The sequence below is a fragment of the Pelecanus crispus genome, chromosome 8 (assembly GCF_030463565.1).
Source record: "Pelecanus crispus isolate bPelCri1 chromosome 8, bPelCri1.pri, whole genome shotgun sequence".
Lineage (NCBI taxonomy): Eukaryota > Metazoa > Chordata > Aves > Pelecaniformes > Pelecanidae > Pelecanus > Pelecanus crispus.
Window position 1 is genome coordinate 85,067 of NC_134650.1, and position 144,179 is coordinate 229,245.

Sequence of the window (144,179 nt, forward strand, 5' to 3'; positions counted from 1 at the left end):
CTTTAGGTCTTGTTCAAGCTTACGCTTGACATCAGAGTTTGTCTGTCTTCTAGTAAGTCATATCTAAATAAAAACAGAGCAGCTTTGCACTTTTTTCAAGTCCTACACTGCAAGTTACCTGGGAAAAAAGGTAAGTAGAAGGTCTCTTCTCTTAATGTACATTGTTCCTTTGACTCAGCCTCATTCAACAATTAAAGGACTAAGCCCCAACCAGACAATTCAGAGATCCAGACATCAAAGCAACAATGAAATTGTAGCTATGCAGCTTGGAAAGCAAGCAATAAGTAAAGAGTTCAATTTTTGACTGAAGTTAGATTTGTTAGATTTATTTTTTTTTTTGTAAGTAAGTAAGGCCTAGGTAATCCTGGCCTTGTCCACAGCAATTGCAAAGCTGGTGAAAGGAAGATTCAAGGCATTTTGCCATTATGGAATAATCTGCTATAGAAGAAGTCTTTCTCATACTTTTGATTACCAAGATGGTGCCGTCTGAGGCAAGGATGGTTCATAGCATATTACACTGTAGCTGTATCTACACCATATCAAAAAAATATCTTGAATATTTGGCTTGAGATTTCCTACTCACCTCAGTTAACACCGCTATTTCTGGTTCTTGGGTGGCCATGGGACAGAAAACATTACTCTGCTCTCTGCAATAGCCTCCAGGAAACAGTCATTCTGCTGTTACTGGTGGTCACCTCACAATTTCACTGCACTTGCTCTTGCTTGATACCTTTGACATGGTCCCACACAACATTCTTGTCTCTAAGTTGGAGATACGGGCTTGATGGATGGACTATTCAATGGATAAGGAACTGGCTGGATGGCCACGTCCAAAGAGTTACAGTCAATGTCTCTATGCCCAAATGGATATCGGTAACAAGTGGTGTCCCTCAAGGGGTCCATATTGGGTCTGGTACTCTTCAATACCATAGACAGTGGGATTGAGTGCACCCTCAGCAGGCTTGCGGATGATGCCAAGCTGAGTTGTGTCTAGCAGTTGATACGCTAGAGGGAAGGGATGCCATCTAGTGGGACCTTGACAGGCCAAGAAATGGGCCCATGTGAATGTCATGAAGTTCAACAAGGCCAAGTGCAAGGTCCCATACCTGGGTTGGGACAATCCCTGATATCAATACAGACTCGGGGATGAGCGGATTGAGAGCAGCCCTGCAGAAAAGGACTTGGGGATACTGGTAGATGAAAAATTTGATATAAGCCAGCAACATGCACTTGCAGCTCAGAAAGCCGTATCGTGTCCTGGGCTGTGTTAAAAGAAGTGTGGCCAGCAGGTCAAGAGAGGTGATTCTCCCCATCTACCCTACCCCACCTGGAGTCCTGTGTCCAGCTCTGGGGTGCCTAGTACAAGACAGACATGGACCTGTTAGAGTGCGTCCAGAGGAGGGCCACAAAAATGATGAGAGGGCTGGAACACCTCTCCTATGAAGAAAGGCCGAGACAGCTGGTGTGGTTCAGCCTGGAGAAGAGGAGGTTCTGGGGAGACCTTACTGTGGCCTTTCAATCTATAAAGGGGGATCATAAGAAAGACAGAGAGATATTTTTTTTTTACTAGGGCCTGTAGTGACAGGACAAGGGGCAATGGTTTTAAACTGAAAGAGGGTAGGTTTAGATTGGACACAAGGAAGAAATTTTTTACAGTGAGGGTGGTGAGACACTGGAACAGGTTGCCCAGAGAAGTTGGGGATGCCCCAACCCTGGAAGTGTTCAAAGTCGGGTGGGATGGAGCTTTGAGCAACCTGATCTAGTGAAAGATGTCCTTGCCCATGCCAACGGGGTTGGACTAGCTGATCTTTAAAGGTCCCTTCCAACCTAAAGCCTTCTGTGATAAGTGCTTCGGGGCAAATGCCGAGTTATGTATTTGTAGAGAACAAATATGCAGTTATGCATCTGTAGAATACTAAACGCATGTTGGGCCTGGTCTATGGCCTAGTCTGAGTAACATTGCTTCTAGAATTCTTGCCATTTGCAGGTGGGTGGGGGAGGGAGGGAAGAGCAGTAGTAGTTGTTTCCTGGGATTTTTTTGCTTTATCATTTACCATAATATTTTATCTTTGAATTATCATGTATGCCATAAAGCAAATCCAGTATTTTAATTGAAATCTGATAAACCCATTACTTTTAGATGTGTTGCAGCAATGAATTCCACAAGTTAGCAATTATAATGTTAAAAACTCCCATGTATTAAGAGACAAACCTTAGGTTGTTGCAATGAAAGGAGCTAAATTAATTTTTTCTTATTCCCAGAGTAAGCCCAAGGAATTCATTTTCATGTTATGCAAGAGTTTAACAATACCTCCCGTTGTACTTTTGAGGAGGAGGAAATACAATGTGGCTGTATTGCACGCACTCTGTTAACCTTCCCATTTGCATTTCCTGACTTTTATTTTTAGATATTCAACTTCAGTGGTACTTGAACAGGAGGGTGTTTTTGCATTGCATTCAATAACATTTAAAGTACTTTGAAAAATAAATATTACAGACATTTTAGCTACCTAATCTCCTGCCCTACCTCTCAGCAGGCTGTTGTTCCTGAATGTGTATTATTTACCTTTTGTTTATTTCTCAAGGTTGATCTGTGCCAAAAATTCCAAAATAAAGCACAAGTCTTACTTCAAAGCAAATCTGAAGGCAAAAATTACTTTAGATTATTAAAGGATAAACCAATGCTTAAGTACACAGTAAGTTAAAAATCACCATCTCTTCTAACTACTCTAAGACTTCGGTCAGGAGTGGTAAGACTTAAGCGTTTTACTAAGTCCAGCTTGTAAAAGCTGAGGAAAGAAGTGTGATTGTAATAAAATTAAAACACAATACAAACATGCCACTACAGGCAAGGTCCCCCTCCACCTCATGACTGAAATAGCCTAAGTCTGGACTGTATCCTTATCTTGATCTTGGGTTTGCTTAAACTGTTCTATTACTGAATGCTAAGAGCTTTTATCCCAAGCTGAGCAAGGACTCTAAAATCAACCTGACTGAAAGCACATTGCTGCTTCCTGATTAATATGCCAGAAGGTCTGTGTGACATTTCTATGGAATGTCTCCGTGCTCTTGGGACTGATGATTCAGTGCAGAGCTGCTTGGAATTTCTACAAAACTTCAGCCCTCCTCACTTCTGAAATGGCTTCCTTTTAGCAGCCTGTCAAGCTAAACTGAAAATAATTGCTTTGTGTGGAATAACAAGGGGAAGGATGGAAATTTCACAGTACAATGTATTAAGGCAGTGCACTAGAAAGAGGAAACTGCATTTTCAAGAGCAGTGTGAAATGTATCTCCCATGTTTAATTCTTTCTTTTTTCTGCAGTTAGAAAAAAAAAAAAAACAAAAACCACCGAATTTTAATGTGCACAGTGAGTAACACCCAAGCTAAAGGAGTATGCGATTAAGATCTCTGTGAGGTCAATTTGATCAAATTTTTTCCTTGCTTGTCATAGTTTCATGAAAGAGATCAAGGAAAAAGCTGTGTTTAGAACAGGGCTAGTAACTGGCAAAACAGACTTGTGAAAGAATTGGAAGTCTCAAAATGAGTGTAAAACCACAGATTTATTTTGGTTTTCACAACACTGCAGAGTTTAGAGACTAGCCTCACCACAAATTAAATGTTATTCAATGGAAAAGACCCATTTCAAGAAAATGAATGCCTCATCATACTTCTCAAAATCCAGCAACTGTCCCCACAGGCCTACAAATAGGAAGGTACCAACCTGTGTCCTGTGTGCCAGAAGTCATCCTTTGATTCAGTAAAACAGAACAGGGACAAAGACAAAAGAAACCATGGGATCCACCAGTAAGTGGCAATCAAGGACCTTACAAATATTCTCCCCACATAAGCTATTTCTTTGTAAATATATTCTAAACATATAAACATATTTATGAAAGTAACTAGAGTGGGGAAGTCAAAGCCCTCTGCATTCAATACAGGCAAATAAGAACAAATTGACAGAATTTACTGCATGAGAAAGGCCAGCAGTGCACTCACAGCCACTGAGGAAGACACGGTACTGACTTTTAAGCTTTAGTCACACACAAAGCACCCACTACATGAAAGAAAATTATTTCTGGGAATGCTAGGATAAATGCATTGTATGCATATTATATATGACATGAAATTATATACTTTAAGCTCCCTCACAGGCAATTTCAGAAGGAAAGGAACAGAGCAATTTTATTAAGAACTTTTACCACATTTAATTATATATCCAGATTTTTAATTTTCCGATCCAACAATTAAGTTGAGAAAGACCTACAAAGATAACAGAAGTGTTGTCGAAAAGGAACTGTGTAGAATACTGTAAAACCTGATACACTTCAGAGTTATTAGTGAATCATATTAAATCCACAATAACGCAAGTTCAGATGCGTTGTAAAAAGCTGTTGAGCATACATATGAAAACCAAAGGAATCTACAGCATCTAACAGCTAAATTCCTTTTGATTTCAGGGGTACAGGTTGACATCATCAGAGGGATAAATGCAAATCATGGCAATAAATGAATTAAAAAAAAAAGGAAAGGAAAGGAAAAGTAAAGAAAAAAGCAACTTGAAAGGACTATCTTCCAAGAAGAAATAATGGCTTTAACCACCTGGAAAGAACTCTAGAAAACAAGATATAGTGATCAGTAAGAGACTGTTGGATCAATATTTGACATATATTACGGCAGCAAGAAAAGATCACTGTATGTGATTTTCATTTGCATAACCTCACATGTGGGGAGAAGGTCATTCTACTTTTAAGGAGTCTATGTTCATTACCGAACACTTCTGCACAAAAAAGAATTCAGGCAAAATGCACAAAATTCAAATCAGAGTGTATTTTATAAGATGACATTTAAAGCTTTATAAAGTTTAGTAAAATACCATCTTCTATGTCCACAAATCCACTTGAGATGCATGGTTGAGATACATGCACTATAGGAATGACAGTGTCAGATTAGGATTAAATGAATAACTTAAACTGAACAATGTATCAAATTACTCCTTTCTTCTTCTATTTTGAGTAGTTCTAAACAGGCCAGGATTTTCCAGACTTCATAGTTCTAACTGTTTGTGTTTAACATCTTCCTCCAAGTCGCTTCTTCAGGGTGGGTGTTTTCTTCTACCACAGATGTGTACATCTGCGTACAGTGACTTCATTCAACTGATGTATGTTCCTCTTGGTCACTGCATTTGTTGTACCTACCTGCTGATTGGTAAGGTCTTCTTGCCTCGCTTCTGGCTTTCGCCTGCTTGTTGCATGGAAATTTACCATAAATCCTGGCACATGAGTTAGCTCACTTTCTGAAAAGAATCCTAATTACTTTGGTGGGACTGTTTCTCCTATCTCACTGCTAGAACATGTAATTAATGAATTCTGTAAAAATCAATTAAGGTTATGACTGCTTTTTCAGCAAGCTGAGGATGGCAGCATTTGCAATGTCTTTTACTATGATGATGGCAGAAGCTCCATAGCAACAGCATGTTTGTATTCCTACCGGAACCACATTTCTCTTGTACTGTCTATCAGGAAAACTGTTTTGATATGTATAATCACAGTTTGTGTGCTGAAGAATTTCTTCTGATTAAGAGAATAAAGTTTTAACTAAAAAGCTCTGTTTATTTGCCCACAGTTAGCACAGGTTTCACTGTTCCAGCCTTCTTTGAGTGTAGAGTGACAGCATTTCTTTAGTGCTAAGGAACTGGAAGTTTTGGCTGCCTTCACCTGTAATTCACTAATACACAAACATGTGCAAAAGCTGTTTCAGAGAATCATAGAATCCTTTGTTTGGACGGTTTAAACAGACATTCCCTGAAATAATTCTTCATTTTTCTCATAGAATCTCTGATCCTTTTCTTTACATGTATCCATTTCAAAAGGGTCTTCGCCCACTTAACACCGTCCAAGAAAAGCTTTTCATAAAGTACACACAAGCAAACCAAAACAGATTAGATAAAAAGCAGCCAAATGGCTGGGCACAATTATATGAAATATAACAATTAATACACATTTTTAAGGCTAAGAACAGAACACCATGGCTATACCGTTGTACCCCTGATACTACCACTTACAGCCAGTAGACTAAGAGGCTCTAAAATGAAAATTAGTGTTTCACTGATCATCAACTGTAGCATAGTCCATTAGAAAGAACGAGGCCTGGTTTCACATGTCAAATCAAAGGCAGAAGCACAAATACATCATACTCAAGACACTTCATTGCTTTGTATCCTTGTTTTCATTTTGATCCCTGTCTTATGTAGCCAAATGACATTTATGATTTAGAAACAAATCTAATGGTTTCTACATGCTAGGAAGAACACAAATTATCCCCCCTACAACTGGTAGAAAAAAAGCACACCAGGTCAGGACACGTAATTGAACTCTCATTCCATGTGAAGTCAGGCTGATGAGAATTGCACAGATCTCCTACTGAACGTGCAGAATGGTTCCAAAGCCTCATGGTTATCCACATTATTAAATAATGACAGCTCTAGTGAGTCTACATCATGAACCAGGATGAATGCTTCTGACCAGATAATAATCTCTGGGATCCAAAAGGATTATCTCCATCGCTGTGCTAGCAGACTAAGCTGCTTGCCAATCACCTCTAACCTGTTACCTACAACTCAGAAACTCAGTGGTACTTGACACTTGAGCCTGCTAGCCCAGCAGGAGAAGAGGTTGAAATTCAAGAGTTGCCAGCGTTCTAACAACAGGCAAACTCAAATTCCAAACCTGTGCAACTCATTAACTGCTCCTATAATCATTCTGCATAGGTCAAGTGCTGTTGTACCGTATTTGAGTGTACAGTGAATACATGAATATACACCTGTCCTCTGGGAAAAGTGTGGATATGAAATGTCACAGACATATACAGAGAGCAAAATAACCACGTAATATTTTTTGCATATGCCCAGAAATACATACAAACACCTTCTACTTACTACACAAACATTTCAGGTTCTGACTGCTGGGGTTGGGAATGTCAACCCTGAGCTGGCTGAAACAGAAACAGCAGCAAATCTGCCTTCTTCGCGAGGACATCCACAGAGGCAGAAGGCTGGCAGGTTTGACATTCATAGCATTGGCAGGAAACACTGACAGCAAGGGGGGAAAAGAGAAAGGCTCCACCTGCATGAGAGTCCCAAAGGAAAACTACACTTGGGGAAAAAAAAGAAGAAAGAAAGAAAAAAAAAAGAAGAAAGAAAGAAAAAAAAAAAGCTAGGCTGACTTTTGAAGTCAAAAAGGATTTCAACTCAATCAAAACCAGAGACTTAGTCATTACTGCTGTTACTAAGTTCCAGCTGGAGACCACAGTCCATTAGCTCAAGACCTCAGTACTATGCAAAACACCAAATAGAAAGATGCCAGTAGAACCCTGCTAGCTGATTTCCTCTCTTATTCCAGTCACTACAACTGCTAGCCCTGACTACCCACTTTACTCACTAGCACGGCCTGTGGAGGACCAACTGTTGATGAGAACCACAGAAAATTCTTCACACAGCCCATTTTTTTTTCTCTTAATTTCACACACCCTGTGTGTCTGCTGTCTGCACCACAGGCTTTTCAATAAGTAAGCTGAGTTCTTGCTACCTGCCCTGAAAGACAGCAATTATTCCTCACCAATCTAACATTTCATGCCTAGGTATAGGAGCTATGTAGTATTGACTAAACATTCATGCTTCTGCACATGCACCCAGAAACAGATATTCACCATTCTCTAACTTTGCACATATAAATTCTTTCCACCGTCTGTCCTCCCCAGAAGTTATTTGCAGTTGCAATTTAGGTAGGTTTCCTAGATGTGTAACAGTAATGGTATTTGATTCTACAGTGATGTGTACCTGCAGGAGCGAAAAGGCCACTTAAAAAATACACACTTGTGATATGAATCCAACTCCTCAGTTAACAGCTGGGAAGTGGACACAACCTAATTGAGAGGCAACACCTAAGTGAGGAAACAAAACCATGACAAACCAGATTCTCAAAACTTGCCTTGATTTTTACATGGCAGAAATAGGAGGACTCTGTATTAATTTTCATATCTTTATTCAACAATGGAGAGGGGGAAAGGCAGAAGACTAAACACATAAGACAGACATGGAGATAAATTAAAACAATTTAGGAGCACAGTTTGAGAAGATAACAAACCAGCAGCCTTTTAAAGAAAAATATTCACAGGCATCAATAATAAGAAAGTGGGACAGGGTGTGGGAGAAAACTATGTAAACTCAATAGCAAAGAACAAAAAGCCATACCTACAACTCATAAACCTATAAACCTATTCTAATGACACATGGAAATTTCAATTCAAATTATCTGAGACAAATATTTATTTGTCAAAATAAGCTGGAAGTAAAAAGTGAATAAATAACTTCCAGAACCTCTCTCCCCCACTCACATCAATAACTAAGTCTCTATCAAAGCAACTTTTGTCTAGAGGTGCCACCATATACTTGTATTCAGTTATGCTTGGAGCACCACTTACAAGAGACACCCACATAGAATAAAATAGTAGCAATATGTAATATTCAAAATTTAGTCCTTGGATGATGCTTGTTTTGTCTTGTCAGCTACTACAATCTTCAGCAAGTTGATACAGCCCGAACAGACACAATATAATAAGCTTTTCCAAATACTCTTTAAGCCCAACAGAAGGGCTCTATTTACAGGTTCATGACCCTTATGCCTCAGAGGGGAACTTGGCCAGGAAAGCTGCTTCTAGCAGAAGTATCAAAATAACCGAGAAGGGAAATAAGGATTAGCTGCCACCCTGTGGAATGAAAGCACATCTGCATCGATAAAACCTTTTGTATCAGACTCTAGGGAGCAACGGAAGAAAAACAACGGGTCCTTTGAAATAGGAGAAAATAAATGAGAGCAAAAGAGCAAGATATCAAAGAGAAAATACACAATTTTCTTTAATGGTCTTCATAAAAGAGAATGTAAAAAGATACCTAGAAAGGGTCTGCATAAAAACACAAGCACAACACATGATTAGGATGCGTGAGGGTTTCTACATTTCAGTCATTATACTGCAGCAAGTGACCAAACTTTTAATAACTCTACAAAACACTAGCAAAGGAATTCAAACACCTCCCACTCCCAAAAAAAAACCCTGTAACCCCGTCATTTAACACCACCGTCTTCAGAGCATGGGTAAAAAGGTGACAGTGTGAGGAAGAAGCTCTTCCAATGTGTGTGTTAATCCCAGACCGCCCATTGGTATCAAATAGACTGAGCAGTATCAGAGACAGGAGACTGGACTGGCTGAACCAATTCAGTTTGGGCGGGCCTTTTCTCTCTTTTTCCTTTTCTGAGGTAATAGCCTTTGAGCACCACAATGGCTCCACTGATCAGTTACTGTATTCCTGTGGCAAATACAGAATGGTGACAACAGCTGGCTTTTACAAAAATTGGCTTTTAAATGCAGTTTAGATTCTATTTAATTCAAGGTATTCATTGCCCCAAAATTAGCAAGTGATAGCTGGAATTTCCATTCAGTTGCTAGATTCGATAGGGCCTAGAAAAAAAGAGAAAGCGTTGAAAATTCTGTGATTTGGCTTTGGCTAAACTTATATCCAGCACATTTCCTTGTAAAACTGACATTGAATGTTGCTAGTAGAGAGCCTTTACATTAGCTCTATGCTGCCAGAGATAGCCATTCACTAAATACAAGGCTCAGTCATGAGAGCCCATTCCTACCTCCCTCAATAATATATTAATTTCTTGTATGTATAACTCTTTAAATCATTACTAAGTGTTTCCTATAATGCAATAAACGCCTTTGTGGTCTCAACTACGTCAGGGCAGTCCACAACTTGTAGCTGAAATTTAGCACCTACCTGAATGCATTATGTTGTTAATTTAACTCTGACCATATAATGGAAAAATAGAACAGAAACAGATAGAAATTTTTTTTTTTTTTTTTAACAAAGTCTGACAAGAAAGAATCCCCAGCCCTATTCTAAGTTCTATTTCTCTTTCCTACAGTAACCTCCTGGTATGTCATGGACCTTTCTTCAGTCTGCAAGTCTCCATCTATGATGCTGCAGATAAAAGACCTCCTCTTTCTCAACATCAGAAAGAGTCTCAGACTGTCTCTTTATGTTCGCATTATGATTTCCATATATTTTGAGATGCAAGGTCAGATACTCTATGTACCTCTTGCCGCCTCCTGCACAACCTTACGGCATATCAGCCACTCCTCCCAGTTCTGTGTTATCAGCAAACTCGCTGAGAGCACGCTCTGCCCCATCATCCAGATCGTTAATGAAGACGTTAAACAGGACTAGACCCAGTATTGAGCCCTGGGGTACGCTGCTAGCTGCTGGCCTCCCATTAGACTTCCTGGGACTGATCACCACCCTCTGGGCCTGGCCGTTCAGTCGGTTTTTTATCCACGTCACTGTCTGCTCATCCAGCCTGTACTTCATCAGCTTTTCTGTAAAAATCTCATGTGAGACAATGTCAAAATCCCTTGTGCCCATGTAATCTTGTACGGTTAAGAAATAAAAAAGTCAGTGTTTTTTCCCTGAAATGCTTGCACTGTTAATTAGGTTGTTGACTAGAAAAAAAAGAAACAAAAAAAGAAAAAAAAAACACCCAAACAACCCGTCTGTTCTTCAGCATGCTAACTCTCTGTTGCCATGGTCACAAATTACCATAGTAACCATTAGATACATCTGTATTTTTGGATTAAAATTGCTTCTATTTTCACAGAATATAGATCCAATTGAAAGAATCTACTCATTTTTTTCCCAGGAAATACTACAAAATTCAGAGTATAAATTAGGGCAACACTACTGAAGTACACAAACACACAGAAACTGGTTAATTGCAAAAGGCAGGGGGGAAATAAATCACAAACATTGCCATTTACAGAGCTGCTTCCTGCAGCTAGAAAATGGTTTGAATGGACAACAAAAAGATTTGAGGACAGTTATTCTCTAACACTATTGTCTCAGCAAGGTTCATTGAAAAGTGGCTCAATTAGAAAGCCCCGCAACCTTAACCCCTGACTAAAAAGGCTATTTAACTGCAGTATTACTTCAAATTTCTCCATTAAAGCCCCAGTTTGTCATCGCCCCCCCCCGCCCCCACCCCACCACTTTCTAAGCAGGACCTGCACTCTCATACATAGGAAATACTGATGTTCAACCTGTCATAATTCAACTGTTACCAGACAAGTCTCTGCTCGCTCATTTGCAGTGAATGCATGTCATGCTTATACCCTCTGGTGGACAAAAAGCAATTCACAACCCTCCCTGTGCCTTACTGCCTTTAGATCAGCACTGTGCTAACAGGAACTTTGTCATGAAAATGACTCAGAACCAAGCATAGCTATGTAGTCTCTAATTTCTGCGCTTCAAGGAAGGTCCTTCAGTCATATTTACCTGCCTAGATCTGTCTCAGCTTCTCCATTTTCTTAAGGGGCTTTCATTCAACCAACACTGTCTCATACATAGCTCAGCATGCCTCAATTTAGAGATAAATGAAATTTTTATTTTGACATGTGACCATGAATTCATGTCTATGTGACATTCACAACATTTGAGAAATAATCTAACAGAGGAGTCAAAAGTGAGGAGTCCATCAACTCAGTGCTTCCCCAAAAAGGCAGCAGCATGAATACAAAAGGCTTGTATTCAATACTAGGTTTCACAATCAGGATAATTTACCTCCTAATTTTATAAAATCACCAAGAATTTTCAACTTGCTTTATTTTTGGTAAGTTACTAAGCATTAGGTATGATAAAAACTTAGTTCCCTTGTATGTAAAAATTTTATATGCTTCCCATCCAGCCTGACTCTCCTCCCTGACCTGCTGCAAAGAACATGATTGAATTCCCCATCTTTGCTAAGTCAGCATAGCAATGAATTTCTACTCCTGCCACAAACCTTTTAGATAGTCTCAGACAGTTATATATTACAGAAGACTTGAACTCTTGCTCCTTTAGAGTTCAGTCGCTTTTGCAGCCTTCCCACAAACGTTACTTCTAACATTATTTGGCTAAATGCAGACAGAATGGTCTTGTCCAAAGGGTCTGGCAGTAAGCATATTTCAGCCAGAACCCACTGCAAGACAAGGGAAATACATCAACTATGCTATTGGCAATAGATGCTCAGATTACGCCTGAGAATCCAGCCTTAGGCCTTGTTGTACAAGTCACTGTATGATTCTAGGTCATAGGATTAAATAATGGAAAAAGGCTAAATTTCAGCTCTAAAAGGCAGTACTTTTCATGTCTGCATAGTCAGTATAATGGAAGTAGTCCCTTGCTTAATAAGAGAAAACATAAGAAACATAACCAAGTCATGAAGGGACAGGAGCTGAGAAACAGAGCAAGGAAGTAATGGTTTGCTTGTAAGGGGTTTACAGAAATGTTTTAGGCAAAGCAGCAGCAAAGACCTAAATTTACTTGCAAAGTTGTGGAAAAAAAAAAGCCAATTTGCCACCGGTTCTTTTCACTTCCAATTATTTTGATTCCAGTCCTCAACAGAAATAGAGCACTGGTAATTCTGACGTTGAATTTTGGGATTCTACAGATAGCTGTGTATATGACCATAGCAAAGTCCAGCGTTTGGTTCATGCAAACATGCAGGTTTTGGGGGTGTGGAGGTGGGTGGGTGTAATTTCCAAGATGAATGTAGCCTCTGGAGCTCCCTGCTGGTGCTTCCCTAGTGTAACACATCTACTACAAAGTGGTGCAAGATACTTGATATTCATCTGGCCCTCCCTGCAGATCAGCTGCCTGCTGAGGTAAAATTCAAACTTTATCATTCTGAAGTGATGAAAGGTTCAAGAATCTCAATGCACGCAGCTCAAGCCCAGTTTAGAAAGGTAAGATGCAGAGAGAGAGAGAGAGAGAGGTGCTGTTAGAGAGAAATCAGGCTCTAATCTGTAGGGTGCAAAGTTTAAGTATTGCTTGAGGATCAGAAAGTCGGCAGTATTTCCTGGACAACTCTGTACTGTACACAGCCCATTTTCCACTCTAATTCTATCTCGCAAGACAGGTTCTTAGCTGCTCTGCAGGTTTATCGTTTTAATTTACTGCTCAAACCAACTGCTCTCACAAGTTACTCTGCACACCTCTCAAGATCTCTTCTGAAGCCTCTTGGCTTCTTAACAATACCTATAAATAATGTAAGACTGAGTTATATTTATAGCATCTTGTAATAGTGCCAAATTCCAGATGAAAGGTGACCAGGAATACTCTCTCCTCAGTAACATTAAAGCACATCTCTATACAGCATATGCATTTCTGCACATACCAGCTCTTAAACGTTAAATTCAGTAGGCTCCAGATGACAAATAGCACACAGGAACTCCTGGGCAACTGGGCCTAGGTGGCCCTGCTTGAGCAGGGAGGTTGAACCAGATGATCTCCAGAGGTCCCTTCCAACTCCAATGAGCCTATGATTCTAAGAGCTCATAAAGCTTCAGAATACTTTGCTGGTTTTCCACATAACTGACTTTAGTGGGCAACTCAGAAAGCAGCACAAGATGCTTCAGTCAGGTGGCACATTACAAATTCTTAGTGGGTAAAGCAAGAAAAGCTATAGTACTGACCAGTTACATACAGAGAGGTGACTCAGCATCTCCCCAGCAAGTAGCAGAGTAACGTGACAATACAGTGTCCCCATCAGAAAGAAGGATAAGAATATTTTTCCCCCCTAGATTTCTCTCTTAGGTGATAAGCCACGCTTTCCAGCATTAAATGCAAGTTTGGAAGACAGATAGGAAAACAGCTCATTTCAACAGCTGCTCTCAAGCATACAATGACACTTCACAGTTAACATGCAAGCCTCCTTGATACAATGCTATATGCAGATCAGAGAACCAGCAGAGTATTCCATAGTTATCCCACTTTCCTCCTAAGGCACTATATTTCCTGCCGATTAAGATGGCAAAGAGTAAATAACAATTTCTGGGAAGTTGGGGTTCTCTAGAAAACTTGCTTTTCAAGGCAGAAATGACTTAGCTGTATATCGTGAGGGAGTCATACTTTTATACATCCAAGAGGGATGTATAAAAAAAGAAAGCGCAGCACTGCAAAAGGACAGTGAATGAAACTCAATTCACTAAAATGGGCAAAGAAGTAGCTTCCCCAGGACAAGCTTTGCACTTTTAGGAATACCAGTATCCCTCTCTCTAACACACCCTCTACCTACCAAGGAAGTTAATCTAGTCTAAATGAAATCAGTCCCCCAGACTCAGAAATGTAAGGCTGGAGAATCAGAAACTCGATAAAGAACAGTAAGAAATTAAGATGTTTAGTTGAAGTGTAGGGCTTAAAACCTGACAGTAGTCTCCCCTGTATTTTCGTATTTCTTACCCACCGTGGAGGATATTGCCAAGCAAGAAAACATTTTTCCCTTTTATGCAGCAAATCATTAAGTTTCTCAGAAGAGAAACCACATTTCACTATTTTCTTTTCCAACAGCATAACACTGACTCATAGTGTTACAACGCATGGAGGTACAACATTTCGTTCCAAAAGGCAGTCATGGCTTCACTTTGTATCTCACGGTACAGGTATTTTAGGATAATTTTTAGGCACGCAAAGTTTGACACACATGTACCGCTCCTCCACACCCCACCCCCAACTTCAGGTATCATTTTCTCTTACCGCATTTCTCTCTGTGCCCACGCATATTAGGAAAGGGGTATAAACACTTACTGAACACAATGGGTTCTATGGCTAGGTGAAGATGTAACCATTTGCTTATTTGCACAATGAAGCCCATAGATGATACTGAAGAGAAACTACATTCCAGCATTTCCTGCTGAAAACACTGAACAACGGCTGATAAAAGCATTTTATCAAAACAGCACATTCAGCGTTCTCATTAACAAGAGCATTTCTATGCAAGACCATGCCATCCAATGCAGAACTATATCTAGAAACTCACTAAGAGGTCACGTGGGTGGTGGCAGATCTGCAGAGGCTTTGATCAAGCAGAGTACAATCTAGCAGTCACATTTGTACTGGAAGAAGAAAATTGTGTCCATGCTAAGACGCTGCTCTTGCTCTGGGTAAGTTCTGCTGCTTGACATCATCAGCTTCATATCACACACTAGCTAATAGTCCCTGACTCTACTCCAGACTCTCTTACAACCAGAAGTCATTTAATTCCCCTGTACAACAGAAGTCTGAGTAAGACTGACCTGTACTTACCCACAGGCTAATAACATCAAGCACCAATGCTAAATAAAAGATACTTAGCACAGGACCTAGCTCAGGAAGACAAAGGTAAATCCAAATGCCAAAGCTTGAGTCTTCAGAAATTCTTCCTGTGCTTTAAAGCAGGAAGAGTTACTACAAATGAACTGATCCTAGAAAACATTCTGGAAAGTCACTGTATGAAAACAGAGTAATCCGAGACTATCACAATGCATGCACAAGGAAAGGGCATGAAGATCAGCGTAAGGGGAGACTAACCAATCCTTGGCTTCCAAATCAAGTCCCTCACAATGATTTATGTAAATAATTTGCTATGGAAGTTTTTAGTTAAAAAAAAAGTTTCAAGAAATGTGGTCATAGAGATACTTGGAATATAGAGAATAATGGTTCTATCTTTTCAGTACAGTAAAATCTAGGACAGCAATTCCTCACAACCGATTCTTTCACATAATCAGTAAAGATTTTTCTCTCTCATATGGAGAGAGGAATTTCCTTTGGAAACAGAAATAATTCCTGCTTCAAGACATGCCTTTGCATGTACTAGCGAGACACATATACAACGTTTGCTAACAAACTAAAAAGAACAAAACACTTAGGGTTTTTTGTGAAACGCAAAACTCAAAGCCAAATCAAGAATTTTCTACTGGCTTCTGGATAAGGCCTTGTGGATAATTTAGGACAAGTATTTCTGACGAGATGCAAGTTTCTGACATGGTCTGCCAAGACTTCAATTTTGGAAAGCTACAAATAAAAGTAAAATCAACTTAATTGGTCTCCTAAAATAACTAGTCAATTCATAACAATCTGCCACCAAGACAATGGGAAACAAGAAAAAATTCAGTCCTAATCTTGAACTTTACAAACTTGTGAAGGGCTATTCCTTAGGACAGAAACACCTGTGGAATGTTACTTGCAGAAGTGCTTCTATACCTTGTCAAAAGCAAAATAGCGGGCTCTGTGAAGAATCCACCATAATTTCAGAAATGTGACAGCAAAAGACGTGGGCAAACACAAAAGCCTGCACCTAGAGCTAAAATGGTCTTCAGTAGGGAAGGAGGAGCCAGGTTCCTTTGATAACTAGTTGCACTAAAGATTAAGACCATCAAGTATTCCTTCAGACAACCATGTCTATAATGGTGCTCCCCCATTATAGATCTCAACAACAGGAACCCTACTCATCTCACAAGTTCTCATTGGCTCTGTTGGCATGTGTACGGGGGATCTCCCCTTAACAATGTTGAACAGATTAGAATCCAGTACGGCTTGGCGTGATGCAAATTTTCTCTGCAGCACTGCAATTTCACACCCACAATACAGATTCTACATTCAATGTAGTTCTGTCCCAAGTGTTACATATTGCTCAAGTCTCAGGACATTGATAAACACGGCACATGGTCAGACAGAATCAGAAAATTTGTGCAAGGGCTGCAGTAGGATAAAGCAAGAGGACTGATTAATCACAGTATTGTGCCCTACTCCCTGCTTTTTATCCCCCATAAATGGAATCCTGGAATTAGCAAAATTTATACATCAGCTATTTACCAGTTTTCATGCCCCGAGGATTGGATCTCCTAAAGCTGAGAGATAAGGGCTTCTGAAATTCTCAAGTATGCCTGCAGACTATATTGAGCCAGATTTTCCCCAGTCATCTGCTAGAATGAAAGAATTTGTCCGTAGTAACAAGCATCAGGATAACATGGAGTTCAACCGCGAAATGGCAAAGCAACAGCCTCCCTGCCAAATTTTCCCACTGCATGGGACTCGCCTCACTCTGATGCTCTCACAGGAATCAAAGTGAACAACATGAACCTGAAATGAAACTCAAGCAGCTTCAAAAAGAGCCAAAATCTTAGAGATGCCCAACTTTCTCAATAGTTAACTCTTACAGATACCTGTATCCACTCCATCACATGTGCATATAACAGCACATTTTATTCATTATTCAGTTTTTCAATTATCTCCCTTCACCTTCCAGAGAAAAATAAAACAAAACCCAATCTCTTCATCTTCCAGTACTAGTAACAGGAATCTAGCATACTCCTCCCATGAGCTAGTCCTTTATGTTCAAAAGCACTCAGCATACATCGTTTTGGTCACCTTCTCAAAGGGGATGGACATGACAGGTACAGTCCATTCTTAACAAGGAAGAATCATGGTGGGCACTTCTTAACAACACACAGCTGCAGAAGAATACCCAGAGCAAGATAACACATTTTAGGGAGCCACCCACTGCTGTGGAACTGCAGTGTCTAATATTTTTCCAGCTTCTGTGCAATGGATGTCTCTAACCCTAGTCAGTTCTTCCAGCAAAGATTCTCCCCAACTAGAGTGACACAGTGGGAATTCCAAAGCAACAGGCTATGTACAGACATATCAGCATTCCCTCCAACAGAGAGATGAAAAGGAGCAAATTCCTGAGGATGTGTATCCTCTACTCCATTTTCTGAATCCCAGCCTCCCCTTTGCCTTGGAATGAGCTCTACAAAGCAGTATCTGTTATGTACATGAATCTCAGCTCCCTTCCTCTGGGGAGTTTCCCCTCAAAAGTGACAGGCAAATCCCAGGACAGAGACAGGTGCTGGGGAGGGGGAGGTCTCCTTAGGATGACTCGCCAGAAGCAAGAGAACCTGCAGCTTTCTTCTTAGGGCGGGCTTTCACACTTCTTACTGGAAGCTGAGGAGAAAGAAGAGGCATCTTAGGTTAGTTTACTTTAACACCTAAACGTCTAACAGAAACATACAAGAATGCAGAGTGGAAATAGGACAAAACAACTACAACACAATGACTCTATTCATGTCATCAGTTGTTTCAAAAAGGCTGTTTAACTTGAGAAGCTATATAAGCTCAAGAAGTGGGTCCGTGTGACCTCATGAGGTTCAACAAGGCCAAGTGCAGCGTCCTGCACCTGGGTCAGGGCAACCCCTGGTATCAATACAGCCTGGGGGATGAAGGGATTGAGAGCAGCCCTGAGAGATCTCAGTCAAAGACCTCCTACAATTCCTACATCCAAAGATCCAAACAGACCGTGCATAAAAACCAGTATGCCTGCAAAGGGCTTTATCTGAATTTCTGTATTCACAGTAAACAGCATAGAAGAGTCGTTACTGTCTTTTCACTTTAAAAATTCCTCACTAGGAATCCTGGAATCAGATTTTGTTCCTCTTGTTTCCCTGCTCCCGTCTAATATGCTAGAGAAGAAAGCAGAGAGGTCAACTCAGAAGTAAGCTTTGGGAATTTAAAAAAGATCCAGGCTGATTTTAAATGCATCTTTAGACACACATGTCCATCCTTGGAGATGTTCACAAGCCATCTGGACACGGTCCTGGGAAACCGTCTCTAGATGGCATTGCTTGAGCAGTGGGGTTGGACCAGATGACCGCCAGAGGTCCCCTCCAACCTCAACTACTCTATGACTGTGTTACAAAGAGTACTTAATCACACACAAAGGTGTCCTGTACGCTCTAAAATCAGGTTAACAGTACGACTTAAAATGATGCTCTAAGCAACTACTCTCCTCCAAATTATTTAATATTCAGCCTGAAAAGCTCGACAATGTGAGCCAGTCATATAGCACTCTTTATCTTAAATAAAAATAAAAAATAAAATTAGGAGTCCGAGTTGAATCAAGCAAATAGGACTTCACAAAAAGGGAGACACATTTTATCACGTCTAAATCAAACCACAAGAAACGTTCAAGTAAGAGTCAAAAACTGAAAAGCAGCACCTCAAAAAGTGTATTCTACAAAACACACCAACAGCTGAAAAAAAAGACTGTGAAGCTAAAATGGCTCTTGGACACACTTGCATTTATTTTCGTGTATGGTCTGTTTTAACAATAAGAATACAGGCAACTCATGTCCCATCTCATTGGCTGTAAATATCTTGGATCATCACATGGTCATATGGAAGGGACAGCTCAACAATGACTAGTTGCCCAAACTTCAAGACAAAACCCTGGGGTGGGGAGGAGCGGGGAGGATGGGGAGTGGTGTGGAAGGGGAAATTACATTTTCCCCATATCTAATACGCAGAAGTCCAGCAAGGCCTAAGAGGGTACAGAACAGCTGCATTTTAGATGAGGAGAAAGTGGCTGTCCCAGGGATAAATGTCACAGTAGTATTATATACTGAGACTGTAACAGACAGGAGAGAGGATATAGTCAAGAAAACACGTTAAAAATATCTAATGCCCGACCCTTCAATACAAAACCTGAACGAAAGCAAAGCTGGGTCCTGGCTTATGACAGAAGCTTACGGGCATGATAAAAATACAAAAGCTAGAGACTAGTATAGCAAATAGACGGCAAGTCCTCTGATACAGGACTCAACTAGCAAAGACTTAGTCCAACAAAGTTTATATGAACAGCTTTTAAATGCACCGAGACTATGAAGCCAGAGCCTTCCAACAAAGCTCACAAATCAACGTCTGTGTTGGAAATAATTTACACACCAGCTCACCTCAGCTTTCATCATCTTCTTAGGAGTTTTGAGACTCTGGGTACGTTTAGGAAGTTTGTCTCCTGCATCTTCATCTGATGGGTCTGTTCTAGTCTCCAACGGGGTTCCATTAGACCTCTGTGCCACACTGCTCTCCTCTCCTGAGGAGTAACAGGAAGCTAAGGAATGAGAGAGAAAGTTTTAGCAAATACTTTTGAAAAATCACATGAAGTCTAAAATGGCTCATCCTGAAGGACCACATGAAAAGGAGATGTCAACAATCCTTAAGAAGGATAATCCAAAAAGTAGAGATGTGTTAGCAGATGGGAAGGGACTAGGGAAGACAACGCAACTTCTCCCAGATAATTTGGAATCGTGTAGCCCTTCCGAGGCCCAATGTATGAAAAGTCCAGGGAACCCCTCCTCTCCTGGCTCACCATATGAGGCCTCATACAATGGCCCAGCAGGGGTGTTCTGTACCTGAATCCTCAATGGTTTCAAGACGACTCCCACCAGAGGGGTGCAGCTGTGGTTCATGGCTTCGCATATGCACAGAATCTTCATCTCGGATCAGAGTGAGATCCTGCATGCTGAAACTTCGCAGCTTCTCGGACAAAACTCCCTGGCCCTAAGAGGACATAAAAATTAGGGTCAAGGGCACTTCACTTTCACCAAGATCATCTCACATGGGATCATTCAGAAGAGGAAAGGTGTCCTATTCCCCACTAGGGTACGCGGGGGAAAAAACAGAGAAGGGAAAAAGAAAAGTATGTTCCCAAGATCAACAGGGAAGAAGTTAAAGCAAAATTCATTCCACTCTCCCTCCACTTTTTGTAAGTCAAAGGATATGATTAACTGCAAGGCAAACTGGAGGAAAGGAAAGGGAGATTGGTGCCAACAAGTACCAGCATCCCTAACAGTCCCACAGCACTAATTGCTGACACACAAAACTAAACTGCTGGGGAATTCCTGAATGTTACAGAAGGTGTTGCATTACCTTTGCAGCTGCAGTAACTGCTGCATTGGCAGCAAGGTTTAACCCTCTCTTGCCAACTCGCATCATGGTTTCATAGCTCTTGTCACGAGCCTGAGTAATGTATTCATCAATTTCCTAGGAAGGCAATGTGGAACATGGCATTTAGCTCCTCGTTACAAACATCATCAAAGTCTCCCCACCATCACCCTTAAAAACCCAAAGCTCATCTGGACATTTTTTTCCAGGCTACCAGCATCAGCTGTCATTGATCATGTAACTGCAGTTTCTCTGCTACTTACAGAAAGCTTGCAAATGCAACTTTTACTTAAAGTATGCTATCTCCAAATCGTTACAACTGAAACAAAGCAGTTGCTTATACTGACAATGTGAAAACACAGCACGGCTACAGAACATGCTGCTCCCACCGTGATTCAAAGAGCTTAACTACTGACAATGACTATAAGGGCTCATGACACTGGGTTAGCCAAACACGCTTTCTAAGCATTAGGCAAACTACTGGCTACATTACAATCTTCAGTAAGTTGCAGTATGACATCGTTGTCAGAGACAGAATCATTCTACATCCACTAATGTCAGCACAAGCACGATTCACGCATTTCCATTTTTATTGTGGCATAACTGAATCAGAAGTCAGTCAGCTCCCAGACAGGTCAGTATCTTCTAACAACAAGAGAGTACCTTCTCCTTATTGGAGAGCGTTGGGTGCACAAACTTCCTGTAGAGGACACTGGAGCCCTTGGTGTAAGGGGAGAGCAGCCAAATCACAAATGCGATTTTCAGTTCGAAATAAAAGGGAAACCTGAGAGAAAGAGGGAAGAAAAAAAAAAGAGAGAGAGAGAGAGCACGAAAGATGGAGAACTGGAATCAAGATCAGCACAGAGACAGATGGAAATAACTGGTAGAGAGCAGCACAGGCAGAAAGAGCAAAGGCAAGATAAAGGCTCAGAAACAAAAGAATTGATATATCAGGTCAGAATAGCAGAACTCTCTTTGGAATCCTAGGACATACCTTCTTTGAGTCTCATTTAGTCTTTCATCCATAGCCATGAAAACTCCATAAACAGGGCATCTCTCAGCCCTGCAAACACACCAAATTACAGTCTGATAGCTACGCTAATAATTCTGAAGTTTGTCCAGAGAGTAACCACTGGATGTTAATATTACATTCGCCTCCCTCTCATTTTCCAAAGTTTTCAACTATGTACCTCAACAAATCTCAATTTCCTGCTAAGGCTGACGGCTCAATTTCTGAAACTTCCAGTAGGTACTCCTCACATAAGACACAAAAGGAGGATCAGTGTAAATGAAAAAGAGCCAGCAGCACGTAAGTCTTTCATCTCTAACCCTTACCCAATAAAGTCTCTGGGAAGATACAGTAGCAGAGATTGAAACAAGTGAATGCAAACTTTCTGCTGCCTCTCTTAGTAGTTAAGAGTCTTCTGTTTTCAGTGTTTTAAGTATGTGAACAAGCCAAAGCTCTTGCACTTTTTAGATCTTTGTCTGCTTTTCAAAGTTTATGCAGGAAGAGGCAAAACCGCTGAGCACTTTTGTAAGTCATATGTAGCTATTTCGTGTGTCTTTAAAAGATGCAACTCTTGACTATTATTCTTTCAGAGATGTATGTGAGGCTCAAACACTAAAGCAATGAAGAAACTGAAGATAGCCTGTTCCAAAGGTTCAGTTGAAGACACGTAACAATGATTTATCATTTTTGGAGGCCTCCTTATTGCCAAGCGTGACACACAGCACTGAAAGGATTAAGAATCTCCTTCTCCCAGCTCCACTCCACCCCACCCCCACTAGGGGAAAAGAATTTAATCATGCAAAACACCAGTCAGAGCACAGACATGCCTCTGACCTGCTCCTCCACACGACAGGCTTACAAAGCAAAACGGGTCCCTTCCTTCTACCATCTTTTTTTTAAGTGTCTTTTAGACCACCTTTTCTCAAACTTTACCAGTTCACATTAACAGCTTCTCAAAAATATTTTACGTTATGAATGGATGAAGAGCCTTTTACAGATACTGTGTATTTATCCTAACTGTTTGCAAGTATAGGAGATGTAACAGCTAAGATAGCAGCTGCTACCCACAATACCTACAAACCTGCAGACTCTTCATAGGGATTAAAAACTCCTAAAGGAGAGACAGTTTATCCTTAGCATCCTAATGCCGCTCCTCTCTTCTTAAAAAAAAAAAAAAAAAAAAAAAAAAAAAAGAACAACCAACAAAAAAAACCATGCCACCAAGGAACTCACCAAGAAAGAACAATGTCTGTGAGTGTTTCTGCAGTGGTGAAAAAGGCAAACACAATCCAGTACATCATCCACTTCACCTGCAAAAGAGCAGTCACTCAATAGATGTCCATCAGAACCCAGGAAAAAGCAAAATGTCTTCTCAGTAAAAATGACTCATCATCTCCACACATTAAGATGAATTCAACAAGAAGGCATATATAATCAGTAACAAAGAGGGTCACATACCAAACAGTACACTATAGTTTGGAAAAGTAGGATTAATGTGCTCTAACTAGATAAATGCATACAGATATGCTGATGAATGCATGCCCTGTAGCAATATCATGATGCAACAGTGTTAAAGTCCCAAATAAGCTATCTAAAAAGAGTAAGCAATTCACTTTTAGAAATTATAGTCTTTCATATATCGTGATTATTGTAATAAATATATATATATACACACACAAACACACACACGCACATATAAGCAAAAGTTTAGTTTCAAATGTAGCCCTATATTTTCTTGATTTAAAGTTCTTTCTTGGGAAGAAAAAAACCCCAAAACCAACAGATACAGTATTTTGCTCTAACTCATTAATCATTATCCCAGAAATTACATAAGCATTTCTCTTTCCTTTTTAAATAAAGGCTCAGTAAGAGAGGTAAGAAAGCAAAGAACATGCCGCATCAACCTTATCTTCTTGTTTAAGGTCTTGAGCATAGTTTACAAAGTGTCCTTTGTGCTATTACAGCACATCTGTACGCTTATCGTCTATCTCCCTACTTCCTCACACCTTTCTCTGGAGCAGTAGGTATTTCTTTCAAAGCAAACAAAATAATTCCCCCTAATACACACACAAACTTGCATCTGTTGGAAAATTTGGTGATCTGTTCTTGAACGACCCTCCAAAACTTTCTAAAAAAAACAATAAAATTATGCTGCCTCCAACCCCTTTAACATAGTGGATGGTTTCGAAGACAGTGGTTAGCAGCCCAAATTATTTCCACTTTATTGTGCAATTTTTTTTCACAACAGAAAGTAGCAAAACTTGTATCTTATGGTGCTCTCCTGCCTTTTGTTTTGTTCCCCTTGTATCATCAGTCTGGACAGGACCAGGACCAAGAGTCATTCGCTTGACTTCTAAAACAACTCTGTGAAACAAATGTTTAACTCTTTAATGGTGCAACATAAATCAGCTCTTGTATGAAAAAGTCTGTGAATAATGACAAATCAAAGGTGGCAAACAGGGATCCCAATGTGCCGGAGATTTCAGAGAAGCTACATACCAGTAAATCTCACTTCAGTATTAGGCAAATTTAAGGCAATAATAAAAAAAGAAGCAGTTAGCAGGTACATAGATACATATAACAGAATGAGGAGTGTGTTTTTTGCAGAAAAAAATTCATCTTACAAATGTACCAGAATTCTTAGGTTTCCATAAGCTCTTGCTATAGAGCTTCCCTTACAGGCAGGATGTATCACGTTTCTACAAAGTTTCCAACAGGCCTAAATAAACACCCAAAGAAACTAAATTGTCAAGGATAAAAAGGAAGGGATTCTTGAGGATTCACAATTGCTTACAAGAGAGGAAACAAAGGATAAAAATAAATGGCCATTTTTCACAATGAGGAAAGTTACCAGTGGAATCCCACAGGAATCAGTGTTCAGATCTGTGCTGCTCATCTTCACGAAAGGTCTGGAAAAGGTTGCGAATAATAAGATGACAAAATGTGCAGAAGATACTTTCCTATCCAGGGCATTATGTATGAGTTGATTAAAGAATTCAGAAAGGGATCTATACTGATTGATCTGCAGTTGACATTTTGTCGCTAAATGTCATTAAATACAAAGTAATGAACTTATCTGTTTTTTCTTAGTGCAAACTATTGTGGTTGCATAAATTAGCTCATGCCACTCAGGAGTGGTCACTGTAGACAGCCTGATGAAACCATAAGCTCAGTGCTCATTAGACTTTTTCATTCTGCTAACAGAATGCTCAGGAGTATAAGAGGAGGAAATGAGAAGATCAGAAAACGTTGCTTTCTAACTGTTTAAATAAACTGCGTGTTCACATCTTTGATACTGGACACAGGTCTCTTGCCCTCTGTCTCCTCCTACCACCCTTCACCCTACACTCTACAGCCAAAGACAAAAAGACACAGGGCTCTTAAATAAACTAGAAGGATCCAACTTCTAGTCCTAGAAGCCCCTGAAGTGCAGATGACCAGAAATTAGAAGAGCAGAAAGCAGAGGGGAAGAATCACTAATTTTTTTTTTTTCCTTGTGATGTTTGCAATTCACAGATTACAAACACCTTCAAAAACTGAGGGTCAAATCAGGCAATATTTTTTTTTTTTTTCCAATCCATTAAAAAGGAGTCAGGTCTTTGCTGCTCAAGCTGATGGCCACCAACTTCAGCTAACTGCACATACCTAGTCTCCCCAACTTGCACCAAGAACCTAAATAAATTCAGTAAATGCAAAAGCGTAATTGGAATGCAGATTTGACCAAATATGAAGATGACATGTAAAAATAAAGAAATAACTTTTAAAACGGTCTGAACTACTAGAAGCAGCTTGTCACAGCTGCTCAAGGACTTATCATAAATTTATGTCACGGTGGGGGAGAAGAGTAAGTTTGCACTGTACTCTGATGCCATTTGATGGACTGCTTGTGGTAGCTTGGTCTGTGTCAACTCAATCTTCAAGAGACCACACTCTCTAGCACAGATAGACCTGTAAGATCTTTCTCCCCCACCAACGTTGGTTCTTAAGCACTATCAGCAAGTAGCAGTACATAGACACAGCTGGCTTTGAAAATGTGCAGCACAGCATTCAAGTTTTCCACTGACTTTTCACATGAAGGATAGTTTGAACAGATATTGGGCCCCCTTTCTGTGTTTAACAAAATTGGGTTTTCCCCATCTTTCCACTTAGGTTGAGAAGGAAGAAGCCCTCCAAAGATAAGTGAATTAGGCAGATGGCAGTCCAACATCTAAATGCTTATTTCTGATGTAGTCCTCTCAAGAAGAAATAATTTATATACAAGATCAGTTTTAGCAGTTCAAATACATTTTCTTGAACCAACTCCAGTATTTTCACTGAAAATAAAACCAAGAGAAAATCTTCTGCTGCAGCAAGCCAGAACTATCTACTTCAAGAAAACTCTATCAATGAAGCGTTAAACAAAACCTAATAATGAATGCCATACTTTTCCACATCAGCCCTAGTGGGGCTTACAACCAGGTGATTAGTTAATATCATTGTTAAGACGACTTTATGATACTCAAGTAGTGTATCTCATTTCTTTTTCACCATCAGATTAGGGAAGTCTTACAGCAATTTAGGTAACATATACCAAAAGAAAATCAGATCAATACAATGCTTACATTCTGCAAGGAAGCAGCATTTATGTACCTCAACAGCTAACCTACCCACAGAAAATAAGTGAACTTTTACTGTAAAGAATGCCTTCAAATTCAAAGGCTCCATATTTACCAGGTCTTTGAGCTCCAGAACGAGCATGCTATAGGCTGTTTTAAAAAATGAGGGGTTTTTTTCTTCCCCTCAAGTTCTCAACAAAACAATTTAAACCTCTGAAATCTGAGTCTGTCTTAAAGTTAACACAGATTCTGCAACTGGAACACAATCATTCTGTGACAGACACTCACGAGCCAGAACAAAACTCCAGGTAAAAAACATGCATTTCATACAACAAATGAAGGTCATAGGCAACCAGAAGGAAAGAGGAGAGAAAAGCCAGAGAAGACAATAGTCATACGATACTATTTCATACATAACTTCAAGGATAACTATGAAGTCACAGGATCATACGATTATTCAGATAGTTTCTTTCATGCTTTCTTTTCCGTTTCTAACGTTATTACTAATAAACTTCGAAGTTTAGTAAGGCTCATCGTATTTCTGACTGTATCTCTAACACTCACTCAAAACACTGTATCAGTTGTCAATGCCTCCTGAGACCAGCATTAAAAAAACCCCAAACAAACAAACAAAACAAACCACAAAACACCTCAGCCAGATGTTGTGTTTTATAAAGCTGACTCTCACCTCAGCTGGCATCTCCTTCAAAAACCAGTGGGCTGAATTTTAAGCCAACACATAGGAAAGGTCTAGGCAATTCTAGAGGACTGAAGCAGCGTGAGACAAAAAAGGAATATATCCTGCAATACGTGTTGTTGACGTGTCATTTTGTAAGGAGCAAACGGAGGCAGTTGGATGAAGAGTCTCAGACTGCACCACAAAGCAATATTAACAAATTATATCCTGTTCACCCATGTTACCTCTCTTCTCCATCAGGTTACTCCTCACTCTGGATAAATGGAAACTCATCCCACCCATAAGCCAAATAGCTCTTGTCTCCACTGATCACCTTAGAATGCCCCTTCCGTAAGACAACGACACACCACATCACTAAAAAGCGTTTGGTATTTTAAATACGGTAACTGTAAGAATGGTGTAGACAGAGACAGAGAAGGGGAAACGATTCCAGAAAGGAAGGAGGATGAAGTCCTGACCAACCGAAAACACCAATCACAAGCAAGGCTGATGGGAAGATGCAAACCAAGCAAAATTACTCAGTCTTTTGGAAGAAAACAAAACTAGTACTGAAAAAGCAGTAAAAGGACACAGAGTAAGGATAAAGTTAGATGAAAGAACTTGTCCTGGACTTTCAGATGCTTCCAGACTGCAGCATTTCCCCCGCTTTCCCTTCCTCACTCAGCATCTCCTGAGAAAAAACAGCCTACGTGTGTGCCTTGAAACCTCCCATTTTGGTAAGTGCTCTTCCTCGGCAGCTTCTCTAGCGAGTGTCGGGGCTGCTGCTCAGGCGGCCTGGCGGACCCGACGTCCCTGCGGAGCCGGAGAGCCCTCGCCTCAGGGCCAGGCCGGGGGCTTGCGGGGCAGCCGCGAGGGACAGGGCGGGGCGCTGCGCCGGCACGGCGAATCCGTACTCACGTATTCCTTCACGTTTTTCGTCTTCACGGCCTTGTAGGAGGAGTACGCGGGGTAGAGGGTGCCGAAGATCAGCCTGCAGGAAGAACAGACCCCTCAAGGCTTCGCGGCAGCCCGCGCTGCCGGCTGCCTCTGCCCGCCGCCGCGGGGAGCTCCCCGGCGGGACGCCAGCCCCCCACGACCGCCCCAGGCGGGGCTCGGCCGCCCCCCACCGCGGCACCGCCCTTTAGGCCGCCGGGCCGCGGCCGCGGCCGCCTGCGAGACAGCCCCCGCCCCACAGCCGCCCCCGAGGCGCGGCGCCCCGCGGGGCAGACCCGGCGGCACCGCTGCAGCCCCGCTCCGGGCGGCGGCCGCGTTCCCCGGGCGCCCGTGTCGGGGAAGGGCCCTGCGCGGCGGCCTGCGCATCCCTCCGCCCGCACTCACACCACGAGGCGGGAGATGATCCAGGAGACCATGGCGGCGCCGGGCAGGCTCGGGCGGCGGCTCGGGGCTCGGCGGCGGCGGGCGGCGGCTCTTAAAGGGCAGGTTCCTGCAGCAAGCGTAGCCCCGCCCCGGGTACTTGAAGGGGAGGAGCCGGCGCGTCGGAGGCAAAGGGCCGCAGCGCGCCCCGAGCATCCCGCCCTGCGCCGCTGCGGAGCTGCCGGCGGCTCGGGCTGCCCGCCCCGCACAGGGGAAGCGCCCGGCGGCAGCGCCGGGGCGGCTCCCGCGCTCGTCCGCCCCGGGGCGGGGCTCCCGTCAGAGCCGGGGGAGCGGCGCGCCGCGGGGGAAGGCAGCCCCGCCAGCGGGCCCCGCCGCCGCCCCCCGGGGCAGAGGAGCGTGCCAGCAGCGCCGCAGGGAAGTGCACCTGGCGGAAAGATGGCAGGAGAGTAACGTGAGCAGCGTAAGAAAAGTACAGAAGAGAAAGCGCTGAATGAAGGTCACGGATACTTCGGGAGACAGAGTAATAGAGGCCGCAGGAGAAGCCATCTTCTGTGAAGTTGCCTCCTCTAGGGAGTTCAAGACAACAACGATTAAATGCTGCAAACAAACAGATTAGTTAAGTTTAAAAACATTTCCAAGTCCCACATCTCCCAGTTTCACCCACAACGGGATGTAAACCAAAACTAACTTGCTGATACAGAGGTCGGGGTTATCAAACCAAAGGAATGAAGGCTGTTATTTGTAGTGTCCAGGATGATTCAACGTTGCCTAAGTGCTCTTGCTCTTTGAAACATTTTAACAACTCACTGAGGAATACTGTTAAGAGAGTCCTCTGCGTGGGACAATGCCAGAGTTAATTAGTGGGCCCCTTCTGCTCCCCCCAGAACTATTTTGGTTCTTCAGCTAACCAAAAAAACCAACAACAACAACAAGAAACCAAACCACCCTGAAGGAAAGCACTATGTCAAAGCCTCATTAGCCAAATAGCCTTTGTGAAAAAGAAAGAGACCAAAGAAAAAGAGCAAAAACAAAGAGCTGCTAGGGAAGAATTTTCCCATGAATGCATGAACTTCAGTATAATGAGCAATGATGAACAATACAAAACATTAGCAATTTTCCATTGCATGTAAGGGTTGAAAACACAAATGTCTCTACAGACAGTGACATTTTGTCATAGCCTGCTTTTGGATATGAATGGCCACAAAATGATAGCATAAGGGACTGCACAATTTACACCATTGATGGCGTAACTGACCTACAAATAGCATAAAAGGAATCTGCGCTCTCACACCTAAGTAATGCAAACACACACAACCTTCACCAAAATAATTCTGTTTCTAACCGCACCAGTTTCATATGAGGGACCAGTTGGTAACAGCTCTGGTACTTGAATAACGTGTTCATACTCAGGTGAGTGGAAGATGCAAACAGAAGAGAGAAAATTCAGAGACCTGGAAAATACAACGTATGAAGAGTACGGGAGTGCTAAATAACTGCAGGATGGGTAAGTGGCACCTAAATAAAATGTGCCTTAGCATTTTAGTGTTTAATGTGCTAAAGATCAGTACGGAGATTTACAGTGCATTAGAAAGAAATGGTGGTAAGAACAACAGAATAATAACAGCAGCATTAGTAGAGCAGGTGGTCTTGTGAATGTCTTACGTGGCAGCTCATTGTAAAGCAGCACACTGAGCTTTAAAGCAACTTCAGTAAAGGTATTTCAAGCTAGCAATTTACGGTTAGCAATAACTCACTCAATTTCTTTCCATACCATAAAGAAGAACGAGAAATTAATTCATTAATTTACCTTCCGACAAGGAGAAACTAGTGGTACTGAAGGGCTATTTTTGGAACTAAAGCCAGCTGTAGGTCAAATTAGAATGATTTATTAGTATTATTCTTTTTATTAAGTTATTAGTAATATTGTATAGTGCTGTGTAATTAAGATCTTAATACCTACCCAGGAAAGCAATTCATCAATTGTTTTCAAATTAAGTCTGTATATTTTTCTAGCAGATATGCTACTGTTGAAATTGCTCATTGACAAATTTGTGTTCTACAAATGGTTAAAATAGGTGACCAAATATCTATGAATCTATTACAGCCTGAACAATAAGGCATGGGAATCAAACTAACTGCTCCTTGAGTAGAGCAGCTTAAGCAAAGCTACATTTAGAACAATGTCAGGTCAGATCCACAGATCCCACTGAAGCTGAGGTTCACGCAGAAGCTGCTGTAATGAAGAGGAATAGCAATTAGTCAGGGCTCAAGAACACAAGAGTGCCTCTGGAAAAGTTTAGCAAAATAAATAAAGGTCTTAGGAAGAAAGGTGAAGTGGAAGAACACAACAGGAACCCTTTCTCTGAAGCTTAATGGTGCAGATTGTTATGGAAGAGTATCAAACACTGAAAGGGATAAGGAAAACACAGAAAAAGTGTGAGCTGACAGTATAAACTGACATTGTGGGAGGAAAGGCCCTAGAATTGGAAATTATTCCGAGAACATTTCCCTTCTCTACCTGTTTTGCTTTGTGACTGAAAATGGTTTAGTTAGAAGCGACCTTCCTAGGGGAAGCAGCTGTATTTTGTTATATCTAGCTTTTGAAACTCACTTTACCGTTTTCATATTAACCTACAGAAAGGCAGAAAGATAAAATGAAAAGGTCTTGTAAGGCAGGGGGATGAGGGAGATAAGACAGAAAAGTACGATGAGTTCTGCCTGGCTATTTTTCAAATACATGGTGGGAGCGTGCAGCTTTTTTTCAAAGGTTGAGAATAGGGATCTTAAAGACACTGCCAATTAAGAGGAAAGGAAGCTGTGGGCTGATTTCAAATTCTGAGATGCACTGGGAGAGAGTAACCACAAGCAGGTCTGTGCATCCCAGATAGACAGGGGATCAGGTTGGGAAAACACTGAAGTTGACAATCAGAAGCTAAGATTACCTACCAGTAACCAGAGCCTGTAAGATGCATTGTCCACAGGTGCTTACATTGCTATGCTTCACTCACATGCTCTGTAGCTTCACACTCCTTTTCCACCAAAGCAATACTTAGAAGATATGCTTGATGCATGAATAAGTCACTAGCATGTGTCATACAGCTCAACCAATACCTCTTAATTGTAGAAGCTCAGAGAGCTATCAAAGGGCTATCAGAAGTGAGGAAGAAGAGGAAGTCATATGTACATAGGAACAGTAATTTTAAAGAATATCCATGCCTGGTAACTTCTTTCATCTTATTTGTATTGCAGGTAAATTCAAGTTACTGCTTGATGTTTAACTCCTCTGCTCCAATTCCGATTCCACATCCTCAGGTTCTACAAGGGGCTGTCTCAGAATCTTTCAGAGGAACAAGAAGTGGATCATAACCTTTGACATATTAAATACTTAATTTTTCCCATATTTATGTTGCCTGGTTCAGTTGCCTCAGGGTAGTTTATAAACAGAGGAAAGATTAAGTGTTGTAAAATTAATCCTTGCAGACTGCTACACTTTTAATCAAGAAAAGGAAGGAGTTGTTGGGTTGAAAAGAAGTGAAATCTTCAGAGTGGGGACGTTATTTTTCCTCTTCATCTGAGACTGAGGGAAAAAGATGAATGTGTCCTGTGTAACATTTTGAAGGCTCTGTGAACCTGCTGAATGACAGTGCTGAGTATGCCCTTGCATGGTTGAGCACACACCAAGCTTCATTACTGAATGCAATCCAAATTCACTTGGGCAGGCCAACAGACATATAATCCTGAATTCCTGCTTCCACTTGTCTGTAGTTCCACAGGACACTGGCTAAAAGAGAGCCAGAGCTTAAAGCCAATATTCAAAAATGGCACCTGCCCACTATCTTGTACAGCTCCATTTAGTAGTGGCAAGACAGCATTCAGCAGTAGAACAAATGTCATGGCTGCAGTGAACTAAGTTTTGAGACATGCAACTGAAGTTGTTTTTTTTCCTGTCTGCTCAAAAATTGCTGATTTATGTCTCCTTTAATCTGCTTACATTCCAGGTAACATATCAGCTATCCCTTAAAATTTGTAACGAGAAAATACTGTGATAAAAACTACTGATTGTACATCTTAAACCAATTTTATGATCACTCAGCCAGCTACTTTTGCTATAAGCCCTATAGGAAATGCGATGGAAGTGGTGGGTACTGGAGGGTTGAGTGCTTACACTGACCCTTCACACGAACCCTGTTAAGAGAGAATCCTAACACACGCCCTTGACGGCACCCTAACCGTACACATATAAATGTGTATGTGACAGGCCCCAGATTAGCTGTCACTACCCAGTAAAGATAGTACAGTCATCACTACTGGAAATCTCAATGCTTAGCATTAGTAAGAAATGTAGCAACAGGAATGTTTCAGAAATGAATAATGAACACCAATATCTCACCACAGAAATGTACGGTGAACAAACTTTGAAACCCTGCATGTAGTTTGAATCATCTTCCCTCAAAAATGGAGCATATGAACAAAAAGGAAGCACAAGAAAGTCAACAAGAAAAAGTCAGAGGCACTCAGCAGGTTCTGTGCAAAGATTCTACAGACCAAAACTGCTTATCTTGGAAGGCAGATGCATCGGGGGAGTGAACCGATACATAAAAGACCAGAAGCTATGAAAACGGTCAAAGGGGTAAACAAACACTTCTTGGGGAAAAAGGCTCTGGAGCCCAGTTAAATTACTAAGCTAAAAAAAGTACATACTTTCAAAAAAGCATAATTAAATCTTGCAACTCTGTCAAAGGATGTAGTAGAAGCTCTAAATACAATTACTTTCAGCATCAACATGATGGACTTGCAGTGAGCTTCACAGTCTAATGACAAGCACCATAAAATATCCCTGACTGTATAAGGCTACAGCAGAGAGCAGAAGCTAAGCATGTCTGAAAGAAAACAAAACCAAACCCCTGCAGTTGTCTGGGTTTTATATATATATACATATATAAAATGTAATATATAATACATGGCAGGTATAATATATACATCCATAAATATATCAATGTGAGATATACTCTCTCGATATATTTATGTATCTGATTCGTATTAATAAATGAAAACCTCTATGTTTGCAGATACACACAATATATGAAAATTCTGTTTCAGAAATTCTGAAATTGCTGTACAGTAACAGCTAAATTTTGATTAGTTGAACAGAATTCTAAGAGCTGACAATTACAGCTTTTAATCAACTGAAGACCTTCTCTTGGTGGAAAACAAGCAAGAATCTGTAAGTGGATTCTGAATCTACATAAATGCAATTTTGTGGCCCATATAAAAAAAAATTCCCTACTTGGAAAAACTTGCCAAAAGAAGTCGTAGTCTCCGTGCATAAAATCCACATAAAGGATAAAAGTTTTCAAATGTAAGTTACTGGAACTGATTTGCCAGATCAATTTACAAATTCTTCCTGTCCTCATGTGGTCTAAAATCTGGATTGCTACATATTTCTTAATTTTACTCTGTAATTTTTGTGCAAATCATTCCTCTGATTTTGGCTGAATATTGCTTTAGGTTGATTGTGATTAATAAAAGAGGAAATTCAAGAAACAGAAACAATGTTTCATAGACTCAAACCAAACAAAGGTTCAGCATAAGATGTAGAACTCTTAGTGTAGTTCACTGCATTGGAAATGACTGAAGCTATTGCATTACACACAGCCAAGTCTTTGTCTTTTTGATCTTTAACTAATTCTAATTGCTGATATACACACACACAAATGACGGAAACAGCTATAACTAACCATTCAGAATGGGTTGTATGCACGGAGTACAACAGAAGTGCAGAAGAAATTCTGCACAGCAGGAATATGGTGAACCTTAATAGTTCATGGGTCTCGGATAATCCTTTTCACCTGCAGCGGACTGAATTAGCCCATATTCACAGGATAGCTGCAAGGGTAAGGAGACAGCAAAAGCCCAGGAATGAACTACTTGCACCCAGTAACCAACCCGAGAAGCTGCCAGCATGCCACGTGCCAGTGAACTGAACTGCTGCTGCCTACACAACCGCCAAGGTCAGAAACCGGGGAACCACCCCATCCATATCTCCAGTGGAGAGGGCAGCTCTGAACCCCAACCTGTTGGGAAGATAGTAAGAAGTAGAGAGCACAGCACAAGAGATGCTGTTCATGACAAGACAGATCCTCTACCCAAACTATCTCCAAGAATCAAGAACTGCAGGTAGCTTGGTATACTTCCAGCATGTACTTGGGACACCAGGCATAGAACACCCAAGCCTTCTGGTCAGACACAAGGCAAGAAATTAACAGGTAGTCTACACTACCAGAGGCAGAAGCTGAGACAAACTCAAAGCAGGAAGATCAGTGTACAAGTCTGAAAGAAACTGCCCAGGCTGTTACAGTAAATGACTTTTATTTTTAAAAAAATGAAATAACCGTGAACATATTAACAGGCCTGCAGGTGGCACTACAGTACAGCTGGATATAAGGTAGATACATTTCCCCATGTACCCAGACAATGAAATCCATTGCATCAATGCTGACATTAGTAAATTCTGAATACAGTTCTATCAAGCAGGAACATTTTACTTAAAATAGTTCTGGACAAAGTTGACACTGAAAGTTAACTTTTCCTTCACTTTGGAAAGGATAGATGTTTTCAGCTAGCACTGGTATTAGATAACTATTGCCTGCAGTCACCAGTGCAGGGAGAGATGTACAACATCTCCACATGAGAACAGAGTTCATACTCCTTTTTACTTCTCATTCTGAGGAAGCAAGGTGGCGTAGGGGGAGGGGGGAAGATGGGTGAGGAATATGGGCAAGGGAGGTGGGGTGTCAATTTCTATTCACTCTCCTTTGGCTGTTTTTGTGCTATTTTGGACTGCTTTCTAAAAATCACTTCTTGATTTTATTGAAAGGAAGACTAAATGTAATGCGCCTTTCCTTGAAAATCCAGGAACAGTTGTGGTACTTCAAAAATACTAAAAATATCTACTTTCATGAAATATTAACTGTTTCACTACAAACCTAGTTTTTCACTAAATACACAATTCTCCTATTTCTGGAGTCTCCTGGGGGAAAGAAGTGGGTTCTCCCTTTTTTTCTGCAACTCTACAGTGTACAGAGAAACGGCTACAAGAAGGGGAGTGCAGAGAATAGCTTTATTCTTTTCCTTGGCCTGTATCTCACATGGGAAGTTTGCTTAAATTTCTGCAGTTGGGCTACTGTTGGTCACACTCCTTCAGCAGCTATCAACTAAGTCTGCAGTAGGACAACCCACCTCCAGCACATTCCTTCTAACTTTGTGGAGACTAACTAGGCATGAGGAAAAAAAACATCCACACTCTTTATACCATTTCTAATCATAATATGCAGGAACACCAAGTGGTTTCCATGTTCTTCCAATTTGCAAAAGGCCACAGGAAAGGGACATGGCACCTTTCATTAGAATCTGGAATTCTGCATGTAACAGTGCGACCTTCTGTTAGACCTTCAGTGTTGAGGCAGCGTAGAAAACAGTGGCTGAAGAGTGTGTGTAATACTGACCACACCAGCTCTTAGTGAGAAGCCTCTGCTCCTGCAGAGGCAGTCATGTGCAGTCCCCGTATATACTGTGAGCAAAAGGCTTACTTCACAGGGCATTTGGAATTAGCAATTCCTACGATCTAGCTAGTTTGGATTCATGAGCTTTCAGTGTGCCAACAGCATCTTTCACTGCATGGTAGATAATGTTCTTCACCTGTAACAGGAAAAAAAAAAATCAACTTCTACAGACTAACAAGGAGAGTCTTACATACCTACGCAATCAACTTCGACAGCTGAATTCATAATAGTTGGCAAGTATACACAAAGTATATGCTATCACTGCTTCAGGATATCAACAGCATAAATTTTAACTGTCATGGTTAGACGACAAATATTTTAGACACTGATTTATTAACTTACTTTCTGGTCACCCAGCAACATATATTTACTCATGTTATTTTAAGATAAAGTGCTCTCTTTCGTGAGAGCTAGGAAGAAGTACACTATGAAGTCACACATACGTTTTGAAAAAGTCCTTGTGATTCAAGTCACTTACAGATTCACACAAATCAAACCCAAAAGGAGCAAGAAAATCATATGGTTTAACCTTATGTAAATTAAGATGATGCAGCAAAGCATCCTCTTGTCTTTGTATGGAAGCTAGAAATTCTTCTAATTTGTGCATCTTCCAGAAAGGCAAGCAAGATTAGAGATGAGGAATCCACTAGTACTCACAGCAATCTGTTGCACACTTAGCTATTTAACAATCAAAGCTCTATCTTGTTTCTGATTTTTCTGCTCTAAGTTTATTTTAATTCAGTTTCTAGGTATTGAAGAGAACAGTTTCACTACTAAGAGGGTGGCTTAATTGCACTTGCTCAACTAACGGCCAAGCATCATCATTTTTTCTGATGTATATACGATCTCAGTCTTTTGTATCATTTATGAGACAGTTATTGTCTCTGTGTGTTTAATACATATATAAAAATAGAGACAGATGTCTAAAAAAATACTATAAAAATATACATGAAAAATGACAAAGAAAAATGCTAAAGTTTGGCTGTGAGGCACAAATACAACCAGCATTCCTTTTCACAGGAGTATCGAGTTCCACTTTGCCAGCAGTTTCTTTCTTTCTTTTTTTTTTTTTTAAAAATAATAAGCATTATTCATTTGCAACCTATTCATTTACAGAAACATTTCCACATCTGTATCACTACAGCTGAAGTAGTACAGTGTTAGAAGCTGGATCCCCACAACGAGAGCCGATCCTACTTCTGCTTTCCTTTAAAATCCTGTGCAAATCCACATACAGATTTATAGCAGTTTTTCACTGAATTGTTGGAGAGAATTAACATGACAAGTTCTGATATTCTTGGGTGACATACTGGAGAATGGCTAAATACTGACTACTCGCTTGTGCAAGAACAGCCATTCTGCAGATCTTCACCCTCCTTCATTTTACATGCATGAAGCAGTAAAACAAAAAACGCCGACAACAAAATTTGCAAACTAAACAGATACTAACTCTTCAGAAGCATACATAGGTGAAATCCAAAAAGGTCTCCTATGGTCTTTGCTCTGCAGACCTTATTGTCTTATACACAATGTACTACTTCAGTGCATAATATGTTCTGTGCATAATTATTAGTTGAAGCAGTCGCATTTCTTCAAACCGAATTTAATTTACCTGTTTGGGATTAATTTAGAATCATAGAATCACAGAACCATTTAGGTTGGAAAAGACCTTTAAGATCATCGAGTCCAACTGTAAACCTAACACTGCCAAGTCTGCCACTAAACCATATCCCTGGTTTAAATAAGCAAGCCTTCACTTTCAGAGCAATTTTCCTTTAGGCAATAAAGAAACAAATACAAGTGTCCTTGGTCAAATAAATGTATCTCTTCAAGACAAAGCACTGCTTTCTCCTCTTTTTTTTTTTTTTTTTCCCCTCCTTTTTTTTCTTTTTCTGCTACGCTTCACTGTCATTCAGGATTCAGCCATTTAAAAACTTATTAATACCAACACAAGCACTAGTCCAATAGTGGGGAAAGTTCTCTGGAAATTCAAAAGTTTATTACTAATTGTTGTTTACATAATACTGTAGACATAGGTGCATTAACTATTTTTTAAATACTTATCAAATGAGAACCTCAAAAGTTGTGGCAAATTGTGATTTTTTTCTTAAATCATTAGCCACACGTTTCTAGTACTAAACAAAACTGGCAAAACACAGGATATATTTAGTGACTACTATCATAAAATGGTTACCTGCAGTTTATCCTCATGGTTTGTATGAGTATTAGACAGGTGCCTGAACTCCTGGGTCAGACGGAAGCAGTGCTTCACATGTTCTGGAGATACAAAATCTTCTGCCACTTTAATGCAGCTGTACAAATTATGGACCTAAAAAACCCCATATCAAATGATACATCAAGATTGAGTGAACTATACAAAACCCAAAACACCCCCAACGCCCTCTCTCCCGCATTTACTTGTCAGAAACAGAAACTGAAGCCTATTTCATCTCACACAGAATTGTGTCTAATGGTAGCAACAGAACAAAATACATGACATGTCACATGTTCCCCGTTCTCCCACATACACTAGTGTCCCCTAAAGCAAAGTTCTCTACTGTTCTCCACACTTCTTCGGAATTCTGTTCCCTTGCCTGTAGTTTCACTACACAGAAACGTTTTCCCACCATTCACCCTAATTTTTTTTTTTTTTCTTAATTCCATAACAGTACTGTACACATCATTCAGGTATTTATATAATTTTTACTAATATAACAACTAAGATCTAATTCAAATAGTTCCTGTAAGAACTGCATACATAGAAAAAGGAACCGAAGTCAGCAGCAATATTAAGCAACAGTCATTTTGAAGTCGCAGTTCTGTTGTGCCTCAAATTCAATTCTATTTGTCAATATGGCCTAGAGTTGGCATACTTACCTGATGGGGAGCACCTGCAGGAATGAACACAGCATCTCCAAGGAACTGCACTATTGCCCAGCCTTGTACACCATACTCATCATAGAGTCGCTTACGTAAGGTCTGGTCCAAGTACCAACTTTGGTCATGAATGGGGTCATGATCTGGGGGATTTTCTTGGCCTTGCTCTTCTCCAACCTAGGGCCAAGATATGGGGTGAGGGTCAGGGGGAAACCATGACACAGCACCTTGATATCGCTGGCTCGGAAAAAGCTCTGTACCAAAAACCATAACAAACTATTTCAAGGTAGGACATCATTTTCATGAAGCTCATTTAGGTCTTAACTAGTGACATGTGCATTAATATGAAGATTCCAGCCCAGGCTGAAAACCTGGGAACATAATAACTATTAATGTCCTGAAAGACAGCATTAGAATACCTATGCACTTGATGTTGATAGCAACTTGTATCATTCAGCTGCTCTAAGTAAGCTAGTAGGTCTAAGTAGCTGTAGGCTCAAGCCTCCTTTGTAACCAACATACCTTCCGGAGAAGTTCCCGTATCTTTTCAGCATCCTTGGCAGCATAGATGTGCCACAATGCTCCAGGTTTCTCTCTTCCTTCATGGATTCGCTGCTTTGTTACATCGTCAGCATCTCCCTCATCAATTGTTTTCAGAACCTCTGAAAGGGGAATCCACATAAAAGCGGTATGATTACAAAGCTTCTGATTTTTGACATATAGAAAAGGGAGGAGCATTTTGAGCTGCTAAATGCAGTCACACTGCTACTGCAACTGCTGCATCATACAGTGCCCTTTCTAAGCACATCAAGCTTCATCTTAACAAAATTCAGGAAATGTGTCAATTGACAGCTAATCACAAAGCTCAGTCATGAATTCAAACCGAACTAACTACAATTATTCAAATAAAATGAGAAGAAAGAACAACTTATCACCCTTTCTCCTCCTTTCTTCAGGGAGATTTCTAATTTCTAGCAAAACTCTGCTGCTTCCACAGTTGGGAACCAATGAAGCATTACTGCACTTTCAAATACATGATGCAGACATAGCAAACTGCCTTGTATATTTGGGTTATATATCATAGATATGACAACCTTAAAAAATAAAAGGTACAGTCTTCTTTCTCACACACACAATTGATTTTTAATGGACAGAAAACAGCTTTCCTCAAACATTACCATCATCATGGGTCCCTTCCCCAATGGGAATCCCAACGTACACCATGACATTAACAGCATCAGACACGTCCAAGTGCAGGTTTGTGGTACCAACTCGTCTGTCTTCTGCAGTAATTAAGCCTATAATAGAGTGTAAAATAGAATCAAATTCTATTTAAGCTCTTACAGAAAAAACCTGCCTGAAAGATCTTTCTAGAATGCTAACTTTACAGAGTAGAAAGCAATGTCGAAGGGCAGCTGAAGTAGTTATTTTCGTGTCATGTGTGGCATAAGTAAAAAGTCTACCGATAACTAGTATTTTTATTTTACAGGAAATGGAAGTAGCAAATATAGTTCACCCAAGTCATGAGAAAACAAGCATTGTAAAAACAAAGCCTGAGCTTGTGCTTTACAATTTTGTGTCTCTGAGGGTCATTTATACAGTCTGTAGTAGGGAACTTAGCTTTCATAATACAAAGATAGTAGGCATTCTTTGGCACTGTTTTCATTTGCTTGGAGGTACAAGAGAAACCCCGACTGCTGTAAGTGGCATTAGCATCATACTGTGTGCAGCAAGTCATTGGAATGTTGTGAGTATAAGCCTCCAGCGGTTCATTGTTTTCTCATACTCAGCTGTAAAATCTGTGATCAGTTTAATTCACAGCAGTTACTGTCCAACTCATCATTAACAACTCAGATTACAATGGAGTAAGGAAAAACACCTGCAGCCTCTCAAGCACTTACACCTTTATACATTGGACGATCTTGCCCCTCTCAAGTGGCTATGAGTAATGGAGAAAGATTTCAAATGTTTGCTGCTTAATTCTTTCACCTTCTCATACAACACATTCTTCTCTCTTCCTCTGACCCTTCAATAGCACTCCCTCTCTCTACTTTTGCTTTACCATCTCCTCTAGCAAGTAACATGGGGGAAAAAATTAAAAATATTAAAAAAATCTTTGTATCAGCAAACACTAACGTAAGTATGACCACAAGACTACTGGTTACGTTTTAGGATCACCATCGTATTTATCTCTTTTCTATTTAAAATATAAGCTTTTGGGGACACGAACGCAACTCACTGTACAGTACCTATCATAACAGGCCAGAAACAGTAGCTAATTTAGACAGTTTGTAACATGAACTATAAGACAGCACAACTGAAATACAAACATGGATAAATGTAATATACAGGTTCAAAAAACAGGCCAGACAAATTCACGAAAATGTCAAGTAAGGGCCCTTACACTCTTCACAACAAAACTGTGCTTTGCCAGATGCAGCAGTATATAATTTAAAAGCGTCATTCTTTCCTTAATTATTTGGTAGTGGTCTAAGTCACACAGAGTATGCTGGGAAATACAAATACAATATCAATGGCAAGTCTTATGTTAACCAGTTCAGGTATTTATATATAAAAGCTGGTCAATATTTAAGGGTCCTTTACACACAAAACCTATCGAAGGGAATAAGATTTCTTCACAGTTAACTTCTGTAAACAGTCTTTTTATTTAGGTAACTGAGTATCACTTTAAGAATCAAGCTTCAGTCACGATTTTTCTTTTTTAATGCTTTAAAATGCTAAGCACATGAAAGACTTTACCTCACTATTGAGAGCTTTTTTCCACCACACAGTCACAAAACAAAGCCATGTATTTACAACCAAAATACATTTAATACACTAGAAAAGTTATGCTTATTCACCATAGACAGAATTACTGTTTTTATATCTAGGTCAGCCCTTTAATTTGTCTGTAAAGCAGCTAAGAGCAAAAAGATACAAAACTATTTTCGAAGACAGACCTAGCTAATTTTTTTTCTTTTAACTTGAAAGTAAATAAAGTGTAATACTTTCTCTCTCCGGACCAAGACCTATACATCTAAGATGGATTAAATAGTAGAGGGTTACATTCTATGCTAAAAAAGTACCGTCAATACTCCCTCCGCAATCTCTGATATAAAGGAAAAGAAAACTTTGACATTTAAGATAAATTCAACAAAATTAATCCATTCCTTCCATTGCTAGCAACTAGCAATACACAAAGACAAGTCAGCCATCACCGATTACCTCGCTTCTTGCTGCACTCTTACATATGTATTTCTTGATTACATTACAAGCTCTTTGGTGTACAGCCTTCTTCACTCAACTTACATGTCAAGTAATACATAAACCAAAACACTGAACACTTAAATACTGAATAAGCTCTATTTGCCTAAGTTCACCCCCCCCCTTTTTTTAACTCTAATTTGTGATGTTATACTGCTAAAAACTGCAAAATAACCCCACAAACACCTTCTCAAAACTACAGTATGTTGGCTTACAGCTTAAGTCTAATCCACATTTGGTTACTGAGCTAAAACATTTTTTTAAAAAAGACAAAACAAAGAAAAATCTTTAGTGTCCTGAGGTGAGCTGTTACTGTAGGTATATTGATAATTGGAATACAAAACCTTAAAAAAACCCTGCACCCCATCTGATAAATATTCAAAGGTAACTACAGAAGTTACATTAGGGTAAGTTTGCTTCCACATACTTGCTTTACAAGATGGCTGCAATTTTTTCCTTATCATTATCACTTGACATTCTTCAGTACATACAAAGAGAAACTACTTTGTTTATCTTACTCTAAAGTTGCAAAAGTACATACTTGCAAATCAATCAGTTGTTTAAAAGTATCTGGGAACTTTAACATTCATGTGTTTTAAATTAAAAGTCTCCAAAACCTGCTTTTGGCCACAACCTCAGTCAGTACATTCAGGAACTGAAATAATTCAAGTTGATACGACATGCATTAGTTGTTCATATATCCTCCATGCTCTGCTATACTCACAATCATTTGAAAAGTTAATGCTTCACAGCCCCATGCACAGTATGTGTTCAGACAAAGGTTTCCTCCATTTGTATGCCATCTACCTACTATAGAATTACTGTCTTAAGAGGACGAAACTATCCAATTCAGATAACTGAACATGGTGACAATTTTGTCTTGCATGTTGTCTGTGGTCTGTGTTGTTAGACACGGATGAAGAAAATTACAACCCTGGTCTAAAACATGAGCACACAGATCGAAGTGCCCAGAAGCTTGCTAATTTTCCTCTCAAATGTATCAACTGGTCTCAAAAAAGATATTAGCTTCTCCTTGAACCCTGTATCAGTATTATGTTTATTATATGTATTTAATAATAACTGATTGCAAACCTAACTTATCGTATGTACATCTCTCAGAAACCACAAGGCAAAAAAGGGCACAATCTGACAGAGAGAGGACTAGCATAGGAATAGATTGCAGGACCAAGTACAAAAACCGACAGTGCGCTCTAGAATAAGCACTCAGTTTTGATTAATGCCACAGCCTTGCATATGCCCTAAGTACAATAAAGAGTCACAAAAATCAACATCTGCAGAACTATTCTCACATACCATAGGCGTTGTACATTTTGGGACCCAAGTCAGGACGGACAAAGTAGCTTGGCAGCCTGGAAGCCAAATTCAGTCTGCCATCCCTCTTGGTATATTCAGGAAGAGGAAGATTTTCCATCAAGTCCTCAAACCTAGAGAGCAAAAAGAGAACAAAGGCATCTTTTCCTCCTGTAGTGCTTACAGCAGTCCTGCAGGCATTGATACTAAGGTCTACTTACCTTGTAGGCATCATATCTCTAAAGTCCTCCCCTGGAGGCCAATCCTTTAACTTTAGCACCATTGGCTGACCATCGTCTGACCTGAGCCGTTCTGCAAGAAACAAATTAAGATGTCTTCATGTAGTATCTTTTTACCACAGCCCATTACCTTGTTTAAGCTCTAAGTCTTTTGTACCAAGACCTCTTACATTGCACTGCAAAATGGATCCTGATTTTAATGTGGGCTTCCAAGCATTATCACAGTAGGACCAAACAACAGTTTAACAATTAGATATATATATATCTCATTACCCACAGCAGAGGTTTGACAGATCTTGCACAGCTGCTAATTTTTAGAATAGTTTTTATTCAACTTTGAAAACAAGCCTTTCCAAAGCATTCGGCCTTACTACTTTTACCAAAGCCTAAAGGAGTTTTATCTTTCATTTCAAGAAGAGTGGTGCTTCCACAAAATTAAAGTTATTGGTTGATGCTCTGAAATCAAGACAGCCTTTAGTTTTTTAAATTCTTCTTTGCTGGAGGCACTCAAATTAGCAGGGTGCCGAATTCAAACATTTGTTCTTCACTTCAAGGGTTGTACGCGAGTCCTGACCGGTAACAGAGAAAGCTGGTAGCATAAAAAGGTGACATTACGTACGCAACAGTGGATGTATGACATGACAGCACTGACCATTATCTACTGCTGTTTTACCTCAGATGTTACAATGGCTAAGAGTGGTATGTGCAGCAGCTTAGAAGACTCAGCGTAACATTTAGAGAAAAACAAAGTTCAATCTTCTATCAGATTCTTCACAACTCTGCATGAAGCCACCAGCTGGAAAACACGATGTAGTGCAGTCTGACACCTTCACATCCCCTTTTCCCCAGAAAGTAACATCCTTCACCACTTCCTACCTTACCAAGGACTGTCAGCTAAACAAAAAGCAACTGACCTTACCCAGACCTAGCAGAGCTGCTGACAGCACCGAAAGAGAAAGCATATTTAAGAAACTACGACTCGGAGACCTGTGAATCACATCTGTGTTATATATCAACAGGCTACAGAAGACAGCCTTAGTCTGCAATATGAAAAAATAATTTTATTGAAATTAAAAGGAATTAAGAACTGCAGATATGTAAACCAAAGTGACTGACTTAAAGAACAAATTCTGATGAGCTACTGGTTTTAGAGAGGCAAGTGAACTGAAAAGCTCAAGGACTTGAATTTAAAGATGTTTCAGAACTTCCCATATTCAAGACTTTGAACTCATCAAGGATCTTTGTTCCAAATAAGAAGCAGCTTGTAGGAAGGCTATTCAGAAAGGACAGAGCGAAGAGCTGCCTGGAGGAAAACATATGGATCTGAAAAATTACAAAACTGGACAAAACCCAGAAAACATCCGATCAGCAAAGAAAAGCAGGTCTAAGAAGGATCAAAAAAAAAGTTAGACCTGCCAAAAGTCCACTTAGAACTCAAAGACATTAAAAGTAAACAGCACAAGATTAAAATTAACTAAAATAAAGTATCATATAGAATAATTAAGGGATTATCTCAATACCACCTCCAAATTCAGCAGCTGTTTTACATCTCTTCAATAACTTAATGGGGGGCAGACAAACCACGTATTTGAGAAATCTAAAATTCATGTAATGCAGAAAAATCAGAGCCATTATATAATTTGCAAACAGTTTTCATATGAGTTAGTGTGTGAAATCTCTGGACTAGTAGTAAATAATACTATTCTAAATTGGGGACTGCACATGGCTGAAAAAAACCACTAAATAAAATATATTTAAAAGAAACTAGCAAAAGTAATCAGGTTTTCCAACCTAGATCACTAACATTTCTCATATAAAATGTGGTAAAGGCATTGTCTAAAAGAAAGACAGCAGCTGATTTTGCTGAAATGAGCATATCTGGCTGGAGGCAAACTACAAATAACATTTCTCAAAGATAACTTGACCCATCCAAATTTACTATTTTCATGAATGACCCTAGCACAAAAGTGAAGAGTTTGTGAAGCTTCCCAATTACTATTAATACACAGACAGACCACACCGTTATATCTTCCTAGGTCATTTATTTCTGAGTAATTAATAGAAATAGTATGAAATTCAACAGTACAAAATATGAGATCCTGTACTTTGAACCATATAAAAACAAGTCAAAAGTTGGGAGCCCTTTGACTGGAAAATGACTAGGGAAGGGAATATTCTTGGTCTACAAATCTATCATTTTGTTCACTGTTGAACAAACATTCCATTAAGTCATACAATAGTTCATAATTTCTGCTATGTGCACATCGCAATAAATACGGAAAACGTTTTATACACAATGCTAAAATCAGCAACATTGCAATCAACTGTTACAACTCTAACATCTGCAAATATAAGACCACTCTGATCTAGGTATATACAATCTAAAACAGAGCACTCTGCTTTTCAGAAGCTCTTTAACCTGACCAGTTATATCCCCAGGAATTTTAACTAGTTAGCTTCCACATCCACCCTTGACAGAAGATTTTCTCAAAGAAGAACTCAAGCATTAAGTAATGTGTTATCACATGAGGTACGCATACAGCATTACTATTCACAATACACATAAACATGTATTTGTATTTGCAGATGATCTACTATAAAAATAATTTGCAATGTCAAGTTTACTTAGTTGATGTATTCCACCAAGTCTGACTTTTAGCATCAAAAGCCTCAGTTTGTTTTAGCTCTGCAGGTTCTCTTTAGTTTGACAATAAGCGTTAAGGTTGGAAGGAGAGTAAGGGTAGTCAAATTGCTTACTGTCTTATTAACAGTAACTGATGATTAATTTCACTAAGGAAAGTTAAAAAAAACCCCGTAGTTTCCCATGAAATGGATCATCTTTTGACACATGAAAGTAACACACACCAACACGCTGTAGTACAGACAAAGTTTTCTTGGGTGGCCCTGCCCTAATCTTCACCAATAAAGTATTTTCTAGGGTACACTACATCTAAGGAGCAATGGCTTCTTTGGATAAGACTGATAGCTATTTGGAATTTTTTTTTTTTTTTTTTTTTTTTTTTGAGAAAATAGGTGGAAGAGGAGGAGTTGAAGGTAGCAAGACAGACTGCTCAGTTAAACTAGTCAGCCATAGATATTACTTACTAGATATTATCTCAAAGCCATCCCAGAAGTCACGCACTTTCACGTCTGAAATTATGGCACAGTTCCTGCAGTTCACCAAATCTACATCTTGATCTCCAAATTCCAGGCTGAAAGCTTCTGGTTTCCAAAGCTCTGACTTCAACTTCTTATGGACACCAGATACCAGCACGGGCTGAGAATACAAAGATGAATGCTTACTCCACCATAACCAAATTTCTTACACATGCAGCCAAACTTTTTTAAAAGCTGAGACTCCTGGCTACCATCATACAAAAGACACCACAAATCTATTTTCATCCATGTCTGGTTTTTGTGCACCAAACAAATAACCAGAGTCAAAGCAAACTTCAGTTCCAGGCCATCTGCAGTTGCCTTAGAAGTGGTATTGCATTAGACTTACTAAGGCAAGTGTATTAGGTCTACGCAGCAACATATTGGCAGCAGGGGTGGGCTCCATGAGATGAGGCTGGGAGCTGCCCTGTGCTGGACACAGATGGCTCCACCTGGCTCCAAGAGACCCACCACTGGCCAAAGCTGAGCCCATAATTGACGCTGCTGGTGCCTCTGTGATAATAAGAAAGGGGAAAAAATGTTCCGCAGCTGCTAGGGGGTGGGAAGAAGAGGAGGGAGGGGAAAAGGAAGTGAAAGAAACAACTCTGCAGACACCAAGGTCAATGAAGAAGGAGGGGGAGGAGGTGCTCCTGAGATTCCCTTGCAGCCCATGGAAGAGACCGTGGTGAAAGCAGGTTGCTCCCCTGCAGCCTGTGGAGGACCATGGTGGAGCAGATATCCACTGCAACCCATGGAGGACCCCACACCGCAGCACAGGGAGATGACCTGAAGGAAGCTGTAGCCCATAGAGAGCCCCACACTGCAGCAAGGCTCCTGGTAGGAGCTGCGGCCCTTGGAGAGAAGCCCATGCAGGTGCAAGTTTTCTGGCAGAAACTGTGGCCCACTGGGGACCCATGCTGCAGCAGTCTATTCCTGAAGGACTGCAGCCCATGGGGAGGGCCCACGCTGAAGCAGTTTGTGAAGGATGGTATCCTGTGGGAGGGACTGGAGCAGGGGAAAAGTGTGAAAAGGAAGGAGCAAAGACGAAGCGTTATGAACTGACCGCAACCCCCATTATTCTCCATCCCCCCTGTGCCCCTCTGGGGAGCGAGGAAGTAGAAGAGTCAGGGATGAAGGAGTAAAGTTGAGCCTTTAGGAAGGAGGGGTGGCTGGGGGTAAGGTGTTTTTAGCTTTGTCTTTGTTCCCCACCACCCTACTCTATTTTTAATTGGCAATAAATTAAATTCCTTTTTCACAAATTGAATCTGTTTTGCCTGTGACAGCAATCACTAAGTGATCTCCCTGTCTTTATCGTGACCCACAAATTTTTCCACCATATTTTCTCCCCCTGTCCTGTCCAGAAGAGGGAGCGAAAGAGTGGCTGGGTAGGGGTCTGGCAGCCAGGCAAGGTCAATCCACCTGTGGAAGTACAGTGGGTGTTGAGTCCCACCACCTCTCCTTTTTTTAAGCACAAATGCAACTACCACTAGAAACAGCATTTGTAGTAAAGCCTTCTCATATGAAATTTTCATAATCTGATATGAATTTTTTAACTATTTCACTCATTATTTATGTATAATCATGGATCATCATTAATTCCGTAGTACAAAACCAAGTAGCAGAAAAGTGGCTGTTCACTTGCAAAAGGCTGTTCACTTGTTTTAAGATGTTTAGGCTAACCACATATATACATTCCACACCAAGATTGGAGTGGCCTCTCCCCATAAATGCTCAAGGCATTTCCTAAACTAACAATACTAGGAAAAGGTATACCAGACAATCCTCCCAACACTGACCAAGACCTTGTCAGTTCCTCTTGCCCTGCAATCTCTAGAATTACAAGACTTGAGAGAAAAGGAAAAGAGGGAATGAAGTGAATTTGCACATAGACTATCCCACCTGAAGAACTCTAAGTTTAGTAACTGCTACCCATGTTCATATGACAATTCACATGTCTATGAAAGTTTGAATCAATTCCAGGCTGTGCCCTATACATTCACAATGATCTGAAGGTGGATCTTGGGTTTATTCACATGAAGAGCTCAATACAACCCTGGGGAGCACAGATGCCCCTAGATGTTCTAGTAATATCAGCCCATTAGGCAAAGATACCTATAGACAAGCAACTCCAAAGTTACGCTGCTTCAAAACACTCCAGTAACTAACCACTGCTTCACCTGGAATGCCTGATGGCCTCTAACAGGACTAGTATCCACTTTAGCCCTTAAGTGAGGGCAACTATTCATTCAGAAAGGAATGGACGAAGAAAAACAACTTTGGAGATAACGGAAAAGGCCTTGGTTTTCAAATATAACACAACATAGCCCTTAAGTTCTAGAAGGCAGCAATGAAACCTCAACTCCAGAAGAGTAAGGTTTAAGAAAACAAAAAGGGGTTGTTACTTTACTCCTGTCAACTTCAGAGAGGAAAAGGAAAAAAAAAAAAAGAAAAAGAAAAAGAAAAAAACCCCACAGAACCACAGAAACATTTAGGTTGGAAGGGACCACCCTCACACTAAAAAAGGTGTTTTCTTGTGTTCAGGTTGAACTTCCTGGTTTTTGATTTGTGCACTTTGCCTCTTGTCCTGTCAGTGGACACTGCTGAGAAGCGTCTGGCTCCCTCTTCCTCACTCCCTCTCATCAGGTATTTATACACATTGGTAAGATCTCCTCCCCGCGCTCCCCCGAGCCTTCTCTTCTCTAGGCTGAACAGTCCCAGCTCTCTCAGCCTCTCTTCATACGAAAGATGCTCCAGTCCCTTAAGCATCTTTGTGGCTCTTCGCTGGACTGGCTCCAGTAAGTCCATCTCTGTCTTGTAGTGGGGAGCCCAGAACTGGACACAGTACTCCAGGTGTGGCCTCTACCGGTGCCGAGTAGAGGGGAAGGATCACTTCCCTTGACCTGCTGACAACGGCCCAGGATGCCGCTGCCCTGCTTTGTCACGAGGACACACTCTTGGCTCACGGTCACCTCCTTGTCTACGGGGATCCCAAGGTCCTTCCAGGCAAAGCTACTTTCCAGCCGGCCACTCCGCAGCATGTACTGCTGCAGGGTGTTATTCCTCCTGAGGTGCAGGACTTTACGTTGTTCCTTGCTGAACATCATGAGATTCCTCTTGGTCCAATTCTTCACCCTGTCCAGGTCCCTCTGAATAGCAGCACAACCATCTGCTGTATCAGCCATTCCTCCTAGTTTTGTATCGTCTGTAAACTTGCTGAGCGTGTATGAAGTCTGTCCCATCTAGGTCATTAATGAGGATGTTAAATAGTTGTCAACCCAATACTGCCCCCCTAGGTTACACCACTAGTGACTGGCCTCCAGCTGAACTTTGTGCTAGTGATCACAACCCTTGGACCATGGCATTTCAGTCAGTTTTAAATCCACCACACTGTCCACTTATCTAGTCCGTACTTCATCGCTTTGCCTGATGACATTATGACAGTGTCAAAAGCCTTATTCAAGTTAAGATTAAAAACATCCAGTGCTCTCCCCTCATCCACCAAGCCAGTCATCTCATCTCAGAAGGCTACGAGGCAGGTTAACCATGACTCAACCAGCATTCCTGAGCCCCTCTCCTCTTCAGGACCATATCCCATGGGATTCTTCCAAGCAGACACCTGAAAAGGTGAAAGCCTGCTCTCCTGAAGCCCAGGTTTGTGATCTTGCTTTTTCGCTTTGCTCCCTCCTCTCAGGGTCTTGAACCGAACCATCCGATAGTCACTGCAGCCGAAGCTGCCCCTTACCTTCACATCAATAACCCATTCTTCCTTGTGTGTAAGCATGAGGTCCAGCAGAGCGCCCTTCCCTAGTTGGCTCCTTGATCAGCTGTGTCACAACGTTGTCATCAGTGCGCTCCAGAAAACTTCAGGAGTGCTTGTGACCTGTTCTGGTGTTCCTCCAGTAGATATCAGGGTGGCCTCACGAGGTGCAGAAAATGGCCTTATCGCTTCTTCTTGATCACGTGGTCTGTAGCAGAAACTCGCCACAACGTTGCCCACTAGTCTGCTCACTAATCCTGGCCCATAAACTCTCAACTGGCTCATCATCCATTCCTGTGCAGTTTCACACAGTCCAGCTGCTCCCTCACATAAATAGCAATGCTCCCTCCTCACCTTCCTGGCCTGTCCTTCCTGAACAGCCTGTACCTATCCCTTGCCCTACTACAGTTGCATGAGCTATCCCACCACTTCTCCAGCATACCAACAAGATTGTGGCTGTGCAACTGCATGCTAATTTCTCCTGTTTGTTCCTTTTGCTGTATGCATTAGGGTACAGGCACTTCAGAAAGGCACCTGGTCATGCTGATTTCCCAGAAACGGGGAAATTTTCCTCACAATGCTGTGACGTACACAGTCCCTTACTTATGTGCATATGCTTGAGGTGAACGTCTTTCATCCCTGTTTTCTTAAGTATGAGAATTCTCCTGTTCACATCACCCCACATTGTTTGCTTGCCAACCCAATCAACTAATTCCTTTCTTAATCAGTGGTCATACTCTCCCTCCTTTGTCGTTCCTGGCTTATAGCTCTCCTAATCAGGTTGGCCAGACTGCTGGCAAAGATGCTTTTGCCCCACTTAGATAGATCCCATCTCTTCCAAGCAGTCCTCAATCCTCGAAGAGGTTCCCATGATCATAAAACCCAAAACCCTGCTGTTCAAACCAGCTACACAAACAATGGTTGACATGCAGAATCAGTCCACCCCTCTACTCCTCACCAGCAGGATTAAGGAAACTAGCCGGGCTCCACGGCCTTGACCACTACTCCCAGAGCCATACAGTCACTCTTGACACTGTCCAGGTCTCCCCGATAGTATTGTTCATGCCAATAGGGAAGAGCAGCAGACGGTAAATGTCTGAGGGACAGACAAGCTTTGGCAGTCTTTCCACTATGTCCCAAATGTGAGGCCCTGCCAAGCAGCAAACCTCCCTAAGATGACAGAGCAGACACACTGATCCCAAGGTTAAATATATTCCCTGATCCCAGCAGGAATTGTAACATTAAGGCAATGGAAAGGTTTTAATCATATTCTACAAAAACCTAGGAATCGTGGATGAGGAGTAAAATGACAGTACCTTTCACAGGATAGGCAGAAACTGCTGCCAGGTAGACTTTAAGCTGATAGATAAGTTAGTCCTCTTCAGTCCAGGAAAATAATGACAAATTTTGATCCCTACTGTATTCACTTGACCACTTGAACATAACAATTAAAAAAAAAAAAAAAAAGAAAAAAAGAAAAAAAATTCTACTTAACCTAGCAGAACCCTTCCAGCTATTAAGCAGATAATTTCTCATGGAAGAAAGAAAATACTCTCTCTAGTGAAGAACACAGCTAGGGTTGCAACATAAAAAGATAGCAGACTTGGTTGGTAGACATTTCCTGCTCTCAGACTACTGAGAGAAAACAAATACAAACCTCCAACACCACCCCAAATCTTCAGCATCTCAAGAAAAGAGAAAGCCTAGTATGAAAACTCAGAAAAGAACAGGTTACTATAGCATGAGAATTCTGACTATCCCCAGGTGAGCAACAACCACGTTCAGGAGAGCAAAATGCTCTTGAAGAACAGCTCCAGAAAGAAATAATCCTATGGTCTGCCACTGAATTCTGGTGTAAGACAGGGTTAAACTCTATTTCTGACAATTTCTAAGACAAAGGAGTTGAAAAATGTTCCTCTTTCTGCCTGACACTGAAAGAGTGCCATTTGTTATCCATTTGTTAAAGGGAAAAGAATTTTCTCTTTTAACAATCTAGGATGCTACCATGACTAAGATCTTCATATGGCTCAGATCTAGCGTCCAGTGTGCATTTATTGTGCTGGGGAGGGTAGCTAAGAGTGTTTTTCCAACTAACCTTTTCCAGCCCACAAAACGGGAAGGGGAAGATGATTTGGGGGATGGTGGTGGAATTACTGTTCTTTGACTTCACTTTTAAAGGTACAGCTGGGATGTACAGGAGGATGTCAGCCAAGTTTGTTGAGAGAATCCCTGCTTAAAAAAATTCTGTTTGGAATAGCGTTGTCAAGACAGCAACGCCTGCCTGGGTTACCTGCTCTCTCTTGTGCAGGAATGAGAGAGGTTCAGTTAAGATTGCTTTCCACATTTCAGCAGGAAACTCAAGTGAGTGTAACACCATTGGAGAATTCTTGAATGAGCAAGGCACTCGCCTAGTCTGTTGCTATACAAGGGGTCCTCTGAATGATAAGTCATCCAAAAGGATCAATAGCACATCTTGGTGCGAAGCCTAAAATAGAGCATCACAAAGAGTACCTGAGCATGACAGTTGTGGCCAGAGACTCAGAGTGTGCACCAACTTGGAAGGCGATGCACACTGCAAGCTACGCATGTGACAGAAGATGAGTAATCACACCTCTAGACTCCATAAAGAGTCTCTCAGGATTCATTATCAGTCAAGAACCCCATGGCCAAGTGCAGCACCTTGCACCTGGTGATTAACCAGTCTCATTTGCAGAGAAACTGACAAGTGCATCTTTTCTAAGTAGCTCCCAAACTATTTAGGAACCTCCTCAGAGAGACAGTATTATTTGCTGACAGAGAGGGTTGAGAAAATTATCAGAGTATACTGACCAGAAACTAAGGAGCTCTTTACCAAGTCAGGCAGATGACTGACACCACAACACTGAAAAAAAAAAATTATCTGAAATCCTTCATAAATCAGAAAGACTAAAAAAAAAAAAAAAAGAAAGAGAGACCCCCCCAAGACAAGAAGATAACTGCAATTACGGGGAAAGCTGGCAATACCAGCAGCAAGCTAAGTTTCTAGTCAGACAAGCAAGGGTGCGCTGCCCAGTAGCCTCTTCCACCTATTAGGAGCTGGCTAGGGGAGTCAGAAACAGGAACTGGTAACTCTGTGGTTGGTGGTGCCACAATCCTCCCTGCAGTTCTCATGGCTAAGTGCTAGTTATGCTTGTGCCCAGGGAACCCAGAGAACGTGCAGTCCCATGGCACACGCTAAACTTAACTGAAAAGTACTCTACTTCGGGCAGGAATGGACCCTGAATGCCAAAAGAGGAACATGCAGACTGACCTGTTGCTCCACCACAGTTCAGCAGTCTGCATGTCTTGTAAGCATCCACAAGTAAGTATAGAATATGAGTGCCAAGAGCATTAGCACAATAACAACAGAACAGCTGACAACAAAGACTTCTCCAGAAAAGATGAGGGACATAACAGTCTAGCACCAATGGCCTCAATTCTGAGTTGTCGGTGAAGGTAACCGTGTCAGAGGTAGCTGCAGAACCAAGTGCCAAGAACACAGTTTGAACACAGATGGACACCATATTCTGTTAGAGCTATGGGTGCACTTCTGCAGCAGCAGCAGCAGCTACTCACCCATTTTTTCAAGATTCAGCTTGTCTGACCAGGCCAATCTTTATGACTCTCTGGAGAAGTCTAAGCTGTAGCACTGTGGATCGAGATCTGAAAAAGTGGCTATGCTAGCAGCAGGTCTAAGGTCCAGTCTCTTGATTGAAGGCCTAACTGGTTGATGACCCCTCAGACAATCCAGGAGAGCGCTCAATACATGAGATGCTGAGTTCAAAACAATGCTTGGCTTCACACAGGCTGTAGGCTCAGGAGGAGACACTGCATCAACTACACCCAAAAATCTCAGCAGAAATTACTGCATGCCGCACTTTTATTCTTGTACATGCTGCAGCTGGAAGGAATGGACCTTTTCCTGAGGCTATAAAGCACCAAGTATGGGGTAGATGCTAGGATGCATGCAGGAAATCATAGTGGATTCACTACTGGGTGTAGCAGAGCACAAACCACACCACAACTACAAAGGCTGTCACAGCAAACACCCTCATACTGGTAAGCTGAGAAAAGCTCAATGTGCAAGGGCACGTGGGCTTGAGTCACTACAGCATGCAGTGGACAAGGCCGCTGTGTCCCCTGTTTATAGTGCTACAGCTGAAATCTTCATTCACTCAGGAACAATTGGCCAAAGTTTGAATGGACTTGTCAATAACCCAGGTACAGGTTAAAATTTCAGGATACTTACAAGCAGTAAAGGTTGGCTATTTGTCATCACCCACCTGGCCTTGTTTCCAGCACTCCCTGAAGATCTTCCAGTTGTTTTTGTTGCTAGGATCATGAAGGCAAAGGAGTCTACCATCACACAGCCAAGAGTGGGAAGTGTGGGGATCCAGCACATTTAAGCCCATTACCATTTCCTTCACCTCTCTCTGTGTGTCAGCTAAATTACTAGCTCGTTTTGCCGCATCAGATGTCTTCTTATTTTCCACCACAGAAGCAATGATATGGTCTAAGAAGTTAGGCAGGCTGGCTTTACCTTTGGCCCCCTAAAAGATGTAAATCCAGAGGTAAGTTTAGTCTTACAACAGCATACATATTAATGCCTATCTGCTCTCATTCAGATTTTGGTCACGGACATCTTGCTATCAGAAAAACATGCAACAGGAAACAAATCAGCCCAGAGACAGGCATGTATCCAGTAAGAACAGAAACAGCTATGCCCCTGTTCTATAATAGTAAAACTTAAAATAACCTGCTGTAGGCTATCTAGAAAAATATTACAGCAACAATCATGGAATAGAAAACTTAAGTGATCTAAACTCTGCTACTTTAATGGTAAAAATGGTTCATATTTTTCTTAACTTCATTAATACCTCAACTCTATTTCCCAATTTTCCTCATTCCATTACTAAGAAAGTGAATTCAACCCTGGCACAGATAAGCTGAGGAAGACGGGAACATTAAGTAAACACTGACAGACAGAGAGGAGAAAGTGCTTCCTGTACATATAATGTTAATAGAACCATTAGTAGACAGCCTCTCTGACTGTGGCATCCATGCTCCTCAGGGATGCTTAAAACTCCTCAAAAGGATGTTTAAAATTTGGAAGAGATTAACAACACAATCTTAAATTGTGTTCTTACCTTTAAAAAAAAAAAAAAAAAAGCCTGCCTATAAGTATCTTGCTATAGGCAAGGCCTAAGATGCTAAATATATTTCATATATTCAACAGAAGATAAAACACTAACTGGATCATTATTCACAAGACATCTATGGGAGAAGGCAGCAGTGTGAGACTTCTGGTAGCAAAATGCTTCTCATTCTAGCCAAAAAACCCAACCAAAAAAATGACGACACCACCACCCCCAAAAAACCCCAACACCACCCCACCCACCCCCCCACCCCCCCCCCCCAACAAAAAAACCACAGACTGGAAGCTGAGTGAACAGTAACAGCAAAAAACTATTACTGGAACAATTTTGCCATCTCCTTTAAAACTAAAGTTCAACAGACAGGAAGTTTACCATATGCAGACCTACCAATCTAAAACACAACACTATTCATAACTGAAGATATTAATTCCGTAAAAAATATTCATGGAATTATAGAATAGTCTAGGTCAGAAGGAAGACCTGGAGATCATTTGGTGTAACTTTCTGTTGAAATCAGGTTAAGTCACCCTGAGCTGGGTCAAGCCAAACCTTAACTTCTCAGGGAAGGAGATTACATCACTTCTCTGGGCAGCCTATTCCACTGCTTGAATGTAAAGTAAGAATTTTTTCTTATATCCAGACAGAATTTCCCCTGAAGCAACCTGTGTTCATTGCCTCTTGCCCTGTTACCATGCACCCTTGTGAAAGGAGTACCTCCATATTCTCTACAACTACCTTTTAGATATGGTAAGATCGATCAGATCCCCAAAGCATTCTCTTCTCTAGGATGAAGAGAACCAGTTTCTTCAATCTTTCTTCATGTGTCAAGCTCTCCAGCGTTTTAATCATTCTTCATAGCCCTCCACTGGACCCACTCCAATTTTTCAGTGTCATTCTTCAACTGGGGAGACCAAAACTGGAAACAGTGTTCCAGGTGTGACCTAACAAATGCTGAGTGTATTAATCACATTCCTTCATGTTCTCTAGCCGTATGCTTTCTGATGCGGCCCAGGACAGTTTGCCTTTGCAGCTGCAAAGGCACAATGCTAACTCATGTTCAGCTTGCTGTCCTCCAGGACCCTGGGCTCCTTTCAGAACGGTTACACCTCTGCTAGTCAGACCCCAGCCTGTGTTGCTGCTTGGGATTATACTAGTTTTTCCACAGCCTGTCTTCTACAAGTAAGACTAGATCATAACATCATCTGCTTATGATGATCTTAAAAATGTACCTTTACGCTAACTCTCTAGACACCATGAAGTAGGTAATATGCAGTTTCACTATTACAGTCAATGCTAACTACTTTCACAACAGAATGTCAATGCTCCAGAAACACCAAGGTGATTCTCTTCATGAGCAGCAATCTATTCTTCCTCTCAATTTGGGCAACACAACTATTGTTTCTCAGGTATGTTTTGTTCATATACATTCTATACTAAGCATCCAGGCATTCAAGTGGGAGGTTGGATCAGAGTTCCCCACAAGTTCTTTCAAATCTGAATTACTCTGTAAAGACCAGAAGTCAAGAAAGTGAAAAAAGACATTACACAGTAGATCTGATTCAATGTGGTGAGAGAATGCATAGAGTTGCAGGGACAGGGATACAATTTGAGACAGGCCCTCTCAAGCCTTGAAGGAGTAACTTGCTTTAAAACAAGCGATCACAATTTCCTTGCCTGCACTCAGTGAGGAAAGGGGGCAGAGGGGAAGTATTATTGGATTCACTTTTCCAGTAGCAGCAACACATTTTCCAGTACAGCTGTACAGTTCCCTCTACAAACTACAAACAACATGAACTATTATTAAGGTTCCATCCTTCCAGCCTGACACAGAGGAAAAAGAAAATTCTACTATGAGACAAGCCATTTCATCATCTTCCTCATTCTATCTGCCTAAGCTTTTGGACAACTTATTCTCCAAGAAGAGCTAAGCCTTGACAAATTCCACAGAATCTATGCTTCTCTTAAACTAAATACTTTTAAACCATTTCAAATATCATTGCTTTGTTTGGGATTTTTTTTAATATTATTTCCTCCAAAATGGATTAAAGAGAAACAAGGTATCCTTATTTCAGAATAAGCATCCAGAAATAGCAACTACACCTTAAATTCTTATGAATTTAAGAATTTAAGGTATGAATTTACCTTAAATTCTTAAATTCATGTTCTATGTTAAATGCCTTTCACATATACATAAGGGTGTTTTTTTAAGGAACTGGTTTGCTCATAGGTTTTTGTCTTCTTCTGTGGTACGCTCTTGCAATATTTTTAAAGATTAGAATTTAAAGTGGAATTTAAAGGGAGCTTTTATAGGGATGCTGATTAGCAGTTAAACAATTTAAAGGCTGTATTTAACTCACTTTCTCGGTCTCTTGCAAGGAATAGCTTCTCCACAGCAGTAGTAAACCAAACTAACAATTAGCATCAAAATTCTCTACAACTTTGTGGGGTGGTGAGATATCGCATTTGTTTCAACATTTAAGAATAAGACACTATAAAAACATTTAGATGAAAACTGTTAGATCATCATGAAGTTCGTCTCTAGAACAGATATCATTGAAGGAATACAAAATTATTTACCGTAGAAGCTGCAGAAAAGACCGGAGGAAAGGGGATTCCTGTGTCTAATGGGACCTGAGGAAGCTTTCCTGGCCCTGTGTGTAGCAGATCTCTGAGGCTGGAGCCTTCAGCTTTGTTGCTAGATGTCACTGGGCCCAACAAGAGGCTATTAAACAGCTTTGGGGTTAGCGGGGAAACCTTTGTACTGGAGTTGAAGGAGTCCAATCCAAAGGGTGAATGGGATTCTTTATTAAGCACTGACCTCAGTGATCCTGATTCTGCAAGATAAATATCAACATTGGGGGAAAAAAAAAAAAAAAAAAAAAAAAAAAGAAGAAAAGAAAAAGAAAAAAGGCAAAGTTCAAATGATCATAAAGTTCTCTGAAATTATTTGCTTTTGCATTAAATAGGATATTGACAGAATCTTCTGGTAAAGGTAAATTATCACTGCAGCAGCGAATGAGGCACCTCAAAGAGAATCAAAGACATCATGTACTTCAGATTTTTACCCTTAGTATGCTGTTAGTTAAGGTTTTAAATAGCACAGTAGATCTGATTTGAAAGTTTGGTACACACGAAACACAACTTTGTAATAGACCAAATTAAAAAACATTTCCTTGATTTTCTGAATTAATGTTTCAGTAGGAAATATTTCAAATTTTAACTGTAGTCCAAATATTACAGTGGCTAAACCCTGCAAAACTAGTGAAAGAGTCACAAACATTTAACAGTGATATATAAAGTAGTTCCTGCTAGACATACAGGAATAAATCCTGTGTTAGCGATGCTACCTCTGACAACTGGGAGGTGTATTCTGTAAACAGTTACTTCATAATAAGAATCACACTCAAACTACTGAGTATTAAAGAAGTTCTAAGCTTTCACCTGACCCTCCAAGTAGACTCCACTCTCTCAGTTCTTTGGAAACGCACTCTTCACGTAACACACAAAACAGCTTTATTGACTTCAACAGTTATAAAGTGACAAAGCTGCATCTGAAATGAATTGCTATCATTTTACATCAGGATACCAGCTGCTTATTACTTAGAAAATAAATACAAGAACTGGCACTGAAATAAACTGGGAGTGACAAGACAGTATTATCATGTTCAGCTGTATCATCATCTTTCCAGCTCTACGTATTCCTAAGCTTGTAAAAGAAAACTGGTTCTAAGAGGCAAAGGAGCAAAAATGACCATGCTCTTTTCTATTTAGGGCTAGGCACTCTCCCAAAGAATAGCAACCAAGCAGTATGTTATCATTTATCTTTTAATTCCAACCCCAGAAGGCATGTCTTCTGCTCACCTTTTGTTTCTTCTTTTGCTTTTTGCGTTGCTAAATCTGCAAGCCAGTGTAAGGCAGACGATGGAGCCGTTTCAGGACAAAGTGGTCTGTTAGTCTTTATTTCACCAGTGTTACTGGTTGGTAATGTCTCTGTTTTTGCAGATTCTTCTATCCTACTATCAGTTGCTTCAGATTTTGGAACAGTGTCCGTTTCTAGTTGCCCCACTCCTGTTGTCCCGGCTCCAGTGGAAAAGGTGCTCTCATTTCCAGAGACTGATGCACTAGGATTTACAGTTGGAAGCTAAAACAAAAAATACAAACAACTGCTAAATGTTGAATAAAGGGAACAGTTCAACTTGGGAGACATTTTAGCTATCCAATGCACTGGCTTTTGTTTGTTGTTTTTGTTTGTTCTTTTGCTTTAAGCACACAGTACAGTTCTTTCTGCTTACGTAGCAGCAGAGTACAGGACCTTCTTCTCTGTGTACAGTAGACCTTGCATTGTGGCGTGAATTCTTACCACATCATCTTTTAAGGCAAGACCAGTTTTTTTTTTTGGTTTGTTTTTTTTTAAAACAGGAGGACTTTTTGTGTGAACAGAAACAGAACTGCTCCAGACTCAGCATAACATTCAGGAACCATAACAAAATAAATGCACATGTTGCAAGCTACTCCTAGTGGCTTGTTTTAAGATACAGCATCAATACGAATGGGTTCCTACCCAACTTTTACATAAGACTATTAGCCCAAATATCCACTTGGTAAGTAACAGTTGCAGCACACATCTCTGAAAAATGTCCCAGAATATTTTTGCTAAGCTAAAACACTCAGAATACATATGCAGAAAATAAAGTTTGTGTTTCACAATAGATTAGTCTAAAGGATCTAACTTTTTAATAAATCTTAAAAATGTAACGTCAAACAAGGTAATTTCAGCCTCAAATTACATACCTGTGATATTCCATTAGTGACAGCCGGTCTCAACACAGATTTGTTCTGCCGGTTAATACATGGACAATTGGCTTTAATACCCCATTTGCCTCGTGCTGCATGAACCATGTCTCCAATATTGTAAAGCGCTGGAAATAAAAGTAAAATCTTTAGTATCACACATAAAGACATCTAAAAACAAGACCTTAACTATAATATATATTCAGAGGAGTGAGGTTTTTCTTCAGTATTACTGCTAAGTATCTTTAAGATCACATGCTGTAACAAGACACTTGTCTCTGATTAGTGCAGAGAATTGTGCTAACAATAGCTTCACAATGTCACTGAGAAGCTGTCAAGCCTGGCAAATCCTACAGATTATCATCTGCTCCTACTATTCCATGTAGGGTCCAATAATACTGCAATGAGGCACCTCAGAACCATGAAAAGAGACTGTATGTCCCTTGGAGCAACGTTAAAAGGATCTGGAGCACAGGCGGTGTTCTCCTCCGTCCTCCCAGTAAGAGGAAGGAGGTGATGAACTGAACAGGTGAATGCCTGACTGTGTGGCCAGTGCCATACTCAAGGTTTTGGCTTCTATGACCACAAATCTACCTTTGAGAAGCCGGGTCTCTTGGGAGCTGATGGGATGCACCTGCCCAAGCAGGGCAAGAGAGTCTTTGCCAACAAGTTGGCCAGACTTATATGGAGAGCTTTAAACTAGATTTAGTGGGGGAAGGTGATGGAGATTTGAGCAACAGAGAAGAGCCAAGGGCTGCTGATGTATTAGGAACCAATAGGGAAACACCTGTGAAATGCCTCAAAGGAATTTGCGCATGTTCCTCTCAAGAGGCAACAAGATTGACAGCCCAGCTCAAGTGCCTCTATATATCAATGCATGCAGCATGGGTAATGAGCAGGAGGAGCTGGAAGTCATTGCACAACTAGAAAGCTACAATCTAGTCACTATCGCTGAAATGTGATGGGACGAATCGCACAACTGGAGCACTGTAGGGGGGTTGCTCTCTATGTAAAAGAATGGATTGACTGCACAGAGCTGTCTTTGAAAAATAGTAATGAACAGGTTGAGAGCTTATGGGTAAAAATCAGGGGCAAAGCCAACAACGGAAATCTCACTGTTGGTGTTTCCTACAGGTCGCCCGACCAAGGGGAGCCTGTTGACAAAGTGTTCTTACTTCAACTACAGGAAGTAGATCATGCTCTGATCCTGATGGGGAAATTCAATCACCTTGACACCTGCTGGAAAAGCAGCACAGCAGGCTGTAAGCAGTCAAGGAGATTCTTGGAGTGCATTGAGGATAATTTCTTAATCCAGGAGACAGCCTGACCAGAAGAGAAGCATTACTGGACCTGCTGCTCACCAACACAGAAGAACTAATTAGAGATGCCAAGATTGGTGGCAGCTTGGGCTGCAGTGATCATGCCCCGGTGGAATTCACAACCTTAAGGGATATGGGCCAGGTGAAGATTAGAGTCAGGACACTGAATTTTAGGAGAGCGAACTTTCAGTTGCTTAAGGAATTAGTGTATGGGACCCCCTGGGAAACTGCCCTTGGGGACAAAGGAGCTGAACAGAGCTTGCAGCTCCTTAAGAACCTTTTTCTTAGAGTGCAAGAGCTCTCAATTCCCATGTGTAAAAAATCATGCAAGGAAGGCAGGAGGACAGCATGGGTCAGCAAGGACCTCCTGGTCAAACTAAAATGTAAGAAGGAAACGCATAGGCAGAAGAACTAGGGACATGTATCCTGGGAAGAATATAGGAACCCTGCTTGGATGTGTAGTGAGTGATGGGATCAGGAAAGCTAAGGCACAGCTGGAGCCGAATTTGGCAAGGCATGCAAAAATAAGGGCTTCGACAGGTATGTTGGCCAGAAAAGGTAGAGTAAAGAAAAGGTACAGCCCACCCCCACTAAAGACAGGAGAGATGGTGCCAGCTGACATGGAGAAAGCTGCGTTACTCAAGAATTTTTTTCTTTCCTCAGTTTTCAATGTTATTCTCTCTTCCCACCTCTCTCAAGCCCCTGAACTTCAAGGCAAGGATTGGGGGAACAAAGTTCCTCCCATCATAGGAGAATCATAGAATATCTCCAGTTGGAAGGGACCCATAAGGATCATCAAGTCCAATGCCCTGCTCCTCGCAGGACTGCCTAACACTAAACCACATGACTAAGAGTGTCATCCAGATGCTCCTTGAACTCTGACAGGCTTGGTGCTGTGACCACTTCCCTGGGGAGCCCATTCCAGTGACCGACTGCCCTCTCAGTGAAGAACCTTTTCCTAATGTCCAATCTGAACTTTCCCTGGTGCGGATTCATTCCATTTCCTCGTGTCCTATTGCTGGTCACTGGAGAGAGGAGGTCAGCACCTCCCCTTCTGTTGCTCCCCTTGAGGAAGTTGTAGACTGCCATGAGGTCACCCCTCAGCCTCCTTGTTCACTTCATACCCACAGTTTGAACTTACTTGGGTTACCTTCTCTTCAACCCTTCCGCTGTAGCAAGTGGAAGTCTCCTCTAAACCCATGCTAGAAAAGGTAACAGCTAGAACACCAACCATCTTAGCATTTTTCCACTTGCTTGCTCAGAATCGAGAAAAAAGAATTTGATTTTCTTTCCTTTCAGGTTTCAAGCATTACCTGTACCAGGAATGATCTGTGTCGGCATAAGATTCTCTGGTTCATGAGACTGACCCTTTGCACACTTCAGCCATGAGAAGACTTCCTCATCACCAATCTCCTCTGTCTCTGGAATAAAGACACAAAAAAAGTAAAGTTTTGTACAAAAGTCACAAAAACTTTACAATACAGAATATTTCTGCATCAATATTGTTTCTTTAGATTCTTTACAGTGCAGGAGATTAACCTGGTGATCTCAGAAACAAACTATAAATACAGACCATTAGAACAGGATCTACAGCCTCTTCAGATCATAAAACTACCAGTCATTTTCCCTTCATCTCTAGTAACTTGTTATTTTTAATCACCTACAAATCTTGGCTTCTAGCCTCCGTTTTTGAATATCATGCTCTTGTTCTCATGATGCTTTCCTAAGTAATGGAGTAATTCTATCTTTTCTTGTCATCATCTCCCAAGCTTTTTCAACAAAAAGTATCTGCAGATCAGTTCCAGGAAGAGGAAACTAAGCTCTCCGGTCAGTATATCTACTTACAAAGCTACCAAGTAGCGTATTAACAGTTTGAGAAGTAGTCTGACAAATTTCTAATTCTTCAGATTTTAAACCAAGCTGGGCCTACAAATATGTAGCTGCGTAAGCTGCATGCCATTCTCTTCCTTTAAAAAGGAAGGTGGGGGGGAAGGGTGAGTGGGGCAGAATATGAGAAGGATCATATAAAACTTCACTTCATGGTCCTTTAGACCTGGTATCTGCATAGGTTGTTTCTACAGCACAAAGTTCAGAAGCCTCTTGAGGCAAGTAATTGTATTTAAGTAATGCCTTGGTTCTACATTTTGGCCCATTCCAAAATTTCAGACATGATTAATAATCCATAATTACAATACTGTTTTCAGGAAGACATCCTTGATATGCAATATACACACACACCCCCCCCCACACTATCATTTGACATTGTAAAATATCAGTCTTTTCAATGCTGACCCTCCTCTGTACACCAGTGAGTAAAAGCTTCTCATATGCCCTGGACATCTCTTCATTTTAACCTGGCACAGGTAAGGTCATCATATTTATTTCCTTGATGCGAGAAGAAAAGGGATTAAGAGCCTATTGCCCTCGAATCATGAACATCTTTATACCACATTCTGTCAGTGATATATTCAGTCCCAAATGCTTGTCCCAAACATGTACAGTTACATGTGTGCCATTATTACATGTGTTACATTAGTGTCAGATACAAGAAACCCTATTCTACTTTCAACTATTTCCACTGTACTCTGGTTAACCACATCTTAAAGACTGTTATGCTCTCTTCTGGTGTACTCTGGCAGTAATTTCATTGGCTTCATTATTATACTGGGTCTGGCTGGGACAGAGTTAATTTTTTTCATAGCAGCTCATGTGTTGCTGTGTTTTAGACTGGTGACCAAAACAATGCTGAAAACACGCTAATGTTTTAGCTGTTGCTGAACAGCATTTGCACAGTGTCCAGGTCTTCTCTGTTTCTCACTCTACCCAACCTGCCAGTGAATAGATTGTGGGTGCACAAGAGGTTGGGATGGAACACCACCAGGCGGATTACTCAAACTAAGCAAAGCAATGTTCCACGCCATACAATGTCACACTCAGCAATAAAAACAGAGAGGAGGGAGTTTAAGGGGGCTAGCCATCTTTTGCTTGAGAAACTGCTGGGCAATGCTCTACTAGTGGGAGGTGGCAAGTGATTGCCTTTGCATCACTTGCTTTGTTTTGTCTTCTTTTTCTCTTCTTCTATTTCTTCTTTGCTTATTAAACAATTTTTATCTTGACCCACAAGTTTTCTTGCTTTTACTCTTCCTTTCCTCCTTCCCCAGTCCCAGTCCTGTGGGGGAGTGAGCGAGTAGCGGCGTGGTGCTTAGCTGCCTACTGGAGTTAACCCACAACAATGATATAAAAATAGGTGACTTCTTATCTATTTTAAAAAACCCATTGCTTTTATAATTCCTTCAGTGTTCTCTGGCACCTTTATCATAATGAATAGAAAGCAATACTCACACTTAATAACATCCAATATTTTGTACATCTAGTCCATATAATAAAGTAACTGTCACTAATACCCCTACACTTAAGATTGTCCATTGTCAGCACCCACACTACCAAAGCGGTCTCAATACAGCAAAATACACAAAAAGCAACGAGGTATTAACTTTCGTAAACAGAGCGTGCCTCTATTTGTTAGAAATTGAACTTACTGAACTTTTTCCTGATACACAAACCCTAGTGTGTCAAGGAATTCAAAAAAGAAGAAAACTTTCCAATCTAACTTCTTGTTACAGAAAGGAGTTCTCTGCAATGTCTGCTTACTAGTTCATCTTGTGATGGTTCTGAACTCTTAAGATATTACTTAGCTTTTCTTTTATACTCTTTGAGGAGAAGATGGAACTATGCAGTAGTCTCAGTACACAGCTTATGCCTGCTGATGTTATCATTTTAATATACAAATTCTAACGAAATAGATAAAACACAGGTATCTAAGGGAACAAAGAATGAAACAGTAACATATAAGACAGTAGTGTCGAAATTCCAATCCTCCAGCCTCCCAAGCTGATACTCACTAACCCTCCCACAAAACCTTCAGCAGCTTCACAGAAACTATCCCCACTGAAAGCCAGCCAGTTCAAAGATTACAGTGGGGGAAAAAAACCCAGTACTCACCGCTACGTGGACGATTCTTCCTCAGCCGGTAACAGTCCAGACAGACCCCAAAACCACACTTGCGACAAACCCAATGAATATTGAAGAGTGTCGTCTCACATACATCACACATTTCCCTCACGCCACGTACTGCTCGCTTCCATGCCACTTTCTCTATAAAAAGAAGGAACATTAGGAATTACTGCTTTGACATTTTGCATTTCTCCTGCCTAATTTGAGAATATCACAGTAACATCGATAAAGAAACAATTCACAGAAACGTGACTTGAGCACAGAGTATGTAAAAAGTATGTGTTTCTATCCAGAGACACATTCTTTGAGTTGCTAGTCTTGTAACACTATTAAAACCCCCATTTCTAAGAGCAGGTAAGATCAAGTCCCAAAATGCGCACACTACAAGGAAATGGAGCACCTTACAGAGTTCTGTAGTAACTGAATTTCAGGAAGCACTTACGGAATTTACAGCAAAATTACAAAAACTTCTGCTAGTTTTATGAACAAATAACGTGAACTTATAAAACCATAAAGAATGTGTACTTAGTTTTACTAATCGGATGCCTGTCAACTCTTTGGATTCTAAATCAACACATTTGCTGAGGAAGGGGAAGTCCTCTCCAAATGGCTGCCCTTGAACATTCCAGAAGCTAAAGGGAAAGATCAGATAGTCAGAGCTATCCATGTGATAGGCTGAACTGGATACCTTTAGAAAAGTTTTTCTAAACCCACTCCCCTTGTAGTGGCAGTGCTGTCAGTTAGTTGCTCAGCTGAGTCCTTGCAGGCTGAACGCAGGTGCTGCTCCCTCCCTAGAAAACACTGAGCTTTTATGTGATGTCCCTGGAGCATAACAAGATAGGAATATGTAAGAAAAGCTGCTCATTAAAGCATAGCTGGTCAGTGTGATAAGTGTTCTGGACTTACTTCTATTCTCTTAGGAGCATGGGCCATCTGATTTCTGCATTTATTTATTGAAAAATAATTTAATGGTGTCTGGGAAAGTTACCATTAACTTCCTTGGTACTAATGTTGCACTGATCCAAAAGAAAAATCCCCAATGCTGGTCCCACAATTACACACACCCCAAAGAAGTTAATATAGCCTTCTCTTTGGAAGAAAAGGAGAAGCATTTTAACAAGAAATTATATTACACTTTCAACTCTATTCCACTGCATTGTACACACATTACACAGAGAAGATGGACAAAAAACACGTCAAAAGCCCAGCTTACGATGTGGCTCCACCATCATCATTGCCTCCTTCTCTGACATAACAAGCTGGCAGAACTGGTCCCCAACATTGGCCAGGATATATTTGGAAGTTTCCAGATCAATCCCCTCTGCAGGGGAGGAGGAAGGAATCCATAGGCTCATGGCATCAGGGTCACTCTGTTGTGGGTTCAAGAAACCCTCTACTCGTAGAATACCTTTCCGGGTAAATATCAGCCTGCAGAAAACAGAATGGAGTAATTGAGAAGCTGCTCAACGACCTTTAATTAACTTATAATGCCATCTGTGTCAGAACATAAACCCAGAAAGGGGGAAAAAGGCTTGAGCTGGAGTGCTATACTCTACAGCCAGTACAATTATTATGCAAATCCAAGTAACACAGAGAATAAGATACACAAAGGCAATGGCCGCAAAACCCACTAGAACAAATCCCCAGGTCCCAGTAAGCATTTGTGGGAAATTCCACATACAGGAAATTGCTACAGCTTGGTAAATCACATTTCTCTATACTATTAATAGAAAGAGATGACAAAATTCAATTTATTTGGGCTGCTGCATGATGCTGCTTGTAAAATTGTGCATGGTTCTCATTCTCTATTTTAACTCAGGAGAAAGTTATTTCCCAACTTTTGGGAAACCAGTATTTCAGTTCTGGCTAGGGCCACTAGCACTTGGCAACTGTTTTAACAGTTCACATTAAAAGACATGCAAAAATCCTTATCGTACCTACTATTCTTGCCACTCCTCTCCACAGAGATGAGTCAAAACTGTTTTATCAGTAGCTGTTGACCCGCCTAGTCTTTGTGTGATAAAAAAGGTATAACAACATAAGTTACAGAACCCTGAACATCTCCTGCCAATATTAAAGGTAATTTCATTTCCAAGCAAAAACAATCCTGTCTTTCATCTCAATGCTAGATTAATTTTTAACAAGTTCAGGAAGAGAAGCAGCTATAATCCTTACTGGATGGGTGGCACATACTAAAAATTCACTTCATCTGTTACAGGCCAGAAAGTGAACAAATGTCTTTTTGGAAAAAGGTGCGTAGCACTTGCTAGAATAGGCAGTTAAGGAAGATGAAGAGAAGCATGACAGGTCAAAGAACTGTAAGACATGTAGACAACACAGAGAAAACACAAGCAGCGTTCTACTCCTAAAACACTGTTCTGTACTCAACAAAACCTAGTCAAACATTAGCCTTATGCTGGCAATATTTAGCTACCTGTTGACCAAAGTAAAATTTTTTCTCTGTTCTGAACTCCTTATGAAAGAGGGAGAGAACAGTTATTACATACAAACTGCTACCCACAGTAAAATTCTACCCAATAAAGCAAATTCAATCTCCTGAGGCTGCATCTGAAGGTTCACTTAGTATCATATAGCTGTTATCTTCCAACAGCAGCTCTTCCCGCCCCAGTTAGGGAATTCCAGACAGGTGATGCAGGGAAATGCAAGACACTAAAAATCTTCATTCTTGTACCCACGCACATTAAGTAAAACATAATTACTTTGTGCTTGGACATGGTCCAAGCTCTGCACATAGACTATATATGAAGGAAGGAAGAATTTGAGCACCTCCGGAAATGGAAGAAGCGACATGCCACAGTTGAGTCATCCTGCTCTTGCTCCTTAAATTTGCGGTACCGCTCCAGACGGCACTCACGGCACTTGTGCAGATGGGGAGCTACATTGATGCAAGAGCCATCCTGGAGAAAAGGCTCACCTGACTGCTTCAGCTTCCTCACCTTACTCATATCTTTCAGCACAGACTGGCCAACTGGGGGAGGCAAAGTAGAAGGAAAAATCCGTTAGTTAACTGCCACAGCAAAAGGATACTAGCCCCAATAAACATATTTTCAGAGATCTGTATGCTCATACCCATGCAAAACCAGTAAGACTGTTCAGATCTGCAGCACACCACACTTTTGTCCTGACAAATATATGCTTAAACATTTCCCAAAGTGAATATGTTAATTCACATACAAGAAGCATTAAACTTTAGCCTTGCAAATATCTTGTGTGCTGCCTACGGAGCATAAACGAGGTTTACACTAACATTCACGTGAGTTCATCACACAGGAGATATCCCAGTATCCCACATCCCTGTGTTTCCAAGACACCCTGCATTCAAGTCATCACCTTTTAGGGGAGCTGTGCGAGGCCGGCCCTTTGGGGCTTGCTTCCCTTTTCCTTTCCCCAGCAGCAATTCAGCATTGCGCTCTGCATTGGGGCCTAGCTTTGCCATCAAGTGGTCTGGGATTCCCTTCATACAAGCCTTGGCCTGCAGCTGGTCTTCAGAGTCACTCAAATCTGACAGGTCACTATTGGTACTGGAGTCTGAGTCCTGTTTGGATGTCAAGCTCCGCTCATCTAGAGAGAACCTTTTCACAGCTTCAAAAGGGGCTTTGTTCTCCTGTGGAAACTCTGCCTGTGAAGAGAAAAAGCCAGGTGGATGTCTGCCAAACACATTAGAAAAAGTTTTCAGAAGAGGATTGTCCTGCTGCCCAGGCCCAACAGCTGGTTTTTCTTCTGTTGGGCTGGAGGAAAGTGTGGGCATCTCAATAGGCTGTGTCAGGTTGCTGGTCGGTGAGCTGGAACGGCCATTCCCTACAGTGGAAGGGCTCTGAACACCAGCAGCAACTGTTGATCCAGTACTGGAGATCATCTTTGAGGAGTCAGTTGTTATAAACAAAATTTTCTTCTTAGCTAGAGAAGAGTCTGTAGAGGTGAGTGATTCCGGCCAGCCAGAAATGGCCTTATGACCCACAGGCGTAGAGGGAGTAGAAACCCCTGTCTGAGATGAAGATGCAAAGCCACTGAAAGGACTAAGTTCTGCTTTCTCAGCAAATGCCAGGAAAGGGTTTGAGGGTTCCTCTCTTGATAGCTTTGGGGGCTGTAAAAATAGGTTTTCATGAGTATCTGGGGGGCGAGTATTCAACAGACTTCGTGAAAAGGCTGGAGTAAGGGTAGGCATAGATTCCACAGGCAGTTTCCGCTCCACAGAACTGCTAGACTGGGCTCCTGGTTTAGTGTCCGCTGAAAGAATTTTACCTTTACAGATCCCAGCACCCACACTCTCTGTACACTGCTTGAATGAGTCCCGACTAGAGGCATCTTCAGTCAAGCTCTCTGAAATGACCGTGAAGTAGTTACTGGAAGGTAGATTTTGGGACATGCACTGAAAAAACAAGTTCTTGGACAGATCGGAATCTTTCTGAGCCTCTTGTCCAGTACTACAGCCAAAAGGAAATCCAGAAGGCTTGCTTTCTGGAGTCACCACTCCATTTGATTGGCTCCTTCCACCCCCAAATACCAAGGACTGGGAAGCACTTGGGAGAGAGACTCCAAATCCAGAAGAAGCCAAAAGTGAATTTCGGGAATTCTGAAACAAAATTAAAAAGCATTAGCCTATTAAAGGGTTCTTGTTTGATTCAGCAATACTTTGGTTCATCTAATTGTACAATTAGCATTCTACTTATCCATCTGTAATAGAAACTTCCAGCAGAATTATTTACCAAAGAAACTTCTTTAAAGATTCTGCTAGACTAATTTTTCCTACCTACAAGCTATTGAAACCAATGAGCTAACAGTGTCCATTACATACATAAAGACGCATGGAGAAAATGAACACTTAATGTCTTACAACACTTTAGAACAAAAGTGAGACAAGGTAAACTAATTCACAGAAAAGCAAGTTATTTAAAATGCTGATTGCTTTAATTCAAATCAGCAAGAAGAGAACCTTAATTGAAACTGCTTTTCAACAATCTCCCATCTTTCGCCCTCCCCCAAGATCATCCTGACAAGCTTCTCCTACTTAACCAGCACCCTTGAAATAATTAACTCAGTTTGCAAAGTTAATTAAACAAAGAAAGCTCCCTAGCAGTCAGTGAACCATTCCTGGTTACAGCAAGCCACATCTGCTGACAGGTAGATAGATGCCTATGAAGTGGTGCCTCCCAGGGCATTACTCAATAGAAGTTAAGCACAAAGGGCTTAATTTTTATGATATCCAAATACTGGAAAGTTTTCTGACTTGCAGATTTCTCCTAGACCCATAACTGTGATATGGAATATTCACTTGCTCTCTTCTCAATTTATACTTATATTCAGATTTTCCAATTCTCATAGTCCTACTGTAACTGATTATATTCCGCAACTAACTCATCAGTTCTATTCCTTTTCTTTGAGTTTCCACTTATAAGTCTTCTCATAAGGAATATTCATGCTTAATACACTTTTATTCCAAGGCCATGTTAAATACAAACACAGACTCCGCACAACACATCTTACTGGTCATTAGTGTCACTGCACACCTACTATACTGCAAACTAATGTTTAGTTTGTTCCTCGTTATCAACCTCCAGCTGTAATAACTTTAATAACATATTAACATCCCCCATGACAGTTCTTCCACATACAAGAATTTCAGATATTTCTTTTTAGAGCCAAAGTAAGTTTCACAAACTGAGTTCTAACACTCTTAAAAAGCATATGAATATGAATGGAAACAAACCTTATTAAGTAATCTCAGGGACCAAATCATACTATGATAAAGTGGACAGTCTGAAGCAATAACACATGTGAACTATCTACAACACTCTTACTGATTTATGTCAGGTTCCCTCCCTCAAGGAAAACACAGTGTGAAATGGAATAATGGTCTACCTGCAAATTCTGAAGCCAGATTATTAATAATGATTTAAAACAAGTGATTTGAAGTTAGGGAGAAGGAGGGAAGGGGAGGTGGTATCAACATTTCTCAGTACAATTAAAGTTCTTCCTTAATACCACTGATGATAGATAGAATTTTGACCATTTCACCTGCAGAATTTGTAGTTGCTCCCAACTCAGAACTTTTTTTTTTTTTTTTTTTTTATATACAACAATGTAATTATTTAACACTCCTGTCTTCTACAAGTCTATTTCTCCTTTACACCTTACCATCTAGGAATCTTTATCCCAAGGTAAACATCTCACCTTTCCCCCCACTCCATTAGCTAACACAAAAGACAAGGATGAAAGTAATTCATTTAACCACCTGGCAATCACCTTGGAGTCTCTAATGTATCTCTCATTTTCTTCACTTTTTTATACAGTAGACTACAAGTTTATTAATTTTTGCTGTACTTACTGAGGTGGGCTTTTGTTTTTGTTTTTATAAGCCTTCATTTGATTACTTAAAATGTCTTCTATTTTGTTTTTAACAGGGTTTCCCTTCTACTTCTCCACTTTTCCCCTTGAAAACAAAGACACAACTAAAAGGTCTTCAAGCTGCTTCCAGACTGAGCATTTTACTGAAGTTTATTCTAAAGGTACCCATCTCAAATGTTTTAATTATTTCTTTGTTTTCAGCCCTAGATAGTATATGATGTGACTGGCTTGTTTTTCTACTATGGAGATATCATAGCTGTAACAAATAAGCTGGACATGTATAAAAGGTCCTCTAAATGTAGCCTTATTGTTTTTCTGGTTTTGAGGCTTTTTTTTTTTTTTTTTTAAATTTAAATGTTCAATTCTGCACATTCTCATGCATATTTGCTTATATAAAAGCAAGAGATATTAAGTAGGTTATCTTCCATATGACACAAAATTCATTGTATTAAGTGCAGTGCTTAAAGTGACTTTAAGGCTGCATTTCTCAGGTTAAGGCTGAATAAAGATAAGAGTGCTAAATGTTGTCTCTTATGACTCCTCCACCAAATATCTCCATTTTCTTTTGAGTTCTTTCTTAGATCAAATAACAGAAAGGTTTCCTTTGGGAGGGGAGGGATTAATCAGAGAAAAAGTAGTTCTCAATTCCATGGACACACTTTGTAACAGGAATATGTTGCAGAACATCTGTTGCAAATATGTATGTATGTCTTGAATATGCTGGATCATGAGCTACTCACCTCTCCCTGGGCTTGTGATCGGCCTGTTTTCAGTTTCTCCTGTCCAGTAACAGCTGGCAAACTGGTATCAGAGATTCTCACAGTTGTTGGAGTCAAAGCAGTCGTAGTAACTGCAGTTGCAGAAGTCACCGTGCCTTGGCCAACCTGTTCTAGTGATTTTCCTGCCTCTTTACATACAGATCCAACTAGCAACGCTTGTCCAGCCACAGAGGAAAATGGAGTGAAGGGCAATGGTGTGTCACCACCAACTGGCTCATCTTGGACTACTAGTGTTCGGCCATTCTCTTTGGTGTAAGTGGCAAAGCGGATATTGCGATTAATCTGAGGAATGAATGAAGGCAACTGTTTGGCCCTTGGATCCAGTCCTGTTTCACTATTGGAGCCTCCTTTCCAAGGACCTCTGCTTGCCTCACCTCCATCACCACCATTGCTATCCATCTCACCCCTCTCCTTTAGCTTCTTTGTTGCAGGATCACACCCAGAATCTGAAGCATTTTTCCTCCTCCGTCCATCCTTTCCCTCCAGACTTTCTTTCTTCTTTTTCCCTTTAGATGATTTAGCTGCTTTTAGGCCCCCTCCCTGTAACAGAAAAAACCATGCAATCACTAAATGGAACAATCAGTAATACCCATTCAAAGAACATTTTTCTGCTAGAACGAAAAATGCTGCTCTTAAGCTTAGGAACATTTCTTTTAATCACAACTTGAGACATTTAAAGAAAGATACTATGTGAACACAGAACACAAGCATAGTGCAGTCTTGTCTTTTTTTGTACTAGGATAGGATCTTCACAACAAGATTTTTAGCTGGAGCTACTTTGTGGTAGCACATACCACATCATGGCAGATTTTGGGAAACATGCAACACAGCCATACTCCAACACAGTTCTTGCTAATGAACTGTTTCGGCTGGGATAGAGTTAATTTTCTTCCTAGTAGCCAAAATTAGGACATGTATGAAAACTATTTGCACACTAGTTTTTGCTACAAGTCTAATCCCTGCAGTTCTTTTGAAATGCACACTGCACACTTTCTGTCCACTACCCAAAGCCTACAATATTTAACTAAAGGAGATAGCTTGCCCTTTAGCCTAGGGTAAAAACACAGGTTCAAATGTTATCATGGAACCTCTCAACTAAAGCAATGAAATGCCACAAGTATACAAGCCTGCTTCAGAGAAGCCAGATGGTAATTTTTAGAAATGCCTAAAAAGGTCTGTGAAGAAGCACAGAGTGATCCCATTAGAAAAAGGCAGTGAGCATAGAGACATTCTTTATCAGAGCACTACCCTTTAAAATGGAGCACAACAACTGTGTTTATTGAACATACCCCCAAGATCCATGCTGAACTTAGTAAAACAGGCCTGAACAAAAAAGCCAAAGAATGAAAAAAAAAAAAAGATTGTTTAAAGAAAGCTACGACCATCTTTCAAAGTGGTAAAGAAAAATTTCCTCTTCCAATTACATTATCAAAAGCCCACAGTGAACATAGCATCAGTTTTTAGTTGCTTCCATGTTTTAGATGTCTTATATCTAAATCTTTATGAAGTTTCACACCATATATACAAGACCTGAACTGTTGTAGTACCTCACTTGGAGAAGTGTTATCCATCACCACATGAATCAGTCGAGGATCCACCGACTTTATTTCACCACTCTAATTTTTATGCAGATTGATATTGAGGAGGTAGGAGGAAGAAAAGAGGAGGTTAGTTTTTAATTCAGAATATATAGTATCAACATAAGAGACCTTAAACACTGGGTTACTCTGCAGCCCCTCTCCCATTCGCCTTTTCTTTCTGTCCCACTTCCTTAGTAATACCACAGCCTTCCAGTTTGCCGTCTATCCTTTTGCTCCTCCTCCATTTCAAAAACTTTCAGATTTGCTTCCTACCACTGTCTCCTTGTATATTTGTTCTACTGAGCATCTCTAGAGACATTCATTGCATTAAACACAGCTCTTAAATTTGATTTAGTATTGTTCTAGCCTTCTGCGCATTCACTCTGCTAGAGGTAGAAAAGACTACTTACTGGAAGGAAGCACATCAATTTATGCTAACTATCCTCATCAGCATCTCCCCAAAAGGAACAATGAATACCCTCTCTCTCTATCTGTGCTTGGAGGTTACCTTTTTATTTCACAGTAGATACACAGTAAGTTGGGTGCTTCCTGGCATGTATCTGCTGAAAGCATATACTCCACAATTTCAGTGCCTCTCCAAAGTACTATACTTATTTACCATACATAGTGTACTTTTTTCCTGTGCACCAGCAATAGATCTAGTAGTCAGAGTACAGGATTACTGCATGCGTACACAGGACTTACTGGGCACGTTCAGCGTATTCATTCTGCACACGTATTTTACTGCACATGGAAAAGGCTACGGGCGCGGGGACATGGGACAGGACCCAAAAAAACCAAGTAGAGTGCTGCTGCTGCTACAGTAATTTACACACAGCACCACAGACCTGGTCCTAGTTACTCCTGAAAAAGGAAGCCATCAGGAGCAGGCTGCTGGTAAGCCAGAACTGCCTGTGAGACCACACAGAAGCACAGAATACAAACCAGGTAACTAGCAGTGCGCACATTTTCTGTGCAGTTTACAACACTTACTAGGTTTACTGATAGGAACAGGGCAAACGTAAACAGCCTGCTAAAATACATCAATTTTGTTAGACTAAGACTTCATCTTCTATGCTACACTTGTTTCAAACCACTTGTACAGCCTGTCAGATAGAAGCTGAGAAGGCACAGGAAGACCACAGCATAACAGACCCAGAAGGTAGCTTTCTGTACATCAGCATGCTCTCCCATCCAGAAAGCCACTTCCAATATCTTTTCATATAGCACTCATTTCCAAAGAAATTCTTATAGCTTCTTCTGTAGAAGTGGGCTGTGTATGATCACAACATAGATAATTACTCATCTTTTAAAGCAAAAACCAAAGAACCAAAAGTACAAGTTTTGGTGAAGCTGTCATTCTCCACGAGATATTGAGGAATGGTATTTTAGGAACACTAAAGCAGTGCTTCATATTTTTACCTCAGTCACAGACACCTCCATAAGACGAGTTATTGGGTCTTGATGGCTCACAACACCACAGAGCCAGCTATTTTCATCCTCTGGTTGGTACACCTTAACTCTTTGGCCTTGAACACTGTAAGGACCTAGAAAAGAAGGACTTTGAGTACATTTTCCAGGCAAGCTTTGTGTCATACTAGTTAAGAGTCATGCAATAAAGAGTTCTGTACACAGAATTAGGGCTTGGAGTGTCATCTTTTGGCTGGAAAGAAATTAAAACACTAGGGCTTCTGCTGCAAATCCTGCCTAAGCCAAGCATTCCATTGTAAAAAGTCAGTAAGCCCTCATGGCTGTAACTCAAAACTATTGTAAAGACAAAATGAATAGTTTACAATTAAAAAAAAAATCAAAATAAACTCACTCCTTCGACAAAATCAATCTAGACAGGGGCTCCTTGCTAACTGAACTCTTTTGCTTTCTAACCTTCTAACCTACAGGTCAGTAATTATGAAGCATCAATCCAGTCGACAGTCATAGCATTCTGACTCAGTCCAGATGCATCAAATCCCAGCATAAACTGCATGCAGTTCAGAATGGAAAGATATATTTGTAACTGTGGAAAATTTAATATAATTGCACAAATATCCAGTGTCTCTAAAGCGACCAGTCTTAGTTCTTTGACCCAGGTAACGGATCATCTACAGAAAGATTTCCTCCAACCCTGCCCTCACTCTCCACATCAGGATGCAGAGCTTTCCTCCTACCCTAAGTCCAGACAAAAAAAAAAAAAAAAAAAACACCTTAGTTAATATTAGATCATCAAAATCCACATGATACAACAGCCTGTATCTGATACAACCAGAACTAGGTGCTTCGAAAGGCAGCTCCAAACTGGACAATTCTGAAACTACTTGCTCATGTAAGAAGTATTGTCCTCGCAGCATTTTCATCAAGAAACATTTTATTTAACCAAAAGGCACCAAATCCCCATTAAGAATTACATCACCCTTCAAATGCAATAGTGGCCTACGTCTAGGGTGGCCACCTGGCCCATGAACCCAAACTCTGGATAGAAAATAGTTTCAGCACTTTAACTAGAAGATCCCAATATGACAACAAAAGCTGCAATCGGGCTTAACCCTAATACACAATTCAGACAACAGTTAAGGTATTAATTCTATGCTGAGCAGCCACAGCCACACAATATTTTCAACTTAAACAATTCATGTATTAATTATCAAAATGCCAAAATTTGAATTTGACATAACAACAACAAAAAATTAAAAGATCAACAACTACAGAGTAACTTCACTTCTAAATTTCCAGAATTATAGAACAGAACCATAGAACAGGACCAAGACTTTAAAAATTCAAAACTAAAACTTAAAATAAGGGAAGTTGTAAATACACGGACATTATCAATAATATGTTGTCCTACTTTAACTACATATTCAGTAATCATTCCCAGTAGGTATTCTGGCTGTATCTCATCAACTGCTTACCTGTATCCGTGACAAAATAATGCTTCTTTGTAAAGACCTTGCAAAACAATACAGCTTCCAAATCAAACAGTAACAGAAACTATTACTATTCTCCTTCACAAATGCCAGCATAGTCTACCTGTTCCACAACAAAGTAGCCCCAAGATAGAAAAAACACAGTCTCACCTCTACTAAATATCTCCTGAAGCTTCTGGTCACTGATCAATGCATTGACAGATTCTCTTAGCGAAGGCTGTTCCTGCAGAATCTGATTTTGACTCTCTGTTCCCATCTGCCAACAACAAACAGTTTTAACATAAAAGTATAGTCTTTTAAGGTAATAGAATCATTAGTTTTGAAGGGACAGCTCTTCTTGGACTGCTCTCATAGACTAACAAACAAACAAACAAAAAACCTAAGAAAAACATTGCTGAACATGCCAGGAGGAAAAAAAGGACTAGCTACGCAAAAGCTGTTGCAAAACTTCCATTGCAATTATCAGCTACACAATGCTTGACAGCTAGCTCTCCAACTGACCAATATAGAGAGGAACTAGGACTTTTCAAATGCACATCGAGGCTAGTTCCCTGGAAAAGCAGGGAAACAAATGCAAGTACATGACAGGCAGGGCAGTGAAAGAAGGAAGACAAGAATACGGAAGTGAAACAGTAAAAAAAAAAAAAAAAAATTAATCGGACAATCACAGCACAAAGTTAAATTTGCAGTTTAACACAGTTCAAATACCTGAAATAAACGTAATCCACTGGCATCAGACAGGAAACGTAGATGTCTGTCCAGAAGAAACTCTACTGGGACTACAGAGCCTAAACCCAGCTTATCTACTAGAGGAGTGAAGGTCTGTGATGAACAACAAAAAGCAAAGGTTATAAAAATGACTGAGCACACATACAGGCCAATAATAGTTATTTTTACATACTATTTAAGTATCACAAAGAATAAAAAGTTTCATTTCTCAACTTGCATCACGCAGTGCCTGAGTTTTAATGCAAATTATTACTCATTAGGTCTAAGCCAACAGTTCTTGCAAGTGTGGCATATTACAAGAAGGAATTACAGAAAATTGGCTCCACTTCTTCATTAGAACTTAAAACAGAACTGAAAACACCTTTTGTAGTATTTGTTTCTTCATAGGTAAGCACCTCCTGATGCTCAGGTTAAAAAAAAAAAAAAAGCTTTGGTTAATGGTTCAATCTATGCTACATATTTCGGGTATAGCCTCATGAAAGGAGCATTTTTATTCCCATACAGAAGTCAGGTCTAAGTAATTTATAGGCATATTAATAAATGGGGGCTTTTTTTGCTAGCGCTTTGTGCAAAACTGAAGTTCATAACAGGTGTACTATTGATATTCAAGCTGCAGGACAAATCACTAAAAACACCTAGCAGAATCAGAACAATAACCTTGTAATGTAACTTGCTGATGAAAGAGGAAGTTGCCAACCACCGGAATCTTTGAAACACGTTCTCTGTCTTACGTTCACACTTAAATGATTTTAACACACAAGTATTCATGACATCTTTCCCTTAACAGCTCTCATCAAGTTTATTCACACCCCATTCTCCTGTACACAACAGTATGAATATAAAATTTATTTTCTCAGTTTATGTAAAACTATTTCCTAAAAGTGAACAGGACTACAAGAAAGAGACTATAAAGGATGAATACACATTTGTAAGTGATATATCTCAAAAAAAAAAAAAAAAAAACCAACCCAAAAACCAAACCCCAAAACCACTACCACCACCATGCCCCCCCCAAAATACCATCCACTTTGTAATGCTAGGTAGCTGGCTTCCCAGAATTGTCCACATTGCACATATGTACTCTGGTGCTTTGGCTAACTCCAGTCTGTATTCCCATGCAGTTATTTGGGTAAGCCTCTACCACTTAGTGAAAGCTTGAGTGCTCACATGGCTGTCCCGAGTACAGGGGATGGAAACATTTTTTCAGCAAGTCTACAGATATATCTCGAGTTATAGTGGGAATACTCTGGGATCTTAGTGGACCCATATTTGCTTCTAACAGTCTTCTAACAGATTCTGACACAACTCATTACACAATCAGCGTGTGGACTCTGGTAACACCCCCAAATCACTCAGCTATCGAGATACTTGGGAATCGTCTGAAATAAATTGATCCTGTCTAAACACAGTTTTCCAGATGAAATTAAACTGGACTTCACTCTTGGAGACAAGTTGGAAATACATTGAAAGGAAAACTACACCTATGAAAAAAACACTATATACAGAACCTCTGCTGTAAAGGCCTGGTTTTCTTCTGCCTTAAGACAACTGCAACAAAGAAACCCTCAGAGAAAGACACAGTGCTGAACTTGTTGCTTTGAGCCCAAGCGCCAATTTAAAACACTAAATTCAAATTCTAACAAGGCACAAGGTCCTTGACTGGAAAAAACTTTTTAATTTGCCCATGCACAAAATGTAGTATTAAAAATCAGAGAGTAGGATCCCAAGCTGTCCAAGGACTGCAGGAAGAAAAAAGAAACAAAAGAAGGGCAAAATAATAAAAATTAGACAGCATGAAAACGAGGGTAGGACTCTCACATATAACGATCTTTCCTCTTCAGAAGCCCCTAAGAAGAAAGAAGGATGTAAGGAATGCTCTTCACTACATACTACTCATCAGGATGTTTGCAGAATGGGTATACTCAGATATGCTAGCTGAAACATACTGGCTTTGGTCTCAAGTGTCATGACATATAACTGCCATGTAAACAGCAATATGGATAACCACTTCAAGAAACAGGAGAAAATTTTGCATGTCATGTTAGTTAATGCTGACAACAACACTGAAATAAAATTTTTAGTTTAAATTAGGAGTGGCCAACTTATGGCTTATAGGTCAGGCACAGACCACAGTCTATTCTCTTCCCCAAAGTGCCTTCAGGAATACCTATTGAAATGATACAGCAACATCAGAACTCTAGAGGGTCCATAATAAGACCAAAAGGCTTATTCAGAAAAGCCTAACACACTCAAAGTTCTAAAGTAGAGAAAAATAAGCTTTTCAGATATGTACCACATTTCTTCAGAGACCCACTGGTAAATAACGTCTCATTTCTGTGAGGTAACAGATTTCAATTTCTGGGGCAGGAAGTGGAAGCATACCGCCTCTCCGATGCCTTTCCAAAGGCACTATAATTCCCAGTTAACTGCTCTCCTACTTACCTTTTTTTAAAAAAAAAAAAAAAAAAATCCATCCCCAAGCAATTCTTGGTACCTGCATAATGATGCCCTGTACAATATCCAAGCCTTGCGTTTCACAGTAGAGCTGATGCAAACCTCTGAGGATATGAGAGCTTTTGGCCAAATACTCACCAGTGCAGGCCACTGTGCCAGTGAGACTCGAGTCCCCTGAAGCATAACTGGATCATTTCGAGGTGCCCAAACCAATGATCCTTCCAGCAACAACACTATAACTTCTTCAGCATGGACTTTCACCCAGGCATGTTGTTTCCAGTTACAGCCATCAAATTCCACAAAGATCTGATTAAAATAAAAATTTAGAAGGCATTTCAGCTCTTTTCAGACACTGAATAGAAAAAAATAGATTCCTACAATCCCTATGGATAAGGAGACAGCAGCTTTAGTCAGAAAAGTCAGGGTATCGTAATGATAACACTGAGAACATCACACCTACATAGCTATCAAACATTACAAAAGAAACGGGAATCAAGTTCACAGCTATTACTAACCTATGAGAAATGATTTCTCCCCAAACACACACCACTGGCTCCAAATGCTGCATTTTGCCACACGAATTTAAAGATGTGAAACTTGTTCATCCCACAATACAACTGATGACCCAATGCAAGCCTCTTTCACATAGGGATTTTTCAGAGAATTTAGACACTCTTACTTGGCACTTAACCATACTGATACAGGCCGTCTGTTGAACTGACATTCACAGAATTAAATCCTTCAGCCAGGAAAGTTTGTGTTTGTGAAATCCACTCTAAATCAGTTTTGTGTTGCCTTGTACATTATTAAACTCCCTGAACCAAATGCAAATAATTTGGATGGCATGAGACTATCCAGAAATATCTACTCACTTGATTTTTCCTTACCTTATTTACAAGTGTGACAATATAAACCACACTACAATTCTAAATCACTATCCTGAGATATCATCCTCTTTTTTTCTATCACAAATGACAAATGTTAAAGCCATATGAAATTACATAGCAAGAATGCTAAGAACAGGAACACGGGTTACAAGTCTCAATCCATGTCCTAACAACTAGAACTATTAAATGTTAAAACACAGTTGTATTCCAATCTTTCATCTACGGAACTTACATACTACACAAATATAACCAAGTATGTCAGATGAATGGCAAGAAATTCCTAATCAGTTAAGAAACACCTTAAGCTGGACAGTCAAAATAGAGTTTTGTAATAATTACAAGATCACTGGGGGTAACAGGGGACTAACCGGAGACAGAAAGCTCTCTGCTTTACCAGTAATCCTTACTAAAAGAGCTATTAGAGACCACTCATACACTCCTTTTCCCCACTCCTCTCCCCAGACTCAAAAGCTCAAACTCCAAGGGGAAAAGGAGAGAATACGAAGCAACTCCCCTGATGAATTCTTGAACTCCATTACTGCTTAAGCTGCCCTGCAGAGAAAAAAGACTGGACCTTTCAAGATATCCTTCCTTCAATTCAAGAAATTTCACCAATATAGTGGAAATTGGACTGAACACCTTTTTAGTTTCAGCGGGCCTATACCTTTCGTAATATTATATTTGTGCTACTTTGGCAGTGACGTAAAGAGAGGACTATCATGTAAGAATAACAAAATGGAATTATTTGTTTGTATGTACAGCATTAGTGAGGTAACCATCTTTGTATGATTCTCTTATCATAAAGGTTATATAAAAAAAGGCTGACAAAAAGAACTATTAGAATAATGCTGACTTTGGAATATATGCCTTTTTGCAAGATATTTAAGAATTTGATGAAAAGAAGGGGAGATTTTAAGTAACTACACAGACAGGACTTCTCACTAGCATGCCCCCTTAAACTAGTTGGCAAGGATCACTAAAGGCAGACAAATTCAAACAAGCAATAAAGTGCAGCTTACCACTCTGTCCCAAATAAATAAGGATACCTATTAGGGTTATTTTTAATTTATTACTTCACATAAGACTTAAACAAGTCAATTTACCTTGTGACACACATGAAGTAAGACTACAGGAAAATTTCCTCCAGTCTTAACCTGTAAGACACCTCACATTTCTATGAATCACTATAAGCTGATGAAGTTATTAACTGAACAGCGGTACTTTTAGCTGCAAGTTTAACGCATTACTCCCTGGGTTTGTCTTTTTTTTTTTTTAAAAAAAAAAAAAAAAAAAAGAGAGAAAAAAGAAAAATACTGCAAGAAATAGCCTGTGGTGAACTTCAAGATGGGTGTTCCACGTTTAAGAGGCTCACTAAATACACTGACAAATACTGCGTACCCATCATATACAAAGCAGTAGCAATGCCATCTGTAACATCCTAGCAGATGTTACGGCAGGACCCCTCTCAATCATCTATCAAAGGTCTTGGGAGTCTGGGGAGGTCCCCACTGACTGGGAGCTAGCCAGCGTTATTCCAATTTCCAAGAAGGTCATGAGGGAAGACCCACGGAAGGACAGACCTGTTAGTCTAACCTTAGTACCTGGAAAAATTATGAAAATCACACAGGGTGCTACTGAAAGACATTGAAAGACATTAATGCAATCATCAGGCACAGTCAACAAAAGGAAAGTCCTGTTTAACTAATTTAATCTCCTTCTACGACAAGATCACCCACCTAGTGGATGAAGGTAAGGCAGTGGATGTGATTTTTCTGGATTTTAGTAAGGCTTTAGATGCTGTCCCTCACAGCAACCTTCTGGACAAGTTGTCCAACTGCAAGATAAGCCGGTTCACAGTGCACTGGGTGAAGAACTGGCAGGTCGGCAGGGCTCAAAGGGCTGTAGTGAATGGGGCTACAACTGGCTGGTGACCAGTCACCAGAGGTGTTCCTCAGGACTCAATCCTAGGGCCAGCGCTGTTCGCTATTTTTATTAATGATCTGGATGCAGGAGTTTAATGCACCATTAGCAAGTTTGCTGATGATACCTAACTGGCAGGTGCTGCTGACTCTCTCAAGGGACAACAGGCCTTGCAGAGCGATCTAGATAGATTGGAGCACTGGGCAATCATCAACGGCATGGAATGTGACAAGAACGATGACAGATTCTGCCCCTGGGAAGGAGTAGTGCCCAACACAAACATAAACTGGGAGAGGAGTGGCTGGCGAGCAGCCCTGCAGAAGGAGGTCTGGGGGTGCTGGTGGGCAGCAGGCCCAACAGGAGCCAGCAGTGTGCCCTGGCAGCCAAGAGGGCAAACCGCGCCCTGGGCTGCACCAAACCCAGCATGACCAGCTGGCCAAGAGAGGGGACTGTCCTGCTGTATTTAGCACTGGTGCGGCCTCACCTCGAGTACTGTGTGCAGCTCTGGGCCCCACCATTTGAGAAGGATGGGAAGGTCCTCACATGTCTCCAGAGGAGGGCAACAAAGCTGGTGACAGGGCTGGAAGGCACGTCTGCTGAGGAGCAGCTGAGGACTCTGGGTTTTGTCTGCTTTGGAGAAAAGGAGGCTGAGGGGCGACCTCATTGCTCTCTGCAGCTTCCTGAGGAGGGGACGTGGAGAGGGAGGTGCTGATCTCCCTGGAATCCAGGGACAGGACGCCTGGGAATGGCTCAAAGCTGCATCAGGGGAGGCTCAGACTTGACATTAGGAAACATTTCTTTACCGAGAGGGTGGTCAAACACTGGAACCGGCTTCCTAAAGAGGTGGTTGATGCCTCATGCCTCTCAATGTTTAAGAGGCATTTGGACAGCATGCTCATCAATTTGCCTTAACTTTTGGTCAGCCCTGAAGCGGTCAGGCAGTTGGACTAGATGATTGTTGTAGGCCCCTTCCAATTGAACTATTCTATTCCATCACTTAACTCAGAAAACAGACGTTATAGCTTTCCTTTCTAAAACCCCAGACCCATGAACTGGGTCAAAAGGAGAGAAAAGAAAGACTTACAGCATTATCATAGTAAGCTCACCTCTCTCCCCTGCAAAACGGAGAAGTCACGGCAAGTTTGTTTTACGCGCTTTACATTCAACGTTCAGTTTTCTTCCATCTTTCTATAGCCAATATAAGCAATGGAGTCCTGACAAACTTTGGCTTACAACCATTAAAAAAGGTGTTACTAATTCTAAGTCAATACCCAACAGAGTATTTTCCTATATACAGATATGCAGGGCAGCTGTTCCAGACCCATGCAACACCACACATGATATTGTCAGTATTGTCAGTAGTTTCCAACAAATCACACAGCAACAAAAAGCCTCAATATAAACAGCTAAGTTCTCAGCTTCTGTTTCCAGAATCTGCAATAGAAATAACTTTGTGTACTGGGTGCGCAAGAAGCAGAAGCTGACTTGCACAACACACCGAGTGTTTGTGCATATACCACTCTGTATTACTACAGAAAATAACTACAGCTTATTTATGAACTGATGCCAAATATGCTTAGATTCTGTGAGAGAAACACTAAGGGAATTCTGAAAGAGATGCCTAAAGAAAGGAAAGTAAGGACAGATGAGACAGACTTGAGAGTGAATAAACGTATTTCCTTTTGATTTTTAAAGTGGTAAACAGAAATATTCTACCTTGGCTGAAAAACCCAAAAGCCTTAAGCAAAGCAGCTGCATTATAACTGAGAATTGCCTGTGTTTTTCCTCTCATCTTAATTGGAAAATTGCGTAGTTGAGTCAAGAGGGAAGACATCTGTATGCTAAAGACCTGGCTTTTCAGAATAAATTACCTCTCAATGTATCAATGGCCCTACAATTCATAGGGTCACATCTACCAACAGTATCTTCTGTTGACCCTCCCAACTCTGCTCACAATGAGTTTAGACAAGCCATTGATAAGAACAGCAATGGTGCTTTATTAATATCAATGCTTTTGAACAGTGGTGTTGGTGACAGCAACTAGATATGCAATTAGTGCAGATGTGTCTGTATCACATAAAAAAAATTATGCTGCTTAGACCAAAATGCACCTGTAGGATTTCCCAAGTTCTCCGATGAGGAAAAACACCTTCCCTAAGCAATATCTAATTGCAAACAATAAAGATTTTTATGTTTTGGTGGTTTGGGGTTTTTTTTAATCCACAAAACCACGTTTTTTTCCAATAGAAAAAATACAGGGTACATACACACCTGTAATTCTCCCCCTCCCCCCCGCCCCCCCCCCTTTTTTTTTTTTGCCTGTCCCAATAAAAAGTGACACTAGAAAGCATAGCTGTTGCTCTGCTTTATTTGATATACAAAGACAGCCTGAAGCATTTTTTCCAGAAGACACATTCTTGTCTAGCTACTACCCTAACGTTCAAGCCTTAATACACTATATAGAACTATAGTCTGGTTAAAATGGAATTTCCCCTAAAGTTTTCCAACATCAGTTCCACTATAAAAGCAGCAACGAAAGAAAGACCATAGTGTAGATAAGACAGATATATTGGTCTTTTTCATCATGTGACACACAGGCTCTAAACATGACTTATAATAGAAAAAAATACTGCAGCTTATTGGATTAGAATTTGCACAAAGGTCTAATGTCAATGCCATCTATGAAAAACATAAAATCTTTACATTTTAGGGTTTTATATATCATAAAAAGCAGAAGATGGCAAAAAATCCAAGTTCAAAAATATCCCTTAAAATGGTCTTAAATTTTACCTAGTCTTGAAAGGAAGGATGGTCCATCAGTTGCTAGAGAGTAGCCAGAGACCCAGGTTCAATTCCCTGCTTCATCAGAGGCTTCCTGCATGACCTTGGTCAAGCCATTTAGTCTCACTGGCTGAGTTTCCCCATCTGTAAATTGGAATAATAGTACTTATGCCCAGAAAGGAGGCACTGGTAGGAATCTGTTGCAGACTACCAAGTAAAACTGGGTAATAAGTTGGTCCATGACCTCTTACTCATGATGTAGAAAGAACTACATTGTCAACATGTGGGAGAGGAGAGGAGAGAAGGGAAGGTAGATACTCTGATTTCAACTTGGAAGACACATCTGAGATCTCATGCAGCTAGTACCACCATTAAATGAGATTTTAAAAATTAAACTACAGTAGTTTTCTAATAGTTTTCTAATGCAATCAAAGTATCATTTTGGAATCCATTACGTGAGACAAAGATGATGTACACACCGATGCTTAGAAAACTTTTAGCTTCCAATCCAGTTATCATGCTTCAAACTATTTCTTACAAGCAAAGGCAACAAAATCCAATCTGAAATATATATACACACATACACTAGGTGTTTCACTGCAGCTGATGCCCAAAGCCAGGAAAATTAGGAAAAAAAAAAATGAGAAAAATCTTCCTCTGAAACAACTTGTATCGAGCCAGACAAAAAGTAGATTTCATCATATAACCAAGAAACCACAGTTATTAGACAGAACAATTACGCTTAAAGGCTGATACTGATTAAGACACTAAATATATTACTAAAATTATAAAATATACATAGCTTTTGTATTTCCTTGGCACTGTCCTATGCTTATAATGCATAATGATAATTAAGCAAAACAATCAAAAACGTTTTTGACAGGATCTAAGGCAGAAATAGTATTAGAACAGAAGGAGCTAGAGGAATCATAACTCTACTAAAGCCATTACCTTATGGGGTAGCGAGCTGCTAATAAATGGTCACAAATACTTATCATTAAGTGTTTCTGGTTTGCAATTGAAGATGAGCATCAGGCGAGTCAACACAACATGCACAGTAATCTACAACAGTACGTAACAATTTATAATAAAGATGAATATGTTTACGAATCAATGGGTTCAGGGTAACAATAACTTGGTTTTGCAAGAGCTTAACAAAATACCTGCCTTCATGTACTTTAGACTTTTTTTAAAAACCTTTCTTTCAATGATTTCGACAGTTAAGGTGCCAGTTATAAAAAAAGGACAACAAATTAATCTGATTGCTAGCCTCAGTGCAGTTCTCGCCAAAATAGAAAGGACAGCACGAAAATGAAAACACAACTATAAAAATGACAGGTCTATCTGGCATCTGATTTGATAAAATTATTATTTTGTTGAATAATCAAACTTTTTTTTTTTAATTTCTGCCAAATATTAGTGTCACTGTACTAAATACATACAAGAGTAAGTGTTAAACACATAAAAACTGTGAACCTAATGGATCTCAAATGCCGAAAAGGAGTACTTCATGTCCATTTGAACAGATATTGGTATTTGGTCCAACGTTACTTAGTTTTGGATGCATCAATGACCCGGAAACACATTATCAATTATAAAGCTGGCAGCCTGTTTAAAAATTTCCAAAGGAAACAACAAGGATAACAGTACAGTCCTACCTCACTTTTTCTGGTAGGCTGATGGCATCACAAAATACATTTTTAGCACTGCCAGTCAGAAATTAGTAGCCTATTTCTTTGTTATAAGATGTTGGACATAGACTCAGAACAAAGCATTGCACCCTGAGAAGCAATGCTTCTGCAGTGTTCAACAGATGCAAGTGATTCACTTTCTTTTTTAAATGAACAGCTTTTTTTTTTTTTTCCAAAATACAGTTTTTATAACCTTCACTTGCCTACAACACAAATAGCAATTTTGCCTCACTTTACTATTGAAGCTTTCCCCCCAAAAAATGAAAAGGCTTTGTTAATCCATTGCTACAAAGAAAGAGCAGTAACTTTCCCATATAAAAGTTACTTAAAAACATTCACAGGTAGATACAAATTAGATACTTAAAGGCCCTGTCATTCTCTGCTTGAAGATAGATTACCAGGTCTTCCAAGTAGAGAAATACAGGTCTCAAGGTCTCACACCTTGAATTCAGGCTTCGTAACACTTTTGTATAACATTTCACACCAGGAAAAGATAGCTTATATGCCGAGCACAAAAAATCAACTATTCTCTGATAAAATGGAAGCATTTGACTGAAGGTCTTTGTAGGAATCTCTTCTAGTTCCAAAAATGAAGGTGTTTGAGAACAGTCATTGAATGTTGTAGCTGACACCAGCATTGCAAAGTTCAGCAGAAAGATCATATCCTGGAAAGCTCTGCAAGCACACCTGAAGGCTGAATTCAAAATTATCTTGACAAAATTGAGAAACTGCCTCAGATCAGAGCACACCACCACCACGAAAATAAGCACAAGGTGCTAAACAAAGGCAGAAGCTACCAGTGACAGGACAGCTACCCATTTTGCAGAAAAAAAAAGTGAGCAAATTGTAATGGATCATGAGGTGGTACACGTTCAGCTATCTCACGCTGTTTCAAAAAAGGATAGACACATACATAAACAGGTGTATAGTGCACAATACACCTGAAGTGATTGTCTCTCTACTCAGCCTCGGTAAGTCCTCTGCTAAAGTACTATGACTAGTTTGGGTCAGAATAACAGGAGACAGCAGAAGAAAGCAAACATGAACGATCAAAGGTCTAGAAAATGCAGACTTTGGAGTGGTTAAATTAGGCTGCTTTATCAAGAAAAAAAGATGACTGAAAGGGGAATTAATAACATGTTCTTCATGAAAGGCCTGCCAAAAAGACAATAAATAATCTTATTTGATTTATCCACTATAGAGATGAGACAATATTGGGATTAAGATTCAACTAGAAATACTTGGGTAAAAAAAATGTTCTTGAATGACAGATTGCAAGAACAGAAGCAATGAAAAGACTATGCAGGGACACTGTAAAGACAGCTATATAGTGGAGATGGAAAAAAAGAGACTGTATACAGAAACATGTCAGGAATGGCAGTGGTAGAATTAACGATGGTTTAATGCAACAAGATGGAATGACAACAAAGAGATGGGGAGGACGTGTCATTATTATTCAAAGTTGATCACTTATACAAAGAAGAGTAAAAAGTGACGGAACACAATATGACATGGAGAATCAAATCAATGTTGGACACCTTTCTGGAACACTCTTTAAACAAGCAAGTTGTTGGGGCCAATACAGAAATAATTAGTTGTACAGCCATTTCAAACAACTACTGAATCAAAATAGCTTCCTAGAATTTAAATCTGTCTTGGCTGGTGTTATGATTATTACATTTGAAGTCTGAACAATGGTCTGACACCACCATAATATATGGCACATTCTACAGTAAAATTTAGATCTTAAAGTATCCAAATATAGCGTATCTGAAAAATATGAGTTTGTTTACTCTGTTCATTTGACACTACAACAATGATAAAGTTTCCCTTTCTGGGTTGTTTTGCTTGTTTGTTTTTACTTTAGTTTAACAAAGGAGGAAAAGGAAACATTTCAAGATTAATAAGTAACAGAATTATAAGGGGAATTAGGAGCAACTGCAAAACAAGAATGCCATAGTTAAATTCTGTGATTACCCTAAAACCCCAGACAGGTCCAAGCAGGACCTGGTTTAATAAGCTCTTTAAAAAACGGAATAAAACCCACAAAAACACCACAAAACATATTTCAGCAAGAATAGGAGATAAAACCATTCCTGAAAATACTGGTCTTCCAGCACCTCTTTATGTCCCTCAAAAAACTCTGTATTTAGATGAGTTGGGTTAAGCAGGTAGTAAAGAAAGAACAAAGTGCCAAAACAAACAAAATCCACCACAGCACTCTGTCAGTATCCCATTTCTTTCAGCATTACAGCATTTCCAGCTTGAGCATCACTACTGACCCTAATGCTGGTCACACATGGAGGAAAATGTCAAGTAATGTGAATATCACAGCTCAGAATCAGTGCTGGAAACCACACACAAACCACAAAATGCAAGGGAAGAAGCCCCATCTTCAGAAAGGCCCTACCCAGTCCTGTACCAGCGCCAGTTCTCAGTCATTTTAGAGCACACTGCAACTGCCACGCTCCGGTTGTAACAAAAATGAGCAACACGCAGAGCCCTGTACAATGAGCCCTGTCGGTGCCCCTGTGACACAGAGACAGTCCACAACCTTAATTATTACAGGTATGAATGTGAGAGCAATCTAGTTTGGCCTCAATTCATGCTACCCCGTCCTTGTAACAAGACACTGCTCAAAACTGACGGACAAGGTGAAGTACAAGCAGATTTACAGCGAGTCTGGAATTCCAAAGACCGCTTAACACAATCCAAACGCAAAAGGCGGATTGAGGGTGGCCTCAACACTCCTGCCCCCTCCCCATAAGATTTAGCCACTATGCAAACCGGATCATTAATCGAAGCAAGGTAGATGTCCAAAATTCAAAACTGAAAGAGTCTTCAAGTAGCGTAGTGCTTTATTCTCCTGATACACAGCAAGTAACAAATACATGCATTTATAATTCTGTATGCAAAGTACCTTTAAGATGTTACTTTCAAAACAACACTTTGAGAAAATGCTGGAGGTTCTTTGTAGTCAGTTTATGTAGTTAACATGTTTTAGAAATTTAGATGGGTAAAAACCCTTAGACCAGCTTAGAAGAAGATCAAATCACACTCTAGCAACTTGCTGTTAACTGAAAGCACCAGGACATTGCCTCACCACTGTCACTACACAGTCCCATTGTTTCCCCTTGAACAAGCAACCCAGATGACTCCATGGTGTGTACATTGATGGAACATGTGGTCTAGAAACTAAGCACACAAGGAATTGTTAATTTCCTGCAACCTTCCTCCATGCTGTTTGCTTAAGGGTCCAATGAAACACCATGCAAAAGAGATAAGAAGGGCAATTACTTTTTTTTTTTTTTTTGATAGTAGCTAGCTACTATATTGACTTAATAATAACATCAGACCAAACTCTTCCACTGAGTCTTCATCAACAACTTTTTTCTTACACATTAAGAGCGGGAACATAAAGTACCGGACTATTCTGCCTCCCACATGCTGCACTGCTTTCTTCCACTTTATCCAGTGAGACTCACGCCAACTGTCAAGCAGCTGAACTCTTCCAGATATGAGCTGATTTGGACAGTTTTGGTTTACACCAAACAAGAAAATGACTGTGCCAGGTATCCCTCTTGGATAACAAGTGCTATCCAAGTCAAATTTGGGATCTAACAGTAACTTCGTAGACCTGTGGCTGCATGGTCAACGTGAGTCTATCGAGCCAACTGAATCAAAAACTGCAGCACCATGCACACTAGATACAGTACCACTTTATGCAAGCCGTATCTCAAGCCAGTTATGCAACATCCCTCGCGCTCTGAAATGAATCCAGTAATTGTGGTGTATTTTATACCAGGCAGAGCCAAATATGTTAATCGCTATGTTTTGCTTTTTAAGAGGAACTTATTTCAGAAAATGTTTGCATTCCTACAGAAACTTCCTGCCATCGGAGACCTCCTTGCTGCATAGCCAGAGACAGACTGACTTTTGAAGCGGCATTGGCCCATTTTGTACACTAAGAACCCATTCACCACTCCCCAGACCTATCCTTAAAAAGTGACACCTTTTTTCCTTAATTTATACTAAAATTAACAGTTCTGAATTTTATCTCCTATTAGTAACTTGAAATACTTGAGCTATTGGAAAGTGTGAGTTTCAAAGAATAAATTTGTTTTGGAAACATGTACATATTTTTGTCAAATACTGGGCTTTTTGTTGTTATTTCTTCTAAAATGCATCTTTACCTGATGTCTGCCTGCATCCCAATCAAAGTATCATAAAAACCAACTTCAGTGAAATAATAGCAAGACAATCATTTTTTGACTACTGTTTCTTTCTGCAGCTATTTGGACTGCAGAGATAATGATATCTTCTGTTTCACAAAACAAATTACCTAGAAATCCAAGTAGGCTGTTCCTAATCCCAAGTATTCTACAACCAAATTTTCAGCAAGAAAAGGATGAGGACCTCCAGTTCAGAACTCTGAAGGAAAAGCAAGACCTTAAATTGCAGGTTTGACACCCAGATTTTTTAAACAATTTCAAATTGGTACCTGTATAATTGGCAAGTGGCAGATGCAGAACCTGTATTTAAAAATAAGAAAGTACGAACCTAGTAACTATTGGTCTATTAAGACAATTCCAGTGGTTTGCCAAATATTAGAATAAAAGTTTCAGGTGAGGGCTCGGGGAGGGGACTGCAAAAAAAAAAAAATGCCAGTAAATAGGAGGAGTTAAAAGTGAAAGAAAGTTTTAACTACATAGCTTACATATGATACGAAGGACTTTCTCTTATCGCATCTAACTTGAACCCGAGTATCCAAAGTGTTCAATAGCACTGCACTGAAAATGAAGAAGGCTGGGATTTACAAAAGTCTAAGGGGAATGGTAAAAGCACGATGAAAATTATTAGCTTTAAAATGGCAAGTATTGGAGCAGTAGTATTATTATTGCAACATAATTAATGTCACTGATAAAGCTGGCATGAGAAGTATCGAACTTCTTTAGACACCTTCCTGGCCTCAAGTCTAACGGTACCTTATGTAGGCCAGAGAAGAATCTGACGAGCTTTTGGAAGTTCTTACAATAACAGCCTCTGAAAATTTGCTATTCCAATTGCTAATTCTGGTTTGCCTCACATTTTCCTTTGCTTTCCAAGTTTGGCATCTTCCTTGAAAAAACCATTAGTGATAAAATAGTAGTACATCTCATTTTTATAGATTTTATAGTTTATTGAGTTTTATAGATTAAATTGGATAAAGTAAAAAATTTATTTCAGGTTATTAGATGATAGACCACATGACTATAGTTAAAAGAAACCCAGTCTAAAAGAAAAGCTTTAACCTGGAGCTTAATGCCACCTTGTGAACAATCGGACAATAAGATACCAAAACTATTCTTAAGTAGAAAATTATGCTATTTTTCAGAAGAATGTCTAAGAAACTGTCAGCCTCTCTCCAGAATCACCCACCTCAGTGTCATTTAGCATACTAAGCAACTCTAACAAATGAAACTCATCCGTGAATACAGTTATTAATGCCAAAATGAACAAGGTGGACATCAACAAAACCACAGCTTTTTGGAGGAAATTCAGAAAGATGGCAAAAGATCTGCTAAGCATACAAAAACTGCAACAAAAAATAGACTATACAAGAAAACCTCCGCAGCTTTGTGTTTTGCAAGCCGAGCATCTAGTGTAGGTGAGATCCTAAAAAGGGATCACAACAGCCAGTACTGGCAACAAGGTAGCCACTACCGGCAACAAGGTAGCCACTACCAAGCAGCACTACCTCAGAAGAGCATGATCAGTTAGTTAATCAATGATAACGAGACAGAAGTACTAAGATTTATTTTCCAACTACAGATAAGCTTGCAGTAAGAACAAAATAAAACATACTTTGAAACTACAGAAGAAAATAAATCTGCCACTGATTGAAAAGTTGGATACCTTGATAAAATAGAGCATCTAATCAAAAGGATTATTAGATGCAGACACCGGCGGCTTCAGAGGGAAAGCATGAAGAGTTGCCACAAGTAACTGGAGTCACAAGCAGAGTGACCTCAGGACAATGACTATGTGGAGGTAAAACTGAGTTTTGTTTTGGTTCTGTAATCAGCAGTTGAAACTGGAAGCATTAAGCCTAGTTAGCACTGTTTGCACTATCGAGAGAAGTTACTGTATGAACAAATTTATTTTACGACCACGTTAAAAATCCGTTCAACAACCAGGAAGTTGGTTAAAAAAGTGGGAGCTCTGTAAAAACCTCAAGCACACGGTGGCAACACAGAGAAGTCAAAATATGTGCATGGAAAAACCCTAGAAATGTGAACAATCAAAAGACAGACCTTGAAGGAAAAAAGAATGGTTGGTCTAATTAATAATCAAGGAATTCACTGAAGCACAGAACAAGATCAGCCAAAAGAAAACAGCTACTCAGCACACACAACTTACCCAAGGAATATGTATATACATACTACACGCAGAAGATTGTTTTCCTACAGAAAAAAAATGAGTGCCTTGTACCTTAAGAAGTTAAAACTACAAAACGGATTTCTTGAAGCAGTTGCTCAGTTAAAACGCTGGCCTACCTTTTTCATCCAAAATGTTTAGGAAATGGATGGCCATCAAAGCAGAGAGATATAACACAGTAATAACTCAAGACAAAAACCCCAAACAACTTTGTCATATTCACTTGCATTTCAAGTAGAAGTTGCTCCATATCCACACGTCCATGTGTTTTCACCTCCTACGTAATAATCAGTCTTCCATCTGAAACCTGACAGAAAAAAGTATGCAACTGCTAGTATTCCACAGGAATTCCTGCATCAGGCAGTGCACTGCAGTCACACCTAGAAGCACAAACAAACAAACAAAAGAAACCTTTCAAAATTCTAATATCTCCACTGAAACCTCGACTGAAAACTGAGAAAACATCTTAGTATGGATATTACAGAAACCTGACTTTCTGCAACCATTTGAATGACAAAATGGACTCCCAGCTGCCAACCTGCAGCTCAAAAACCTTACCAGTTACAGTGCTGAACTACTGCCATTACAAATGCACGATCCAGTCTTTTGGTTTTATATGAAGTGTGACACATACAACCACCTTAGAGAAAGACGTACCAACAAATGTGTCAAGACAGGGACCTAAATTATGATTCTATGTACTAGTATTCAACTTACTAAATATTACTCTATTTGCACAGCTCTTACTGAGTCTACTGCTTTCTGTAGCCATAACTAAAAATTCAGCTAAATGAAGTGACTATATATTCACCAAACAGTAAAACATATGGTTTCTACTTTCCCAGCTTATGGCATTTTATTTGGTAAAAAGCAAGCCCTGCGCATACCATGTCAACACCGTCCACCCAAGAAATTAAACTGTCAAAGGAAAAATATGCTATGGTTTGACAATGATGGGGGAACAAAAAAAAAAAAAAAAAAAAAATTCTAAGGTCTTGCCAAAGTGTGTTTTATTTTTCTAGCCTTTTCTCCTTTGTTTCTGTTGTTACACTTCAACACTACAAAACAATATTCAAAAAGGTCAAAACAAATAATTTTGATGAAATCTCTAAATCTCTTCTGCCTGTAATTGGAACATTCAGCTTCTTCAAAGGCAAACAGTTTGATCTGCAAATGCAAACACTTACAAGGAGCTTCTTGCAGACAGACTTTGCCAGTACACAGTAACTTTCCAGCTTTCACTTGCAAAAGCTGGATCTGAATACTCCTATGAATTTAACATGCAAGAACACTACAATTTTTCATATCGCTTATATCAGTATAAATAAAACTTAGAATCATAGAATTGTAAGATCATCCAGTCCAACCATTAACCTACACTACCAAGCCCACCTAAACCAATCAAGGTAGACTAGACTAAACCATATCCTGAAGTGCCACCTCTGCCCGTTTTTTGAACACTTCCAGGGATGGTGACTCCACCCCCTCTCTGGGCAGCCTGTTCCAATGCTTGACTACCCTTTCCGTAAAGAAATTTTTCCTAATTTCCAGTCTAAACCTCCCCTGGCGCAGCTTGAGCCCATTTCCTCTCGTCCTATCGCTAGCTACTTGGGAGAAGAGACCAACACTCACCTCACTACTACCTCCTTTCAGGCAGTTGTAGAGAGCGATAAGGTCTCCCTTCAGCCTCCTCTTCTCCAGGCTAAACAACCCCAGTTCCCTCAGCCAGTCCTCATAAGACTTGTTCTCCAGACCCTTCACCAGCCTTGTTGCCCGTCTCTGAACACGCTCCAGCACCTCAATGTCTTTCTTGTAGTGAGGGGCCCAAGACTGGACACAGTATTCCAGGTGCGGCCTCACCAGCGCCGAGTACAGGGGAACAATCACCTCCCTGCTCCTGCTGGCCACACCATTCCTCATACAAGCCAGGATGCTGTTGGCCTTCTTGGCCACCTGGGCACACTGCTGGCTCATGTTCAGCCGGCTATCTACCAACACCCCCAGATCCTTTTTGGCCAGGCAGCTTTCCAGCCACTCTTCCCCAAGCCTGCAGCGCTGCATGGGGTTGTTGTGACCGAAGTGCAGGACCCGGCACTTGGCCTTGTTGAACCTCATACAGTTGGCCACGGCCCATCGATCCAGCCTGTCCAGGTCCCTCTGCAGGGCCATCCTACCCTCCAGCAGATTGACACTCCCACCCAATTTGGTGTCGTCTGCAAACTTACTGAGGGCACACTCGATCCCCTCATCCAGATCATCGATAAAGATATTGAACAAGACTGGCCCTAAAACAGAGCCCTGGGGAACACCGCTCGTGACCGGCTGCCAACTGGACTTACCACCATTTACCACAACTCTCTGGGCTCGGCCACCCAACCAGTTCTTTACCCAGCGAAGAGTATGCCTGTCCAAGCCGTCAGCTGCCAGCTTCCCAAGGAGGATATTATGTGAGACGGTGTCAAAAGCTTTGCTAAAGTCCAGGTAGATGACATCCACAGCCTTTCCATCATCTACCAGGCGGGTCACCAGGTCATAGAAGGAGATCAGGTTGGTCAAGCAGGACCTGCCTTTCGTGAACCCATGCTGGCTGGGCCTGATCCCCTGGTTGACCTGTACTTGCCTGTGGAGTTCGCTCAAGATGAACCTCTCCATAATCTTCCCCAGCACCGAGGTCAGGCTGATGCAATTGTAGATGCAATTACCACTAAATATAAAGAAGATGGGTTAACTCTAGTAAGAGATGCCCTGAATATACATTTTAGGCAGTGAGCCTATTTGAGCAGCAATTTTCCATAATCATGGTTCACTAAGTCTGAACTAGGGAATCTGAAATCTTTGATTCTGCTGCAACAAACACCTCGCAGGAGGAGGAAGAGACTGACCCTCCAAATTCAATCCAACATTTACAAGTCAGTGAGCTCTACAGAGCATCCACTATCAGATGAGCAAAAACTTATTTTATAGGCCTTCACCGATGCAAATACATAGCAGTCATGCTGCATGTGATTTTACAGCTAAGCATCATTTCAGAAAACTCCCACCTGGCAGCCTACTGGTGGAAGGCTTAACAATTTTGATTCCTTCCACAGCTGCGTAGGGACATCCACATCTGACCGGTGCAAGGCAGGATGGGCGGGGGGGCACATGCGTGCCACAGAGGGGTATCTGGACCTTTGACCTTGTCCAGTACAGCTGTTCTTTCACTGACACAAATGTAAAATACTCAGACTGCTGTATTAAAGGCAATATTTCTCTGTCTTAGAAGCTTACCTTCTCAATACAGAGCTTCCATATTTCTACCTAGACTACCTATTTATATATAAATATATAAAAATATATTTATTTTGTGCAAGTCCAATAGGCTTAATATGTATTGAAATTACTGCACACGTGCAGATCAACTTAGCATGCGTTCAATGGTGTGACACTTCCTAAAATATCAGAAACACTGCATAAACACCATGTAGGCACAGTGAACATTCAAAGTGGGCATTTCCATAATCCCCAGGAATAAAGCTGTTCAACTGAAACTCCTGCACATGTGCAGTAATTGTTAAGACATTATAACAAGTATCCTCAAATAAGGGAAAGGGGAAGAACAAAAAGACAGGAACTTGGGAGTGTCTTGGTTAACAAACATGGAAGACAGCGGGATGAGAAGGTACCCAGTGGACATGGAATCAGCGTTGCATAAGGACAACTCTGTAAAGGGTTTAACCAAATGCGTGCAGGCTAATAAGCCTCTCTTGTACACTGCCATATACATTTTGTTACTGTTACTTCTCCATAACCCGTATTTTGGAGGAACAGCCCTTCACCTCCCAGTGCCATTGCCAGACCTGGTAACACCACTGCCAAGATCACACCTACCAATTCCTTCCACAGCCACCACCTGCCCTGCTCCTCACTGTTCAGTGAGCACGACACAGGGACACCAGAGACGACACAAGACTGGGAAGGCTCATTAGCTTGAGTCTCCACCCCATTCCTCATCTATAACTTGATAACCACTTCAGATCTCCCAAGGTCCTTTTGATAATTTTGCAAATCATGCTGAGTTTCCTCTACTGCATTTACACTACCAAAGCAGCCAAGACTTTTTTTTTTTTAAATAAATCACGTAAATTTATACTTACATAAGTTACAAATGCAGAGTTATTCCACCCCCCCCATATCATCCCTGCTCCTTGCATTTCATTAGTATAAATTATTATAGAATCCCTCAATGACCCTACTGAGCCCTGAGAAAAAGCAATCAGTGGAGCCACAGAAGACATCGCTCACCGTATGAATGGAAATTTTTCAGCGTGGATGTCTATCTTTCACACATGGGAAGACAGAAAGGCTATCAGAAGAAAAGCTGCGGCATAGCAAGCATTCGTAGTACTTTGTACTTAGGCCACCAATAAAGTATCACAGAGTAAGTGGAGAAAATGTAGATGCACTACTTTTGCAGTCAGCTCTCCTTTGAAGAAAGGTATTTTACTTGCAAAGCAAGTAAAAATTTATTTGAAAAAAATCTTCAACATCCTGTTTGTTCTTAAACATCTCTTTTACAAGAGGCATTAAAGAAATGCCTACTGGTCTTACCAACATCCATCCAGCCCAGTATTCTGCCTTCAGCAGCAGCAACAGGAGACATTACTTAGAGAGCGAGACAAAGCCTAGACCACTTTCTGTGGTCTGTTTCCCTCATATACCCTTTCAATACACAAACGTATGCAAGTGTCTTGCTGACAGGAAGAATGATCCAGGAATACGATCACTTCTGCAGGACAGAAGGAAACGAAGACGAGTACAAGTGGCACAGAAAGCAATCTGGATATCCCAGACTCATACAACCCCAGCTTGTTGTGAACCTTCCCATGACTTCCACAGAGTCCCAGTTTCAGCTCCCTTTCTGAAAATTCCTCTTTGCATATCTATTGCAGTTTGAAAGCCTCTACAAACTCCCCATTCAGTCCCAGTCAGAGAGAACTGAAATCCTGCAGCAGACACATACGCACAGCCGGCAAGAACCTCCACACACCCTATCCCAAACAGACAATATACACACATTTACCTACATTTTTCTCTACTGTCAAGATGTCTTTCAAGTAGCATATGAAGACTGCTTGAGAGCACGTAAATCTAAATTCAGTCTTGCTGGGTTCCAGCATCCCTGATCTACAGTCTCCAGACAGGAAGATATTCTTTTCCAATGTGACCTTGTTAGAAAAACTAGTGGAAATACCCTGGTATTTATGGTTAACTCAAACAGTTCTGATACTTGCAAAGTAAATAAAGCTTATTCCACAATTCAGATAATTTCTAAATATCAACTTTATTCAGTGAAATCCCTTATGAATAAGATACTTTAGATTACTACATTTTTTTTGTTAAGCTGTATATTCTACATATCACATACAAGTGAAAATATCTTCAGAATACATTCAATCGTATGTGCAGACTACTGTAGGAGATAGATAAAAACTCGGACTTGTGAGAAATAACTTATTATCCATTAAAGGGGGGGGGGGGGGGGGGGGGAGGGGGGCGGGGCGGACACGGGACCAAACCCAACCCTTTCTCTACCATAAGAAGCATATGTGGATTGTTCCAAAACAGTCTTACTCAGAACACCTTGCGTCCTAGGCCTCCTAACTTCCACAGTATTTGTATAGCTTGTCTATGCATTAAAATAGTCATCTCACACACTTTTGTTTTCCACATAAGCAAAAGCAGTACTGTCCCGCATATGACACGTTGAGCTATTTTGCCATTAACATGTAACATGTCCTTTTACAATATTAGGACAATAATGAGCTAAAGCTTTACAAGGTCTTCTATGATTCTGTCCTAATAGATATTTTAAGGAAAAAGGGTAAGATCTGTTTCTAGTGAGAAAAGGCAAAGCTGTTTTCTAATAGCAGCACAGTTTTTCCTCAAGATTTCTTCTAGATGCTCTGAAGATGGCACAACTAGGACTGACCATTATATATATATATTTTTTGTGGATGAACCATAATTAGATTATGCCACATTTTATCAAAGTAAGAGTATTTAAGAGCTACTCTCTATAACCAAATTTATACAGGAAAAAAAAGGAAAACCTTTTCAGAGGCTTTACCCCACCAGAAAAAGTAATAGTTTCCTAAAATTCCAGTATTTAAAATGAAAAAAAAAAAAAAAAAAAGTTATTTCAGCTGCTTTCTGAAATGCTTTAAGTTCTATACTTCTTGTCTATTCCTGAGTTTTCTGCCTTGGAAAGGTGTAGATATTCAGCTGCAGTTTTGTATTTCTTAAAGCCCAACGTTAGACTACAGGCTAGCAAGGGAAACCATCCTTACAGAATACCATGAGAAAACACAGACTTAAGTGACCCAAAGAGTAGAATGGATTTTTTTTCTAGCCTTTTTCAGACCTAGTCCACATTATTACTTCACCTTATCTGAGTATTTCCTAAACTGTGCTTGACTGGTTGGTGCCAACTTGACACTTCTTTTGGCAGAATGAGTTTAAAAAGAAGACTTATTTTTCTGATAGTACATTGTTATCATTGTCAAAGCAGTGTTCATTATGCATGGAAGGTTCCATGACAACACTAAATATTCCACATTACAGAACTCCAAAAAAATCTACCTTGAGTATTTTACACAGTTCACATTCAAGAGTTCTTGCACGGATTTGAAGAACATACTGTTTAGAGTCAGCTGCATCATTGAAACTGTGCTAAGTGGAAGGTTATTGATGAAAGGAACTGGGGTGAGAACCGCAGTGCTGAGCTAAGGTAATGAATTCACACACCAAAAAATCCTATTCTTCCCATGCTATCAAGCACAGAAGTTGATTTTTACTTTATTAGGGTAGTCTAGCAGGTGTCACACGGTTGGACGGCAATGACTAATCAGGAAACAGATGACTACCTTTTATCAGACAGAGATTCACCAAAAAAAAAAAAAACCCAAACCCAAAACAAAACAAAAAAAAACCAACCCAACACTCTACCAGTCCTCCCACCAAAATAATAATAAGATCAGACACACCAAGAATTCATTACATCATACTCGGATTTGGGATGAATGATTCCATAATGCAAGAGTACTGATGATACACATGTCAAATGTAGTCTGCCACAAGAGTAGTTCTCCAGACCAAGCCTTAGTTAGCCCCAATACATTTTCACATTTCAGACAGAGTCTCAAACACTTGTCCCACTTTCCTTTTGAAGATCCCCTTTCTGCATGGCTTTTTTTCCCCTCCTCCTTAAACAAATAAGGGAGCAGCTAGAGTGCATCACCACAGCTCTCAACCACAGAGATAGGGTGCCAGGCCACCTGGGTGTGCAAAGCTAAAACCAGCATACGACTTCCTACTGATAGCCCTAGTTGCAGTTCTAAAACAAGGCCAAAGAAAGCAGCATCATTTTAGGAAGTCAAGGAAACTTCTCAAAGTTGGAACTCTGCAAAGAAGTCCAAAGAACTTATCGTAACAACAACAAATTTTTGAAAAGCTAATCACAAAAAGAACTAACAAAACTCTTCACAAACACAGAGCCTCACTCCCCCAACATGTGTCTCTTTACAGCCACAGTTCTCAGAAGCATGCCATCACTTACAGCAAATATTTGCAGAACTGACACATGCAAAGAGAAACAGCACAGTTATCTTTTAAGAGTTCTTTTTAAGATCTCCACCCAAGCGGCTCACTGAGCTATGCTAGAAATAAACCAAACAAATGCTAAAGAGTGTTTAAATACATTACACAAAGCACAAATTCTTACAGCTGAAAACAAAATCTAAGGCAGAATAAAATCCATAATCCCCGCTCAAAATCACACCTTCAAACAAGAGGCATCATTTAGGCTGATCAAGAATACTTAACATCTTCCCGGAAAAAAAAAAAAAACAAACCAAAACAAAACCCAACACTTAGAAGTTACATACAGACATATCAGCAGCAGGGAGCAGAAACGTCGCAGACGCATTTGTTTCACACGTAAGTTACTTCCAACCACCGCACCCGAGGCTGCTGGACCCTCTCCGCCCCGGAAAAGCCCATGCCCCGGCGGCTCGCAGGGCCGCTCCGCCACCGCACTGGCCGCAGGCCGGGCCCGCCACTCCTCGGCCCGGAGCGCGTCCCGGCAGGCCCAGCAGGGAGCGGCGGGCAGCGCGCTGCAGGGAGGGCGCAGGTCGCCAGCACGGCGCTACCGCGACCCGCCCGGGGGAGGCGGCGCCCCGCGGCCCCGGCCCCGCCGCCTCGCCCGTACCGCAGCCCTGCCCGGCAGCGGCCCGCGCCGGCGGCAGGAGGCCGCGGCCCACGCGGGCGGCCCGACCCGCGGCGTCCCCGCCCGCGGCTCCCCGTCGCCCTAGCCCCCCCGCCGCCAGGGCCTCACCGCCAGGTCCTGGGGCACGGCTCCACTCATGGCCCGCACCGTGCCGCTCCGCCAGGCCCGGGAGGGCAGCGCAGGCCCCGGCTCCGGCCCCACCGCCTCGCCCTCGCCCGGGCCCGCCGCCAGCAGCAGCAGGAGCCGCTTCCCCACGGGGGAGGCCGCCGCGTCCGCCATCCCCGATGGGCAGGAGCCGCCTCCGCCGCCGGCCCGAGCCCACCGGTCGCCGCCGACGCCCCAAGACACCGAGCAAGTGACTGCCCCGCGCTGGGCCTCCGAGCGCCGCCCGCCCCGATCCCGGCATGCACCTCGCTCGCACCGTCTCTCCCCCCCTTCCTCTGCCCCACAATGCCCCGCGCCGCCCCGTCTCGCAGTGGGCACCCGGCGGCCCCGCGGAGCAGAGGCGGCGGCGGCGGCGGCGGCGCCGGCGCGGCCGGGAGGGGAGTGCCATGGAGCCGCCCTTGGGGCTAGGCAGCGGCGGGCCGGGGAGGGCTGCGGCCCAGAGACAGGGCCCTGCGGCCTTGAGCCCACGGCGGCCGCGGAGCCGACCCGGCCGGTCGCGCAGCTGAGGCCGCCGGGGAGCCGGTCAGCGGGGAGCAGCCGTAGCGGAAGGCTTTTCCGCGGCAGGGCCTCTTGTTAACGCCAAGCTCAAAATCTGAAATTATCACAGAAATTAGGGAGGTTTTATTTAAATTTCGAGGTAGACGCACACAAAAACCGGTGCAATAACAGCTTGAGATGTGGGATCCCAGTTTCAGATCGGCATGAGTCAATGCCACTGGCCCCAGAGTAACAGCAGTGCACCGCGGGCCTAGGTGCTTTGCTTTTCAGCAAGGCAGATTTTGAAAAGGCATTTATTTAGGAGGTGATTAAGATACAAAATCATTATGTTAATGGCATGCAGCTGTCATGATTAGCTGATAACATTTGAACAGTTCGCATGTAGAATAGTAGAATGCTGTAAACCTGCTCCTTTTCAACGTACTTGATGACCACAAAATTTTGCAGAATTGTACACTCTTAAGAGAAAGGACATAGAACTTAACATCTCTTTCTGCTTGTGCAGTAAAGACACAGTAGCACTGATAAACTGGAATAAGGAGCAGATGCTATACTCCATATGAGAACAAGGATATTCCTGTGGATATAAGTTGTTTTCTTCTTGTGCGTGTAGCGTTTCCTCACTTCAGGAAAGTCATCTTTGACACTGAATTAGCAGCAGCAAAGGCAAGTTGCTTGCTTTCGCTTTCATTTATTCAAAATGATTGTGCCAGGTTGTCTTAAGTAGATGACAACATTTCATCTGTTAGTTTGTGGTTAGAGGGATGCAATTTACTGTACTGGGAAATGGGTGAGGCAATGCCCAATACCAGTTTGTACAATGTGCCTGCCCTCAGAAGTGTACTTCATCATTTCATCCCATTATCTGTACTCTTTATGGTGTGATTTTAGTCCTGTTGTGGCATGCAGATAAAATACTGAACAGATTCCAAGACAGATTATTACATCAAGAGAAGGTTCAAAACTTTTTTTTGGAAAGTAGGGTCTGCATTTGGTATTTTGAACAACTACATAGAACTTAAGAACCAACATTAGTGGCATCAGAACTCGGCTCTGTCCTCCTCTGCTGTACAGCTTCTGAGAGTTTTGATTTATTACCCACCTCTAGGTTTACTAACCTCCCTCCCTTTTTTTTTTTTTAAAAAAAAAGTACAGGAGCCAATATCTACATGAAACATTATTGAAGGGTAGCAGAGCCATTATGTCTTGTGTCCAAGTGATTGCCATGGTAAGATCAAGTACCAAGATCAGTACTACATTCTTTGAAGACTAGGCTTTGCCCTCATGTCTTAAGCTTCGTCACTGAAACAGTAAGATTGTCAGCTATGTATTAGAAATAGTACCACCATGTGAAAGATTCCAAGTGGTCCTGTCCCCTTCCCATTCCACCAGCTCCAAGACTGAAATTGCCATGATAAAGCAGGCCAGCATTTCCCATATCCCATCTCCTGAGCATGGTGCTGGAGATTGCAAAGGTGCACAGCACCAGCTAGACAAATAGTGATATAATCCACCAAGAATAGGAAGGGGTTTCCTAACTTTCATTAATGATCAACACAGGGAGCATAGGCCATAAAACGTGAATTAACTTCCATTTATGAAATACCTAGCCACTTTTCTATGCTAATTCTGTTGCACCAACTTTTATTCTGTTAGAAAAACTAGTTTCATGGGCTACTTCTGTGTATTAATTTCAAATACTATTTTGCTGTAAAGGGGTGAAGACAGCTACTGCTGTTTACACATGTATATTTAAATTACACACTTGAAAGGCTGCAAAATCAGTTACCACAATTTCAACTTATGAGAAGTCATGTAAGTAAACACCAGGCTACATCCAAAGCTGTCCCTTAACCATTGAAGATGGCTTCTTCTCCAGTCTGCCACTTTCCCAGCCTTAACTGATGGTCAATGCTCCAGAATCCAAAGTCATTTGCCAGAGTGGCTGATCCAGGGAGTGATTGTGTGGAAGATCCAACTTACCCAGTCTGAGAAAAGTGGGACTGACGCAGACACAGTACAGGCTTTCAACCCTCCCCTTCAATATTGTATCTAAGGCCACCCCTTCCATAGACAGCAGCCACGTTCTTTGGAGAACTTTATTAAAATATATCCAAGAAGTAATCAAACATTTTCTAATGAGTCAGGAGAGAACTGAACTGAGAAAAACATCTGTACAGAGGACAGTGCTGTAAGTTTTTGTTTACATGCTTTATTTCAATGTTTCACAGTTTAGTCATCGTCTACAAAAATATATTTCTGAAACTCTGAGTCCTCTATAAAAAAGCTGGTCAGCAGCAGTGACCCTGACAAACAGAATGTACCTTGGGACAGTGTGAGCACCTCCTGTAAGCAGATTAGTGCAGCTAGGGCACTCCTGCCTCACCCTGGGAAACTTCTGTTCTTTGGGATTAAAGCTCTGTGCTAGTTCTGAAGGAAGGCATTTAAAAAAAAATAAAATAAAATAAAAAAAAAGGTCCTTCCACTTCTGTATACTGCACTAAGCTTGGGAGGGGGAGCTGCAAAACACTGTATCACACAGGAGAAAGTGCTAACAAAGGACTTGGCACTCAGGGGATGGAGAAAACCACAGGGTACTTTAGTACTGGTAAATTTTTCTTTGAGTTATCTGTTCAGAACAGCCTGCGTTTGGTGATAATAGGTTCAGTCTGTAAGCAGAGGTACAAATGGCATACAAACAGAGTAATCCTGTAAGCACAAAGAGTGTCCTTCTTTGAGGTCATGATAAGGGTTCTGTTCATTTTTACCTCAACATTTTCTGCTGTGGCTTTAATCAAGGGGAAAATTGCCTTCATATCCAATCACAAGCCTACATAGTGCTGGATAGAACAGAGCCACTATCAATGCTGTCAGCTTCAACTCCTCAGTACCCATAACTGGAAATATTGCTTATGACATCAATCATTAAATTCCTACACTTACTAGTTACCGTTATATCTAGGCACCAAAAATAAGAATTGAGAAACTCAAGTGTCCCCCAAATGAGATCTTTCCGCTCTTCCTCTGCTCAGTTATTTGACTGGTCTATAGAGATACTTGCAGTTAAGAAGAAAAACAAAAAAATTGCTGCCTCTTTTAAAAAATAAATCTATCTCGCATTGTGCTCTAGAAGAGACAAGGTCAATGTACTCTGATCCTCTGTATACACAAAGCTCATAGCTAGAAGCCCCTTACCACAAAATAATCTCAGACCTGAACCTCTAAGCGGAGCGGGAATTTTCAGCAGCAAATAAGGAAAGAGTAGTTACTGACAGACTGCTTTCCTAATGTGGTAATAGACAGAAGATGAGCTCTCAGTCCCTGAAAACTTTTCCCTATCTGCCTGTCAGAAGAACAGCTTTCTGAGCTAGTAGCTTGTAAAATTTAGGTTTCCTAGAGATTAGAAAACTCAGGAAAGTGCTGCTGGTTATTTTAGGTACAGCTGCAATCAAAGTGCTTCTGAGCTTTAGGCTTTTGCTCAGAACAGTTCTCCTGTAACTTGTGCCTACCACCAGTCCCAGTCTGATCTGCTAAACCTGAGCAGCCAAGGAGGTATATGAATTTTAAGTAGAATCAGCATCATCCATGAAAACACAGAAGCCAAGAACCTTCACCAAAACAAATACCTTATCAAAAAAGATACTCAGCACTAGAGAACTAATATCATCTCACTAATGCTAAACAGTTAAAGTGTAAAATCTGTAAGAGAACACCTGAAGTTTACTTCTTGCCTATTTTCCTTTCTTAAATTTCTGCAGAGAAGTAGGGGGGGCTGAGGAGGAAGGAATGAATCACTTCACTGTATCAGTAGTAAGCCATTATATGAAGGCAGTATTGGAGAAAAATTTAAAACCAGAAAAAAATTTGAAAACTTACTGACTCCGAAAGCTTTCCTCAGCTTTCCAAACTGTAAACAGCTTAAACAGAGGATTTTGTCCACACCTCAAGGTGTATTTCCAGTCTGTCCCAGCTGTTCAGCTTCCAGTCACAGACACACAACAGAGGGAAGAATCAAGGGAGGCAAACCCACGCATAGGGTATGCCTCCCATATAGCACCTACTTTAATATACCCACACAACATGAACAAATCAATCAGGAATTGTTACATCTTGTGCATGGAAAGCCTATAATTAAAGTGTAACAAGATGAAATTAAAGGAAGATTTGGAATCAAGGAAAATCTTCTCCTGTGGAACCTGTTTGCTGAAGACTCCATACCCCTCAAAGAAGTGATTCATATTCAATCATTTGGGAGACAGGAAGAGACTTGAGTGCAACAATCCTGCCTTGGCTTCAGGTGACAAGCTAAGAGTGTTCTTTCTCCTTTATTATCACAAAGCTCATTCATGTAAAAAACCACTGTCTTGCCCTGCCCACTATTGGAGATGCAGTATATGCTAGCAGAGCTAAAGTAATTTGGTCAACTGTTAAAAGCTGCCTTCTCCATCAGCACAGAGACAAGTGTCACTAGAACTGGTATGTTACTTCTAGTTGATGAAATTATGCACCACTCCCCCCCCCCCCCCCCCAAATCTATAGCACAAAGCTTAGAATTCTAACATGATACCTTGTGGATAAACCCCGCCATTAGACTGAGGTACATGTGTGTGAGGAACCAGTAACTGCAGCTGCAAGTTATTGCTACTTGTTCTCTCCCAATGCAAGTTTTTCCCATTTCTGCATTCTCTTGCCTTCTCTGAGTTACACAGACTCCAGGGCAAGCTATTCTGAAGCCTCACAAACACAGTGGCCACCAGAACACATTTGATGACATTTTAATCCCTTCCAAATTATTTACAAGGCTGGCTTTGAGACTGTTACTTTTAACTTCAGGCCTAGTACTGCATAGACAAAACTTCATATGGTCAAGAACTAGCAATGCCTGTGCTATGTCTGTTCTCATAGGAAACCTTAATTAAAACAAGCAAAGTAACACACAGAGCTGAGCCTAGGCTGCATTCTACCAAGGGCATAATAAAGACAATAGTCACAACTTCTTCAATTCACTAATATTTTTCTAATGTTCCCCATGGCTACACTTAGAGAGGTTCAGCCAAATTAAATTTAAGCTATAAGTCACAATTGAAAAGTGTGCACTGAAGTCTGGTGTGAGGAACACTGAGGGCCATCCCTAATCAGGCAGCTCCACTTCTATTTTCAAGTGCACAAGGACAGTTTCCTGTCACAGACAGCTGAGGCAGATATATGGGAAAAATCGTTGGTTAAACCAAGTATTTCAGAGGGGAGGCAAGGTCACTGCTGCCCTGCTCCAGAGAAGGAGAAAGATTCATTGAGAGATTAAAACTAAAGGGTTACAAAATAAAGGCAAGAGCTAAAGTTTGCCGGTAATGAAATGTATTCTCCCGTCCTGTATGAACAGGAAACAGTCTCTGTAGGGTGTTAAAGAAGGTCCTAGGAGGAGATACCCTCCTACTTTTTTCTGCTGCCAGAGAAGAGGAGAGAAAGATGCTGCTATTGGTCAGCAGGAATCTCTCTGTCTGCATCCAGTTTGCTCGTCTCTCCTGGGGAAGGGGTACGGGGTGCAGAGTGAGAAACAGAAGGGATCCCATGAGTTACAATCCCTTCCACTACTGGTGGTTCTGGTAGCCCAGGGGTGGCTACTCCCACTACTCCTGGAGGAAACCTGAAACCAACAGAAACATAGAAATTACAAGCTTGTCCAACAGTTACACAAGGGGAAAGCAGCCATGCCCTCAGGTACCTCCTGAACACAAATCCCTCTTTCTAACAGAAATGCTCTGAGACAGAACACAGGAAAAGTCTCCAGAGCTGAAGAGTAGCAGTTATATCCTAACACCAAAAGACACCTGTTCTCAGATAGGCAGAGAGAGTCTCAGGTCACATACTGAGCATTTGGAAAACAGGTACAAAGTTTATCTCCAGTGGAAAACAGTGTGAGGCACTGTATGAAGAGCTGGAAATTCCCTCCCCATCAGCAGAAGGAGTGCAAGCTGCCAGTTATCCTTCACTGGGCTCTAATATAGAAAAAGTAAGGAGCTGAACTAGTAAGACAGCCAGATGTAAGATGAAAAATAGGAGAGCAATACTCATGAATTGCTAATGAGCCACTCTTCCATTACTTCTATTCTGCCTCCCTGTGCCTTCTCCATAAATATATCCAAACCTCTGTAGATCTCTTAGAGAAGGGAAGAGAATGTATTTCCTACTTCGCAGACAGGAGAAAAACAGAAGGGAAGCAACCTGCCCACAATCACTTGGCAGGTCTGTAACAGAAAAATAAACTGAAATACACCCCATTTAGGCCACTGCCCAAATCCACTGGACAATGTCTCTTTAATAGTCCATATTTGGGCTACAGATAAGAACTGTGCTTTGTTCATACAGCCCTAATGATAACCACAACTTCTAAATGTTAAGATCCAGACCTCTTTCCAAGCACCCAGCAGGCCTTCTTATTATCTCTTGGGCAGGTCTTGCAAGGATTTGGAAAAATTAACCAGTATGCAGCTGGAACTAAGTAAATGTTAAATCTTAGTACAGCTTCAGAAGTGCTGCTGTTAAGTTTCTGGAAAGAGCTCATATACAGAGTATATAGGAACAGAAACACACCTGCTTGCAGGTACAAGCAGTTCTCAAACCCAAAGAGGGATGTCAGCCTACTTCAGTGGGAAGATGTGGTTGGAAGCAGTAACTTGGACAACCTACATATCTCACCTGTAAGCTGCAGCTCCGTTGAGTTCTGGGTGGACAGTTGCAGGATCAATACTGGACCACTGAGCTGCTAACAGCAAGTACTCCTTATTAACACAGTTCCTCAAAGCATCAGGTATGTGACCTGCAAGAGCACCAAGAATGACAAAAAAACAGGACACAAGTAGGAGGGACTTGTTCACTGAGGTCTTTACAAAGGAAAGTAGAAAGGAAATGCACAACATCTTTTCCATCTACCTCCACAGGATAACACTGGGCAGGGAAGACTCTCCTCTGAGCAACTGGTCTCTGGAGAAGACAAGAAATTGATCCTTCCTTCCCATTTCTGTAATCTCGAGGAAATTACTGGCCAAACTGCAATTGCCAAACCTCACCTTCCCCAAGAGACAATACGTACTACTCCAGAAAAAAGGTGTACAGTATAACTGTCAAAGGAATTATTGCAAAGGATTTGGAAGATGTACCAGCATAATCCTTGCAGTGAACTAACAAAAGAATACTAATTCAGCAGCAGCTGCATAGCACACAGTCTTCCTCATTACCTGTAATAGCTCTGCGGATCTCTTTAGCTGCATCTTCTCTGGATTCAATGGAAGCCTGCTCACTGTACCAGGCAGTGTGAGGGGTGCAGATCACATTGGGTGCATCTTTTAAGGGCCCCTGAGCAAAGCTGTGGAGGGGGAAAAAAAAAGTGGTTTCTCTCCAGAAGCGATAACCCCATCTATCCTCTCAGGTAGCACTATAACTCAAATAACAAAAAATCCGAAAGAATCATCCAGCGTAGGTGAGTCACAGGATAGCAGCAGGCATGCAAGCAACATTACCTGAAAGGCTCAGACTCATGCACATCCAATGCTGTTCCTCTGATTCTCCCTTCTTTCAAGGCTTGTGCTAAGGCTTTCTCATCTACCAGCCCTCCCCGGGCTGTGTTCACTAAGAAGCAGCCCTGGCGCATCTGGAACAAGAGAAATATTAAGTGGGTTGAGAATGAGACTTTTCATGGAAGCTAAGTGAATCTTGGGAAGTCTACTGGAAATGAGCAGGAGCCTGCAGTGATTAGATGAGGCCTGGACGAACTAGGAGTGCTCTCACTGCAAAGCTAATCACAGGGGAAATGCCTGCAAGCAATGCTTGAGAAATTTGCTTTAAAAATGAACAAACAAAACCACAAGACAACAAGGGCAAAAGTGGAACTCTCAAGTTCTGCACTCCATATTCATCCTACTACATTAAAAAAGAAACAGGACATGAATCAAGTATCCAGCTATACAAAACTGGACTACAACATCCAGATGTCTCTCATGACAGCACTGTAAAGCATTCATAGACTAGTGGAGAAGAGCCCGAGACTGACTTTGCAGTGGGCTTCGGCAGAGAGGCTTTGGCAGAGCTGTGTAAAGAAACTTACACAGTCCCAGCCACACCACATCTGGCTCTAACCAGCACAGTCAATTATGCATTTTAAAGATAATTTGAAACTATTGAATCACCTAAACCACTCTTCAGAAATGAAATTACTTGGCAAAAAGAGCCAATCCTATTCTTTTGTTTACATAAAATTCTACACAGCACAAAGCACAGGCACCCGGATCCACACTCTCCCAGCCTCCAAAGGCAGCAGGAGGCACACGACAGAGGCAGCAGGATTCACACGCTCTCAGCCTCTGTGAAAGCAGCAGTTTCTGTTTGCATTCATTTCCACAGTGCTCTGTGGGGGAAATCAAGCTCCTGCTGCACCTGTTTAATAGTGAAGTCATTGATGAGGTGATGGTTATGTTCATTCAGGCTGCAGTGCAATGTGATGCAATCGCTGTGCATTAGTAGATCCTGCAGGGTTCCTACTCGTTGTAAACCCAAGGATCGCTCCACTCCATCCGGCAGATAGGGATCATAGAAAATCACGTTGAAGCCAAAGGACTTGGCTCGCAGAGCCACTGCCTGTCCAACTCGGCCTTCACAAAAGAAAACCCACAATCATCAAGGAAAGGTAAAACAAACTTTAAAGACAAGATACTGGGGTAGACTGGGAGCCTACACTGGAGTTTACTGCCAGGGCCCAAGGTACTGCAGCCCTGGAAACCCCTAGGATTGCCACAGGGATCCAGAGCAGGTTATTCAGTGCTGATCCCATATAGCTAATTCTAGTCCTTCCCCATGCAATAGCCAGAGCTTAGCCTAGAAGGAGCTCTTTTTTTCAAACCAAATCTGGACCCTGAGTCAGAGGCAGTAATAATCTGATTACAAGAACTTGGAGAAGGAATTGGTAGCTTTCAGGTGGCTTTGTTACTGATAGCCTAGCACACAGGGAAACAATCACCGAGAAGAGCTGTCTGAATGTTCCAATTCTTCTAGCCATTTGAATACAAAAAAAAAAATCCCCAATCCCATGACATACACCCAACTCTTGAAGATATCCAGCATCACAGAATAGGCTACTAGCATTCCTTATGAGTCAGTGTGTTTCACAATGAACAGCTGTAAAATTATCACATTTTTCGGTCTGTGACTCTTAGGTTCCCAAAAATTTTCACAGTTCACTTTTCAATCTAACAATTCCCATCACTTACCTAGTCCAATGATGCCCAAAGTCTCCCCACGGATACGCACAGCGCCTCCAGCCACCTCTCGAATCTGTTCTACACTCGAGGCTCGATTCCCTTCCCGCATAGCCTGATGTAGCCAAGTAACACGGCGATAGAGGTTCAAGATGTGGCAGAGGGTGGAGTCAGCAGTCTCCTCTACTGAGGAGGAAGGGATGTTGCAAACTGCAATGCCTACAAAGCCATAGAGGTCATATAAGATTTTTAGCATCACAATGCTAAACCAACATAGAGCTCTTCAGGCATAAGTGCTGAAAGATAATTCAGTGCTCCAACTACTGCCGAGAAACACAGGATGCATTTCAGAAGCTCATTCTACAGTAACATAGATGCAACCAGCCAGCTTTTTAACCCCAAGGAAATATCATTCCTTCCTTGTACATATCCATTTGATTGACACACTCACCAGAAAAAAAAAACCAAAAACAGGCTGAAATGAGAAAACTGGGTCATACAAGTGATGCAAGAAAGTGTTTTAGAAGATCTGCATCCAAAAAGATGCACTTGTTCCAGAGATACTCCTGACAGATTAACTGCAGACTACAGACGAATTAAGACAGATGGTTGAGCTCTTTCATGCCTCATAGTCCAGATGCTCACTGCAAGCATCAGCTTCCCCAGGAGCAACAATCAGTAACAAACTCATTAAACGCAGAGAGAAGCCACAGGAGCCTCTCTAAATCCATTTGAAGTTATACTTAAAAATAACACCACATAACACTCCTACTCTAGAATAACATACAACCACAAGGGACCATAAAACCCATGGATAGAACTATCAGGTAAATCACTAATGCAAACAGTGTTAAAGTCCTGGAAGCACAAATTACTGTCAGGAAAGGGAAAGCAAAATCTGGTCATTCCTGAGCAGTCTATTGAAAAATAAAAAAAAAGGGGGGGAGGGGGGAAGCTGGCAACATACCACCTCACTGCTGCTATGCTATCCTTCATTCAACTAACCAGCCAAGAAATAAAAATAACTAGATGAAAAAATGGTCTCTTCCCCAACATAACCCTAGCCACTTGTCAAACCAAGAAAACTCTTCCTCTTCAGAAGTCCACAATCTACCTAAAAACTAGAAATAAAATCTAAGCAATGTTTGAAGGCGCATAAAATTCAGCAATGCATCACTCTTTTCTAAGCCTATTACAGAGGACGCATTCAACTAAACTCAGACCACGCTCTCCCAAGAGAACTAGGAGAGCAATGGCCACACACAATCCCAGGTATCTGACTCCTTTTCTCTATGAAATCCTTTGCAATTGTGCCATAATGCCATACAGACGACTCGGAGGACATGAGGACGGGAGATAGGGAAACCTAACTTCTTTTAATCTCACTGGTTACCATCTCATTCAGGTTTGGACAAGCCACATGCACTCATCTCTTACACAGCTACACACAAATTTGTGTTTACCTGCAATATTATGCCTAAATGTAAGAAAAGGCAAATACACACAACAGCCCTTTGGTCTGATTTGAAGATTCAGAACACATAAGGAACAGTATCTTACCTCAGAATGAATTAAAGGGCCTGGCTAAGCATGAAAATAATCACTGATCGTCCATGAAAAAGCAAATCTGGCCATGCATAAAGGGTCATCATGCTATTGCTCCAAAGCAAAAGTGGCAAGCAGCAGTCTGATGGTGAAAGAACTTTGACCCATTTCTCCTGGGTTAATGAGTGTGGAGTGGGGGGAAAGGGAAAGCTTTGAATCTGAATCAGAGATATCAATGATGACTTTAAGTAGAGAACTCTAAGAGTAGATTAGGTTCAGAACTCAGCCCAAAAATGTAATGGCTGGATGAGAGCCAAAGACCTTGCCAGGAACTCTTGAGACGATTTAGTTGAATCATTCAGATGGTAAGATTTTTTAGACCTAATTCAAGCACTAGACAAATATGCGCTCTTTATTTGCAATTAATCCGTTCTTACCGATCTAGAAATTGTAATGCCTATTTCAATTTCACATACAACTACTCACATTTGATTTAAGCTTAATCTGATCTGCATTACATTAAGAAAGGTTTCAAATCACTGACACAAACCTAAAAAAGAAGGGGCAGGGTACTTAGATGATCCACCTCACCTAGGAGACTACAAGGTCCAACAGTCTCACTTCCATATGTTTAAGAAATAGCAGCTTTTTGTCACCTGATCCAGAGACTCTTCACATGCCTAGGGCTCTAAAGGGATCAATAATAAAGTGTTGAATCAGAACCTACCTGCATATAAAAAATTAACAGGAAAAATCACTAACCAAGCCTTTACAGTGAGTTTATCCTGCATCGGTATTTGCAGGCTGCTTTCAGGCATCAGAGTTTGCTCAATTCTTCTTCCACAAACAACCCAAAGCCACCTCACCAAAAGTTTAATCTAGACATCATATTCAGGTTTCTGAATCCCAAACAGCAACAAAGACACTGACATCTATAGCATAGCAATCTGAGAACTGAGAATCTTTCTTTCAAGACACGTACCAGCTCCAATATTGGTCAGCTTCCCACAGATGCCTGACACTAAGCAGCTCCAAATCTTTTTACATAAAAGGTTTTAAATGCACTCAGCTATAAAACAGAAAAACATGTGCAGTGTTCCACTTCACATTCAGTTCTGATCACAACAGAGCGCTAATGATATCATCATACCTAATTCTGCAGCAGATTTGATGTCAACATTGTCATAGCCACTGCCAATACGCACAATGACCCTGAGGGCTTTGAATTTCTCCAGATCCTGACGAGAAAGGGTAATGGTGTGATACATCAGAGCTCCTACTGCCTCATTCAGCACCTACAACAAAAACCAGTCGAAATCAGTCTCTGCTTTGGTTACTCCAAGAGGCAGAGCTCTATGTTTGAATACTTGCACATTTTCTTGCCAACCTTTTCATGGATTTCCTGAGTTGACTGAGCATCACAAAATGCCACTGTAGCAACATCCTTCAAGATGGGCATCTCCACAGTGCAATCTCGTCCATCCAGGAGTGCAACCAGTGGCCGTGCCGGCATTGGGCCATTCACAATAGGAGGCCGTATGCCTATTAAGAAAGTCAACAGGAGTCATTACATGAAATACAAGAATTCTGGAACCCTCATTTGCTAGTCCAACAAGTCACTAGAGTTCTGTTAGAGTTCTACAGTATTTAGGAAGGGATTAGTCAAAGCTAAAGAAATAAACAGGAAACAAACACAGGAAAATGAAGCTAGGGAAAAAAAGGCCTCTGCCACCGCTATAAAAAAAAAAACAAAACAAACCCACGTTTTATCAATAATGAGATAATAGAGGTGGGTCTACTCAGAAGCATGCCATCTTACTCTAGGCTCCTGAAACTAGTTATAAAGCCACTGCAGGCCTACTGCCCATTAGCATGCCCCCCTGTCCCACCTCAGCATTCCAAGATACTAAGTCTAATTCCTCCTTAAGTGAGCAGAAGAACTTGTACGTTCACGGTGCCTCTGACAGCCGTTAGCAACCACCCCTTTCTAGAAGGACGGGGCACCGACGCCCCCCCCAAGAGCAGGGCCGCCGGCAGCGTGTTGCAGAAGCGCTGGACGGAAGCCCACCCGCAGGCGGCAGGGCCCGGACAAGCTGCCGGCAGGCCTGTTCGCCGCCGGCCGGATGGGCACCTCGGCTCGACGGGGAGAGCAGCGGCCAGGCCGGGATCCCCGCCGCACAAGGGCATGCTGCCGCGGCTGCCGCTGGTCCCCGCCGCCCGGGCGCTGGGCCGCTGCCGGGCGTGGCCCCACGCGGCACCGCCCGCTCCGCTCCGCCTCGCCTCACCTTCGCAGATCCGGTCCAGCCGCTGCCGCTTCACTTTGTGCCGGTCCATGGGCCGGGCCGGGCCGGGCCGCGCCGCCCCTCAGCGCCGCAGAGGGACGCGCCGCCACTCGCCGCCACCGGCTCCCGCCGCCCGCGCAGACGCGCCCGCCGCCGGCTGCCGGGAGGAAGCGGAAGGGCCGGGCCGCGGCCCCGCGCCGAGCGGCCCAGCCGCCACAGAGGCGCCGCAGCTTAGGGCGCCGCTCGCTTCCGCTTCCGGCCCGCGCCCGCCGCCGCGGCCCGCCCCACAAACCTTTGCGGTGAGGCAGCGCGCGAGGCCCAGCGGCCGCCGCCGGCACGGCAGGGAAAGGCGGGGCGGGGCGGGGCAGGGGCGAGCCGGGCGCCGCCGCTCCAGGGCTTCTTGGTCCTGCCTCGGGCCGCTGGGCTCTAGTTCTCCTTGGCCATAGCCGGCCGTCGGGGTCCTGCGGGAGCGGCGTGCGCCTGCCGGCCGGGAACCAGCGCCGCGGCCCGCCGGGCTGCGGGCCCGGCCGGGGAGCCGGCCTCCTCCCGAGGGGCGCCGGGGAGCGAGGGAGCGCGGAGCAGGGCCGAACGCGGCGGCCGCCCCGCCCATCCGCGCCGGGCGGGACCTGCGCGGCCTCCGCGGCGCCGCCCGGCGGGAGGGGCTGCGCGGCCTGAGCCCCACTCAGCCAGCCCTCCCGGGACCTTCGGGGTGCGCGGGTGCCGGACACGGAGAGACCTGCCCCTGCAGGGAGATGCCTCTCTGAGCCCTGGCTATTAGGGAAATTGGTCACGGCCGTCTTCAACCCCAAAGATCCTTACAAACAACCAGAACATTCACAAAGTGGGAGGAAGTACATGGCTTCTTGAGCCTTCCTGAGAAGAGTCAGATTCTATGATTCTAAGACAGAAAGCACAGCTAGAATACGCTGTTGCTTCTGTCACTTTAGCCCTCCACCACCACCTCACGTGGATCATCTTGTGTAAGTTGGGGGGGGGCCTGTGACATGTTCTTGTGTGCCCCTCAAGGTCGCTGGTATCTCCACACTTCCGGCATGGAGGCACATGAACTCTCTTGGAAGGGCAAGACTGAAAGGCAACAATGAGAAGCAGCAGTGCAGTCTGTAAAGATCCAAGATGTCTTCCATTCTCAGAAACTCGACAACATGGAATTCCCAGCATAAGCCCAGGCTAAAGAAAGGGGGACTGTTCATTGCTACCTTGTGCATGCAAAAAAGAGACAGTGGAGGCCTAGACAAAGCTGAGAACACAGGCATTTTGGTCCTGGCTCTGCTCAGCCTCTGCAGTACCTCTTGGAAAGGGGAACCAAAGTCCTCTCCAAAGTAAAAGAGTCCTCGGCAGATGTTTGAGATGCAAGTTTGCCATTCAGAGAGCAGTGTCCTGGCTGCAAGGAGTCAACCAGGAAGGGTGGTTACAAAAGCCTGCATTGCCTGGAAGGTGGATCTTGGGATATGGCTTCACGTCTTCCCAGGAAGCTCTGCATAGAATCACAGAATCATAGAATCATTTAGGTTGGAAAAGACCTTTAAGATCATCCAGTCCAACCATTAGCCCGACATCACCAAGTCCACACTAAACCAATCAAGGGTAGACTAGACTAAACCATGTCCCAAAGTGCCACCTCTGCCCGTTTTTTGAACACTTCCAGGGATGGTGACACCACCACCTCTCTGGGCAGCCTGTTCCAATGCTTGACTACCCTTTCCATGAAGAAATTTTTCCTGATATCCAATCTAAATCTCCCCTGGCGCAGCTTGAGCCCATTTCCTCTTGTCCTGTCGCTAACTACTTGGGAGAAGAGACCAACACCCACCTCCCTACAACCTCCTTTCAGGTAGTTGTAGAGAGCGATAAGGTCACCCCTCAGCCTCCTCTTCTCCAGACTAAACAACCCCAGTTCCCTCAGCTGCTCCTCAGAAGGCCTGTGCTCCAGACCCTTCACCAGCCTTGTTGCCCGTCTCTGAACACGCCCCAGCACCTCAACGTCTGTCTTGTATTGAGGGGCCCAAGACTGGACACAGTATTCCAGGTGCAGCCTCACCAGGGCTGAGTACAGGGGGACAATCACCTCCCTGCTCCTGCTGGCCACAATATTCCTGATACAAGCCAGGATGCTGTTGGCCTTCTTGGCCACCTGGACACACTGCTGGCTCATGTTCAGCCGCTGTCAACCAACACCCCCAGGTCCTTTTCAGCCAGGCAGCTTTCCAGCCACTCTTCCCCAAGCCTGTAGCGCTGCATGGGGTTGTTGTGACCCAAGTGCAGGACCTGGCACTTGGCCTTGTTAAACCTCATACAGTTGGCCTCAGCCCATCGGTCCAGCCTGTCCAGCATGAGACAAAACAGGGAGCCATTCAAAACAGCTCAACTTCTGTCTTGCCACCTTTGCAACCATATCTCCCACACTTGTCCCATGGTCCTGTGAGCGGATCAGCACTACAATACCCTCGCCAGCATTTCCGCCATCCCATCTAGCAATATCCTGCACTTACCTTGTCACCGAGTGCATCATGCTGACTGCCTTTCCTGGAGGAAGGTTTGGTCCCAAGTGTGCGCTGACCGACATCACAGTTCAACTCCCTAGCTAGTTACCACAACTGCTCATACTTCATGTACAAACGAGCTGCACAGTATCACAAATCAGGCTAATTTTCTAGCTCACCAGCTACCCCAACAACAGTCTCCATTACTACTGTTACCCAATGCCCACAAAGAGCTGGAGCTGGTTATTTCTAGACATGGGTCCCAGAATCTGTCTGGTTTGCACAGATTGCCCTAAACAGAGACAGTTTCCCTCCGACCGAGCAAGTAAGGATGCAATCAATCATTGTGAGACAGGTGGGGGAGCAAAGGACATTACACAAATGGAGCAAGCCTTAGGAGGTGGGACAAAGTGAGTGAGGACACAGATCAGACAAGCCTTCCTCACTCCAGCCTACATTCTTGTCCTGGTTTCGGCTGGGATAGAGTTAATTTTCTTCCTAGCAGCAGGCATAGTGCTGTGTTTTGGATTTAGTAGGAGAAGAATGTTGATAACATGCTGATGTTTTTAGTTGTTGCTGAGTACTGCTTATGCTAGTCAAGGACTTTTTCAGCTTCCCATGCTCTGCCAGGCGCACAAGAAACTGGGAGGGGGCACAGCCAGAATAGTTGATCCAAACTGACCAAAGGGCTATTCCATACCATATGACGTCATGCTCAGTATATAAACTGGGGGGGGTTGGCCGGGGAGCAGCGACTGCTGCTCGGGAACTGTCTGGGTATCGGTCGTCGGGTGGTGAGCAATTGCATTGTGCATCACTTGCTTTGTATATTATTATTACTATTATTATTATTATATTGTTGTTATTATTATTTTACTTTATTTTATTTTAATTATTAAACTATTCTTATCTCAACCCAGGAGTGTTTCTCACTCTTACTCCTCCGATTCTCTCCCCCATCCCATCGGGGTAGGGGGAGTGAGCGAGCGGCTGCGTGGTGCTTAGTTGCTGGCTGGGGCTAAACCACGACAATTCTGGATATCCAAAACTTACTGGCTTCTCCTGTAGCAGAGCATTAATATACGCCAGTTAGAGTTTGGAGGTGAAAGATGAGATGTGATCACCTCCTTCACTACCCTTTTTTCCTCAAAAAAAGAAACCGAGCACAAAGAACTTTACTGAGTAAGCGTGTACACAGTTCTGAATGCACCAAACTGAAGTCCAGCAGATGCCACAGTCACTGCCCAGCTCCCAGAATTCACAAGGCTTTGCTGCTGCACCATCAGTTCTTAAAGAAGACTATTTCAGCAACATGCTGAAAAGCTGGTGATCTTGGTTGCCTGCTAACATCACCGAACCCTCAGCTGAACAAATGCGGACAAGCTGCAGTTCTGGATATGGGTGAAAGAGATGAGAGTACAGGATGCATGCATGCCTGTGCTATGGAACAACAGGAGCCACCTTAAAGAACTGTCACATAGCAAACAGTCCAGCGGCTAAGTTTGATGCCACAGAAAAGCCAAAATCATGCATGATGGGACAAGGAGAGTTAAGACTAGACATATGGTGAAACACAGTCTTGAGACAAAAGAAACAAGAGGAAAGTCTCAGTCTTGCGCTTCCTAGAGCCAGAAAAGGGTCTTAGCATTTCTCCTTACTCCATAAACTTACACACCCACTTTGCAAACTGACCTCTGATCAAATCCATTCCACGTTTGTATTGACCTCATCTCTGATAACTATTTAAACCAGTAAAAAAAACCCACAAACCAAAACCAAAACCAAACCAATAACAACAAAAAAACCCCACCACAAAAGAGTTGGGGGTGGGAAGAGGCTGATGTGAGTACAACAGGTAAAATCCATCCAGACAAATTAACAGCTTTGAGTTGGAGGAACTGCCATCACAGGCTACATCTGGGTGATCAGGGAAAGGCTATGGAGGGAAACAGTCACCAAAACCCTTGCACCAACCCACACAGAAGTGATGGCCAGCTCCAGAAACCCCAAGCAGTGAAGCATGCCACACCAATTGTCACCATAGCCCCCTGTGGAAGAGCAGATTTCTGCTCCAATCAGTACTTGCTCAGGTCAGTCTTCTAACTAGAGAGCAAGCCCCTTAGCCTACAAGTAGTCTTCTACTCAGTGAACCAACTCCTGTCCAAGAAAAAAAGCTTTTTCCCCTCTCCCATGACCTCCATGATGGAGCTGGGGAAGAAAGTTAACAGGCACTGCCACTCCAACTTCTTCTGCCTATAGAAACAGTATAGCAAAATATAGCCCTTTTTATATCCTCCTCCCACATCATCCCCTGATGCCCAGGGACCCATCTTTGCATGTCACGACTGTACCTTCCACAAATCCCAGATCACATATCTTTCCTCAGAAAAGCAGAGCAAGCACAAGCAAGAGTAAATTCAGAAAATGAGAAAATTTAAATCCACAGAATCAGCATGGTCAGCACTAAGTAAAGTATCTGCCCCTGCCTCTCTTGCAGCGCTTGCTGTTTACTGTGTTCCCTGGAAATGCCATGGAGTCTCTGGGAGGGTCTGATCAAGAGAGACACATCCCTTGCTGTGCCTGACCACAATGTAAGACAACATACACATTTGCTGACTACAGCCAGGTTCAACTCAAGATCCAGCTTTGCCTCTCAAAGCATCAAATTCATGAGTTATTTTTGCCCTCCTTCCCAGCCAATGTAGACGAAAATCTTAATCAACTAAACGGATCCTGTACCACATCCTAGAATCTGTTAACTTTAGGATCAGTCCAAGTAAGGGAGAAAAAGTTACTCACCCTGAGAATCCACTACATAAATTAGGACAACCACAGGGGAAGTAACATCATTAAGCAAGTGTCATACAGTTTATCAAAGAACAAATTAGAGCCATTTATTATATAAACATTCCTGGTACCTGATCTGAGGTCCATACAATTGATCTACTTTAACATGGCCCTTTTCTTCAATAGCTCTCCAATTCCATTCAGATATACTACTGCATGTTTTAACAACTCTGTGTCCCTTTCTCCTGCTGTGTGTTGGCGTTTGGTGAGCAAAAGGCAACATGGTGATAATGGGAACTGTGAGCTGGTGACTAGGGCAGTTAAACAATAACAAGGTAAGAATGTTTGACAAAGATATAGACAACAAAAGCGTAGAAATTGCTTAGAAAAATGCAGTATTTTCAGGCTCACTGGGTCTGATGACCCTTAAATATCTCAGGATATTTCATGAACTGGTTGAAATAATGACAGATCCATGAAGGGTGAGTCAGATACCAGGAGCATGAAAGAGGCCAAAACCTGCCTAAGAAGACAGGCTAATGATTATGAACCAAAGAATTTGCCTGTAATTTAAAAAATAATAATCTGATGCATGCAAGTTGTTTGTGGAAATCAAGAGTAAGACTACTCGTCATCTCCAACAGTTTGTCAAGAATTAACCTATTTTCTCTTTCAAAGTAACAGCCCTTATAGATAAGGAAGAAGCAGAAAAGATCACCTGTCTTGACTCAAGTGAGCCTTCTGAAGCTGCTTCATGTGATATCATAGCCAAGCTAGGGAATCATGAGCTATATTAAACTACTGTAAGGGTCTTTGTAATTAATACTACTCAGTGGCAAGCTGCTGGACAGTGTTTTAGGGAAGTATCATTACATACCCTGTCTTTTATGCTTCCCAAGGCATCCACTGCTGCACATCATCCATAAGGATGAACTACAGTCAATGCTTAAAACATAAGCTATCCAGAGGTGTTGGGAGCGCACAACTATGGAGAATTCAAATAAGAGCATATGTTAAACAAACAAAAACAATAAAGGAAAGTGCTGAGAATGAAAACTATTTTACAGGTGCCTTTAGAAGCAGCATATTAGAAAGATTTTTGTTTGCCCCAGTATGGTTGTTTTTACACAGTGAGAGTATCTCAGGTTGACAACAAGAGAACTTCTGGTCTTCCTTGGGAGAGGAGGATAGACCAGAGAACCTCCACCTCTTCCCCTAGCTTTATTTCTCTACAAGTACAGATCCTGACTCAGAGACCATTAAGTCAGTGGGCAAAGGTTTACTACCTCCAGCAACCTCTGAAGGCTCTGTAGCAGATAAAAGATGACAGAACCATTCTTCCCCCCATCCCTATCCCCACAAATGTCAGTTTGCCAACAATGCAGAAAGCAAGCATAAGAATAGGTGTTAAGCTATCCAGTCACCTTCTTATAAGTGCATGTGCACACTCACAATATTACAGAAGGTACTGAGAATGAGGAAAGCTGTGGCATAGCTCTGTACAAAAAGCAGTGGAATTGATTAAGACAGTGACTTAAGTTTGGAAAAGACAGTGAGGCAGGGCTATAGACTCTTGAATTGACTGGAAAGAGTGAATGAAGAATGAGTATGAGTATCAAAAGGAACTGGCAGGTTCCAAACAAGTGTCAAGCAAATATTTATTCCCTGCCCCCACCCCCCCCCCCCATTAGTTGAACAGTGGAACCCATCGCTAGGGATGCGACAAGTTTACGATAATCAAAAAACACTACCACCACCCCACCCACCCATCACATTCACAAAAGAAAAGCCCACTCAGGACTGCTAAACACCTCCAATTTGGGAAGGCCTTGAGTGGCAGGTCACTGGAAACCAGGATCACTGCTGGAAAATCTTCAGTCAGATTTCTTTTGATTACTCAGGCACCAGTTCTTGGTCACTGCCAGAATACTAGAACTGACTTGTTCTGACGTGCTGGAACAAAAAGCATTTCAGTGTAATGTAACAACTATAAATGCTGACATATATTCAAGTCATGTTTCAAGGAATATTTCAAGTCAGTAACATAATTTAATAACTCAGATCAAAACGTAAACCAGTATGTTTACTTTCTGGTTGCCACTGGCCATTGCATTCCTGATTTGGGACCACGGCGCATTAGGAAGGGACGTGGACGGGAGGCAGAGAAGGAAACCGAAGCCGGGCTTACTCAAGGGTCGGAGGCGAGCGGCCGGCTGCCGCCCTCCCGCCAGCAGGGAGCGGAGGCGAAGGGCCGGGACCGGCGGCCATGAGCGCGCGACCCTTCCGTGCGGCGGCGCGCGGGGGGCGCGGGCGGGAGAGCGGCCCCGCGGGCACTCACTGGGCGGCCGCTCCTGCAGCGCTGCCGCTGCTCCGGGACCAGCGCGCCCGCCTTCCCCGCGCTGCGGCGGCGCTCGGTACCGAGACGTGCTGCGAGCGCTCCGGGCCCGGCGGTGCGGCCAGGCAACGCGGTCGTCCCGGGGGAGCCACGGCGACGTGGGTCCCGGAGGCGCCGGCTCGAGCTGCGGAGCCGAAGGTGCCGGGCCCATCAGCCGCCCGGCCGCCTCAGCACCGCCGGCCGGCAGGGCTCGGACATACCAGCCCCTCCGCGGCTCCTCCTGGCAGGGTTTCTTGAGGCTGCAAGTCACTGGAGCATGCTGCTGTGGATCCCAAGAGAGCAGCCCGCCATCCCATTCACCAGTCCAGGCAGGAAACAGCATCAACTGCCTTGATGCCATCACAAGCAGGGCTGTTCCTCTGAAATGGGCTAAAGCGGTCAGGTCCCCTTCCTCTATGCCACAACAGAACACCTGCTAGGTGGACATCAGGATAACAGATGCCTATAGCCTAGATCTGCCTGTCCCAGAGTGTGTCAGACTCCAGTCCCCACAGCACTGCTGGGACAGAGACGGGTGACTGTGCAAGCACAGGAGACTGCACTTTATTATTCTCCAGTCCTCAGAAAGCAGCTGGCAGGATGACAAAATTGGTGTTGAACACTGCAGAGAGGGAAGTAGTGTTCAGAAGACCTAGCAGGCATCGGGGCAAGGTCTTGTTCCCTCCTCTAGAGAGACCTCAGGTGCCACAGAATGCAAAGTCTCACAAGGTACCTGCTATGCACAGTAACCGGTCAATATGCTTGGGCTGCCTGAGAACAGAGGTGTGACAGCCAGCCTCAAGTGAGAGCCCAGAGGAGGAGCCTCAGGCTTGGAGAGGTCTAAGATTAGCATGACTACACTCCCCCATTCTTCCTTTCCTCAAAGGGCACCTTTCTGTTATATATATATATATATATATATATATATGTATGTATAGGGATGATTAAGTGTCCTTTACTAGTCAGCTTACAGAAACATCTTGACCTGATACGATTTTAGCTCAGTTTCAGTGTTAGCCTTCAACAAAAGGGCAATGAAGTTGCTTTTAGTTCATTCAAAGGGAAAGGGGATTCTTCAACTGATATTTTGGGTACTTCTCCCCAGTAGTATCTGCAACCAGCCAGAATCAGAATTGTTGTAGGAAAGCGAATAGACCCAGAACTTCCTCAGCTGCGGACTTGCTGAAGGAAGAGCGGGTAGCCCACAGTGTTCTTTCCATAGCCAATCTGCTTCTGCCTCCTTTGTAGGACGACCTCATCCCTCTCAACATCTGATCTGGGAAGGGAGCAGCCAGCACTAAGACACAGCAGGAGAGATGCTGCAGGGCGCAGGCTCTAAGCACCAGCCTGAGCATGGAGTGGGATCCTCTTGGGATGCCTGTCCTCATACCAACACTTACCATGTTCACACCAGAGGAAAAGGGCTCCAACAAGGCCTGTCCCAAGTAAGAGGAAATCTACTCAGCTGAAGAGGCTCTGCAAATTAGAATAATATAATCGTTTAGGTTGGAGAAGACCATTAAGATCATCACATCCAACCATTAACCTAATACTACCAAGTCCACTACTAAACCAGTCAAGGGTAGAGTAGTAATTAATTTCATGTTTCCTGTTTTGGTGGCTGGATTATTTTTTAATGAAAGTAAAACTAGAATAGAATCATTAAGGTTGGAAAGGACTTCTAAGATCATCAGTCCAACCGTCAACCCAACACCACCATACCTACTAAATCATGTCCCAAAGTGCCTCATTACCAAAATTAAGTGACTTATTACCAAAAGTACTGGAGGAATTGCAGGTATCCCATGGACAGAACCACCGCTATTCCCGCTCAGCGATCAGGGCCCCTCTGCCTCTCACAACAGCTCTGGAGCACATTGGGCAGGCGGGGAGAGGCGGGGAGAGGCGGGGAGAGGCGGGGAGGGGCGGGGAGGGGCGGGGCGGGGCGGGGCGGGGAGGGGAGGGGAGGGGAGGGGAGGGGAGGGGAGGCCCGGCCCGGCCCGGCCCGGCCCGGCTCTTCCCGTCACGCTCCCGCCCGCAGACACGCCTGACGCCTCACCTGCGGGCAGTCACGCTCTACACGCCGCAGGCCACGCCCTCCGACAACGAGGGCGGTGATTGGCTCGCTAAGCACGCCGAGCCTGCTGGTAAGAGCAACGCCCCACCCACGAGACTAACGAACGGCCTCTTGAGGGGTCACCCTCCTCGAGTCACGTGGTCGCGACCCAATCGGAACGCTTCTCTCCGACCGTGCCTCTCGGACGCCCCGACCGCCCTCTGGCGGCGGTGGCCGCGGTTGCGCTGCAGCCTCCGCCGCTGCGTGGGTTCGAGCGCGGCGGCGGCGGGGGGGTGGTGAGGGCAGGGGAAGGCGAAGGGGAAAGGGAAGAGCCAGGGGAGGTGGTGGCGGGGTATGGCCGGGGGTACGCTCCCTCCGGGCGGGCGGGGCTCTCCCCTCGGTCTGCGCGCCCGCTGCGGGCCGCTGCTGAGCCTGCCGCGGGAGGCCGGCCTGGCGCGCGGCTTCCGCCGTCTCGGCACCGTGCCCGGGGGAGAGCTGGCGGCCGGGGGCGGGCTCGGGGCCGCGCTGCCGCCGCCGTGCCTCGCAGGGCCTCCGCCCGGCGCAGTCAGGCCTCCGCGCCGCGAGTCGCCCGCCCCCGCCGCGGCCCCTGGCGGCGGTAAGCGCGGAGCGGCGCGGCCCCGCGCACGGGCCGCTGTCCCGGGGGCCCCGCCCGACGCTCCCCGCTCTCCGGGCAGACTGGGCGGAAAGTCGAGGGGCTGTCCTGGCTGCTGGCTTAGGGCGTCCCCGCCGCCGGGGCAGCTCGGCTGTAGCCCCTTCGCACGCAGCGTGCTGACGAGACGGGTTAGTTTTACGAGCGGGAATTTAATGCGGGAAATGACAGCACTGCCCTCTTCCAGGTAATTACGTCTGAGCCTGGCGAGTTGAGCCGATTGGCAGCTGGGTTTCCTCCCCCCCGCTTTTTGTGACAGGAGGCCAGGTTTTCACTGTGCAGATTATGAGTTGCAAGGGTGTGCGCACTTCAGGATGGTTCACTCACTGAGCTCTGCTTTCTCTATGCTTTTGTAAAAAAATCGTTGCAAGTACATGGCCTTTTGGGCAGCCATAATGTAAGATACCTCTGTAAGCCACGGTAATGGGCAGCCCTTCCAAACTTACTCTGCCAAGAAGACAGCTGGTTTGCATTGCCTTTTGGTCATTGACGTGTACATCTTTCTGGCCCCAGCACTAGCCAGAAATAATTCCCACTGTATGTGTGTCAGGTGAATGCTGCTGTTGCTTTTTAAGAGACCCAAGACACCTAGATGACTGGCTTACATTTTGTAAAAGAAAGCACTGCTTTCACAGTAGCTTCAAGGAAAAGAACAAGATTGAACAGAACACAGAAATTGCATTTATGCTAGTTAGGGCTCTTCGGACTAGCACTGCACATAAACAGCTGAAATGAAATTTCCTACTGCATGCAGGCACCTGTTGGTAGCTGACTGGCAGTTCTCCTTGCAGAGTGCCGCAGAAGCAGCATGGGAGATCCTTCCCGGTAAGCGGCTCCTCCTTCCTGGCAGATGGCCTGCTGTGTTACCTGTAAGGGTCCAACCGAAAGGAGGGCGGCGTGTGTAAGGGCTGAAGTGACGGCGAGCGCGCCCCCGCCCCGCGCGCCCCCGCCCCGCGCGCCCCCGCCCCGCGCGCCCCCGCCCCGCGCGCCCCCGCCCCGCGCGCCCCCGCCCCGCGCGCCCCCGCCCCGCGCGCCCCCGCCCCGCGCCCGCCAGGTGGCGCTCCTGCAGCACCACCAGGCGCCGTGGCACCGCCTGCTGCGGCCCACGGCTGCGGCGCGTGTCCCTGCCGGGAACCGGGATCAGGACGGGTCTCCCGAGAGACGGCACAGACGGAAACTGCAGAGTATCTAATGCTCCTGAGCCTTTTTAGGCCCGCATGAGGGGATTTTTTTTTTTCCCACCCCAGGGCATTAGGTGGGCTACAGACTCCAGCACAGTGGCCCCTGTGTATGCATGTTCATTGAGAAGAGACGGCGCTTACTCCTTTGTGTTGCTCCCAGCTATCCTGCCTCCTCAACCATGCGACCCTACCACTGAGCAGGGCCCTGGGGATCGAGCTAGAACATCTTCCATGTTATTGCAAATTATCTAGATCATTGGGGTAGAAGAGGTGCACGAGCATACCTGTGATGGTGCCTCGGATGTTGGCACAGCTTCCCTTCAGCATGGGTTAGTTAAGATTAAAAAAAACCAACACTGCAACAGTGTGTATGTACTGCTACTAAAAAAAAAAAAATGGACAGCTTTTTTTTTTTTTTTTTTTTTTAATTTGGCTTGAATGAAAAAATCTCAGAGGCAAGCCTTACCTTCTCACCTTTTAGCCAAACAGCCTCAGTGTTCTGGAGCACATTGTGTATGGCACATGGAGTCTCCCTTTACATTTATGCTGCCTGACCTTCACCTCTGTTTAAAAACATCAGTTAAAGCCTCTCTGAGCACTGCAAGGTATCCTCCTTACTGTCAACAGTATCTTGCTGATAGCTCTTGAGATAAGTACTCTGCTGGATGCTTAAAAAGAACAGGAGGGAAGAGAGGGGTTTTCTGAGGACAGACAAAGAAATTGGAAATCCTAGAAACGTTGTTGCCAGGGGCAGAACTAGTAGAGAAAGCTTTATCCACCCGGACACAGCAGCTCTATGCTGTGGTCCAAAGTCCTGCCACATGGGAGCGGCTCGTACCCGGGTCTTTCCTGGTAGCCTCTAAAGCACCTAATGCTGCTGATAAGATGTAAAGTAAACAGCCCCTGCGCTGCTGCCCTGCCATGTGCCCATCTCATTTACAAGCAAAGAGGAGAAAATGTACAGGAGTGATTAAAATTAAAACCTACTGCAAGCAGCTGGACCCTGCTGCCTCCAGTTCTGTCTTCCACAGCACTGAAAGTTAGTGAAGGTGGCAGAAGGGTGGGACCACTGATCTTTGCTGCCTAATGTGCCTTGGAGTCCTCTGTCTCATGGCTTGAATGAATGGAAACCAAGTCCATTTCACTGCAGAAAGCAGCTGTAGGGATGCTACTGAATCAAGGGGGAAAAATCTAATATATGTTCTGTAACTTGATTGCTCTCATACCTGCTTAAGTACCTTGCTAACCTACAGGAACAGCAAAATCTTGCTTTCAGTTCCATTATTTTTGTTTGTTATCATGTTCAATATAGTACATGACCCTGAACAGCTGCTATCCCTACAGGCATGGGTCTCTCTTGCCACTGCCAGATCCACTGTCCTACATGTTAATTTAGCTTTACTTGAGACAAGGAGAGAGCAAGTAGCTGCTCTGACAATATGCATCATGGATATACCAGAATCAGAACAATGGGCTCACAGTGCATCCCTTAAATGTCTTTGATTCAAAATATAGTGTAAAGCATTATTAAAGCTACTTGCTTTTTCTATGGTCTTGTCTCTGAAAAAAATTTAGACTTATGGTAGTAGAGCAGTGCTGTTCTAAGGATCTCCTCCTTTCTTCTCAGAAATATTTTGGCTTTCCTTTTACAAATAAGTTTTCTTCTGAGCTGCTCATGACTTGGATTGCTTCTGAATCTGTCATCCAAGCATGTGCACACTAACCATTGCCTTGACTAGTTGGTGGGACGGAGCTTATGGAGTTTCTAATCCAAAACCTGTGTGCTAGGCAGTACTACCACCAATGCAAAAGCAAGTCAGCTGTGGCTTTTTCTGCGAGTTTGGATACAGACTCCAGCATGTCTCTGGATAATCTGTTCTAGCACTGCACCAGCTTCTTAGTGAAAAAGTTTTTCATAGTATCCAGCCTGAACAACCCAAGCTACAAATTGTGGCCATCATCACTTCTTGTATCACCTGCCATTGCCAACATGATTTTGGGTTTGTTGCCTTTGCAACTCACATTCAATAGCTGTAGGCTGATAATAGATTGCCTCTGAAACTCCTCTTTGCTGAGCAAACAAGCCCAGCTCTGTTAACCTCTTTGTAGGTCACATGCTACCACCTTGGTAGCCCTCTACTGGACTCTCTCTAGTTCCTCCACATCCCTCTTGAACTTCAGGGGTAAGGAACTGCACACAGCAGTCCAGGTGTGGCCACACCAGTGCTAAGTAGACAGAAATAACTTCCTTCAGTCTCTGGCCATGTTCTTCCTAATAGTGTGGTGCATGGGTTGTCTTATTCAGGATCAGAACTTACTGGTATCCATGGCAACTTCCAGGTCCTTTCAGTTGGGCTGCTCCTCAGCCAGTTGGTCCCCACCCAGAGCAGATGCATGGCGTAAATGTGCCCTGTTATAGAACTCCACTCTCCTTCCTAAACTTCACAAGGTGCCGGTTGACCCAGTCATCTAATTTCTCAAAGTCTAGATTGAAGCTCTGTTGTTCAGCATGTCGATTGCTCACCCTAAATTATTATAATTGTGAACTGGCTAGTTCTTTTTTTCCTGTGGGATGACTTACAGACAGTTATTCACATCAAAGATATAGTCTATGCATTAAGCTATATAACTTTGTACCTATCCAGACAGACACCTAAATGTCTCTGATCCTCCTGCTGTGAACCACACTGAGACTAAAATACAAGAGCAGCTTTGAATGCTTTATCTGTAGGAACAAAAGAATAAAACTATCTGAGCCAGAAGTGGCCAAATACACAGGTACTGAAGCAGAAAACTACGGGTAGCTGCTTTGGATATTAAACCCCTGAACCTTCTTTGGCAATGAGCAGCCAGAGCTGTTTAGGGCACTAGCACTCATGCTAGGAAATGAAAGAGGTTTTTATTTGGTTTTCTGTGAATACAGACATTAACTTCTGCTGAGCTGTTTGCATTAGGTTAATATTTCTGTAGTGTACAGGTGTTAATATGAGCTGTGAGTGTCTGCTGTCTGTCTCTAGCCCTGGAAAGAGCAGAGTGTGGCGCTGTAAATATTAGCCCAGGCAGAGAAGTGTTTGCACAACCCTCCTCTGTGCTGCCTCCTGCAGTAGTACTCTGATAGTACTCCTTACAAGTGACCCAGGCTCAGCTGTCAGAGCCTCAGCATCTTCTGCATTGTGCAGTAACATGCTCTGGTTTTGACTCAAGAAGGGTTGTAGTGATCAAATCCTGAAAAATGCAGCAGAAGCACCAGTGTGCTACAATCTTCATTTGCCCAGAGAGGTGGGGGAGTCACCGTCCCTGGAGGGGTTCAAAAAACGGGCAGACGTGGCACTTTGGGACATGGTTTAGTCTAGTCTACCCTTGATTGGTTTAGTGTGGACTTGGTAATGCTAGGTTAATGGTTGGACTGGATGATCTTAAAGGTCTTTTCCAACCTAAACAATTCCATGATTCTATGATTCATAAGATTAGTACTACCCAAAATAAGGTACAACTAACTCAGCGCATACTGCAAACGAAATACATGCTTGGTCAAACTTACTCGTCACTGGCTGTGGCAGTCGCGGATGTAGAGAAGAAATGCCTAGCACATCACTGGGGCTGCTACTTGCTTTAATATCGTGATATGCAGTCATTTCAGAGGGAACCTAATGATTTGTGCTCTCAGTTTGTTCAAAAGGACTCCCCAGTAATGGAAAGGACTGTCCATTGCTGTTAATTTGAACAGAAAAGGAAACTGAAACTATCCTCCTGCAGATACTGTAGGGATCTTCCTGCCACCAAAAAGAGGAACAACTAATGAGGAAAATAGCGCCAGCATGGTTAATGGAATCTTTGTTCCACAGAGGATCCTGCATGCACCTCACACACAGTCTATGATAAAACATAACATAGATGTGGCCTGCCATGTGTCCAAACCTGCTGAATGAGTTCTTAATGTATTAGAGGAAAAACTTTCAGGCACTGTATCAAGTCCTTGAGATCCTGAAAGTAATATGAAGAAGATGAACTGTGATGGCTCCAATGAATTTCAAGAACATGAGGTTTGGTGCTAATATTTTCCATTAGAGGCAGTTGGAGTGTAATCTGTACTGCAAGGACCAGAGGATCCAGACTCATGAATGATAAAACAAAAATGAAAAGCAAAGTAAGGCAGTATTCCAGGGGGCAGAGGTGGGGTGGTGAGGGGAGGAAATAGACAATGCTATACTGGTCATGCTGCCCATAGTGTACCAGGATGGAGAGAGAGTTCCTATGACCGCTGTAAAAGCAGTTGCTCTCTTTGGCTTGTGATTCTCAGTGTAAGATTCAAAACCACACAACCTCCAAGAGGACAAAATAAGGATGAAACAGGCAATGCAAACCTGATGCCGGATCACCTTGCATGCATCTGTCCTCATCAATCTCAATGCACATCAGACAGAGTAGCATTTACCTCAGAGAATAAAAGCAGAGAAAGATGGTTCACTCTGGAGTCAGAGCGCAAGTTCTATCCTCGTGGGATTCAGTAGAAAGGAACTGCAGCTCTGTAATAACATTGGCTCTGCTTCTGTAAGTTAACTGATTGCCTACTTGACCATGACAGACTACCTTACTGAATGTTTTCCTCATCTCTTTTGAAGTGACAGCCCATCACTCATGTATGTGCAGGGATGACACCCTCCAACCAGTTGCTGAGGAGCAAACTCTCTTTAGACACTAGGACAAGGGTGTGACCACATGAATGTGACAGCATAGCTCTGGACTCAAAAAACTTGCATGCAGATTGGCTTCCTTGATGAGTTTGGGCAACTCTGTGCCTCAAGGTCCCATGTGTAATGGTAACAGTTCTCACAAGCTTGTGTTTAAGTACTTAAGTGATGATATACTGTCCAGGTACTGCTTAGCCTTATGAATAGAATGGTACTTACTGCAGTAGGTGTTGACAAGATGCTATGGACAAATCTGCCAGGACAAGAAGGAAAGGAACAAGGTGTCCAGTTTTTGCATGTGTTTAATCGCCATGCAACCTTGATGCACAAGGTTAACACTTCAGTTTTGGGTAAAACAAAATACTAGCAAAGATCTGACAAGAATTTACTTACTATGAGCCTTAGTCACGTATCTGTTTCCACAGGACCTGCTGACATCACTAACCCCAAATCAGCCAGGACCTATATGAACCTGCAAAGAGCAACAAAGATAACATAAAGTGTGGAACTGGTGCTAAAAGCCGAGGAAATCAGATCACAGTTGATCACTGTTTCTGCAGCTGTTTGAGAAGGTCAAAGGCCTGGACCTTGCATGGAATTAGAGAAGCTGATTTGTGAGGTATTATACGTTACACTGGTAGATGACCCCCATAGGTCAGAGTTGGCCTATACAATTTTAAATAGAAAGAGTGATGAAAGCTCTGGTCGTGAAAGACTGGTAATTATCCAACTCTCTGAGACCTGTAATGAGGTTACAGTGCTGCTCTGCAGGGGGGGAATAACCAAATAACCTTGTATGTCATGGGTCCCAGGCAAAGATACATATAAGTATGCAAAAATCGAGAAAGGGACTATTCCACTGCAGTCACAGGCTGTGCTGACTAGTGAAGTGTAGTGAATTGGCCAACCCTTCACCAGACATTAAGTTTGGGTTCCTCTACTTGGCCACTTGCTAAGGCACCCTGAAAACACTGCTACACCATTCAGCTTTAAGATAGAAGGAAGAAATGTCCCTTTCCTTTTTTATCTGCTGCAGACCATAATTCAAAGCTGAGTTAATGAATCATTTCAGTAATCTTTGGGTGAAGATTTATAATCACAGAATCAGAAGAACAGTCTGGAAAGGAACTTGAAAGATCCTCTGAACTATTCTCTTGTACCAAGCTGGACTGACCTGACTAGAGCTGTTCTTAAAGATCCCCAGTACACATGATCTCTTCTTTTTCTTCCCTTCCCACTGAAGTTATTATCCTGTTGTTGAAGAAATTGCATTGGTCCTTGACAAATCCACCTGGGAGACAAATAGCAAGCCTGTTATTTTCCACACATTAACAGATTGTTTGTGTTCCAGAATTTTCCTAGAGCTTGAGGTTAAGATTAATTGTTTATATTCTTTCCTTTCTCAAGGCACACACACACTGTTTTCTCTTCTCTGGGCTTTTCTCCTGTGAGATGTTGGCTATCAATTCACTGAGTTTCCTGAAATCTGTTTTTGCTTAGGAGAAGCATAAAACCAGCAAAATAGAAACAACAGACTAAGGATCACAGACTGACAACCACTATCATCCAAATTGCCATTTACATTCATATTCTCAAAAAGCTATACCTATCAGCTACAATCAGATCTAGCAGAGCTTCCCCTCCTGTGGCTGTCATCATCATCTTCTGTACCAATAAAGTCAGTAACATGTTCCACAAACTTCCTGTACCACTGGTACTCCTGTAATGAGGGATGCCTGGGCAGCTATAATCTCCCACTGCTGGGCACTGGATGATTCTGCTTGGTTTTAAAGCCAGGCATCCTGGAACGTAAATGGTAGTGCCCAGTTTTCTTCCCTTTTAACAGTCAAATTGCCTTGAAAAGATCCTCCTACAGTCTCAAAGCAAGTATACAAATCCATGACATAGAGGGCAACATCTCCTCTACTTCTCCTGCCTGTTATTCCTCACAAGTTGCACACTACTTTATTAATATTCCAGCCATAGTAATCATCCAAACAGGCCTCTACTGTGCCAAAGTTACAATTTGAATAATGATGAAAAACTTTCAGCTCCACTTGTTTATTCTTATAATTTCTCACAAAAAATATAGAGAATTTCACAGGACTAACCCAATTCTTGGTTTGTTTTTTTTTTTTTTTTTTTTTTTTTTCCACGTCATCATTATAAGTAAACCTCTTTGCTCCTAGTTTTTATTCAGTCTAACTGCTCTGTTTCTTCCTCCTGAATGGTAACTGCAAACAATTCACTACAAAGTTAAAAAGGCTCCATCCCATCCACCATTTTCCTTAAGCTCCTTCAATGATTAGGCTTTGATTAGACTTTGAGCTGTGGTGAGAATGATTTTTCTGTGCTCTTTAAGCATGAAGTAAGAGCCTCCAGTGTTTCTGGACAACTTGTTCACATTCAGAAGAATCCTCTCACAGCAGCTCCCTGCAGTAAGCAGAAGGACTAATCTTTTTCAAAACCCAAGAAGAGGAGGGCACCACTGAATTGGATTGTGAATACTTAATGTGTTTGCACAATTACTACCCTTTCTGTTGGGCATTTCGGGCAGATATGGTAGGTCTCTCTACTTGTGCACACAATCAACTTACAAAATGTTTGCCTCATTTTAATATACTATTGTTTGACGTGCACATGTTGGACCGTTACATTGGTTAATTTGACCTTTGGATGCAAACTAAAAAGAAGGATCTGTTCAAAAAGAAGCACAGCTGCCTAAATGCTAGGTAGACTCTCAGAAATGCCATCCTCAGTGTGGATACAGACAAATAACTCAATCAAGGCAGAGCCAGCAACAGGTAAGATACTGAAATAAGACCCCTCGCAAAAAAGCCAAAAGGAAGGAGCCAGAAGCTCACTCATCCCTCCTGCAGATGGAAGCAGCGCCAAGGGAATTCATTCAAAAGCCAGCCAGCATCTCTTCCCTCCAAGAACACGCCCTCTGTTTAAAGACAGTTTCTTTTATCAAAGTACACCCCTGTGGGTGCCCCTCACTGAGCAATCACAGCTTTGCCCTCTGTCCTAGGATGTACTATGAATCAATAAACGAACAAAAGTCTTCCACAACCCCTTTCAAAAGCGCCCTTTTGAATCGTCCTTGCAAATCTCGCCTGGGAAGCGCGTCCCGGTGCTGCCTGCACGGCGGGGCCCAGCAGCTCCCCTGCACGCTCTGGGGACAGCCGCAGCGGGCTGCCCCTCGGCCCCGCCTGCCCCGCCGCGCTGCCCCCTCCCGCCACCAGCCCCACGGTCGCACGCCCCCTCCTCCCGCCGCAGCCGCGACCCCCAAGGCCGGCTCCCGGGGGCGGGCCGGGCCGGGCCGGGCGGGGCGGGGCCGGGGCGGGGCGGGGCGGGGCGGCGGCCGCTCACCGCCGGCGGGCTGCGCGCAGCATGTGAGCTGCAGCCCCGGCGCTCGGAGCCACCGACCGCCGGCGCCGGGCTCCAGCATGGGGCTCGCCCTGCTCCTGGGGCTGCTCCTCTCCCGAGCCGGTAACAGCGCCCGGAGCGCGGGGCGGCGGACGGGGCGGGCGCCGGGCTTGGGGCGGGCTGGGGAGTGCGGCGGGACGGGCTGGCGCGTCCCCCGCCCCTCTCCCGGCGGGCGGCGAGCGGGACCCGCGGGGCCACCCGCGTCCCGTGCCCGCGGCGGGGCGGCTGCGGGCGGCAGAGGCGGCGGCGGGGTCGCGGGCCGGCGCCCGTCGCTCCCCGCGTTCGGGCGTCCCGCGGTGCCCCGGCGCGTCCCGAGCTCGGGGCTCCCGGCCGCTGCCCGTCTCTCCCGGCCACCCGCTCCGGCTGCGGCGAGCGGCGGGCACCCCGCTGCCCCGGGCACACGCGGCGGGGAGCACGCGCTTGTCGGACCGGGGAGGGCGTGCTGCTGCTTTGACCCGAAACCCGACCGGACCGCAGGGACGCTCTGGGGAGGGGGAGCGGTTGTCCCCGAGGCCGAGCCTTGGTCCTCTCAGGCGCAGCAGAGGCGGGCAGGAGCCAGGAGCTGATCCCTCAACGCGCAGAAAAGGCACAAAGCGAGCATCTGCTCTCGCTGGACCTGCCTTAACAAGATCCTCGCTGTACCTCTCTCACACTGACTTTGCTGAGAGCTTTTTTTATACCTACCCTCCCTGCAGTCCCCCTCTGAAATGCTTCAGGCTGATAGTTTTCCGAGATGAAGCTCAGTTTGCAAAGACCAATCCAAGGAGCTCCTGCAGAGATGCAGCTGTTTGTTCTATTCTGCCTTCTACGACTGCCAAGTCACAAAAGCTGAGGAGAGAAATTATTCCTCTTTCCAGTTCATCTCTTGTGCAGTGACTAGAAATAGAGAAGTTACAGAACTGCTCTGAAGCATTCCTAAACCCTGGCTATGGAATGCCAGTGCTTTACACTCAGAAAAAGCTGCAGCTGCTAAATATCACAATGACTACTATAAAAATGGGCTATTGCACTGAGACCTCAGTAGCACTTGCAGCCACATGATTACAATAGATTTCCCACAATTTTCCATGTCCAAATACTAATGCTTCTTTGATAACTGTGCTTAATAAAGGAAAGGTTTCCCTTCTGCGATTGTCCTCTCTTTCAATAGCATGGTACACCAGGGGCATCAAAATAATACATACATATGACGGGATGTGGAGTGAAAAGGGAGAATAAGGGGATATTGTATTACCTATGCCTTTTTTCTATGGTATAAATAATCATAGTCTGTGAATTGATTATTACCTTTTAACTTTTTTTTTTAAATTACAGAAAGGACTCCCATACACATGCATCTTTAACATGTTCTGCAACCTAGGCCATAGGTCTAGGAAAGAATTAGCTTTCTCATTCTTCCATGTTGTTATCTGGAATACTAAGACAAAGTTTTAAAAAAATGAAACAACATGTCAAGTATTAGGGGCTTAAGACAATGCATAGCTATTAAATGATGTCTGTAGAGGAGGACTGTTTTACAGCAACTTCATCTGAAGCATCTGGTACAAGCCTGTGGTAGAAATACAGTCCATCCACTTACACCCAGCTCTGCTCTACCCTGGCAATTACTGTATCACTTTAAAGTTTTAAAAATGTCACTTCAAGCTCACATGCTTGCTGAGCAGAATTCTTAAGGCTAGGAAAGTGCATCCTGTCCTTTTAGGAACTTCCTACAACAGCTGCTGCAAGCCACTGTTGGAGACGAGATACTGCGGGAGATGGTACTTTGGCCTGGCGGGGTAGAACAGTTCGCTTGGTTTAGGGTTTCAGAAGCTACTGTATAGAATGGACCAATTTGCTATTGCGAATTTGCACTGATTGCAACCTTACAAGATGTAATCACACGCAGAACGTTCATTAATGTTGTGCCTAGGTGTAATGCCTAAACCAAAACCCACTGTGCTGGGTGCAAAGCATTTCTGAGAGATTTGTTTTTCAGGGAGCTTACAAAGTCATACAGTCTCTACGTAACAGCCAGATGAACAACAAAGTACAGTAAGTTGCTAGAAAAGCAAAGAAATTTGTAGAAGTGAGACAGAGACATCTAGACAGTATTGCTGGGTTGTATGAAAAGTAGAAAGTTTGAGAAGCAGACACATAGAATTATGCAGCCTACTGCTTACAGCAAATAAACTGATGAAGCCAGCAAAAGTGAGGGAAGTGAGAGAACAAATTAGATGGTAAAGATGGTATACCAGGTAATATGAGCTGTACCAAGTTTTTTTTTTTTTCTAATCTGTAGTGAAGGCAGACTGAAACAGTACTACTGCACCTGCTGAACAAGAAAATGATAAGTAAGATCAGGTACCCAAAGAACATTCAAGGTAGATGTAAGGCTCAGCACAGTCATTTCCTAAAACCAGCCAAGCAATATTGTCCTAAAGGGAAGAAACATACTAGCCTATATATAAATCTTATTAGCAAACAGTCTTATTCCAGGTCTTCATTGTACTTGTGCTGTAAACACAGATTCATATACCAGAGAAATGAAGAAAGATTATGGACTGAATTCACCTACCTGTGACAACACAACGCTAGGTACCACCCCAGTATTACCCTTAGGAGACAACAGTCCATATAAAAAAATTTAACAGCTGAAAGAAAAGTCTAGTTTTAAAGATTATACTGTTAAACTGAAGTTCTTTAGTACTTCTACATAGGTGGTGCATGTATGTGTGTATATATATATGTGTATATATAATCAATGCATGTGTTATGCAAATATACACACACAGAGATATAGCCAGAGTTGACAATCAATGAACAGATGAAAGCCGGCAGGCCAAGCCTGCATCCCGGCATTTTTGGCAGGGATTTCAGGGACTGGGTTCTATATACTTAAATTGATTGCATATCAGCACTTCTATATGAAGCTACTTGCATCTTATGTTAAGAATTTATTCTATTGTGCAAAAAATACACATTCCGATTCTTAGGTTTCCAAGCCAGTAAAGCAGTTGTTTTTACAGCCTACAAATGGCTTTCTCAGTACATCTCTTAATGACCAGTATATACTTAAGCAGTGGCAGCAGCACTGACTCACGGCACGCAGTATGGTGTTACTATGTGCTTATTGCACTGCGGTTTTCATTACCCAGATAGAAGAGCTTCTTCAAAGCAGGCCTCAGCAACCTGAAGGTTTCCACAGGGATTTACTGCTCCATAAAGTAGAGCCATCCCTGATCGTGGCCAAGTTGAAAGAGTTAAGGGTGATAAAAAAAGGTTTTATTAAATAAAATTATTTTTGAAACTTTTCTTTAACCTCTTGTTCTCTCTTTCATACATTAATACTCATCCTTTTGTTTCTAAATGGAGACAGTTCTTGTTCCTTGCTACTCCATAGGAAAGACCCCAAACAGTTCTGCCTCTTGAGAGGAGTCCTTACTCAGTATAGGATGCCTCCAGTGACAAGGTGCTTGTGTGGCATTCATCATGATTATGATCCTAACAATCTTTTCCCTACTTGACCAGGAGACCTCCTGGCTCTGCCAAGGAGTGATTGCATAGCAGCAGAACAGCTGTGCCTCTCGGACTCTACCTGCAATGCCACCTACAGGATCCTGGAAAACTGTGCCCTGGCTAAGACTCGCTTCCTTCCACTGGATCATGATAGCAGGGTCAGATGTCTGAATGCAGAGCTAGACCTCGGAAACAGCTCTTTGCTGCACTGCAAGTGTCACCGGCGCATGAAGAGACAGGAGCACTGCTTACGCGTTTTCTGGACCGTTCACTCCAGCATGACAGATGGTGAGATGAAATAATATGAATTTAAAAGGTACTAGTAAGGCTCACCCCTGCCCCACATCTGAAAACAACTGCGAAAGGCCACTTCCCAACACTGCAGGTATCACTTTGGAACCACATCTCCTAGTGAAGAGAATTCATTACTGCTCTGTTTGATAAGTAGAGAAAACTGATCTGGGGTGGGACCGGCCCTTCAAATACACCAGGGACCTTAAGAGACAAAAGATAGCTACTCTGAGACAGTTAGATTTAGTGCTGTGAGGAGAGACTGCTGTGAAAATCACCTCAAAATGGTCACATCTGTCCCTCACTGAAAATGGATGTGTGATTATGACATACACTGTAATGGCATCCTTGAGCATGCTGCTGCTTTCCAGCTTTAGTGGGATGCTTCTACTTGGCCTCCCACTAAAGACCACCTGTGCTGCACATCTCCTCACTAGTACTGAGGCTGAAAAACCAAAGTGACAACATAGACCAAATTCCAGCCAGAGGAAATCTGATGACAAAATGTAATGCTGTTTTTACACAGTAATACCTTTGCATCTCCAGCAGAACCATTCTTGGCATTTGGCTTTGAGCAAGACAGAGCATCTCTGAACTCCAGCCTGAGGAAACAGCCAGGCACAAATAAGAAAAAAAATCAAATTAAAAAAAAAAAAGCCGTTCACAAAGCATTTTTCCCACTGCATAAGATATCTTGTATCTTGCCTAGGTTATTTCAATTTGGAGACCTCTCCCTATGAGAATCTAGCAAATGAAGAACACTGGAAGACAGATTATAATAAACTGGCAGCTCTGTTATCAGGTAAGGACTGTAACAGTTACATGATATAATGCTACCCTTTCTTATCTTTTCAGGGGCTGAAAATTATTAAGAGGAACAATTTGGGGTAATCGTCCCTTTAATCAGAGGAACACCTGTTCTGGATACTTGCCTAAATTTGTCCCCCTACCAAAAGTAAATATAGCCACAGATCCAGGCCCATGAGATAGGGAATAACCAACAATGATGCATCCTCTGAAACAAACACCCTAACATGAACCAATAAAAAATATGATTTTGTAACTAGCATAACTGCAACGTCATACTACAGGCACATAGCAGGACTAATTTAGTTTGTTCTTTTTGATGTTCCTAATCTGACCATCAAGTAAGGCTTACTCCTATTTCCACACAGAATCTCTTCTGGAGACTTGCTTCATTGTTTCTGGGTTTCTTTTGGCTTTATAGGCTCACAGTTAGCAGGAGATGCAACAAATCCATGCCTGAAAGCAACTCATGTCTGTAATCTGAGCAAGAAGTGTGTTCGTCTGCGCACAGACTATGCCTCGATCTGCACCAAGGGTGCAGGAAGCGAGGACACGTGTGACCGTCGCAAATGCCACAGAGGGCTAAGGAATTTCTTTGAGAAAGTCCCCGAGGATTTCACCAAAAGGATCCTATTCTGTCCATGCCAGGATGAACTTTGTGGAGAACGGCGCCGGAAAACTATTGTTCCTGATTGTTCCTTCCAGTATAACACAAAACCCAACTGCCTCTGGCTTCTGGACTCCTGCTTAGAAGACCATATCTGCAAGTAGGTCTGGCAGCAGCGGACATTACCCAAGAGAAGAGAACAGCATAGACACTGATAGTCTCATTTTCCTTTCTACAGATCCCGACTGGCTGACTTCCAACAAAATTGTCAACCTGCAGACATGTCTCCAGATGGTTGCTCTCAGCACAACCATGCTGCATGCCTGCAGGCTTACATGGGGATGATTGGTAAGTGATATCCACAGGAACATAAGGAACATACAGGGTGGATGCTTTCAGGCCACAAAGTTGCAGGCGTGCTCTGATGCTGTGAAGGACCATCTTGCTCTCCTGCAGGAGACAGTGCTCAGTATACCAATGAATGTGCCTTAGCCTAATTGATGCTAGTGCTCCCTCTCGCTTCTGAGGTAAATGCAGCCCAAAGAGAGCTCTTCCATGGCATTTATTGCTCTACTTTGTCCCATCCTCTGCTGTCAAATCAGTAGCACTGAGATTTTTGAACACGTTTGCATCATCAGCTGGTGCAAAGTGCTCTAAATGCCTGACCAATAGGGCTTTCTGGGCCTGTATGAACTAATTAATCCCTGCTGCAGGAGTTATATCCCCTCACAGCAGTGATTAAACATGACATTCCCTCACTGCGTGACTTTTAGAGTCCTGTTGGTTTGTTAGTGTCATACATACTATCTTCTCAGAGCCAGCCAGAACATGGCACTACCAGCTGTTAGAAGGAAAGTCGTCTTTGGTTTTAGGCATTCACTGCCAACCTGCTAGTACTTTTTCTGAGTGGCTCAAAAGAGGAGCTGTAAAGAGCAGCAGTATCTCAGAAGCGGTAGATCTAGACTATACCTTCCAGTTTTCCAGATGTCTTTGCTGGTTTTGTGCTAAATTAACTCTGGCTGAATGGCACACCACAGGTGTGCAGCATTTGTTTGGCAAAAAGCATTTGGCCACACAGTGTTGCCAGCTACACAAGAAGTAAGAGCGCCTTTTGCCGCCATATGCCAGTAGCACCGTTGAGTTCCTGCAGAGGCTTCACATCTTCAACCTAATGCTTGCACCAGCTTCGGTTATCAGTATACCTCATCATCAGATTCCTGGAGTCAGGGGTAGCAGTCTCCACACTTTCTCACAGCCCAGCAGACTTCACATAGATTCATGGGGCCTGGGTCACCTCACAGGGGCTCCTGACCTCTCCTGGGTAACATGCATATCACAATGGAAGGCTTCTGCCTCCAGGGCATCATTTCCTTTAGTATAACAGGACGCATGATGCTTCTTTCATTTGGTGAAGTAAATCCTGATTTGAGTTTCTGGGGGTTTGGGACAGGCACGCCCATGACACCCAACTATGTCAGTAACTCCAGCGTGGAGGTCTCCCTGTGGTGTACATGCGAGAGCAGCGGCAACCAGAAGGAGAAGTGTGACCAGATACTCGGCATGTTTGAGAGCAACAAATGCCTTGGTAAGCATCAATCGTATCACAGAATCAGAGAAACAGCTCAGCACAGGGAAATTCAAATCCTGTTGATTTCAAGATCCTACATTGCATTGCTCTTGCGTATAGTTCTGTCTCTTCTTCTGCAGTGTCTCCACGATCTCCTATCCAACCTATGGGACAGCCTGGATCTGCTTTCAGAAGTGTTTCTGTGTCTTTTGGCAACACTTCTGTTCATCTCAAACACCATGAAGCTATTTCCAAACAGCATTCAAATAAAGGGGTTGCAAAAAAAAAAAAAAAAAAAAAAAAAAAAAATCACAAGGGGAGGTCAGACATGCTGTATCCATAGGTTGCTGAGTAAACACATCAGTGCACCAGGATTATGGGATTTGGGTTCCCCCTCCTTTCCTATGCTTTTGCCTTTGGCCCTCACTTACTGGGTCAAGATAAGTAGCTCCTGACACAGCCCCTGTTACTACGTTCAGCAGCATAGCAGTTACAAAAATCCTGTTACACGCAATTATGTAATCCTAAGTCTGTATTTCATTTATCTCCCTAGCATTTTAGCAACAGACCTTAATAAGATTTAAATATTTTATGTTTGTAAAAGCTTCCAAAGGGTATCAAAGAAACCAGCATCATTAGATAAATGATTAATATTTAAACCTACCTCCTGCTGTATAGAAAAGCCTTACACCCAGCACTATACACCTACAAACTAAACATTCCATCTGAGGTACTACATACCTGCCCCTTACAAAATAGACAGACAGCTGGGAAAGTCCCAGAGGGACCTAAAGATCCTCAAGTACAGTGCAAATTGGCTTTGCAGTCTGCTCAACCTCACAAGTAAACCCACAAACTAACAGGCCATTCACTGAACAGAGAATATGTATTTTCTAAAAGCCACACAGCCTGTGAGTGCATTTCCTAAAATAGCTCCCCTAGGCTTCTGTTCACTAGACTCCAAGGTGTGCACAAGAAAAGCACAATAAGACTCTTGCTTTACTTCTGTTTGCAGAAAATACCATTTGGTCTCAAATGCACCTGAAGCAGACAGCTCTAGAAAGACAGGAAGACTTATTTTATTCATCTTCCCTAAGCTTCCAAGGAGACAGTGCCAGCACATCTCTTGCTTCAGAAATGTCCCAGGTATGCATTGCTTTGTCGCTTTCACAAAGCAGCAAGTCAAGTGGCCTAGAGACAGTAGTTGAAAAATCTTGGATCTAGAAATGTGTGATTTTGGACATCAAAGCAAGGGAAACCACATGCATGCAGAACCCTGGACCACTATACCTCGAGCTATTCCTTCCACAGACAAGCAGAAATAGGAGGCCGTGCTGCCTGGCCACAGGAGTTTCCTGTAGTCTCACATTAGTGCTCCAAACTGGAGGTTCTGCAGCCAGACATTTAGCATAAATGTGGCTAACTGGGATTCATTCCTCCTTTTCATTTCCTAGGTGGCTGAAGGGAAGACACAGCGAGACATCTCCA

The 144,179-nt window shown here is 42.5% G+C and overlaps 4 protein-coding genes across 6 annotated transcripts in view; 1 reads left to right on the plus strand and 3 right to left on the minus strand.

Annotated features, from left to right (window-relative positions):
• Window positions 1-17,009: 17,009 nt before the first annotated feature.
• REEP2 (receptor accessory protein 2) lies at window positions 17,010-28,277 on the minus strand. Of its 3 annotated transcripts, none has more exons than XM_075715121.1 (8): window positions 28,246-28,277; window positions 27,826-27,898; window positions 22,870-22,946; window positions 21,291-21,411; window positions 20,613-20,726; window positions 20,096-20,237; window positions 19,637-19,776; window positions 17,010-17,852 (listed from the first exon to the last, which is right to left on the minus strand). In XM_075715121.1, exons 1-8 carry the CDS (start codon window positions 28,275-28,277, stop codon window positions 17,778-17,780), a joined length of 774 nt encoding a protein of 257 aa, XP_075571236.1. In that variant the 3' UTR covers window positions 17,010-17,777. The 3 variants fall into 3 exon arrangements, with proteins under 3 accessions (XP_075571236.1, XP_075571235.1, XP_075571237.1); XM_075715120.1 differs by having other exon boundaries at window positions 20,096-20,243; XM_075715122.1 differs by lacking the exons at window positions 19,637-19,776; window positions 20,096-20,237.
• Window positions 28,278-34,619: 6,342 nt separating this feature from the next.
• Window positions 34,620-102,773, minus strand: KDM3B (lysine demethylase 3B). Its single transcript, XM_075715160.1, has 24 exons — window positions 102,603-102,773; window positions 80,671-80,838; window positions 78,058-78,171; window positions 77,500-77,605; window positions 75,854-75,978; window positions 74,399-74,467; window positions 72,813-73,391; window positions 69,058-70,300; window positions 68,494-68,695; window positions 66,920-67,134; window positions 65,695-65,847; window positions 63,006-63,113; window positions 60,374-60,501; window positions 59,444-59,723; window positions 58,160-58,416; window positions 54,710-54,976; window positions 46,601-46,772; window positions 43,478-43,568; window positions 43,260-43,390; window positions 39,860-39,979; window positions 39,204-39,343; window positions 38,682-38,858; window positions 37,999-38,133; window positions 34,620-35,940 (listed from the first exon to the last, which is right to left on the minus strand). The coding sequence occupies exons 1-24, from the start codon at window positions 102,771-102,773 to the stop codon at window positions 35,860-35,862; spliced, it is 5,232 nt and encodes a 1,743-aa protein (XP_075571275.1). The 3' UTR covers window positions 34,620-35,859.
• Window positions 102,774-107,916: 5,143 nt separating this feature from the next.
• Window positions 107,917-116,290, minus strand: LOC104035132 (C-terminal-binding protein 2). The gene is made up of 9 exons (XM_075714871.1): window positions 116,236-116,290; window positions 115,338-115,492; window positions 115,101-115,245; window positions 112,418-112,624; window positions 111,588-111,802; window positions 110,675-110,805; window positions 110,393-110,520; window positions 109,854-109,974; window positions 107,917-108,801 (listed from the first exon to the last, which is right to left on the minus strand). The coding sequence occupies exons 1-9, from the start codon at window positions 116,282-116,284 to the stop codon at window positions 108,630-108,632; spliced, it is 1,323 nt and encodes a 440-aa protein (XP_075570986.1). The 5' UTR covers window positions 116,285-116,290; the 3' UTR covers window positions 107,917-108,629.
• Window positions 116,291-135,941: 19,651 nt separating this feature from the next.
• The window catches only part of LOC104031313 (GDNF family receptor alpha-4), an 8,357-nt gene continuing 119 nt past the window's right edge, over window positions 135,942-144,179 (plus strand). The window contains exons 1-8 of the mRNA XM_075715484.1: window positions 135,942-135,984; window positions 139,432-139,707; window positions 140,420-140,512; window positions 140,939-141,284; window positions 141,363-141,472; window positions 142,575-142,709; window positions 143,707-143,837; window positions 144,146-144,179. The exon at window positions 144,146-144,179 is cut by the window's right edge and continues 119 nt beyond it. Coding sequence (XP_075571599.1) covers window positions 135,942-135,984; window positions 139,432-139,707; window positions 140,420-140,512; window positions 140,939-141,284; window positions 141,363-141,472; window positions 142,575-142,709; window positions 143,707-143,837; window positions 144,146-144,179 — 1,168 coding nt within the window. The remainder of the gene's footprint in view (window positions 135,985-139,431; window positions 139,708-140,419; window positions 140,513-140,938; window positions 141,285-141,362; window positions 141,473-142,574; window positions 142,710-143,706; window positions 143,838-144,145) is intronic.

Coding starts and splice junctions, on each gene's coding strand:
- REEP2 (XM_075715120.1), bottom strand. CDS start 28,277: ATGGTCTCCTGGATCATCTCCCGCCTCGTGGT. Junction 22,947..27,825: donor CGAAAAACGTGAAGGAATAC/GTGAGTACGGAT, acceptor GCTCTTTTGCAG/GTGAAGTGGATGATGTACTG. Junction 20,244..20,612: donor CAGTTACTGCAGCTGCAAAG/GTAATGCAACAC, acceptor ATGTCCTCTTAG/GGCCAGGGAGTTTTGTCCGA.
- KDM3B (XM_075715160.1), bottom strand. CDS start 102,773: ATGGCGGACGCGGCGGCCTCCCCCGTGGGGAAGCGGCTCCTGCTGCTG. Junction 80,839..102,602: donor CCGTGCCCCAGGACCTGGCG/GTGAGGCCCTGG, acceptor TATTTTAATCAG/ATCTTTGTGGAATTTGATGG. Junction 54,977..58,159: donor TCTTTTCTGCAGCTTCTACG/GTAAATAATTTT, acceptor TACATCTTTTAG/GGGGCCAAAGGTAAAGCCAG.
- LOC104035132 (XM_075714871.1), bottom strand. CDS start 116,284: ATGGACCGGCACAAAGTGAAGCGGCAGCGGCTGGACCGGATCTGCGAA. Junction 115,493..116,235: donor GCTGGACCGGATCTGCGAAG/GTGAGGCGAGGC, acceptor CTTTCTTAATAG/GCATACGGCCTCCTATTGTG. Junction 108,802..109,853: donor AACGGAGCTGCAGCTTACAG/GTGAGATATGTA, acceptor TGTTGGTTTCAG/GTTTCCTCCAGGAGTAGTGG.